Below are 144179 nucleotides of genomic sequence, written 5' to 3' on the forward strand. Positions count from 1 at the left end.
ATATGACCTGGTCGACTGAACTTATGAAATTGGTCAATTGAACCTCGGAGGATCAAAATTGCCTAAAAAATGGTCGACCAAAACCTCAGTTCAAAAATATCCTGGTCAACCAAACCTAGTAATCTAGTTGGCTGAACCTTAAAAATGGTCGACCGAAACTCTCGAGTTGCTTGATTTTTACCGAGGTTAAAATGTGGCTATTCTTTATTAACCCTACTTAAACTTTCTTAAAAATACCAAATAGGTCCTGAACGGTTGTATTTTTTGGGGTGTCTATATATACCCCCTCATTTGGTTTGATTAGCGCTAAATTAGCAAACATCATGAGCAAATTCTGTCTAAAATTCCAAAACCCTATTTTTCACATTCAAGCTCTCCACTTCAGTTCTTACTCATCCTTATTGCAAAAATAATTTAGTAAGAGTGTTTTTGCAATTATCTTCTAAAGCTTACACTCTCATTTATTCTATTTGATGGAGATTGATTTTATTTGAGAGTAAGCTTTGAGTTTTTCATTGAGACTTTATTAATAAGTTTTCCTTGGAAAAACTCTTTACAGCTTGTGAGTTTTGCATTATCATTGTAATACTCAAGAGCTTGTATTGTATTTGTTTGTGAAATAATTTTTACAAACCAATTTCAAATATCTCTTATGGTTGACTTAGAGAAAAATATTTTTGAGATATTTGCATTTGTTTTTAAAATCTTTGTTACTGCACTTTGTGATTGATATTATTATCTTGAATCCTAACACATACACTCTCACGTACTGATTACTATAATTGCATTATTTTTTAGAGTAGACGTTAAACTATATTGAGCTTATTATATCCTATCATATTGTAGTGTGTTGATTATACTGGTACAAATCTACTTATTGGAGAAGCATATATTTTGTACACGAAATTTGTATTGATTACTTGTTGTATTCCAGGCGTGGCCTGAGGGGGCGTTAATCTAGCCCGAAAGAATTGGTTGTAAAGGTTGAGGTCAGTCCTATGTTAATCTGACCTGGTTGTATTTCAGTGCTGCTCCACCCATGAAGTGAGCCTTAGTGGAATCCTTGTTCTTGTGAGTCATGGCGGGGATGTAGGCACATTTTCTGAACCTCGATAACATATTTGGTGTTATCTCTTTTAATATGCTTTTCTGTGCATGCGTAATTAGTTTACTTGTGTAATTTAATTTTAGCTGAGTATATTGAGTTATTTTATATCTACACTAGATTGACCCTAGGGTTGCATAATACTGCTGCTAGATAATTGGCCTAGGGGAGAAATTTTTAAAATACCAATTCACTACCACTTGGGATTACAATAAAGTTAACAATTGGTATCAATGCCTAGTTGCTTAGACTTAACCATTTTTCTGCAAAAGATCTAGATGACTCATAACATTGTAATCCCTTTCCCTGGGGGACCCTCTTTCACACGTCCTCCTGTTTTCAGTGGTGTCAATTACACCTTCTTGAAACAAAGGATGCGTATTTACCTTCAGAATATTGACTGGAAGGTGTGGAGGGTTGTCTCTAAGGGAAACTATGTTCCCATGAAAACTGAAGGTGAAATTAAAGTAACTAAGACTGAAGATGAATTTACTTATAAGGATATGAAAGCTGTTAGTTTAAATGCTACTGCCATGAATAATCTTTATTGTGGACTTGATGTTAATGAATTTAATAGAGTTGTGGCATGTACTTTTGCTAAGGAGATACGGGATAAGTTAGAGGTCACCTATGAGGGTACTAGAGACGTTAAGGATAGTAGGATAGACATGTTGACTAGTGAGTATAAAGCATTTAGAAAGAATACCGGTGAATCCATTCAGAGCATGTACACTTGCTTCACACACATTATTAATTCACTGCATGCATTAGGTAAGACCTATCCCCCATATGAAATGATTAGAAAAATCCTTAGGGGATTGCCACCGGTTTGGGAAGCAAAGGCTATGGCCATATATGAGAGTAGAGATCTTAAGGCTATGTGACTAGATGAACTGATAGGTTCACTTATCATTTATAAGTTAGCTATTAATGAGAGACTGAACGAGTACAATAAAATAAGAAAAGTGACTGCATTAAAAATGTCTACTAATACATCTAGTGAGTGCAATGAACTTGAATCTGAAGACGATATGGCCATGCTAACCAAGAAATTCAGCTGGTTCTTCAGAAAGAACAGTAGGCTATATAGAAAGTTTAGAGATTCATTATCTGAGAAGGGAGAGTCTAGTAAAAGAAAAGAAAAATCAAATGCACCCACATGCTACAATTGTAATAAGGTCGAGCATATCAAACTTGACTGCTCGTTACTGAAAAAGGAGTCTAGGAAAAAGAAGAAAGCTATGAAAGCAGACACCTCATGGGATAAACAAAATAGCAATGATTTAGATTTCGACTGCAATGATTCGAAGGTTGCTAACTTGTGCCTGATGGCACACAGTGATGAGGTACTATCTTCCTGCTCTTTATCTTCCTATTATTTTGATGATGATTGTGATTCTGATAGCATACCTACATATAAAGCATTGCAATATGAATATATTCGTGTATAAAAATTTTTAAACAAAATGACCAAGGAAAATGATTTTTTGAAAAATAAATGTGAAAATTGGTCAAAGCTTGTTGAATTGGTAAAAATTGTTCATTTTTCTTGGCGAGAAGAAAATATTTTGAAAATGGTTGAACTTGAAAGAAAATTGGAGGATAGCTCCAAGATTACCTACAAATTTACCGAGGGCCAAAATAATTTTGAAAAACTTCTCGGGACCCAAAGAGACTTGTTTAGTAAAGAAGGTCTACGATTTAATGGAATTGGGAATGTTAGGCGAAATGGTTTTTATTTGGGATATTTTACTCGTAAATCAAAATCCGACATTCCACCTAAAGAATCTGTCAAGAAAACAACATGTTATAAATGCAAATAAATAGGTCATATTCAGTTTGACTGTCCTTTTAAAAATAAGCATGCAAGAATTAAAAAGGTGTGGAGATTCAAAGGTGAATGAGGAACTAACCCCTTTTGAACCAATAGAATTTGGGGACCAGCATCAGTTATGTAGATTTTCTTGTAAGTATGTTTGAAATTGTCCTCACCCAAAGACAAGCGGTACTTGGATAGTAGCTGCTCAAGGCATATGACCGGTGACAAGGCCAAGTTCGCATCCATCACTCCTAAGGATGGAGGGTTCATAACAATCGGGGACATTGCAAAGGGCCAAATCATTGGTGTAGGTAAGGTTGGAAAGGAACCTTCCCTGGTTATTGATAATGTATTACTTGTTGATGGCTTGAAACATAATCTGTTAAGTATTAGCCAACTGTGTGATAAAGGGCATAAAGTATTTTTTGAAAATGATAAATGCATTATTGAGAGTAAATTTGATAACAAAGTACTTTTTATTGCTGAATGATATGAAAATGTGTACACCACTAGTCTTGATAATTTAGCTTCTCAACAAGTTACATGTTTTTTGGCTATAAATGAAGCTAGTTGGTTATGACATAAACGTCTAGGACATGCTAGTATGGATCTCTTGTCAAAACTTGTCAAAAAAGATTTAGTTAAAGGCTTACCAAAAACACATTTTTTGAAAGATAAAGTTTGTGATGCATGTCAAATGAGTAAGCAAACTAGATCAAGTTTTAAGAAAAAGAAAATCATATCCACTACTAGACCACTTGAAATGCTACAATTAGATTTGTTTGGTCCTAATTAAGTCCAAAGTCTAACAGGAAAATTGTATGCTTTTGTTATTGTGGATGATTATTTTAGATTCACATGGGTGCTATTTCTCACATATAAAGATGAATCATGTGATCAATTTACTAAATTGTGTAGAAGAATTCAAATTGAAAAGGGCTATAAAATTACACATATTAGAAGTGATAGGGGAACTGAATTAAAAAATGATGACATTGAGAACTATTGTGACTTAGAGGGCATATCACATAACTTTTCTGCACCTAGGACTCCATAGCAAAACAGTGTTGTAGAAAGAAAGAATAGGTCCTTGCAAGAAATGGGTAAAACCATGCTTATTGAACACAAATTGCCTAAATATTTCTGGGCTGAAGCAGTGAACACTGCTTGTTGTATGATGAATAGAGTATTAATTAGGCCCTCACTTAATAAGACTCCATATGAATTGTGGAACAACCATAGACCTAACATTTCCTATTTTCATGTCTTTGGTTGTAAATGTTTTGTACTTAGAGATAATGAGCACCTAGGGAAATTTGATTCTAAATTTAATAAAGGTATTTTCCTAGGTTACTCACTTAACAGTAAAGCAAACAGAGTTTTAATAAAAGAACATTAATTGTTATTGAATCTATTCATGTTGTGTTTGATGAATCTAATCTATTTTCTAAAAGAGATGATGAAGATGATATTGATATTAGAAAAATATTAGATAAGCTATCTATTGAAAATGATAAAGTTGAAAGTGAGGTTCAAGAGCTACCTAGAGATTAGAAGTTCATTATGAACCATCCTTTAGATCAAATCATAGGTGAACCTTCACGTGGTGTAGCCACCTGGTCTTCCTTAAGAAACCTAGTGAGTCATTTTGCATTTTTATCCCAGGAAGAACCCAAAAATATTAAGGAAGCCATTGAAGATGAATCTTGGGTAATGTCTATGCAGGAAGAGCTTAACCAATTTGAAAGAAGCAAAGTTTGGACCCTAGTTCCTAGGCCCGATGATCATACTATTATTGGAACTAAATAGGTATATAGAAATAAAAAGGATGAAAATAGGGTAGTAACTAGAAACAAAGTTAAGCTAATTGCCCAGGGCTACAATCAGGAAGAAGGGATAGATTTTGAGGAAACCTATGCACCTGTAGCTAAAATGGAAGTCATTCGTATGTTGCTTGCTTATGCCGCTTTTAAGAACTTTAAATTGTACCCAATGGATGTTAAAAGCGTCTTCTTAAATGGCTATATAAATGAAGAAATGTATGTAGAACAACCTCCCCATTTTGAAAATCATAAATATCCTGATCATGTGTACTGTTTGTCCAACGCCTTATACGGATTGAAACAAACTCCTAGAGTTTAGTATGAGAGGTTTAGTGGTTTTCTCTTAGAAAATGGTTTCACTAGGGGCAAAATTGACACTACACTTTTCATCAAATCTAAAAATGATGATATGCTCCTTGTTCAAATATATGTTGATGTTATTATTTTTGGAGCAACTAATGATAATTTGTGTAATGAGTTTGCCATATGCATGAAAAGTGAATTTGAAATGAGCATGATGGGTGAATTGAGTTTCTTCTTAGGACTACAAATTAAATAGGCTAAACATGAGACTTTCATATGCCAATCTAAATATGTTAGGGACTTGCTCAAGAAATTTAATATGGAAGACAGTAAAATTCTTGGTACTTCTATGAGTTCTTCCAAAAAACTTGATAAAAATGAGCAAGGCATCCCTATTGATGTGAAACTATATTGTGGCATGATTGGTCTCTTATACCTTACAGCTAGTTGACCTGATATCACGTTTAGTGTGTGTATATATGCTAGGTTTCATGCTACTCCTAAGGAGTCTCATCTGTTAGCAGTCAAAAGAATTCTTGGGTACCTAGTTGGGACTATTGAATTAGGTTTATGATACCCTAAGTACACATCATTTGAGATTGTCAATTACTCAGATGCTAACTTTGCCGCTAGTAAGGTAGATAGAAAGAGTACTAGTAGCACTTGTCACTATTTAGGACAATCTCTGGTTTCTTGGTTCTCTAAGAAACAGAACTCAGTTGCCTTATCCACAGCCCAAGCGGAATATATTGCGGCTGGAAGTTGTTGTGCTTAATCGCTTCATGAAGCAATAACTCATGGATTTTGGAATGCACTATGATACAATTCCAATTAAATGTGATAATACTAGTGCAATTAATATCTCTAAAAATTCTATCTCACATTCACGAACCAAACATATTTAGATTAGACACCACTTTATTCGTGATCATGTGCAAAAAGGGGATGTGGCACTTGAGTTTGTGTGTACTTGTGAGCAGTGGGCTGATATTTTCACCAAATCTCTTCAGGAAGATAGGTTCATACAAATTAGACATGAGCTAGGTCTAATGCATAGTAGAGAGGCCACATAGAAAATTGATAGAGTGCACAAACTTAGGGGGAGCTACTTATTCTTAAAATATATGAATCTAAAAAATTTAGATCTATCTTTTCTTTATTCTTTATGATTTTGTTTGTGTGGTGCAATGCATGGCTATCATATCCCTTGTATGTTGATAATTATGCTTATGTTTTCCATTTTGATTCATAATGAACTGTTTGAGTTAATTGTTGTGGATAAATTGTAAATTTGAACTCAATCAGGTCATTTCTATAGAGATATTTTTAAGAAATGCTCTATTTTCAAACGGCATGCTGCCCAAATTTATAAAAAACTTCCCAACCATATCTTGTATTTAAATGATTCTTACTCAATGTCTTGCCTATATGCATCAAATGTATCATGACCCTTTTTGCTGTTGCCAAAAGGGGGAGAAGTTAGGCAAAATTGGGTACCTTGGGAAAATGTTTGAACCTTTAAAATCTTTACATTTCTCTTATGCATAATTTCAGGGGGGAACCTTTCTTGGCTGTACCTACTTTTGCACAAGGTATTTGTCATCATAAAAAAAGGGGGAGATTGTTGACCTTATAAGTCATATCGCATTTTGATTATGATAGATACTTTGGTATTTAATGGTTAATGAGTTTGTGTGTAGGATCAATTGGAAGCATCATATGGTGCGCACACATAGACTTGAAAGAGATTGAAGACCCAAAGTGTTTATTATTGTAATTTATGTTTCATTTTATTCAGGATTTGTAATATTAATTATGGTCTTTAATAATTAATGCATTGTATACATGATAGGATAGATAAGCTCAAAGACCATAGATTGACTTCAAGTCCCAAATTATCACATGAAAAGTTCTCTATAACTTAGAAATAAGAATTATGTGAGAAATGGTGACTTTAAATGGAAATCTGGACTTGAATGCACAAGTTTAGTGTGTTCGATTGACCGAACCAGAACACACATAGACTTTCGGTCGATCCAACCTCCCCAGTGTCAAATGTTGACCATTTGGTTGACCATATTAAAAATGAACTCCAACGCTCTGGTCGACCAAACTGGCACGTGGGGAATTCCCAACACTCTGGTCGACCGAACTCCTAGTTATAATATGACCTGGTCGACCTAACTTATGAAATTGGTCAACCAAACTTGAGTTGGTTGACCAAACCTCAGAGGTTCAAAATCGCCTAAAAAATGGTCAACCAAAACCTCAGTTTAAAAATATCCTCATCGATCGAACCTAGTAATCTGGTCCGTCGAACCTTAAAAATGGTCGACCGAAACTCTCGGGTTGCTTGATTTTTATCGAGGTTAAAATGTGGTTATTCTTTATTAACCCTACTTAAACTTTCTCAAAAGTACCAAATATGTGATGACCTGCTTAATTTTCACATTTTTTTTATATTACAAAATCACAACCCTCAACTCAACAGATCATAATCCACCTGAACCTGTGGGTATCAGGGATACACCAGAACACATAACAGAAGCCTAAGCAGCAAGAAACATACAATCACAATATTATAAATACGGAAACATCCATCACATTACCATAAATACCAGAGTCACTATATCCATTGTATTTCAGTATATACATCCCAAAAACAAGATCTAGGGACATTTCCTACAAAATCCAACTATCCCTACTAAAACTTACCCTTCAAAGAGGGCAACCAAACAGCACTAGATCAGCGGGGCTTTTCCCGCTCTCCTATCTGGGGATCCTGAAAAGTTTATAAAATTTTGGGGTGAGACACCTCTTAGTAAGGGAAATAAACTAATACTAGTGTGTGGTAACATGAATATTCCGTGTTATACATATACCATGCAGAACATATTCCGTAACTGTTTTGTCAAATCTGGGAAAACATATATATCATCAAACATGGCAGAACATACTGCATTATCATAAACATATTTCATCTCATATAATAATAATACAAAAAAAATTCCTGGTAGGTTAGCTAGCTGTTGTCATGTATTACCCCCACATGACTGGGTTGTGTGGCCCAAAGGCGGGATCTGACAATGGTTGGCAGACCACTGACAAATCAAAAGTACAGTCTGTAAGTCTAATGGGTCTGCTAGAACTAGTCCGTACACCAGGGGCACTCACACAGTTCTTAAAAACCACATCGACCATCCAATCTCACACCACTCCGTATAGTGGCGTTAACACAGATATCATGATCATGATGACCATGGACACATAGCAACGGTACCGTGCAAGTTCTAGCCTAGACCAAGCCAACCAAATTATGATATCATATAACATATACTGAAACTGTGATACATGGATATTTCATATCATTAATTATCAAATCAATCATTCATTTTGCATATTTACGTATATCATCAAAAATCATCGGCCCGTACGTTGGTATTTCACATTTTACCATAGTTTGGCCCATACACCAGCAAATCATAGCACAACCCATACGTTGGCAAATCATTTCCATAGCTTAGCCTATAAGTCGGCAAATCATACACATAGCACAGCCCGTACGTTGGAAAATCACATCCATAGCACGTCCCGTACGCCGACAAAACATATAAAAATCTCGATCCGTATGCCGATTTTCCATTATAAAAATTTGTATCATTCACACATTCCCAGAAAATAGTGTTTCATAACAATTTTTACTCATGCCACACTAACAAGTTTTTCGCATAGTCAACATACCATCATTTTCAACAGTATTTTCCCAAATATAAATCATATATAAATATATTTATATTCCTGGAATCAAATGCTATAACAATATATATATTTTTCATAAAATACTAGCTTAGTTATCCCTTTACCTGATTCCTGAAAAGCCCCAAAGAAAATCTGTCCCGCACCTGCAGGGTTCCTTGTTCAACACCCTGAAAACGAAATTTCCCAAAACTAAAGTTCAGTATTCCTACACGTACTACGCTTTCTTCAACTGTCAAAAATCCAAATATTGAATACAAAGCCTTACCATGGATTTGATATGGTTTCTAACTTAGCCCCACCGACGATTCGCCCCGGCAGACTTGCAGAGAACTTTCCAAAGAGCATCGTGGTGGCTTCAGATAGTCGAACCGTCAAAAATCCAGCCCAAAATCTTAGTGAGAAAGAGGAGAAACCGTATGAGGAGAGAGAGAGAGATTCGGTGCAGGAAAATGAAGTGAAAATCACGTTTAACCCTATTTATAATGCGGGATTCGTCGACAAGCCACATCATCTCGTCGACGAGTCCTGTAGAAAGTTTGTCGACGAACTTCAACCCTCGTCAATGAATTTCAAGCTTCCAAAAATCCTCTCTTGGTATCTTCTTGTCAACGAATCCTAGCCTCGTCAACAAGCTCCTGTTATACCCTCGTCGACGAGTCCCCTATATTCGTCAATGAGGAGCTAAAAATTCCTCGGGATTATCCTTTCCAAAATGCAACGTCGTGTTCATCGACGAAGTCAACTGCCTCCTTCTATTTCCAATTTCCATTTCCCTTTCTTTTTATTATTTAAATACCATTATTCTTTGGGTTGTTACAAAATAGGTCCTGAACGGTTATATTTTTTGGGGTGTCTATATATACCCTCTCATTTGGTTTGACTAGCACTAAATTAGCAAACATCATTAGCAAATTCTCTCTAAAATTCCAAAATCCTATTTTTCACATTCAAGCTCTCCACTTCCAGTCTTACTCATCCTTATTACAAAAACTGTTTAGTAAGAGTGTTTTTGTGATTATCTTCTAAAGCTTACACTCTCATTTATTTTGTTTGATGGAGATTGATTTTATTTTAGAGTAAGCTTTGAGTTTTTCTTTGAGACATTATTAATAAGTCTTCTTTGGAAAAACCATTTAGAGCTTGTGAGTTTTTCATTATCATTACAATATTCAAGAGCTTGTATTGTATTTTTTTGTGAAATAATTTTTACAAACCGATTTCAAATATCTCTTGTGGTTGACTTTAAGAAAAATATTTTTGATATATTTGCATGTGTGCTTAAGATCTTTGTTACTGCACTTTGTGATTGATATTATTATCTTGACACAAAGATCCTAACACATACACTCTCACGTACTAATTGCTATACTTGCATTATTTTTTAGAGTAGATGTTAAAAATATATTGAGCTTATCATATCCTATCATATTGTAGTGTGTTGACTATACTGGTACAAATATGCTTATTGGAGAAGCATATATTTTGTACACAAAATTTGTATTGATTATTTGTTGTATTTCAGGCGTGGCTTGAGGGGGCATTAATCTAGTCTGGAAGGATTGATTGTAAAGGTTAAGGTCAGCCTTGTGTTGATTTGACCTGGTTGTATTTGGGTGCTGCTCCACCCGTGAAGTGAGCCTTAGTTGAATCCTTGTGCTTGTGAGCCAAGGCGAAGATGTAGGCACATTTGTAGAAACTCGATAACATATCTAGTGTTATCTCTCTTTACCTGCTTTTCTGTGCATGCATAATTAGTTTACTTATGTAATTTAATTTCAGCTGAATATATTTCGTTATTTTATATCTACACTAGATTGACCCTAGGGTTGCGTAATACTGTTGCTGGATAATTGACCTAGGGGAGAAATTTTTAAAATACCAATTCACCCCCCTCTTGGGATTACAATGAAGCTAACACTTTTTTTTTTTTTTGTTTTTTTACACAAAGCTGTAGTGAACTAGATTGAATGGTGAATAACTGCACTTTAGCCCCTGTGGATCGATACCCTAATTACTCACTGTTCTACTAAACTTGGGAGTACGTAGTTGAGGACCCAAGCCTTGGCTAGAAGAAACCCTACCAGTGACCCCTTGAGAACAAAAGGATTGGCGCCACACTTCTATTTTCCGTACTTACATTAAGTGTGGGAACAAAAGTTACAAAATGATCATTGATGGAGGGAGTTTCATGAATGAAATTTTAAAATCAACCTCAGAAAAATTGAATTTGAAAGTTGAACCTCATCCCCATCCTTACAAAGTTGCTTGGGTAAATGTAGCGACAATGCTCGAGAGCCAACACCTATACTTTAGGTGTAATGGGAAAAAGATTGTCTTGAATCCCCTTGAGTCTAAAATTGATAAAAGGGACAAGCAAGACAAAAAAAATAAAGAATTGAAAGGAAAAGAAAAGGTTGGAAATTCATTGCACATTTTAAGTAAAAGGAAATTTGAACAAGAAAGCAAAGAAACACAAGTTTTCTATGTTGTATTAACCAAAGAGAATGACTCCTCTATTCTTGAACATGAGATACCACCTGAGGTGTCACCCATACTTTTTGAGTTTGAGGATGTTATTTATAAACCTCCAAATGAATTGCCTCCCTTGAAAGACATTCAATATGCCATAAACCTTGTTTCAAGAACATCTTTCCCTAATTTGCCTCATTATAGGATGAATCCTACAGAACATGAGAAATTGAAAAGGCAAGTTGATAAATTGAGAAGTAAGGGTTTTATTCAAGAGAGTATAAGCCCATGTGCATGTCTCGCCTTTCTTACTCCTAAGAAAGATGGAACATGGAGAATTTGTATCGATAGTACGGTAATTAATAAGATCATCATCAAGTATAGGTTTCCTATACCTAGGCTTGATGGCATGCTTGATCAAATGGTTGATTCCAAAATATTTTCAAAGATTGATCTTAAAAGTAGATGCCACCAAATAAGAATAAGACTTGGAGATGAATGGAAGACCGCTTTCAAAACTAAAGATGGCTTGTATGAGTGGTTGGTGATGCCATTTGGTCTCACTAATGCGTCTAGCATATTCATAAGAGTGATGACCCAAATCTTGAGACCTTTCATTGGGGATTTCCTTGTCTATTTTGATGATATCCTGATTTATAGCCAAACAAGGAAAGAGCATCTAGTTCACTTGAGAAGAGTGTTTGAAGTGCCACGAAAGCAAAAACTTTATGCAAACTTGAAGAAGTGTACTTTCATGACCTCACAGGTAATCTTTTTAGGATTTGTTGTGACTAAAAGTGGAGTTTCTATTGACCCTAAAAAGGCTAAGACCATTCAAAATTGGTCTACTCTTAGGAACATTCATGAAGCAAGAAGCTTCCATGGGTTAGCCACATTTTACCAAAGGTTCATTAAGAATTTTTGTACCATCATGGCACCCATCAAAAATTGTCTTAAGAAAGGTGAATTCATATGACCTAAAGTTGTAATCAAAGCTTTCTTAGACATCAAAGATATGATGACTAAAGCACTTGTGCTACACCTTCCTGATTTTCAGAAATTGTTTGAAGTTGCTTGTGATGCTTTTGGTGTACGCATAAGAGGATTGCTTAGTCAAGAGGGCCATATTATTGCCTTATTTAATGAGAAATTGAATGATGCAAAATAGCATTACTCCACATATGATAAAAAATTCTATGTTGTGGTTCAATCTTTGAGGCATTAGAGACATTACTTGGTCCCATAGAAGTTTGTACTCTTTTTTTGACCACTAAGCCCTTAGATTCTTGAGCACCCAAAATAAATTGAATCATAGGCATGTAAAGTAGGTTGAATACATTCAGCAGTACACTTTTGTGCTCAAATAATGAGCCGGTGTTGATTGATGCCTTGAGCCGAGTTGTGGCCACTTTACAAACCTTAGAAGTGAGATTCATAGTGTAACAACCTGCTTATTTTAATATAAAATGAAGCATAATAAATAAAATGGTCAACCCGAACTCGTGGGTAACGGGGACACCTGTCAAATACAGCAGAAACGTAAGCAGTAGTAAGTATAAAATTACAATCATCCAACCATAAAACATAATACCAGAGTCTACTTACACCAAGATAACATAGATATATTTTCAATCTCCCATAACATTCCACATACAACTAGGATCTCGCAACAAAATAATCCTGATCCTAGTACAAAATCTTACCCTACTAGCAGGGTTACTTAACAAACTCAACGGTGGCCACGACCCGCTGGTCTCTCAGGGTCTCCTGAAAAATTAATTAAGTTCAGGTGTGAGACACTTCTCAGTAGGGAAAAATAAACTAAATACAGTTGTGTGGTAACATGAACATTTAATGCAATTATACATATACAGTACATTTCATATATCAATAAACGTTCGTCATATTGTACTGAATAATAATATACTTTCATATTTGCTAATAAATTATATCGTTCATAAAATGTCTGTTATAACTGATAATACTGAAAACATACCCAGAATGAATAGCTAGTTGATGTCATGTATTACCCCCCATGACAGGTTGTGTAGCCTGAAGGCGGGACTCGACAATGGTTGGCCGACCACTGCCAAGTAAAAAATGTCTGTAAGTACGATGGGCCCGCCATACCTTGGTCCAGACTGCCAGGTGGATGTCTACAACTCTACACTGAAAGCCACATCGACTATCCATCCCCCACCCCCTTGTGGGGTTATTAGCACAAGTCTGAATATAGATATCTGATCTATATAACTACGGTATCGAGCTCTTGAAACTGAACTAAACTAATATCCGGGTTTTGATAACATATAATACATGATCTTATAGCATTTTTCATAATTTCATAAATACGGCCTCGCGCTGAACATTTCATAAATACGGCCTCGCGCCGAAATCATTTTATATATATATGACCTCGCGCCAAAATCATTTCATATATATACGGCCTCGCACCGAAATCATTTCATATATACGGCCTTGCGTCAAAATCATTTCATATATATCATTCTGAAAATAAATCAATTATCATGTACTTGTCAAAATCATCATAATATACTATATCTTTTCATAATTCCTGAAAACATGCTTTACTCATAAAATTTGTCATATCATTAGCTTTCATGAAAGATAACATTCATGCCACACAAAGTTAAGTAATTCTGTACATTTCATTCTAAAATCACATTTTCCGTATAATAGCAGTATTTTCCCAATAACATACATTTTCTCAATAATATTCAAATATCATGCATGCTTCCCTGAAAATTAATTTGTTGATAAATAATAATAATACGTGTGGAAAATAACTGTTTTAGTTTATTTCCTTACCTGGAAACTAAAAAGTCCCTATGTATTCCTGGACTCACACCCGTAGGATTTCCTAATCAATACCCTCAAAATGAAAACTCTCAGTACTAAACTTCAGTATTTTCATGTGAATATCATTTCCTATAACTATGAAAAGACCTAATTAGGCATAAAAAGTCTTACCTTGATTCGGGGACAAATTTTAACTTGCTCCCACCAACGATCCGCTTCGGTAAAAATGGAGAGAACTTCTCTAGGAGCGTCGTGGTCTCTTCAGATCATTGAACCGGCGGAAATTCAGCCCGAAATTGAAGAGAGAAGAGGGAGGAACCGTAAAGGAGAGAGAGGGTAAGAAGATTTTTTACTTTTCTATGTTTAATCCAAGTTTTACACTATTTATACTAGTGGCTTCATCGACGAGCCATGTCACCTCGTCAACGAGTCATGTCACCTCGTTGACGAGGTCAATAGTAATTTCGTCGACGAGCTCTTCCCTTTATTGACGAAATTCAGAGTTTCCCCAAGACGTCTCGGTATTTTCTCATCGACAAGGCCCTTTTGTACCCTCATCGACAAATCCCCTATGTTCGTCGATGAGGAACTGATAAATTTTCTAGTTTCTTTATATCCCAAAATGCAACGTCGTCGATGAATGCGAAGCATTCGTCGATGAAGTCGGCTGCCTCCTTCTGTTACTGTTTCCATTTCCCTCCCTCTTTATTATTTAAATACCATAATTTCTCCAGGTCATTACACATAGGCTTTGAGAGCATTAAAAAAGAATATTCCTAATGCCCTGATTTTTGTGATATCTTTTCTTACTTTTTATAGGGACTTCCTGGATTCCATCCTAATTTTGTGATCCATGGTGGAATTCTATTTAAAGGAACTAGGTTGTGCATACCCTCTACATCTCTACGTGACCAGTTGATATGGGAATTGCATGTAGGTGGTGCTGCAAGTCATATTGGTAGAGATAAGACCATTGCCATGGTAGAGGATATATTCTTTTAACCTAGTTTGAAAAGGTATGTTGCTAGAATTGTATCTCATTGTGGTACATGTCAAACTATGAAGGGTATGAAGCAAAACACTGGATTGTATACTCCTTTACCTGTGCCTCATACACCTTGGCAGGAAATTAGTATGGACTTTGTTTTAGAACTCCCTATGACTACTAGAAGAAATGATTTTGTATTTGTTGTTGTAGATATATTTTTTAAATTGTCACACTTTATTCCATGCAACAAGACACATGATGCATATAAAATTGCCACTATCTTCTTTAGGGAAGTTGTAAGGCTACATGGTCTTTCGAAGACCATTGTTTTTTATAGGGGTGTGAAGTTCGTGAGTTATTTTTTGAAGACCTTGTGGGCCATGTTAGGCACCAAGCTCCAATTTTCTAGTGCTTACCATTCCCAAACTGATGGGCAAACTGAGGTAGTTAATAAGAGCTTAGGTGACCTATTGAGATGTCTAGTGGGAGAAAACATAGGTTCGTGAGATTTGTGTCTTCCTATGGCTGAATTTACATTTAATAGTTTAGTGAATAGAACCACAGGATTGAGTCCTTTTTAGGTTGTCACTGGTTACCAACCTAAGAAGCCCATAGATCTCATCCCATTACCTCTACAGGCTAAAGTAAGTGAGCAAGTTGATGCTTTTGCAAAGAATATACATGATCTACACTCTAAAATAAGAATGAAAATTAACTTGAATAATGAGCACTATAAATCTAGTGCTGATGTACATCACATGCTGCAAGAATTTTCAAAAGGCGATATGTTCTAATTCTTACATGCTCGATATGGTTCAAATTTTTGAAGAAAATTAGTTCTAATGCTTACATGCTTGATATTCCTATTGCTTTTGGTATAAGCAATGTGTTTAATGTTGAAGATCTAACCCCATTTCTTAAAGCATCATCTTTTATGGAGTCTTCCAATTCTAACCTTGCAGGTGATCCTACTTTATTCCCCACTCTTCATGAGCCTAAAAACCCAAAGTTACCTTTGCCTGCACCTTTACCCATACCAAAAGAACTTTATGAGATTGAAGAGATCTTGGATGATAAGACAACATTCACACTCATAGGATTATACCAAAAGTTCTTGGTCAAGTGGAAAGGCAAGCAACTTTCTGAGAGAGAGCTGGATACTTAAAGAAGACCTCCTTTGCCTCAATTCGAAGTTGTACTCATAGTACATCACTTCTCATTCTTCAAAGAAGAATTCTTTTGGGCCTGGGAGAGATGATGGGGATCAACATGCCTTGACTATCTCCTTTGTCGATATGGTGACACGTGGATGACCTCCCGCTGTCCATCATCATTCTATTTTTTTTGTAGGTACACATGGAACTACTTAAAGACTCTTGACTCAAGTCAATATATTGAAGTAAGATCAAGTTCAAGACCTATGTGCACACTATACAACCATGTGGATCCCAAAAGATTTATATTCCATAGGGCCATATGGATTTGACCTTCCCTTTTGGAACATGTTTGGGTCTCCAATTTTGATTTGTAATAATGCAAGACAACTTAGTGAAGTGTGTGTTTGGTAACTTGTAAAAATATTAATTGTGTTAGAATTTAGTGAGGGTGTTTAGTGCCATGTCCCCCATGTTTGTGTGAGAGTTTTGAGTGTGTTTAATGTGTTTTCCCCTATGCTGGACTTTATATTTCTCATTGTAAGAATTCTAAGCAATTTATGTTTGAATATTGAATAAGAATTCCTTTTCTAAAGCTTAAAGCTTTGTCCAATCTTTTGATTGCGTAGAGTGAGACTATATCGTTCTCCCCGAAGATCACGTGGTGAGAGACCACTTTATCTAGCACTACCATCATCCCCTCCTTCCTCTTATACACCCCCATGGACTCTTCCCTCTACACAGCCCTATCCACTCAATTATTTTGTTCAAAGCTTGTTCGAAGGACTTTCAGTGCGATCTAAGCTCGTGGTGAACAACTTCAAGTCACCCAACGATTTTCTTGGGTGAGCATGTTAAGCCCTTACTTGATTGTGAACCTTTTCTTGAAGTCCAGAAGCCCTTATTAAAGTAGCCCATTTGAATCCCTAAATTTCCTTAAAATTCCATGTGTCTTCACGTGACTGAAGGCATAGGTTCAGTCGACTGAACTGCTACTGCCAGTTCAGAAATTCATATTCTAAAATCTTCAGGTGACTGAAGACCACCTGAACCTTTAGTTTTCAATATTATTATCACTTGCTAATATCAATCGTGAGAATATTAATTTGTTAACGTAGAACTTGCATTCTTGAACTTTGAAATAGCATCTTTTCCACATAAAACTTGATTCCTTGGTGAAGGAGCACTTGGGACTTAATTTCTAGATAAATCATATACCTTTTCAAAAACCTTACATCATATGAATCATAGCATAATTTATGATGTTTACGTTTGGGTTGATTGAATTCTTAAATTACAGTGTTTATGTGTATGTGCTTGCTTAAGGATTGACCGTAGAACTAGGCCGACCATACCCTTTATACATCACACTGTCTGGGCTTTTTCAATGGTAGTACTAGTTCGATCGCGTAACCCAAGAGTTTAGTCGCCCAAACTAACTGACTCTAAACCAGTTTGTTTAGTTTCTTATGAAATTCAATGTTCTTTATTTCAAAACTCTTTTGTGTTCTTTTAAAACATATTTCAACTTTGAAACTATATTTTCTGAGTTATTGAAATAGGTCTCTAAGTCCAATTTTATCCTATGAGCTTCATGCACAATCTTAACATTGAGAATTACATACATGAGACTTCTAAGTCTCCATGTCTTGAAGCTTTAACTTTATCCAAGCTTTAGCCAATCTTCATGACTTTTTAGCTTTAAGTACGAACCATTTGTGCTTGTAAAATCTAATACCTATAAATTCACTTGAAGCACAATTAGATTCCTTAGTTTGTCATAATCTTGTTAGGCCAATAGAAGGGATAGTGAATCCTCATAGCAAGTTGCTTGAGGCAAGGAAGTAGGCATGGTTGTCGAGCCTTGTTAAAATTTGGTGTCACTCTCTACCTTACCTATTTATCTTTCTAAGCATATTTATTTTGATTTGTATCTGTTGTGAATATTTTTATTGATTGAAATTTGCATTAGTTAAGCATATCATATTGATTTAATCTGTTGGGAATTTTATTGTATTAGTTTATCAATTATTCAAGTTATAGTATAAACTATCTTGTGGCTAAGCATATTTTTATTAATAATGATCTACTGTAAGTATTGTCAATATTGTGTATTTTGGTTTCATATTGAAATCTTAGCTTAGACCCTTAAGTATTTAAGGAGATATAAATTGATAAAATTATCTATTGAGAATACTGTTGTTGTTAAGAAGTTAGAGCACTTGTAAAATCAAATTAAAAAATAATTAAGCTTCCACATTAAGTTTTTTTCTTAAAAAATTCCCAATTCACCCTGTTAGCCTTGGTGGCTACATAATCATGTTTAATTTGTTTTGATGATATTAACCTATTTGTGGATCCTAGTCTTTCCATCTTTGCAAATCATGTTAAGTACAAGTTCAAGTGACAAATACTGAAGGTATTGGTCTAAAGGCAAAGATCAAACCGAGTAGACGTCAAGTAGGAAAGATCATATGGACACTCACTCGAAAAGGACTCAAGCACATCCAAGGAAGCTTAATATAGCATTATATGTAATAAGGAGTGTTTGAGGTAGTATGTTTTGTAACTCTTACAGTTTTATTTCATGCATGATTTCTGAGCAAGAGTTGAGAAAAATGCACGTGCATAATAGAACACATTAGTTTATAGGATTTCACTAAAGTCACAAACTCAACTTTCATAGTTTTCAAAGATAAATCAAAGAGTTTTGAAAAAAGTATACTATACTTAAATATGTTTTCTAATGGGGGAAGTTTTCAAACATCCTAGTATTATAAACATTTACATACTTAGTCCCAGTTGTTTCAAAATGAGTTGTATGTCCTAAAGCCTCATGAAAGTCAAGTATATTCTTATAAAGGACATACTAGCTTATAAGACATCAAATGAGCTTTCAAATGTGTTTTCATAAACAAGATATCTTATATTCAAAAGAAAACTCATTTAGACAAGTATTAATCTTAATTAGACTTAATATCTTTCATATTTTTGTCCAAGAATTTTTTAAGTCATTAAAAGGTTTTTTAATTTGGGAAAATAGGGCATTAGTCGACTAATGGGGTGCATTCGTTGACTAATTAATCCAGAAGCCTAAATTGAGTTTCTGCCTAGTTGAATAGTCAACAAATGGGTTTGACTCATCGACGAATGGGGGAGACTCGTCGGTGAATGGGTTTTACTCATCGACGAATCTTTCCAGTAGCCAAAACAAGTTTTCAGCCTAGGTGACTCGTCGAAGAAAAAGGCATGATTCATCGACGACTCAGGGTAACTTGTTGATGATTGGGGTAGACTCATCGACAATTAACATCGAGACCTGTACACCAATGGCTAGAAAATGGCTAGTTCTCGAGCCAATCAAAGGGGGATCACTCCAAACGGTTAGATAATGGCTAGCTTGGCTCTTTGGATATAAATACAAGTCCATAGACTTGATTAAACAAGTTTTTGAGGGTTTACAAGTTTTTAGTGAAAAAAATATCTTAAACATCAACCCCAAGAACTTTGCATTTTAGTTCATATTCACAAGTGCTCGATTTTTCTCTTGCTCTCCAATCTTGTTTGATTCATTACTTGAGAGAATAATGTGAGGTTTGTATTGTAATTGATATTAACTCAATCAAGGAGCATTTCTTTGCATACCCATCTTCTAGTTGCAAAGGATTCTTTGTGAACCAAGTTATTAAGGTTCTTTGTGAACCAAATTGTAAGGCTTCTTGGTGAACATTGTAGCTCTTGGTGAGTGGTAGGGATTTGTTCTCGAGTGAAGGCTCTTGGTGAGTGTTAAGGGATTCGTTCTCTCATTATAAGGCTTCTCCACTGGTGAAGGAGTTTATAGTGGATTGTGGAATCCTTGAGTTGGTATTAAGGCATGGACGTAGACTTGGTGCCGAACCACATTAAAATACCGATGTGAAGCTTTCTCTCCCTATACTCCATTACTTATATCTTGTGCATGATTTTATTTTATATATTGTGATATAATTGCTTGCATCTTTCCAAGATTATTATTTTGTAGAGAAAATAAAAAATATGCAAAAAGAGTCCATTCACCCCCCCCCCCCTTGACTCTACACCCGAGCCGACACACCTCCCTCTTGGGATCACACCTCAACTTTCAATTGGTATCAGAGCCTAGTTTTAATAAAACCTAACCAGTAGTTGCATAAAAATCTAATGGCAAACCTAGGTGTATCCCCGTTTGGTGAGGGTTAATCCTCCACAAGGCCTCCGATTTTCTACGATGTTAATTACACGTTTTGGAAACAAAGGATGAGAATTTTTATTCAAACTATTGATTGGAGGGCTTGGAGAGTTATTTTCCAAGGCAATTATGTGCCTACAAAATTTATTGATAATAAGGAAGTGCCTAAAACTAAAAGTGAAATAAGCGAAGCTGATATGAAGCTTGTGCAAATAAACTCCAGTGCCATGCCTTTTACTGTGTGTTAGATGCAAATGAATTCAATAGGATAACAAAGAAATTTGGGAGAAGTTAGAAATTGCTTATGCTAGAATTGTTAGAGATAGTCATAGACATGCTCACTAGTTAATATAAAGCCTTTAGAATGAACCCTGATGAATGTATCTCTAGTATGTACACTAGGTTCACTCATATTATTAACTCTCTTAATGCTCTTGGAAAGAATTATCCCACCTGTTAAATGATTAGGAAAATTCTTAGAGGACTCCCATCCATATGGGAACCTAAGGCTACAACCATAGCTAAAGGTAGGAATTTGAAGGAAATGACTCTAGATGAGCTCATTAGAGCACTTCTCATATATGAGATGGTTATTAATGTAAGACCAAGTGAAAACCCCTAAAGCTAAGAAATCCATCACACTCAAAGCTTCTAAGGAAAGTTCAAGTGATGAAGATGAAGAAGAGGTGGATGTAAATAACCTAGCCTTTATGACCAAAAGACTCAGAAAGTTTTTCAAAAAGAACAAGAAATTTACAAGAAAATTCTAGGACTCCAAGATGGATAAAGGAGAGTCAAGAAGAAGAGAGTCAAAAGTAGAACCGCCTACTTGCTACAACTGCAAGGAGGTTGGACATTATAAACCAAAGTATCCACTGCTTAAAAGGGACTCTAAGAAGAAGAAGAAGAAGAAGAAGAAGAAGGCTATAAAGACCACTACTTGGGATGATTCAAGCTCAAGTAGTTCAAAAGGCAAATCAAGCAACCAAAAGGTTGCAAACTTCTGACTTATGGCATGGAAGGATGATGAGGTACAAAGTTCTTCTTTGAATTAATTTAATGATTCATGTAATGAATCTTGTGATGAATCATATGATGGATCTAAAGATGAAAGCATGCCATTTATGAGGAACTACAAAGAGAATTATTTAAGGTTCATAAGATTTGAGTTCAGATGTCCAAACGAAACACTTCATTGAAGAATGAGAATGAAGCTTTAGTGAAAGATTTAGAATCTCATACTATGGTTGAAAAAGAAAAGGACTTAAAAATTAATAGATTAGAGAATAAGATTGAAAAAGTGACAAAAGATCCAGAAGATTTAAAATCCCAAACTACTATTGAAAATGAGAAGGATCTGAAAATCACAAGCTTAGAAAGTAAGGTTGAAGACTATGCTAAGATAATCCATAAATTTATGAGTGGAAAAGAAAACTTTGATAAGCCAGTGAGTTCTCAAAAGACAACCTTGGATAAAGAAGGCATCAGCTTCAATGGAAAATAGAACAAGAAAAAGAAAAACATTTACTTGTGATATTTTGTACGAGAGTCTAAATTCTATGCTAGTACTTCTTCGAAAAATATTTACACTCACTCTACTTGCTTCTTGTGCAAAAAGAAGGGCCATATCAAATTTGATTGCCCGTTCAAAAGGAAAAGTGTTAAAACTAAAAAGGTTTGGAGAATCAAAGAAACATCTAATACTAAACCCTTGAAACCTAAGGAAGAATGGGTACCAAGAAGAATGACATAATCTTTAAAATAATTCTTCCTTAGATCTTAGGATTAGTAATCTATTATGGATTAAGTCAATTCAATCATGTCTAAATGAGGGGGTTTTGTAATGACAATATAATGCTCTAATAGTGGATAATGCTTAAAAAGTAAAATCTTAGTATATGAATCCACTACACTAAGGATTTTAGGGAATCAAGTCAATATGAGAAAGTTAAAAGATAAATCTAAATGATTTATGTATGCTTAAGTTTAAATATTTTAAGTATAGCATACTTTGTCCAATGCACTTATTTGAGTTTTAGGGGAGCCAACCATAACAACGTAAGTATTGTGTACTATCTAATTCTAAACTCATTTTGAAACTTTAATGTTTAATCAAAATTGAAATATATTCGAAAATGAAAAATCAATCACCACGTATAAGTCAACATGTCAAATATTGAATAAATAGAAGATTCATTATCTCAAGACACTAATGGGTTCTCTAAATAAATGCTTATATGAGAAACCCACACTCATCCATGAAATTCAAAGTGTTAGTACAATAAAATTGGAATAAGTTTGTCTTCTGAACTTATCTGAATACTCCTCCGAACTCAATATTAAGTTAGTCGTTCATAATCAGCTCTCAATCCTCTATCAAAATTAGAGTTTTGGATTATTAGAATAGTATTGTTGGCCTTAACAAATATACATTGGTTGCACAAGGATTCAATTAAGCTAAATTGGAAAACCATTCAGACCTTAGCCAACCATATTATAGCTTTTCCTTAGTAAAATGGAGATCTTATATAAATATTTGCAAATTGAATGGTCTTAGATCGAAAAGGGAAGAGTTTGAAGCAAATCAAGCTTACTACATGTTAAGGAAGGTGTTTGAAGAGATTTGGTTCATTATATTAAGTATTCCAAGAAAAATCCAAGAAATTGGAAAATTTTAGGACGCTCAGGCGATTGAGCATTATAGCCCAGTCGACTGAAGGGTAAAGGTTGGTCGACCAAATCCACATTAACTTGGTCGCTAAGAGTATTAAGTTTTTTAGTTGATTGAATGTACTATAGATAGTCAATCGAATGCTTTGGGCAACCGAATGACTTGTCTAAATGGTTGAATCTGTACTTACCTTATTAATTGGGTGCATCAGGTGATTCGGGCAACCGAATCCCATCTTCAGTCGACCGAACCATGAGTATTTAAAAACTTAAACTCGCAAAAAACCCTAACTTTTTGCCTCTTCAGTTCCCCGAACGACATTCCTCTCTCACCCGAAGTTGCGTCCCTTCCTGTTCAACCTCTCTACGCTATAATTTCACTCCCTAAACTCAAATTTCATCTCTGAATTCATGATTTCTATGCATTCGAACTCCAAAACCATGTCTAAAAGAAAGAGTGTTGTGCGAAAAACTCCATCAACAGATCATGATGATACCGAATTCATCCATCATTGGCTCATAACGCCTGGAGCCAAGAAAATCTATAATGAGCATCTTCATTCCCTTGATCATATTCTAGGTAAGGTGCTTGACATTCCATTTATGCAATAATATTTCCTAAATATTCTTCGTAGGTTTTCAGATTTGGGATGGGGTAGGTTTGTGTCTTATCAACCCCAAGGTGTTTATCCAAACCTTCTGGAATTTTCTATGCCAACTTAGGTAAAGAGGGTGCAAACTACGCTACTCAACTCATGACCAAATATTTTATGCTCACTGCCAGCAACATTGCTGCATGGGTCAACCTTGACCGCGGAGAATTTGAGTGTCCAAGAGTTGGACCTACTTGGATAATGGAACATGATTTTACACCCCAAACCTTTCTTCCTATTGTTTTAACTGAACAAATTAATAATTTTCGGCATCACCCCTCATACAAAAATTTAACCCTTGAGGCCAAAATTATCCAATATAATGTCCTTCCTAGAACCAAGTCTAGAGATCACGTGTCTTATCTAGGTAGCTTTGTGATGTGGTGTATATATACTGGAAGACCTCTTGATCTTCCCTCTCTCATCATAAAATGGATGATAGCCAAGGAAGAATCTCAAAGAGTCATTCTCCCTTACGGAGGGATTCTAACTCTTATTTTTGAACATATTGGCGTTGCTCATCCTTGTACCTTATTTGTTAGGCGAAAAGCATCTAATAAATTCTCATTTACTACCGTGAAACAAATGGGCTATGAGTTGGCTAGTGTACTTGGTTTGATCCCTAAAGTCGTCAACCTCCGTGAGATAATGTAAATGTGCATATGGAGGAGGAACAAGAATATGCACGTAGAGACGATCCATCTCATGTGGAGCAACCTGCTCCTACTGATACAACCACTACCTCCTCTTGATTATGCCTCCCTCTAAGGAACTCTCAATGATTTCCGTCGACATATGGATTTCCAATTCGACACAATGTAACAGCATATTCACTCTAACTTTAGATCCTTACACCAGAGACACAAAAGGCTTGAAAACAAAATGGGTAGTGCTTCCTCATCTAAAGGGAAAGCACCTATGGAATCAAGCTCGAGTGAAGAGTACAAAGAAGAGGACGACAAAGACGATGAGAAAGATGAGAGCTCATTTAGTGGTGATGCAATTGATGAGGATTAGATGAGAGAATGCCAATTTTTTGGATGAAAACTTATTGTATTCTGATTATACTTGTTTTGTTTATTGTTATTTTGAAAACAACTTGGTTATGTATGATTATCAATATTAATATATATATATATATATATATATATATATATGAATTTTCAATGAGCTTACATTGAGCAAAATGTAAAATTGCATTTAGAAAATTGAAACGATTCAAACTTGTACGTTGACTTTTCTTAAACCTTTTTGCTCTTGTCAAAAAGGGCGAGAATTTTTTTTTTTAGAAAAATGCAAAAATTATTATAAAATAACTTTCTGAATTCTCAGTAAAAAGGGGGAGGATTATGATTTTTAATATAGTTATATTTCTAATAAGCAGAATTTTTTTTTTTTTAAGTTAATAAAAAAATGAGCTTAAATGCCATTAAATTAAAAATTCTAAGTCTTAATCTCAAAATGCTTAACATGTTTTACATTGCTTATTCTTATGTTTATGCATATTATTAGGGGGAGTCTTATCAAGGCTACCTCATTTTGCTCCTTGTTTGTAATCATAAAAAAAATGGGAGATTGTTGACCTAAAAAGGCTTAATCTCGTTTTGATAATGACAAACCAAGGCATCTAATTGTGTCATTAAGTGTGTATACAGGCATTACAGTATAAAAGTACAATGAAAAATGCAAATTGGAAAGCCATGAAGCACACAAGTAAATGAAAGATGGTTGTTGAAGAAAAGCTTGGATGAAGACCAAGCTTAAGGACATGAAGACCTAGATAGATTGTTATGTGTATTGTACAATAGGAATTCATGTAAGTACATCTCATGTTGGTTTTTTTTACGAAGCTTTTAGGTTATTTATTTGGACCCTAGATACTTTTTGAAATCTTGGAAAATATTTTTTTACAAATTCCAAATATTATTTCAAAAGATCAAAATCATTTTTGGAATCAAAATATAAAGGAATTTGAATTTTAGGATGTTCGGGTGCCTAGGGCATCATGCTCAGTCGATTGAATGCAAAAGTTTGAACAAACTGGTATGGCATTAGAGAGTTCAGGTGACCGAACCTCAAGTTCAGTTGACCGAATGGCTACTGCCATTGTTAAGTTCAATACATAGTTGGTTCGGGTGACCGAACCTCGGATTCAGTCAACCAAATATGTTTGGGCGACTGAACTCAGAGTTTAGTTGACCAAATGGCTATTGCCAATTTTGAAATTCCTGATTTAATTTGTTCATGCAACCGAACATTTAGTTTAGTCGACTGAAGTGCTGTGATAAGTTTTGCAAACAACAAAAAATCTTTTCGATTCTCAAATATTAAGTTACCAAAACGCGTACAACGACTATAATTTAAACCTACATATAAATATCTAACCCTAAACGTGTTTTAGACGAGAGATTACACATTATTGAATATCAAGTGTGATTTGCGTCATTCTTGCTGAAAAACTTTTGTGTTCATATTTTCAAGCTTATAGTTTTATAAACTAGAAAACCTAACCTTACTCTTAGAGCTTTGTAGCAATATCATTCTGAGAGTGCATTAGATTTGATAGTGTACTTCTACTCTATTCAGAGAGCTTCTATTTGTACAACTGTTCTTGATTATTTCTTTATAGCAAGCGCAAGGGGATTTTCATTTGAGAGGCGACTCCACCTATTTAAGGAGAGAGGTGACTCTGCCTAGTGAAGGAGAGAGGTAACTCCACCTAAGTAGAGGAGAAAGGTAACTCCGCTTAAGTAAAGGAGAGGGGCAACTCTGCCTATTGAAAGAGGGTTTGTAAAGGATTCTATGCCTACTAAATGAGAGAGGCTTCTCCACTTACTGAAGGAGGGATAGTGAATCCTCAAACCAAGTTGCTTGAGGTAAGGACGTAGGCACGGTTACCGAACCTTGTAAAAATCTGGTGTCACTCTCTATGTTACCTATTTATCTTTATAAGCATATTTATTTTGATTTGTATCTGTTGTGAATGCTGTGAATATTTTTATTGATTGAAATCTGCAGTAGTTAAGAATATCATATTGATTTAATTTGCTGGGAATTTTATTGTGTTAGTTTATCACTTATTCAAGTTATAGTATGAACTACCTTGTGGCTGAGCATATTTTTATTAATATTGATATGTTGTAAGTATTGTCAATATTGTGTAATTTGGTTTCATATTGAAATCTTAGTTTAGACTCTTTAGTATTTAAGAAAATAAAAATTGATAAAATTATTTGTTGAGAATATTATTTTCCTGGATGTGGTTAGATCACCTAAATTCTCTCAATTTCACAATATGCTAATCCTAAATCAAGAATCATCTACTAGTCACAACTCGCATAACCATAGTAGAAGAGTTCAAGAGTACAATTATGCAAAGGGGAGGTATTAGCACCCTCTATATACCTCTTCCAGCAATGGTACTTAACTAGCCTATAATTCCCATGTTGAGCTCAATTAAGAAAGACTTTTGACTTTTCCATGTTTGTTTAGTCTACCGGCCTTTAAATATTGAACAACTCTACCATTATGGAGATTGCTCTCATCCGAAGAGTCTAAAAATGATGGCATTGCTTCACTCTCAAGTTCTATCCTCGAGCTAATTAATGATTTAGAAGAAGAAAACATAAACATCCATGTAAAACACAAAAACACAAGAAATTCAAACGAAAAAGAAAGTATGTAAATCATGCATTAAATACTACAAATTGTGTAATACAATCACCAACATAACTCAAAATCATTAAACTAGACAAAATGCCCCCTCGAAGACCTAAAATGCCCTATTCTTGGTTATCCATTACAGCGGTTTATTCATCCCTATGCAAAAGATTGTAAAATAGTGGTGTGATGCAAAAACTAGTTTAAAAAGCTAGATATTTTTATGATTATTGTTTTTTACTAAAATGATATCAAACAACAATGATAAATAATAAGAAAAACAAAAACACACATTTTTCCCATTTTTTTTCCTCATAAAATTAGTACTCATTGAAATAGCAATATTTAATAATTACGATATAAAGAATCTTAACATTAACTAAACATGCATATACACATCAATCTTGCTTATGCAGTCACATACACATTCATGCATACCTATTCAAACTAACACGATGCACACACACGTACCATTGCGCACGAAAATATTCATGCTAAGGTTCATTAATGTATACGTAAGCTTTCATATTCACATTTAGGCAAAATCATACACACCATATATATATATATATATATACACTCACCTATGCATATATGCATTCACCATCACATCATATAAATGCACACATGCATAAGTTTATACATCAATATGCACACATCTATTCATAAGATCATAAGCATCCATGCATGCCTATATACACTACATGCATTCATTTAAACATAGGTATCAACATACACATATACCTCATTTGTATGCATGCTCCCTCACCATCATGCATTTTCCAAATACTTATGTGTTCATATCTACATTATGCGCTTATATCTAGGAGTGTAATCAGTTTTGTTTGGGTAATCAAAATGAAAATATTGATTCTAATATTCATAAATCGAAACCGAAAAGAGCACCATCAGTTTATTAAAACACGGAAAGATATTAATTGATTTAGTTCGATTTTTTTTTTTTCAATTTTTATCAAAATTTTTAACTATTAAGCCATGGGCCAAGCCCTATTACATTACAAATGAAAATAGATGCACAAAAAGCCAAATATTATCCATTAATGGACTGGAAGCTTTATGGAGTGAGGCCTCTACGTCCAGGAGTTGGGAAGTGGAGGAGGGAGTGGGTGGAAGTTTATAAGAGGAGATAGGTCATTAGTTCTTCCTTGTGGTTGATGTGGGACATGTCCCAAGTCCCAGCACTAAAGATGAAGGAGTGGGAACCTCCCATTCCCATATAAAATCCCCACCCCTCCCAATTCCATTACTTTGTATTTGCCACTCCAAGAAATGCACTTTGTGAAAATTATTTAATTTAGAAAATTTGTAAAAAAAAAACTATTAAATAAAATTGGAACTTAAAAATGAAAATAAAGATATAAAAATTTAGTAATCAATCATTCCATTTTTTCTATTCAGTTATTTTGTAAAATCAAAACCAAAACTAAAAAACAATTTTTATAAAAATGAAAACCTACACTGAAAATCAAAATTGAAATGTTAAACGGTTCGATTTCGATCCAATTTTCGATTTTCAGTAATTTTGTACACCCCTAGACATATCTATGCATTTTTGTTCACATATCAAGGCAGGTCTATACACATGCATTCGCAAATTTAGATTCATATTAAAATAACATGTGCACTTTCTCCAACATATGCAAGCATGAAGTAGTGTAGGGATGTTATACATCTATATATATATATATATATATATATATATATATATATATATATATATATATGTGTGTGTGTGTGTGTGTAACATCCTTACACTAGTTCATGCTTGCATATGTACCCTACACTTCATGCATGCATGGACTAACCCTAATAACTCACACATGCATGGCTCCGAACATGCCTACGCATATATACCAACACCCACGCATGCAAACAAATACTTCACATACATTCATCATGCAAAAACATATACGCCATGCCTACTAACACATTCATATGCATACATTGTATGCAAGCCTATGCATGTAAATCACTAGCCCATATGCTAACTCATCTACAAGAGCACATGCATGTGTACACTCATGCACATGGACACACATGCAAGCACTATCACAAAAATGCAAATGCACACACACATTACGACACATGCAAAGATGTGCTCAAAGATGCATGTATGTATGGAAACCCACACATATACCTACTTCCATGTATATACACTAACTTACATGCATGTGCACATACATTCACCTCATGCTTTCATGAGCTCCTACACACATATGCATGTATGTATGCACGTTTTTATGTCCATTCATGCATATGCAAGCACATATACACATAATATACACATTTGTGGAAGGGGATACACACACATGCATTGCCATTTATGCAAAAGTACACTCACATCATGAACATGTATTTATGCACTCACTCATGCATGCATTCATTAAATGCTCATATATACACACATACACTTACATGAACTCACATATATGCACCCATGAAAACATGCAAAAACATGTTCTAACTTACATGTTGACACTCGTTCTCGCACACATAAACATACCATTAACATGAACTAGTTAATTCATCAACTAAGTCAAAATTACAATCAAACACTTATTTGTGAAGACATAGACGTAGCCTTTGCTTGGACAAATGGTATCTGTAATTGTAAAGATTTTTTTTTTAATAGAAAATTAGTAAAGCTAGTTTAGCCTTGAATTTTTAATTCATTGTTTTGATTTAAAATTTCATATTTAATCTTCATTAAATAGTTGGGCATCCAAGTATCTACAAATAGAGGTATGAATACAGAATATACATAAATTGCGAAAGCTCTAGTTTTCTAGCGTTAATAGTGCAAATCAATCCTTTGCTCTCAAGATATTTAAGATTTTTTTTTCATAATTTGATAAGTTTAGTATATAGCAACCAATAAAGCCTACAATGCTAGAATCTTGGAGGCTACACAAAGTGATGGATAATTTCTATTTTAGGACAACTTCATCTATGTTTCAATATGTCATTCTCAATTTGAGTCTATAACATTTTCAAGTTTATATTTTCTATTCTATGTATATTGTGTTTATAATTAATTGTGCTTACTAGCTATAAGTTGTACTTTAGTGAAATATTTCCTTTTTAACAATATTGGGGTGTAAAATTAGCTGGCCATAACTAACTTTATTTTCTGAAGGGGTGCATAGAGGGTTGTAACTACGTCGAGTTCAATCAAGTTTTAGCATGCTCAAACTTATCTCATTTAATAAACGAGTCTTTTACATCAAGTTTGAGATAGGCCCATTAATTAAATGATCCAAGCTTACTTTTGTTTGTGTTCAATTCATTTATTAATTGAATTCAAAACAAGCTTAAACCAGTCAAGTCTAATCTTGTTAAAGTTTTTATTACATATTAATAACTTTTGAAAATAAATCTAAAATTGCTTATTGATACAAACAAAACAAAAATGATTCAATTCATTTACAACAGAAGTTTAATATTCAAAAAAAAAATTTCACTATCTTATGTCATTAAATTTTTTAAAAGATAAATATGTGATTAGTGATTAATAAAAAGAATATATATATATATATATATATATATATATATATATATAATAACATCAATTGAAAATGCACTCTAAATCAAATATATAACTTAGTGAGCGTCCAAACAAATGAATAGACAAGTTTGTTTTTTATCCTAATAGGAAAAAGTTTGTGAACTTTCTTTATTAGTTAACTCCTAAGCTCATTAAACAAGTTTATTATTTTATTTTTTAAACAATCCAGTTTGTGAACTAGTTAAACGAGGTAACTATCGAGTTTAGCAAATTGAGTATCATCTAACTCAAGTTTGGTTCATTTGATTTTCGAGTCATGATTTAAGCTCAAGCTACTTATCTTCACGAACGAGCTTGAACGAACTATTATCAAGTCAAGCAGCAAATAGCTCGTGAATGGTTTGACTCATTCGTAGCTCTCTACATGAAGCATTTAACAAGCCTAGATGAGTTGCAGAGTTTGTTAATCTTAAGTAATTGCATCATTCGCATGGCTTATATATTTTGTTCATCCTTACAAGTCAATTCTGAAAATCACAATGTGTGTAAATATACTTATTTGTTTATAGCCAACCAACCAAGTTAAACTCCCAACTTTTTTGTCTTAAAAAAAAGTCATCATTTAAAAATGCATTGTTACGCCTTCGTTCTCAAATTTTTGTTATGCTTGATTTTAAAATTTTTAAATACAATTTTTTACTTATTATTTATTTCTTATTTAAAAATCTAAGAACAGACGCAAATATACATGATATTGTAAATTTCATATTCAAAGGTTAAACCTCATATTTGAACCCAAAAGTGCCTCAATTGGTAAACTTTAGGTTTTACTATTTAAATGTTAAGCTTCGAGTCTTGAGAGGTTAGAATTTTCCAATTAAGATTTATCAGCATTGGGTTTTGAGGACTTGTTTGGGTAGCTAATATGTAATGACCATTTTGAAATTAAACAAGTGTATACTATCAAGTCATTGGTACATCTAACTTATCCCTTTTATTTTAGGAAAATGAAGTTACCACTATTTTATTTTTGAAAAGGCAAAACATTGAAAAACCTTTTAAAGGAATTAGGTTCAAGAATATAATTATGAATAGGAAAGGTAACACTTCAAATTTCTTTTTTTTTTTTTTTTTTTTTTGAGAATTTAAAATGTTAGCACCTAAAACAATCATTCCTTTAAATGTTGTCATATTTACCTTGTGTGTGTGTACATCCAATTTCTTAAAGAATATTTGAAAACGAACCAATAAATTTTAGAAAAGAACGTGAAGTAAATTTTTGAAAACCAGGCAATTGATCACTTGCAAAGGTTGGTCAACCACCCTCTACAATTTCTTATTCTCTTGGTTCTATTTATTTCAGAAATGTCTCTCTTACCACTTTTGAGAAGGCTTTTGTGGGGCTTACGTGGAGGACTTAACCTTATGAAAGTCTTACTACTTTAATGCTTAATCAAAAGTCCAACATACAAGACCCATAAAAATATATACAAACATGCACACAAAGATTACAAGAGAGGGATTTGAGCTTCATTTTTTTTTTTTTTTTTGGTATAGAAAAACCTACAAAATAGATTCAAGGGAAATTTAGCATCAGGTGTCGACAGATAAAAGTGGACAAGATATTTTTGTCTGGAAGCCAGCCCTGGACGGTAATTTTTCTACGAAAACAGCTTGGGATGCAGTGAAGAACAGAAGTAATAATTTTTTGTAGAATGACTAGTTTTGGCATTCTTTATTGCTTAGAAGAATCTCAATGTGTTTATGGAAAGCTTGATTTAGATATTTGGCTGTAAATGATAGAATTCAGATCAAAAGAATATCGATGGTTTTGACTTGTGATTGCTGTGTTCAGAGAAGTCAGGAAAACATTGATCATATTCTTTCTTTAGGAGAGGTGGTTTCAGAGGTTTGGTGTCGGACTAATGTGGCTTTGGGGATTCCTTTCCAACGATCTCTTGGAAAAATAAAATAGCAAATTGGTTTCACTATGCAAAAAAATCGCCTATTAAAGGTATTTTAATCGGGCTAATTCCATATTTGATTACGTGGTGCCTCTGGAATCGAAGATGTAAAGCGAGAATGGAATGAGTTTATCAAAGTGCAGATCAGATGTGGAGAAGTGTTCGATTCTTGGTTAGTTTTATTGCTGAGAGCATCATTTCTTTACAAAAATTGAAGAAATCGAACATTAAGATTTTGAATGAGTTTCAAATTAAGCATCAGGGAGTTTGCGAGAGACCTGGAAAAATTATTTCATGGGTTAAACCTCCAGTAGGGTGGATAAAATTTAATTATGATGGGAGTTGTAGGGGTAATTCAAGTACTTTAGGAGGTTGAGGAATTATTCGGGATTACCATGGCATAGTAAAAACAGTTTTTTTCAAGTTATTTTGGCAATGGTATGAATAATAGTGCTGAATTAAAAGCAATCAGGGAAGGAATTCGTTTGTATAAATATTTACATTATGTTAATGTGATTATTGAAAGTGACTTGCGAATTGTAATTAATTGGCTTCAAAAAGGTAGATGTACTTTGTGGTATCTTTGGAAATTTTGGGAGGAGGTCGTGGCAGAGTTAGAAAGAGTGAATATCATGGTGATGCATCAATATAAGGAAGGCAACAGTGTTGCTGATTTTCTTACTAAAGAAGGAGACATGGGAAACAATATAATTTACAAAAAACAACACCTTCTACCATATTATTTGAAAGGTATCCTTCAAATGGATAGGTAAGGTCTTATTTCTGTTCGTCATTAGGTCATCTCAAGAGTTTCATTTGGTATATTTCGGTTTGTTTTTTGGTTGTTTTTATGTTTTTTTCTCTTTTATTAGTTATATTTAATTTTATTTGTCCTAATTTGGTTAATGGGTGTTAACTTGTAATCACAGTATTCCTTCGCCAAAAGTGAATGTTTATTAATAAATAAATTGGTGAATGTTTATTAATAAATAAATTGAGGTACCGCCCTCTTTTACCACAAAAAGAGAAATCAAGTCACCTCTAATTCAAAAAACTTTTTCCATAAAAAATTTTGAAAAAAAAAAAATCCATTTAAGTGATCTTCTACAAAATCATCAATTCAAAAACATTTGAAAACCTTGGCATATCTTGAAACCTTCATTTTAAAAGTATATTTTTCAATGGCTTCTCTATAAAAATGGAGATCAAAAACAAGTTTGTACATTTTGAAAACCCATTTTTCCACCCTCAAGCTGCTTCATAAGTGATCATCTTGAAAATGATTTTTACTTCGTAAAAATTTGAAAATGTCATACATTTTTAAAAGGAAAACCACAAACACTACTTGAAATCCCGATTGAAAACTTAGAAAACACCCAAAAACCGCATCATGGATGTATTATTTTAAGGTTTTGAAGAAAACATAAAATAAATAAATAATAAAAAAAAACCTTTGAATACTTTGACGAAACATGGATAAACATGTTTAAGTTTCAAGAAAACTTGATTTTTTTTTTATGAAAAGACCATAAAAACCCTTGCAAATCCTATATAAGACTCAACCAACCACACTCAAGGCAAGTGTAGAATTCCAAAACAAAGTCAAATCCTAGAAAAAAGTATAGAAAAGGTGCAAAATTGCATATCTCAAGATTTTGCAGTTGACCGCCCACTGAAAAGTTCAAAGGGTCAATTGACCTTCTATAGCCCCAACAACTAGAATTTCAAAAGTGCAAAGGTTAGTCAACTGCTTACACTGAATTTGTACAATTTCATGCCATTTTTGGCACTTTTCTTATGCATAGTTATACACATCTTACAAACAATTGAACACGCTACAAAATGGCATAAAAAAAAACATCATAGAAACAAATAGACAATGAAGTGGAGTACATATAAATAATAAAACATGCTTCTAAGTAACATACATGTCATATTTGTGAAAATAAATGAAATCACAGAAGAAAGTATTAGGCGCCAAGTTGGATTGTGCTCCCACTATGTATATCAAGTAAAGGGCTCTTTTGCAAATCACTCCCCAAATACCCCTTGAAAACTTGAAGGAATCAAATTATCATTTCATCTTCTTTCAAACAAAACACCTTTTTTGAAAACCAACACCCCCCACCCCCCCCTTTTTTTTTTTTTTTTTTTCTAATGAAAATCCTCACCTTACTCTCACTTGAATGTGTCCTAATCTCTCCCCAAAAGGGGTCTTTTCATAGACTTCTTATGGGGTGGAGAGAAATCCCTTTAAAATTTTAATTTCAAAAGTTAACCACCAATATACACCATGCATCAACTGCCATTGTCGACAATTAATATGTGACATGCCCAAAACTTCCAACCAACCAACTTTTACAACTCAAGAATTCAAATTTGGAGCAGAGTGATTGATTGCGGATGGGCCAAGACTAGTTGGAGGGAAGACAAGTAAACCACTTGCATGAGGTGGTTGACCACTTTAAGCTTTTTTTTTTTTCCTTTATTATTTGCTTTAATCTTTCCTGTACTTCAAAAAACTTTTTTCTTTTTTCTTTTTTTTGAGAAAAAAATGACTATCAACAAGATTAAACCTTGGGATTTAAATGGAGCAAAGTATAGGGACAGACCCGTTATATTAGTGGATTAGTGGAGTTTCTAAAAGTTCTCAGACCATCATATAAAAAACAATCCTACAATCTAACTTTATGGGCAAGATGATCATTGCATGAACTTGGTTCCACTACATCAATTTGCCAAGTTACTTTTTTTTTTTTTTTTTTCTCTCGTGGGGGCAATACAACTATGAGGAGGATGCTACAACTGGTGTAGCAAGTTTAGTAAGTTGGAAAGGGAACATGCATTGGCTAGAACTCCAATGTCAATCAAAAGGGAAGTTCTGCCATTCATTCTAAAAAATTTGAAGAAAACAAAAAATAGACTTCCAATTAGGAAGTTTAGAACAAAAAGTACATCATTGGGGCTTGATCAGTTATGATCTTTCCAATATGAAGATATTACCTTTGTCATCCCTCCCTATCCTCATTTCATCATCAACATATCTGTGGTAGTTGATCGAATCAAGGAACTACTAATTACTCTCTCTTTCATTCCTATAACATCTTATTAAAAACTATAAAAAGAACAAAAAACAAAGTACAAAAGAACAATACTTTAATACTAGTCGGGCAACATAATGTTTAGTATGTAAGAATGTATATTTCCCATGCGATTTATTTTTTTATTCATCTCATTTCTAATTGATTCTTTTCAAGTACACTAAACGTTGTGTATAATAGTGTCAAATATGCCAAGGATACGAGATCTCAAGCCAACCCTCTGGATTAAAGATGCTTAGCAAGAGATTATAGTTCTTTCGGAACACGCTCATCAGCTGTAAATTTTCAAAAAGAAAATGAAAGTTAGAAGAGCCCTAAAGATAGAAAACTCCCATGACTCCATAAGAAAGATATGTATGTCTACATGCATTTGATAATGAAGGTGTTCATGTATTCGATTGTTATATATTTTTACAAAATGAGATGCTTTTAAATTGGCAAACCCGTTCAGGAGTGATCGTTGAGCTCTCATAATTAATGTCAACTCTCTGCAATAAGCAAAAGGAAAAAAATAATAATAATAATCAAGTTTATTAATTATTGACAATTAAAAAAATACCGGATCACTATTTTCTTTCTCAAAGGATTAAATAATGAATTTGCCCCCCTCTTTTAAAATGTCGTTCCACTAGTGAATTGAATAACAATGAAAAAAATAAAAATCATAGGGAAAAATTATTGCCTAATACATTAAAATATAAATATGGAAAGCATGTGCTAATTTTTTGAATTGTAATAATGCCTAAGAAGATAAAGTAATAATAGTAGAGAATTAAGTTAAGAAGCCGGTGTTACTGATTTGGAGACAATCTTGAAGGAGGCCTCCACCGTCAGTTGTCCATTCAACAAATTTAATCCTCTCACGTAGAACTGTATCATGTTAACTGCTTTGCCCTCCATTTTTGGACCCACAAAAAATGTTACAACTTTGTCAGAAGTTTGAAATCATTCCATTGATTTTATACCAACAGCAAATATATGGCATGCTCAATATATCCACAACATGAAGAAGAGAGGAAATTCCTGAATTTCTCAAACAAGATATTTAAAAAAAAAAAAAAAAATGACCTTTTAATCTTTTCCTCTAAATCTCTCTTACTGTTTTTTCATTTTATTTTCTGGCTGGAATTCTCTACCTTTTCCTCTTTTATTTTTGGTTGTGGATGGGGGAAAAAAAGTCCAACACCTTTCATCTTAGGAAGTAAAATAAATTAGTATATGTTAACACTAATGTAGGTGAAGGAGGATATACCTCAGAAACATGAATGGTTTGGAAAAAATCCCCCAAGGTGATGAAATCTCGCAATCCTAGCTTCGTTCTCTTTGACCCCAAAATAGTAACTGTGCTGTAAACAAGCTTCCACCGTCCATCCACCTTCCATATATATATATAGAAATCATAAGGAACAATTAACTCCTAGTTATAGTAGTTTTGACTCCCTCAAACTACAAAAAAAAATCATAATGGAAGCATTTAGCTCTCTTTTTTTTTTTTTCTTTCTGTTTTTTAGACCTACCTTCTCCAGATTCAGAGTGGGATCTGGAGTTGGATTCTGAGATTCTAGCAGATTAACCAGACCCTCAATCTCATGTTTCTTCGTTGATGTGACTCCAAAAATGCCTCTGCTGATCCCTTGTGTATACTCATATGAGAAGCCCATTTCAGCAGAACAGTAAATTAACATGGAAGATTTTGGAAATGGAAATGAAGATTTAAGCCACTATACCTTGTAATGCCTCATAAAGGTCTGATTTGATCTGGGCAACTGACCTTAAATCTGCTGCTCTATCTTTGTTAGTTTCTTCTATTTCCTTGTCATCCCCAACCAAACTTGAGTTATGTTTTGCAACTTTGCTAGTGTAAATAGGTGGTTTGTACCCAGAAAGGCACTTTCCAAATCTGGTTCTTTTTTTCCTTGGGCCTGTGGTTTGTGCATCCAATCCAATTCTCATCATCTTTGGGATTTCAGATATGAGGGGAACCACATAGGACGCTGGGATTGGTGATTGGACAAGATTTGTGACCATGATATCAATCATAAGTGCCAAAATGCTTGCTACTTTTCAGTTGTTTTGGGAAGAAGAAGCTGAGGATCAAATTTGATTATAAATTAATGAGAATTCAAAAAAAAAAAAAAACCTCTAAACATACCATAGATTTAATTTAAAATTGTCATAGAATTTTATATTTTAAAATATATCTATTCTACTAAGAAATGGGATTCCCTTTCTTTGGTCTAGTCATTTAAATTTCCCAAAATATCTTGTAGCTCCACAATATGACACAAATATACCTCTCAAGTCTCATCTGCCCAATAACTCCTAAATCACATGTTCAAATCCCAATAATTTCTTTATAAACGCATCACATTCAAATCCTCTTTTCCTTCTCCTCTATATATTTTAGTTTATGCAATTGATTAAAGTTCTTTTTTCTCTTTTCCGTTCAGCCATTTCTTCCTTAATTGAAACATATTTTTTTTTCCTTTTTTTTTTTTTTCCTAGAAGCTCCACCATCTTCCCAAGGAAAACAACCATTCATTTGCCCTTTCTATTTAGTACAATACAGATTTCATATCCATATGCTCAATTGCAAAATCAAAAGTATTCACCAAAAAATTAGTTTTTTATCCAATTTTATGTTGTTTCAAATTATGGGAAACTTATGCTCTTCTTTTATTTGTGTTTCAATGTATAGTATGCTATCTTTTCATTAATGAATGCAGTTACATTAGGATGGTGATTTATCAAGAATTATTTGCATTTTTTATATGTTCATATTTTTATTTATATTTAATTACATTGCAATTGATGACTTTTTTTTAATTTTTCAATTTGTCTTTTCAAATTTATCAATCTTTCAGCTATCAAAGCAATATTATTTCAAAAAGTTTCTAGAGAGAGCATAAATATCCCAAAAATTGAATGGTAAGCGAATTTCAATGTGATTTTTGAAATTTTATGTGATGCTTTCATCTATTTGTTAAATTTGAAGAGGGGTGTGTATGATTTTTGAAACCTTATAGGCAATCTACATCTTTTTTTCTAAATCTCAAGAGTGGTCATTGTGATTAATTGCAAAATTGATTAAAAAAAAACCAGAAGAAAAACCCCCATCACCCCTAGATTCAATGGCATGCACAAACATAACCCTCAAGATCCATATGAGAATTCATTATGGATATGTTGATGAACAGTGTACAAAACACAAGTAACAGAAAGTGAACAATATAAGCACAAGCAATATAAGGGGGAAAAAAGGCAAAAAAAAAAAAAAAAGTGAACACAACATGCACATAAACATACATAAGAAACAAGTAAAAAACGTGAACTAAAATGAGAGCACACATGTCACATCAAAAAGGATACAACTTGGAAAACAACGCAACAACATGCAATCAAAGAAACAAAGCTACCTGAATTAAATATAAGAGCAAGCAAACTCCCAAAATGAAGGAATCACATAAACACTAGTCAAGATCTACTACATAACATGCAGAAGAAACAAACAAGAAGAAGTCCTAAGTCCCACTAGGTGGGGTTCGCTACATGAATAATTTTCTGCAAATTCCCCCAATTGAGCATTTTCCTCCTCTAACTGAATTATTAAATCCTTTATCACCACCTCATTATTTTAAGTCTACCCCTACCCCTTTTAGTACTAGAAAACAATAACTAACTCCTCCTCAAAGGTGTACTAGGCTTGCGTTTCAAAAGCCCAAACCATCTAAGATGCTCCTTCCTTATCTTGTCTTCGATCAGTACTATGCCTAGTTTATTGCATATATATATTCGTTCTTTAATTTATCGTTTAATGTTATACAACTCATTCACCTTAACATTCGCATTTCACTAACTTTTACTTATTATACATGTTTCTTAATTGCCTAACATTTTAATTCATAAAGTATGGTTGATTTTATAGCCATCTTTTAAAACTTTCTTTTTAATTTTAAGGATATTCTATGATTACACCGCACGTAACACACTCCATCATATTACCCAACTTGTTGTAAATTTATGTATTACATCCTCTTCAATTTCCCCTTGTGCTTGCATAATAGATCCAAAATATGAAAATCTACTAGCATTATTAATATTTTGATTATGGAGTTTAATTTTCCCTCCAATACTCTCCCTTACTTTATTGAAATTGCATTTCAAATATCCTATATTATTCCTACTTATTCTAAAACCTTTAGACTCTAAAGGGATGCTTATTTGATCTAAATAGCCTTTGAATAGAGGCTATGCCTAAACTGGTTCACTAAATAAGTGAATCAGCTTGACATCTAAGCGTTTAGTTACAATTTTGAATTTTCTTAAAATACCTTTGATAGAACGGACATTAAAACAAGTCTAATTCAGATCTAGATTTCTCTTTCCCGATTTTACGCTTCTGAAAAATGAAAATGACAAAAAATTCAATGTCCAAGGGATTAAAATTAAAATAACAAATTTTATTTTTCATAGAATAGTAAATTATATTATTTTTATTTATAATTACTAATTAAATATGACAAGAAAAATGTTATGTTAAAATAAAAATTTATCTTATGTAATTTCTTATTAATTTTATCAAATATTTATGCTACTAAGCTTAGATATGGTCAAAATTGGAAAACAACACATATTTAGATATTAGATACCAAATAATTAAACTAATTTAGATTTTAGATTTAGTGACCTTTTCAAGTTCAATTTGAATTTAGAGTCTAGCACTTAACACTTGATATTATGAAATAAACCCTGAAATGGTTCTCTAAGGTTCTAACATAGATTCCACACTACTCCTACTTTCATCAATTAAGACAACATCATTTGCAAACAACATACACCAAGGAATCTTGTTTTAGAAATTCAGTAAGTTCATTAATGAAAGCAAAAAGATAAGTACTCAAAGTAGAACCTTGAAGTACATCAGTTGTGATTAGTAATTCTCTTGATTCCCCTACTACAGTCCAATTGCTAGTCATTACTCTTGTCAATGCGCGCGTACCGAGATCCGACATCTCAACTAGGATGGCGACCCTAAATATGATTATGGTATGAGGGATTTAATTATGTTAAAGGCTCTATGGAATCTCCACTAACCCTTTTCATCTAGGTATGGTTAAGTGCATCTAATTACTACCAATTGATTGCTCTCTAAGCTGACCTAGGTCCAAAGAGTTGACAATCATATTTAGAGATACCAATATTAGGTTTAGGAGTACGGTAGCGCGAGGGGAAGGTACTAGCAACCCTACACACCCATCCTTTCGAACAACACCTTCTAAGTATAATCACCAATCCACATTCATTGTCTTTCATCTTGATTAACATTACATTTCTATTTAATATTGTTCCACCTTGCATTCCCATGGTATTCCGATTTAGAACGCAAGGCTTCCCTCATCTCACAGAAGACCAATAGGAAGTCCTATTGCGTTTCCCTATGATGTCTATTGCCAAATTCATTAATTAATGTATAAAGTTTTTAAATTTTCAAACATCCAAACAATTCCCAAATTCAAATAAGAACTCAAGCATCATTTCACAACAATTCTTAATCACATCATAGTAAAACAACAACACATATCATTAAAGGCATATATGCAACTCAAACTAACAATGATCTCTCTAAACAAATCTCTTAAGAGTGTTCTTCAACTACTCTTGGGCATAATTCAATCATTCCAACATTCATAAATAGATAAATGCACACAAAACAAGGTACCGAGTACCACCAAAGCTTGTGTTTTTCATATTGTTTGACATCATACTCAAATTAGGATGCAATCAAGCTCTAAAAAATTTGAAAACCATAAAAACATAATAAATACTCTTCTAAATTTTTTTGGTATTTTTAAGAAATTTACTACAATTTTATGATTTTCTAACAATTTATACAAGCTAAAAATGTAAGAAAATACAATAAAACTTAATTTAAAATGTTTTTTAAAAAAAAATTATCCTAAAAAGCCCCTAAGGTTGGAAATAGGTCCCCTAAAATTACAAAGAAGAAAACTAAATAAAAACCTAAAAGAAATCATTTTTTTTAATTGGAAATAGCCAAATTAAATAAAAATAAAAAGTAAATAATAAATGAAATAAAATAAACTAAGAAAATGGTTTAAAAATTCTGGTTGCCTCCTATTTTTTTTCATAATTTTTTTACCAATAGAAATTTTTTTAAAAATTTTCTAAACTTAAAAATAAATCTATTAAATTAATTAATTAAATAAATAAATTCAAAAATAGGATAAACTGATCGACCGATCTGCATAGACACAGCAGTTCGAATTTAACGTGGCATGCATGTGGCATGCGAGGGAGAGGACATCAACCAAAGTTACTATTCCGACGTCTTCTCTGCGACTCACAGGTGAAGACGCCATGACCTTAAAACTAAAAAAACCTTTTTTTGGCCTCCTCTAATATCCAAAATTGATGTCATGTCAACACCATTCGACTCCTCTCAGCCCCAAGAATCATTTTCGTTCAAAAACACCACCTAAAACATGCAAAATTCAAGTTGTTCTCTCTTTAGCGGCAACAACGCGGTTCTAGGCTTTCCGAAGCCCCTCCGACCAATTTTGTTTTATTACTTTTGAGCCTTTGAAGCTATATATACTTATTCCCAACCCTTTGGACACGCTATGCATGTAAAAATGGGATTTTTTTTCGAACTCTCTCCTTTCCTCTCTCTCTCTCTCTCTCAGGCTGGCCATGGCCTCTAGCCACCTCTTTCTTCCTTTTCACCCTTTAAATCACCTAAATACCTTTTCTTCTGCCTAGCCACAACCTCACAATAGAGAAAATGATTGACATTAGATATAAAAAAGTTATTCTTTTTCAAATAACAAGAACAAAAGCTTAGTTTTGAAGGAATCTTATGTTTATGCACATAATAAGGTGTCAAATTGGCCATTAAGCTAATCTTGAGCATTCAACACACAAAGTTTCAATGAAGACCAAAGTTAGTGAATCACACCTTTTGTTCTTGGTAAATTGATACTTTGAGAAATCAAGCATCTAGAAAAGTAAACTAGTTTTTTTCTTCCTTCTCTTTCCCCCTCTCTTGCTTTTCTCTCTTGTTGTTCCTTCACTTGAACGTATGGTCTACCTTTCTTTTTTATCTTTTTCCCCTCTTAGAGTGAACATATACTCCTAGTTTTTGTGCTTCAATGTGTATTTACATATACTCCAATTTTTTGTGCTTCAATTTTCTATTCTCCTTTGTGCTCCAAGTTTTTGTGCTTCAACGTGTATTTACATATACTCCAATTTTTTGTGCTTCAATGTTCTATTCTCCTTTGTGCTCCCTTGAATTCAATATGTGCCTCCTCTCTCCTAGGTCCTCAGTTTTTTTTTTTTTTTTTAATTATTTTATAAGCAAGGGGCTAAGGTTTCAAGCCGAAAAAAAGCTTTCCCAAAATAACCTTAAAAAGTCTATTTTCACCAAATTGTCATTAAAATGAAATTAAAAAAATATTGAAAAAAGAAAAGCCCAAAATTAGTTCCTCTTGGATTCTAAAGCCTTACAAAATATATCAACCTTTTAAAAGCCGGAAATTTGGGTCTAAATTGAGCCTAGACAAATATGGGTAACAGTAGCCCCCCATTCTTCATATCTTCTATCTAGAAGAGTGCAACAAAGCTAAATTTTTCGATTTTTGTATAGGGCTAAATTCCAAACATTTAGATAAGCACAAGGATCAAAAGATTACCAAAATACATCACACAAGAAAGAAGACGTCGCAATATGTCCAATTATTACCTTAGCGCATGAAAAGAAAAGGTGATACTTAGTGCTAATGTGTCAATTACCATCTCAGTGCATTAAACAAAAAAATGTTTTAGGGTGACAGAAAATCACAACCCAAGGACCACACAGTGTGGTAATCATGTTAAAAGAACAAAGGTATTGTTGTTATCATTGACCACAACCAACGGGACCACATATAAGGAGATAATCATGTAGAAAATAAAAATGTTGGTGCAAAGAAAATCACAACCAACAGGTCCACACACAAGGTGGTAATTATGTTAGAAAAAAAAAAGAAAAAAAAAGTGTTGGTGTTACAGAAGACCACAACCAATGGGACCACACATAAGATGTAATCGAATAGAAAAAGAAAAAAAAGGGTGTTTGTATGACAAAAGATCACAACCAATGGAACCACACATAAGGTGGTAATCATATAGAAAAAAGAAAAAAATGTGTTGGTGTGACAAAAGATCACAACCAATGGGACCATACATAAGGTGGTAATCAAGTAGAAGTAGAATAAAAAGGTGTTAGTGACACAGAAGATCACAACCAATGAGACCATACATAAGGCGGATCTAGAAATGACAACTTAAGGATGCATCAAGCCCCCAAGTTGGTGAGCAAAAGGACAATGTTCATACTTAGAATGATGTTGGATGCAAGGAATGATAAAACTCTTAGAAAGAATGATGCTTTTATTCAAGGGAATATTGACAAACCCCTAAGCTTGAAACTTTTTTAAAATTATTTTGCACCACAACATAGCTTAATATAAAGGTCTCATTGCTGTCTAACTCAACCTTCTACAAAAGAACTTCAAGCTCACCAAAGTTCTCAAATCTACCACCTACTCCAATCAATGCATACATGTATGCATGCTCACATGACTACATGCATACTTATAGATATGCACCCTAACATCCCTACATGAATTCATGCATGTACATGTACCCTACACTTCATGCATGCATGGACTAACCCTAGCAACTCACACATACATGGCTCCACACATGCCTACACATACATATCAACACCCATGCATGCATGCAAACACTTCATGTACATTCATCATGCAAACACATATACACAATGCCTACTAAAACATTCACATGCACACATGCATGTATGCAAGCCTATGCACGTAAATCATTAGCATGTATGCTAACTCATCTACAAGAATACATGCATGTATACACTCATGCATATGGACACACATGACACATGCATGCACTATCAGAAAAAATGCAAACACACATGTACCACATACTGCCATACATGCAAAGATGTTCTCACACATGCATGTATGTATGGCAAACCCACACACATACCTAGCTCCATACACATAAACTAACTCATATGCATGGGCAAACAAATTCACATCATGCATTCATGAGCTCCTGCATGCATGTATATCCATTAATGCATATGCTCATAGATACACATACATGCAAGCACATATACACATAATATATAGTGTATATTATAAATAATATGAAAAGAACATCTTATATGATGATAACATAAAAATATCAATCATTCAACTCATTCACCTCAAATTACACTTTTAAAAGAACACCAAGAATCTAATTTCAAACAAAATGTATAAGAGAAGCTAAAGAATAACAATTTAGGACAACATATAAATATTAATGAGAATGATCATAGATCACAATCTAAGGTTCGCCGTAAATGAAGTCTTCTAAAGTTACTCTAAGAAACTAATTTCAAACAATAGGAATTTAACAATGAAACATCAAATTAATATGACAAGGGTCAAAGAAATAACACAACAATGTTTAGTTCAATTCAAATTAGGGCTTTTAAAAGAAATCAGGAATCCAGTTTCAAACAATTATAATTAATATGAAAAACTAAGGAATAATAATTTAGGACAATAAAAAATGTTAATGACAACGACAAGAAATCATGATTTAAGGTTTTCCTTAAATTAAGACTTCTAAAATGCTGTAAGAAACTAATTTCAAATAATAGAAATTTAATAATCAATCTCAAATTAATATGACAAGAAATCATAATGTGAGTTTTAAAAGTATATCAAATTAATTTAGAAAAAAATATCAAATAATAGGGCTTTAATGTCAAGAAATAAAACAATAAACTATAGTTTAAATCGAATGAGGCCTTTTAAGAGAAATAAAAGAATCTACTTTTTCAAAAAAATATTTCACCCACAATGCCACAAAAATGTTAAATTAATGTGGTGAAAAAATATAAAAATTTAGGGCTCACTAAAGTTAGGACTTTAAAAAAAATATAACAATATTAACTAACTAAACCCTAAAGCTATTTACAAGTTTAAATCTATGAGCTCCCAAATTGACAACTGCGTTTTGCAAATTGATGGTACAGGCTGCCATTTTTAAATTACCTGGTTTGATTTAGGCTCGAAGTCGGAGGCAAGGCATTGGAGCTGGAGTCGCCGCCCGCTGGAGTCCTCGAACACCGGATAGGACCTGGAAGACCGGAGGTACTGAGGCTGAGCAGGAACAGCTGAGGGCCTGAGGTGGGCTGGACGTACTCGCGCACAGCGCACAGCAGCTACGGCCTGCGGGAATGGGAGAGCAACCGAACCACGCAGAGCAACTGACGGGGTAAGAGTACTGAGAGTGAAGCACCGCCTCTCTTTTTTTGCCCTTTTTTTTAAAAAATAATAATAATAATTTTAAAATGACCACAAAAAAAAATTTATTTGAACTTGGCTGCGGTAAGGCGAGTCAGTGTAATTACAAAAAAATACCTTCCCACTTTTATCATACAACACGCATGCTCTAAGGAGTTTTTTGTAATTTGAGTGGAGGGTTGAACAGCCCAATGGAGACGGAAAAAACGAGAGGGAGAGATGATGAGGGTGACAAAGGAGCTGGTTGAATCTTAACTAACATTAGAAATGAAGCTTTGCTTTCTCATCTTGTAAGCTCCATTCAATTTCAATCCCTCCTCTTTACCTTTCTAGAATAGAATTAATTTCATTGAGTGGATCTTACTTTCTTTTGCTTTGTGTCGAGTGTATGGTTCCAATGACCACAAAAAATTCCTTCTTTTTTTTTTTTTTTCACCCTCTAATGCCTGTGGATTCTTCTCAACATGTTGAATTTCTTAGAAAATATGTGTTGTTAATATTAAAATATATAGGTTTCATCAATAACTTCTTAGTACAAACCAAGATTTTAGCTTAGACTCTAGTATATCTTGAGACGAACAAGCTTATTATGGGGAAAATCGAGATTTAGGCATTGTCCTGTCGAGAAATTTTGCTTCTTAGAGGTCCAGGGTTCAACATTCTTTAAAGACATTATTGGATGGATTTTAGAATTGTGATTAGGGATTATGTTTTATCACTTGGAACACCCTGCCGCATATGCACTTGCTAATCCTCGTGGTGGGATATTTTTGTGTTTTCTTCATGTTATGAATCTCACTCCTTAAATTAATCCTCATTCTAAAACTATTTGATATTTAGTGGTTGTAATGTGGTCAAAGTATAATCTTCTTCTTATGTGTGAAAACGTGTATGTTTAGAAACATCGTCAAATATTTATTATGGCTAGGCAAATTTATTTGATATTTTTATTTAAATACTAGCTGACATTATTTATAAGCTATTGAACTCAAATTCTATACGATTTTTTTATTTGGTCAATTAAAATTGAAAAATGGAATTTCCCCATATTATGTGTTTTTTATGAATCTATCAAATTTCTATCTTATAACATTCAATTACATGTGTATATCTCTCTAATTAAGTTGATTAACCAATCTCCATGATTTGTGTAATTAGCATTTAATGTCATTAATGATTTACCTTTGTGAGCTTGTCACCTTCACTATAAAAGGATGACCCTTGTACGGTTTTATATATACAAGAATACAGAAGTTATTTACAACTCTTTCTTTCTTCTCTTAGTTTTAACATGGTTTTAGAGCAAAGTTTGGTTCTTGACCGCTAGTTGGTGGCTTTTTGTTGTTCCGCCACTCTCATCACTAGTATTCCATTACCATAAATCAATTTCGTTGCTCCAGAGTTTTTCGCTTGGTGCAAAAATTTCAATCCGACGTCACACGCCTCATGAACTCAATCACCAGCGGCCAGACACCGCTGCATTCGCCGCCGCTCACCGTCATCTCCGATGACCTTCCAACAATTTTCCAGCCACCATCCGCCACCACTTCCGGCAAAGTTGGTTTTCTTTGACTAGTTTTTCGTGCTCATTCCATCAACGCCCTCCTTTTGCTCTAAATCGGTCAGCATTATCATTTTTTTTTTCTATTATAGCTTCTTTAAATGATGTTGCTCGCCCTATAGAGATTGTTTTGAATGACTCCAACTATAATGCTTGGCCCCAACCAATGTCAATTTTTTCTTATAGGTTGGAGATTATGGCGTTTTGTCACTGGAACAAAACAAAAACCCACAAAAACTAACAAGTAATCCACAAAGGAGTTTGATGAGACTCTTAATGAATGGGAATGTACTGACTGTAAGATCCTTGCCGGGTTTATTAATACATCAAATCCTTCCATTCAGAGTCTATTTCCTAAGTTTCGAAATGCCAAACTTGCTTGGGATTTTTTGGCAAAACGATACAACTGTGGTAGTAATGCTACTCTCGAGTTTCAGTTGGAAACTAGGCTTTCCCAGATGCGTCAAGAACCTGGACAGTCTATTGCCAAGTTTTGTCCTCAGGTTAGTAGCATTTGGGGTCAGCTTGAAGCTGACCTTGCTTTTTTGATGGGCAGTTGATTAAGTTTTTTTCTGCATATCGAGATCGTTGTCAATTCATATATTTTATTATGCATATCTAGGATGAATTTGAGAATACTCGAGCATCTTTGTTACATTGATCTCCTCTTCCTACACTTGAGGTTGCTCTTGCGGAGCTAATTTATGAGGAGACACGACAATAGACTCGTCGGGTTCATTCTACCGAAATGGTCTTGGCTACTGCTCCGTCTAGCTCATCTACTCCGGCTACTCTTGCTGCAGTTTTTGCTTCTTATAAACCATGTCGCTTCAATGGCCAATGCCACTATTGTAAAGAAGATGGCCACCGTATTTCCAATTGTCCTAAGAAGAAGGCTAAGGATGTTAGGGATGCTCTTAAGGCTAAGGCATCTTACTCTTCCAAGCCTGTTGTTGTTGTCTCCACTAGCTCCTTAGCTTCTGATTCATCTTTTGCACCTTCTTGGTCATCTCTTTTTGTAGCTGACCTTGAGGCAATTATCACTGGTTTTATCACGTACTTCTACTGCCTTATCAATCTCTATAGGTAACTCTACATCTTGGTTTATTGACTCTGCCTATTGCAATCATATGACCTCTTATTCCTATTTAGTGACCCATGGGAAGTCTTTAAATCATGTTCCCTTAATTTATACTGCTGATGGTTCACATATGTCTATTAGTCATCTTGGTCATGTTTCTACTCCTACTCTTTCTGTACCTGACACATATGTTATGTCTAACTTGTCTCTAAATCTCCTTTCTGTTGGTCAACTTGTTGAAAGTGGTTTTATCTTAACCTTTTTCTCACAAAGTTTGTGATCTGCAAGATCCAAAGATGGGCTAGCTAGTTGGGACCAGATGTAAAGTTGGTCGCCTTTTCAACACTACAAAAAAACAGGTTTTTAGTGACGAACGTATTAGTGACGATTTTAAAACCGTCACTAATAATGTTGTATTAGTCACGGTTTTTCAGAACCGTCACTAATATTGTAAGCATTAGTGATGTTTCAGCAGCCCTCACTAATACAAAACTATTAGTGACGGTTTAGAACCGTCACTAATACTTTTCGTCACTAAAAACTGGGTGGCAAACAATTTTCGCGCAAAAAATTTTTCAAGAAAATATTAGCAACGATTTTATGGTATTAGTGACGAATTAAATTCGTCACTAAAAGTCACTTATTAGTGACAATTAACAAACAGTCACTACTAATAGTTATGAATATATTAAAAAAATTTAGTTAATGGTATTAGTGATAGATTGGGATATCTATCACTAATAATGACTTATTAGTGACGGTTTTGAAACCGTCACTACTAGTGTTTTTATTAAAAAAAATATAAAAAAAAAATTAAGTAAAGGGTATTAGTGACGGATTGGGAGATCTGTCACTAATAAGAGCATATTGGTGACAATTTTAAAACCGTCACTACTAGTGTTTTTATTTAAAAAAATATAAAAAAAATTAAGTAAAGGATATTAGTGACGGATTGCGAGATTCGTCACTAATAATAGCATATTAGTGATGGTTTTGAAACCGTCATTACTAGTTTTTTATTTAAAAAATATAAAATAAATTTGGTTAAATGTATTATTGACGGTTTGGGAGAACCGTCACTACTAATAGGGCATTAGTGATGGATTTGACAAACGTCACTACTAAAAAAATTTAAGTTCAGACTATTAATGACGAATTTATAGATTTATCACTATTGGCCCTTATTAGTGATAGTTGACAACCGTCACCAATACTACTTATTTTAAAAAAATTTAAAATATTAGGTTCAGAGTATTAGGGGCGAATTTATGAATTTGTCACTATTTGTTCCTTATTAGTGACGGATTTGGGAGCCGTCACTAATAATTCCTTTTTTAAAAAAAAATTAAAAAAATTTCAATTCCGAATATTAGTGACGATGTTGTATATATTCGTCACTAATAAGATACTAATAGTGACGAATTTCTAGATTCGTCACTAATACTTCCTTTTAAAAAAAATATATAAAAAAATTTAAGTTTATAATATTAGAAATTCGTCACTAATATAGAAATTCGTCACTAATAAGAAACTAATGGTGACGAATTTATATGACAAATTTGGACCGTCACTAATGCTTTGTTATTTATAAAAAAAAATAAACGAAGAGTAGTAGTGACGGTTTTGAAACCGTCACTAATGTCGAGAATATTAGTGACGAATTTGTAAATTCGTCACCATTGGTGTCTTATTAGTGACGAATTTCTATATTAGTGACGAATTTGGACCGTCATTAATGCTTTTTTATTTATATAAAAAAAAATAAACGGAGAGTAGTAGTGACAGTTTTGAAACCATCACTAATGCCCAAAAATCTTTATTGTTGTCCACGGGATATTTCCCCTCCTTCTCGTAGCTTCTTCCCCTCCGCCTACTCCCGCAAACAAAGCTCCTAGTTGATCTCCCATTGCTCTCCGCCGCAAGCCACCACGCCAGCTCCTCCTCTTCCCCTCCTGCTCTGGCAATTCTCTCTCCTAGTCTCCCCTGCTCTCGATCGGCCGCAAGTTCGCTCCAGCTCCTCCTCTTCCCCTCATCCTGCTTCGGCAATCCTCGATATCTCCTAGTCTCCCCCTGCTCTCAGCCGCAAGCCACCCCTCCTGCTCCGGCGATCCTCTCTCCCAGTCTCCCCCTGCTCTCGGCCGCAAGCCCAGGTTCTTCTTTCCCTTTATCTTTTTACTTTCAAACATATATTTCTTGATTTTATCTACTATGAATATTTAAATCTGATTTGGGAATGCTGTATTTAAAACATTGTAAGAATATACTGAATATTTAAAAAAAAATTGAATGGATTTTGTTATTCTTTCAATGTTTGATTCCAACAAAATGACATGCTCACATATATTACTTCAATTTCTAACATATAAGAATTCGCAAATGCTACACATATATTAATATAAACAAATTAACTACTAAAAGACAATCATGTTTGAGAGTTTTTTCCTAATTATACAAAAGTGTATGTGTGTGTGTGTGTGTGTGTGTGTGTGTGTGTGTATATATATATGGATTGGAACTCCAAATAAGCCGTTCAAACCTACTTAGGTAGTAGTCAATTGGGGGATGAAAGGATTATCGTTTGCCTATTAATGCATTCTTGATAATTTATCAAATAAAGGACACGTAGAAATGGAAAAATAATATTATACAAAAGTATAATGTTTTATCTAGAACAATGGAAAAAAATAGATTATAAATAGAAAAACCTAATTAATTAGTTAATGGAAAAATATTTGTATGTATGTATGTATGCATGCATATAAACAAAGATATGTAGGAATGAATCATGCATGCATGAGGAATTGATTTGAGGACTTTTATAAAGATAGATTATTATATAGATTTGTATGTAGATTACATATAGAAATATTATATATATTAGGAGGTACCCCATAATGTCCCCCTAAGACAACATTCTCAATTTCCATCCTTCAATGTTTTTCTTGCCTTTATCCAGATTCTCGAAAATATCAACTTCCTTTTCTAAAGTTAATATATGTGCCCACATTTTCCCAAATCACAAATCTTATGGATGTTAATCCTTCTTCCCATCAACTTCTTTAATATATGTGGGGTATTTTGGCTAAATTGGCAGGCAGATTTTTGGAAGTCAATTTGGAGCCCTATCAATCTCTTGAGGTTCTCAAGAACTTCTTGGGCATGGGAATTTACAAAATCAGTTTCGCAAATGATTAAATTATCATCTATTATCTATATTGCATCTCATCATGGTTTAGGGAGGCACGTACTGATGCTATGGTTTGTCTTAGTACAACTCGATACTCCATTGGTACTCCGACCTTTACATTTCTAAATGTAATTTCACGACATGTTGCAAGGCACTGACAATGATATGGTCGGTCTTAACACAATTTCTTATTCTTTATGTGAAATGGGTTGGGGGTGGAGCACTCAGGGTTGACACTTGTAACAATAAATGGAGCAAAACTACATGAGGTTCTGCTTCTTCGCCCTCAAGAATATTCTTTTCAAATCATTCCTAAAGAAGAAGCTCATACCAAAGTGAATCCAATTCATGTGTTTTATGGTAAATAAACTGTTCCATACAAAGTGTCAATATTGCACAGATTGGAATAGGAGAAGCATTCCCCCAATATTCCCCTCCATTATATACAGGTTTTCGAGCTAACAACAAATTACAAAGTACAAGATTTTTCATAACCTTATGCATCAATTTCATGAACATGATGTTGACATTTTCTAATTCATATTATAAATTGACACATTTTTGTGTTTAATGTGATTATTATATTTTGTGTTTAATTTCTCAGCATTTCCAACTTAGTTATGATTGTATTTAACAGAACAAATTTACTTTTTGTTTTGCCTCTATTATACAACTAGTGATTTATTTATATCTTACATCGGAACTCTTATTTATTTGAATAATATATATATATATATATATCCACAATGTACAACTTTACTAGTAGTAGTAGTAGTAGTAGTAGTGCATTTGTAATGCAGCTTGGCCATCAAACAGCATGCAGGCAGGCGCCCAGTCCAGAGTTCCTTCCAAAACACACTTCCACTAGTGGCGTCAATCTGGGAGTGAGAAAACGGGCCAGTACTCATTAGTGATTTATTGGTTTAAATCGAATTTGTGACCCATTTATTGGATGAATCTAAACTAGGCTTACCTATCTAACCAATAGAGACTATTATAAAAAAAATTTTAATTTATATTTTTTGGAATATTAAACAAAATAATAAATATTTTTTTAAAAAAAGTGACTAGCACTAGTTGAAATTTTTTATTAATGAATTTCTATCTATAGCCCATCGAGGCATTAACTAATTGTGTAGATTCAAGTTTATGTTTTATACGAAATTTGTAAACTAATCAATTTGAATCCAAACCCATAAGCTTCATCAACACTTGTACTCAGCTAATTGACCCATTTTGCCATCACTAAATCAATTTACCCAGTCAGAGTTCTAATATTGACATAAATTTGAAGGCCGTGATTCATTGCAGAAATAAAATCTCGACCTAATTATTCATTTAATGAGTTATGATAATGGCTATTGGCCCCTTATAAATTCCATTTTATAGCTAGGAAACCCATAATTCTTACAATGACAATCCTGTTAAACAGAACATGCACCCCCAAAAAAAAAGATTTTACTCCATTACTACAACTCCACCAGCAGCCTTGATCTTCTCTATTACGTCATTAGCTTCCTCCTTGGTGATACCTTGTTTCACCAATGTAGGAACCTTTTCAACCAGTTCTTTTGCCTCCTTCAATCCAAACCTTTTAAGACTTGTGAGAAAAATCAAATATGAATGCTTTAATGGTCTATAATTGTGTGTGTGTGTGTGTGAGAGAGAGAGAGAGAGAGAGAGAGAGAGAGAGAGAGAGAGAGAGAGAGAGAGAGAGAGAGAGAGAGAGAGAGAGAAGACCTAAGTGAAACTTTAAGATGTTGACTATATATGTGAGGGTGGTGAAGACCCTAGGTGAGGACACTAGTAATTGGGCATCTTTTCTTTCTTTCTTCTATTTTTATTTTTTTTATTGACATGCTCCACTTCTATATATTTATGGTAGAATATCTTAATTTTGTTCGAGATGACTAGTGTGGTCCTCCCATCAGACCACACTATTTTACATATATATATATATATATATATATATATATATATATATATATATATATGATGGAGTTGATAGATAATACAATTTGAAACGGAAAATGGAACAATTTGCACCACACTATTAATTTGTACTCTTTTTCATTGTCAAATGCTCTCTCAAGGCTTTAATAAGTTACTAAAAAGTTAACCTATGGACAAATTATTTTAAATGAGCATTTTTCAAATTTGTACGCCACCAAAACAAAATCTTTTCTTTTTCTTTTTGAACTTTTATATATAAATATTGAAAAACTTGAAAAGAAAATGACATTTTGCAATCATTTGAACAATTAAAAATGAAAAATATTTTCCACAATTGAACAGACAATTAATTCTAACCATTAAAATTCTAACAATAAATTGGTATAATTATTCACCTAAGCTTTGACAATGCTCTCTCATTTTTCTATCATCTAAAATAGCTCACAAATTAAGTCTATCAAATTAAGTCTATTTTACCTAAATAGTCTTTGCATTTCATTTCCATTATTTGTTCCATTCTCCGTTTCGTTTTCCTTCTCTGCGCTTATAGTATTGATGATAGGTCATGGAAATTTTTGGGATTAAATTCATCAATATAGTATTAAAAACATATTTATTTGTATACTAAATGATCGTATGAGGATTATTATGATTATCAAGGAAGAAAAAAAATCAATCCTTATGTGTTTCTGGTAACAATATGTAGGCCATGTTAGAATCAAATCAAGTACTCTCAAATTCACAAGTTGATGTTGATAAGCTTGTTTTACAATTTGAGTATGCTTATCACACCTACTTAATACAATATATTTTCATAGCATACGCATTACAAAGGTGTATTCTAGTTTAGATACTTTCATAGGGCAAGTAGTATTTTGATAAATACTATTGACAAGGAATATGGTACTTCTCAATACTTAATTTTTAAAGTATTCTTAGCCATTGGATTGTGAATTAAGTATTGAAAATCTAGAAAGACTTGAGTATGTCCTATCTGTCTTATAGGGTTACTTGTTAGAGAGTACAGTAAGCACAATCACATTAAGGATATATAAATTTAGTTACATTGCTTGCCAATTAGATATTCTCTTTAATAGTTATATGAGCAATCATTAAACTTTAGTATTCATTTTTTTTTTAGTATTTAAGCTACTCACACATTTCGACTATATGATCAATGTGTTATTTGAGATTGCCCTTCCAATGAAATTGTAGTATTTTGCTTCAAGGTGATGGAATAATGCTATTTTATTGTGTTTAGTTCTATTGCTTGTGAAATTCTGCTATTCCTCTATTTATATTTATATTTCTTGTGCAATTCTACTAGTTTTTAGTATTTTGGCATTTCACTTTGGTGCAATATTCCCTTTTTCGATTTAGTAAAAATGAAAGCTATTCTCCATTCTAACTATTTTATATCGAAAATCTTTAAAAAAGGAAACGAGTTTACACCACTTGGAAAATGTCATTTTAGTCATCCATTGCATTAGATAAAATTGATCGTCCTTACACATAATATTAAAAAAAAAATGCGTACATGCAATGCATAGATAAGTCTTATATTCCTCAAAACCAAAGCTTGAAATCGTAGCCCCTTGCATGTTTTTTTTTAACTTCATGTATTCATTGAAGTTTAGATCCGTCCAAGAACAATTACTATACATTCATTCCTAATCGTATATGCGAGACAAATCAATTGTTATATTTCAATTGATTATTAGTCATACTATGTTGACTAGTAATCACTCGAACATGTTAATTATTTGTTTCACTTACGATTAGTAATATTCGTATTTCAACCATTCTTGGATTGTCCAATGTGGACAGTTCAGGAAGTTGTATTTACATTGTTGTCATCGTTCACGCTTTGTCAATTGTCATTACATATTTTGAACGCGTCTCTACTTGTGTTCTCTGGGTGCATAGTGGGGTGTCGTGACAATTTGTTAGTGATGGAAAACTAGCAAAATTTTCACTTCCCCCATTTCGTGTACTTGGAGAGCCATGGGGAGATGCTGCCGAAATTTATAACGACTACGATGAAGGAATTTGAGTGATTGATTGCATTGTAAATGCAACATTCTTGAATGGGATAGGATCTGTACCCTTTAAAGTATGATGGTTGATTATAGGATTCACGATGCATGCATGATAAACATTATGAGAATATAATGAACACCATTTACTTGAACATATTATAGGGTAATTAATGAACATAGATAAGAGTTGGATAAACGCTTGGGGTAGGTTTTTGCCAGAATATGTGAAAGGGATACATGATTTCATAGAGTTCACGCGTCCTCATGCAGACAAAACCAGTAGAATAAGGTGTCCTTGCAAGAAATGCAAAAACATAACATTCAAACACATTGATGTGGTCCATTCACATTTGTTAGACTTTGGAATGGAGAAAAGATACACAAGATGGGTGTTCCACAGTGAAGATTACGCAGTTCAGAGCGATAAGGATGACGATGAAGATGAGGGGGCAAATATAGTAGGTGGTGATACACGTTCGGAAGGGTTAATCGAAATGTTAGGTGACTTGCAAAGGGGGATTGCAATGGACACGGGTGATGTCAGTGTGTCGCGTACTGGTGATGAAACTACTTCAGTGGGTACCATACCTTGCTATCTTAGTATGTTGAATCAACTCGGTAAACCATTTGCTAATCTCATGAGGGATGCACAGGTGCCCCTATATCCAAACTATAAAAAGTTCTCAAAATTAGAGTTTCTGATAAAGTTGCTTCATGCAAGGACAATGCATGGATTATCTCAGAGCGCATTCAACATGCATTTAAGCCTCATTAAGGCAGCACTGCCTAATGGTGAAACACTTCCCAAGTCTTTTTATGAGATGAAGACATACATGCGTGAATTGGGTCTCGGTTACACTCTAATACATGCGTGTAGGTATGATTGTGCACTATTTTATGGTGAACATGAAAATGCGAACGAGTGCCCAGAATGTGGTGAACCGAGGTATACAACTAATCAGAAGAAGAGTAAAAAGATCCCCAAAAAAGTTTTGCGATATTGTCCATTAATCCCGCGGCTGCAATGATTGTATATATGCAAAAAGACTGCTACAGATATAAGATGGCATCAAGAGAAACGTCTTCAAGATGGAAACACCCTTAGCCATCCAGCGGACTCCGAAGCTTGGGCCAAATTTTATAAAATGCATCCATGGTTTGCTAGTGATCCTCGCAACATCAGACTTGGCATTGCTTCAGATGGGTTCAATCCTTTCGGTAACATGACCAACCCATATAGCATGTGACCAGTTATGATGATGTCATACAATATGCCACCATGGCGATGTATGAAAGAACCTTTCATTTATATGTCTCTGCTGATTCCCGGACCGAGAGCACCTGGTAATGATATTGATGTTTACCTGCATCCGTTAATTGACGAGTTGAAAGAATTATGGGAAAAAGGAGTGGAGACATTCGATGTGGAAACCAGGACAACATTTCGAATACATGCTGCAGTCTTATGGACAATTAATGATTTCCCCGCATACGGCAACCTGTCAGGTTGGAGCACAAAAGGTTACTTAGCATGCCCAATATGTAATAAGGATGTTGGGTCCTTATCCTTGAAGCATGGCCACAAGTTATGCTTATGTGTCATCACCGTTTTCTACGAACTGGACATCCTTGGAGGACTCGTGGCGTCAGAAGCTTAAATGGAAAACCTGAATGAAGGTTGCCGCCAAAGCGGCTAAGTGAGGAAGAGATATTAAACCAGCTAAGGTTGATCGGAGATGTGAAATTTGGGAAACCATCGACCAGTAGAAAAAGAAAATGCACTGAGTGGGAGTTGAATTGGACAAAGAGAAGTGTCTTCTTCGAGTTGCCATACTGGAAAGATCTTCTACTACGCCACAACTTGGATGGCATGCACATCGAAAAGAATATTTGTGAGAATGTCATTGGTACATTGCTTGATATAAATGGGAAGACAAAGGACACCGCAAATGCTAGCCGAGATATGGAAGATATGGGAATACGACCTGAGCTGCACCTGTTTCGTGATAGGGACAAAATTCTCATGCCATCAACTTGTTACACATTTTCGAAGGATGAGAAGAATAAATTCTTCAAATGGTTGAAATCAGTGAAGTTTCCCAATGGATATGCATCAAACATAGCTTGATGCACAAACACAAAGGAAGGAAGATGCTAGGAATAAAAAGTCATGACTGTCACATCCTTCTACAATGGGTTCTACCCGATTTCCTTCGTGGACACTTGACGGAAGATGTTCGCACGGTGCTGATTGAGTTGGGATTCTTTTTTCGGCAGTTGTGCTAAAAAAATTGAGCGTAAACGTACTTGAACGGTCAGAGGATGACATCGTGATCATACTATGCAAGCTGGAGAAAATTTTTTCGCCAGCATTCTTCGATGTGATGGTCCACCTAGCTGTCCATTTACTAAGGGAGGCCATAATTGGAGGACTGGTTCAATATCGTTGGATGTATCCTATTGAGAGGTAAAGTATAAAGTCCTTGTATAATGGTCACGTGATTTCCTTGTTTTTATTTTTTTTTCTTTATTGTGTTTACAAGTCTATAATGCTATGTAAAATGCACAGGTTCTTGTCCACTTTGAAGGGGTACGTGTGCAATAAGGCACGGCCGGAAGGTTCAATCATTGAGGCATACATTGACAGTGAATGTCTTGCATTTTGCTCAATGTATCTACATGATATTGACACAATGTTCACTCGTGATGAGCAAAATGCAGACGTTTATTCTATTAATGCTGAAGATGAAGAACCCAGGAGCTCTATATTTTGAGAAAATGTTCGGCCTCTCGGTGCACGAGTTTACGATTTCATTAATATGAATGACCTAGAAAAGGCTCATTTTTACGTTCTCAACAATTGTGATGAAACTGTTCCATATATCGAGTACGTGGTTCCGAACTCCTTACTTTGCATTGTATTTACATATGCATAATTATATACTTACTTGACATTAACAAGTACTATTGTTGCATATAGCGAACATAAAGTTGAACTCCTAACACAAGATGAATGGAATGTTGACGAAAGACATAAAAAGGAATTTATCAATTGCTTTGGGAGTCGTGTAAGTAACAAAAACTGCTCGAGTGAGAAGCAATGTATGTTTTCACTATTGATGGTTTATTCTTCTAAACTCCTATTTATTTAATAGATGAAAGTCATGTTTTACCATAAGGAACCAACAACAAGTAACGATTTGTACGTGTTGGCATGTGGCCCCAATCAATGAGTTAACCGCTATAGCAGTTGCTTTGTTAACGGGTTACGATTTCATACAAAGTCCCTCGAACTGCATAGAAGAACCCAAAATTGTGGGGTTACGGTGCTAGGCACAAAAGGAGATGAAGAAATTGACTACTTTGGTGTGTTGGATGACATTATAGAGCTTAGCTATGGAGCAAACAGAGTCGTCCACTTGTTCAAGTGTACCTGGTGGGACATTGACAATAAAAAGACTGGGATAAGCACTAATGCCTACTTTACCAGTGTCAATTTTAGCTAGACCTGGTATCAAAATGACCCTTTCATGCTTGCGACGCAGGCAGAACAAGTGTTTTACCTTAAAGACACCAAATTGAAGGGTGAATGGCATGTAGCCCAAAAGATTCCTCCCCGAAGTTTGTATGCTATTGCAGAAGTTATAGATAGTGAGATGAGTGCCAGTGAGATTGCATTCCAAGAAGATGAGCCATCTGTCCACACAGCAGCGCAATCTGCTACAGATGTTGTCGAAGAAGGCGCTGATCCTATACCATTGCATAGGGATGGTGCCATGGCAGAACACGTAGGGACTGCTGACATTACAACTAAACCTTCTGTAGACGTTCACTTTATCGATGATAAGGAAACTGACGGGGAAGATAAAACAGGGGTCGAGTACTGTAGTGAAGAGGAAGACACTTTAGAAAGTGAGGATGATACTGATATTGAGGACGTATAAGGGGGTAAGCATGTTATTTTTGTCACTATGTATCTGACATGTGTAAATAACTTGAAAATAGATGTATGCTGCATCCATCTAATATTCGTACTTCTTATATTTACTTGTCTATTAATTTGTAGACATGGCAACAAGAGGCCGACGTTGGAGAAGGCACACGAGTACATCGCATGAGGATGATCCTACATCCTCCAGACCGGCATCGGTCCTGATGTGGCAGCACCATTGTCTGAGCCATCGGAACCTTGGCCATACATGGATACCACTTATGCGATTGGCACGCAGGGTGAGTTGCCGACCGTCATGAGCAGTGTTGGTATGGATACGATTAATTTATTTACATGTCAACTGTTGATGATAATTATTCACGTGTATGATTATAATGTTGTTCTTAAATTAACTCTACTTTCAACATCTACGTCCACGGTCAGGTCAGGCCGTGGTGCAGCAAAGAACATCTCGCTGAAGAAGCACCTGGACAAGACTAAACAGCAAATTCGGATCGACATTCCTCCAGGATACACCGCCCCGCTAAACCATTGGTGCACCTCGTGGACAAGGGAGCTCGGCATTATATGCCGATAGTATGCTCCAATCACCGCATTCAGCTAGCCGCAGGTGACTCAGGAGCAGTGCATGGTTCTTTACATGCGCATTTTGGTAAGTTCCCAAACCCTATAAAGCTGTTTTTAATTTAAATGTTTTTTTACTTTTAATATACTAGCCAATTAACAACTATCTAACATTGTAATTGTATTACCTATATATGCAGAAGGCGTTTGATATGGACATCCTCAAGGATGACCATGTGAGGAGGGTGGTCGACATCCAATTGTGTAATAAATTAAAAAGCTATTGCTCGAAAATGTGCTCCCATTTTCGAGCGATGGGAGATGAAGCAGAAGCGCGACCATACGATAAGATATCCCAAGAGGATTGAGACGTGGTGTGTCGCCATTTCCGCGACCCACGCTATCAGGTGATGTGTTTGTATTATAATCACTAATTTTTCACAATGATGTCACTAATAAGTCATCATTACATCTTCCTTGTAGGCCATATGTGAAACAAATGCTGCGAGCCGCAGCAAACTCCCTACGACGCATTGCGGTGGATCGAGGCTATTCATAAATCATCACCAGGTAATTACTATATATAAAATTATCTAACCATTACATGACATAATACTAATGATGTCTTATATGATAATGTAGCGTGATCCCGAGACTGGCACAGAGGAGCCACTACTGGATTTGTATTAGAGAACACATCAAAGGCGATCGGGGGAGTGGTACGAGGGTGCGTAGGACAGACATGTAAGTGAAGCAAAATGTTTAGTTTATTACTTTATTTAAAACATCAAAGTTGTAGTCTTACTTATTCCTTTTTATCATTTTCATGATTGAAATTAGGCACATATGGTCGAGCTGAGGGATACACCTATTTCAGAGGGGAGTCAGCACATGACAGATTTCGAGATCACTTCCCAGGTGCTTGGGCAACAAGCGGGGGGCTAGGTGAAAGGTCTTGGAAGTGGTTACATTGCCCCAACAACATCATCATCCATGGGTGTGGTGGCTTGTGCAGAGATGGAACGACAGCGTCGAGAGGCCGAGTATGATAAGCAGGAGATGGCTCGACGGATGCAGATGATGGAAATGAAGAATGCGGAATTGAGATCGGAGGTCTCCAGCTTTCGAGCCCAAATGCAAGCCATGATGGATAGGCAAGCGCGGTTAGAGGAAAGGATGCGCCAATCTGGACCAGATGATGCGGGTGGCTCCTTTGATTAATTATAAGGTATTATGATCGCAAATTGAGTTTTATGTTAAATCATGCTAGTCTAGAATGCCTCCTGCATGGCAGATGTAGTTGATGTGTATTGCATGCTGGTAGTGGATATAGGTTCTCGTGTGCCTTCAACTTCTTATAAATGATCTATTTCAACCTATCAGGTGTAGGTTTTATGGGAAAACGTCCAATTTACAGACGACATGCTGCCGAAATTGCGTTAAAATTTTCCAAAGTCCTAAACAAAAGATAGGCTTAGTTTAATGTTAAACTATTTTTGAAAGGATGAGTGAAGCTTAGGAATCATAATAAATGAGGCAATGTAGACTTAGTTCATTTAGAACGGACATTCATTTACATGTTTTTCATCCGGTAAGCTTAAAGAATTCATTGCCGTGCCGAAATCGTTGAAAATATTATATACACTTGGCTGAGGATTTGAAAATTTTAAAAACGCATAAGTTGAATATATACATAACTCACAGGGAGCATCACTTTCATAATCATTTAAATTAAATGCTCTCATCATCTCAAAACGTTCATGTTCAAATGCCTGGATGAATAACAATACCACACTTAACTCAATACTATCCACTGTTCTCTGTTGTTCATATTAATAATTTAAGATATGGTTACATGGATTACTGTCGTGAATATGCTACATGATTTCATGCTAGTCTAGAATGCCTCCTGCATGTCGGATGCAGTTGATGTGTATTGCATGCTAGTAGTGGATATAGGTTCTTGTGTGCCTTCAACTTCTTATAAATGATCTATCAACCTATAAGGTGCATGTTTTATGGGAAAACGTCCAATTTATAGACGGCATGCTACCGAAATTGCGTTAAAATTTTCCAAAGTCCTAAACAAAAGATTGGCTTAGTTTAATGTTAAACTATTTTTGAAATGATGAGTGAAGCTTAGGAATCATAATAAATGAGGCAATGTAGACTTAGTTCATTTAGAAAGGACATTCATTTACATGTTTTTCATCCGGTAAGCTTAAAGCATTCATTGCCGTGCCGAAATCATTGAAAATATTATATACACTTGGCTGAGGATTTGAAAATTTTAAAAACGCATAAGTTGAATATATACATAACTCACAGGGAGCATCACTTTCATAATCATTTAAATTAAATACTCTCATCATCTCAAAATGTTCATGTTCAAATGCCTGGATGAATAAAAATACCACACTTAACTCAATACTATCCACTATTCTCTGTTGTTCATATTAATAATTTAAGATATGGTTACATGGATTACTATCGTGAATATGCTACATGATTTCATGCTAGTCTAGAATGCCTCCTACATGGTGGATGCAGTTGATGTGTATTGCATGGTAGTAGTGGATATAGGTTCTCGTGTGCCTTCAACTTCTTATAAATGATCTATTTCAACCTATAAGGTGCATGTTTTATGGGAAAACATCCAATTTATAGACGGCATGCTACCGAAATTGGGTTAAAATTTTCCAAAGTTCTAAACAAAAGATAGGCTTAGTTTAATGTTAAACTATTTTTGAAAGGATGAGTGAAGCTTAGGAATCATAATAAATGAGGCAATGTAGACTTAGTTCATTTAGAACGGACATTCATTTACATGTTTTTCATCCGGTAAGCTTAAAGCATTCATTGCCGTGCCGAAATCATTGAAAATATTATATACACTTGGCTGAGGATTTGAAAATTTTAAAAACGCATGAGTTGAATATATACATAACTCACGGGGAGCATCACTTTCATAATAATTTGAAAAAGACATAATTAGGGATTCGTTTGGACATATGACTTGCAATGTCACTGTAGAAAAGAACAAAAAAAAAGTGGAATAATGCTTGTCTACGAAACAGTAAAGCATGCTAATTGGACACGTGTCCTCGGCTGGATTTATTTGCTGCATCCCCTTCCCCATGCAATGCTAATACCTCATTGAGTCATTGTGCAAATCCCCCATAAACTAATCTCGTGCTGCGTTCCAGAGCATGCATTTTACATCTTAAGTTTAGATTTAAATAGACTTTAATAAATTTCAATATAATTTTATGCTCCTCGTGTTTCGAAACACTTTGAACTTGAATTTACATTGAATTTAAATAAAATGTAATATTAAATTGTATTAAAATTTGTCCAAATCCATTCAAATGTTCGAATTCTATGCTCTCGAACGCAACGTTACATTTTTCATTATTGATATTACTACTGTACAAATTATGTAATATGCATGATTATAAAATCTTTGCCAATTTGTTATATCATATAATTATTTTTTCAGATTATACTTAGCATCAGGTCTCCTCAATTTCGTATACTAATTTTTTTTTAATGACTCTTAATTTGTAGGATTCGCGACTATCATAACATCAGCATGATGCCATGCATGCATGCACTACAGTCGTCAAATGCAACTTTTGACTATTTCTTTATAATTTTTATTGTTATTTGAACAAATGGAGTTTTTGTATTTGAATTTGAATTTGTATTAATATTTGTATTTGAATTTTAAATATTTTTAAATAATTTTTGTTATCTAAACATATGTTATTTCTTCATGTTAATTAAATTTGTATTTAAATTCAAAATTTTGAATGATTTACAAATTTTTGTAGTAATTATGGTTTCACTTTATATATTCGAAAATGTAATTATAGATTTTTATATAAGAATTCATGATTAAATAAAATTAGTATAAAAGGTTGTTTAATTTTTCTAATTATTAGTGAAGGATTCAAATTCGTCACTAATACCCTACTATTAGTGACGAATTTTTGATTTGCCAATAATACCACACTAGTAGTGACGAATTTCTAATTCGTCACTAATACCATACTAGTAGTCACAAATTTTTAATTTGTCAATAATACCACACTAGTAGTGACGAATAACTAAGTCATCACTAATATCCTACTAGTAGTGACGAATTTCTAATTCGTTACTAATACCACCCATATTAGTGACAAATTTTTGATTCGCCAATAATACCACACTAGTAGTGAGGAATTTCTAATTCGTCACTAATACCATACTAGTAGTCACAAATTTCTAATTCGCCAATAATACCATACTAGTAGTGACGAATATCTAAGTCGTCACTAATACCCTACTAGTAGTGACGAATTTATAATTCGTCACTAATAGCCCTACTATTAGTGACAAATTTGAGTTGAGCTGTTATATACTATATAGTGACGGTGTTAGGGTTTTAGTGACGAATTAAATCCGTCACTAATACTCCATTATTAGTGACGAAAATTATATTCGTCACTAAAAGTTAGTAGTAACGGCACATATAGCAACTATTTGAAAATCGTCACTAATACTCATAAATTCGTCACTAATATATACTATATAGTAACGGTGTTAGGGTTTTAGTGACGGATTACTATTAGTGACGAATTTATGAGTATTAGTGATAGATTTATTCGTCACTAATACCTTGATTTTTTGTAGTGCGAGCTCACATCTCTGCATTTGCCTAGTGCTTGTTCTCCTCCGTATTTTATTGCTGCTGTGTCTTCTAGTGTTAAGCACTCTCATCTTAGTCATACCTCTTTGTCTCGTGTTCAGTCTTTTGCTTCTAGTGGTTGCTTAGGAAATGTTAAATTTGAACCTTTTGATTGTATGTCTTGTCAACTTAGGAAACAGAAAGCTTTACCTTTTAATGAAAGCAATTCTTTGTCTTCTGCACCTTTTGATTTGGTTCATTTTGATATTTGGGGACCTGCTCCTATCTCAACTAAGGGCGGGTCTCGTTACTTTGTTATTTTTATTGATGATTACTCTCAGTATACATGGATTTATCTTTTGCATAATCGCACTAGATTACTTAATGCTTTTTGTGATTTTAAGTAGATGATAAAAACTCATTTTGATCGCACCATTAAAGTTTTTCGGTCGGATAATGCCCTAAAGTATACTTCTACCCCTTTCATTGAAGAAATTAAAGAGGCAGACACCTTGTCCCATCAATCTTGTCCATCCACCTCCCAATAGAATAGTCGTGCAGAACGTAAGCATCATCACATTCTTGACACTGTTCACTCTCAACTTTTCTCTGCATCCCTCCCAGAATCCTTTTGGGGAGAAGCCGCTCTTACTGCTGTTTACACTATTAATCGGGTTCCAACCCCTACTCTTTCCAATAAATCTCCATACGAGGTCCTCTATGGAAAGGTACCTGATTATTCTTCTCTCAAAGTATTTGGTTGTGCTTGCTTTGTTTTACTCCCACATCATGAACATACAAAACTTGAACCTCGCTCTCGTAATGCATGAATTAAAACACTTAATTACACAATTTAAGCACGTAATCACACCCCCTAACTAAAGTTTTGCTAGTCCCTAGAAAAGTTAAAAAAACTAAGAAAGCTACCAAATCCTATCTACCTCTTTTCTTGCGGAAACACGGTTGCATTTACCAAATGCAATAAGGCTTTAAACCCCCAGGTCGATCCTAGTGGACGAGTTGTAGTCTCATGAAGGTTTCAAGGGCGACACCCACAAATTCCAATTTCAATGAATATTAAATGAATGTACATGCAACATGAATATATCATTTCACATGCAGGAATATCACCAGATTACACACAAGCTCATTCATACACAATTTACGCAACTTCGAAGTAAGTCACTCATGCAAGTTTCATCATTAGATAACCATTAAGAACATTATACTCACATAGAGTTAACCAAAAATTACAATTCAAAGTTAATGTAGTCATTTAAATTCGAGTATAAACAGGTGAAATCTGGAGGTATATGTGGTGTGTATGACTCGTTACATACAGGATACCAGTGGACACCTACAGAACGGTCGTTTTGACTCAGCCTAACTGGTATACCCTTAAAAATACTCAAAAAGGATGGGTTCACTCGTCATATGTGAGGACGAGTGTCGCGATCAAACATCCCATATATTGCAAGGAACAAACGCTAAATGCATGGAGTGGACTTGTCTGAAAAGGATCTAGCCTATTTATGAGGTGTCGGGTCCTTCACCCTAGCATCTTCTCACTTACTCGGTATGTCCAACCAAAACCACCCTAGATCAACTTATTCACAAACCTAGCATGGATACATTTGAAGCATTGAGCAGTTGAAGAGTCTTCATATGTAGAGAACATGTGTCGTGTCCCTGATTCTTTGTGGTATTTGTGTGGAGCAAGTATTAACGTTTCACTTTATGTGCATTTCTATTTTTCCTTTTTCTTTCTTCTGCTCATTTTTCAATTTCTTCATTTTCTTGATCAATTAGGACAATCATTACACTTATTTTGTTGTCTTCATACCACCCATGTGAATTAAGCTCAAATAGTAGTCCATGAACTAAGTCTATTTCTAGGGGTGACTCAAGCTTCACATCTTGAGTAGGCTATAAGACCTAGGTTTCTATCTCCCTATTAGATGTCACCTCTAGGCTAGTAAGTCAAAAATTGAGACTAGTGTACAAAGAGTATCCAGAAAAAAAAAAAAAAAAGGAAAGTTGAGTTTTATGAACCCTGAGTTGGTGTCAAAAACTCAAAAGAATGATAAATGGCTCAACAATATTTCACAAGGTGTCATAGTCGTCACGGGCGCTCTCTTAGTGCTCACAAGGAACCCTAAGTGCTACAAGTCACGTGAACATGTATTTTCAGTCTCATGAGATACCACGTAAATACAAGAGTTTAAATAGTCAGATTAACACGAATGAAATACGAGTCAACCTACATAGAGTTACAATTCCTAGATTAGCCATATAAAGAGAAACTAAATATAAATAACCCACTATATAGCTTAAGTGTGTAACTCCTAGGTTATATACAAGTATGTAAAGGGTATAAGTCAGTGTTAATCATGGCCTAATCATCCATATTCAATTTTTTTTTCAATGTAATTATCATCCCCCCAACTAAAGTGGAACATTATCCTTAATGTGAAAGCATAGGGGAAATAGAAAAGATGTGCACAGGGGAAGTGGAGTGTACCTGGGTGGAGAAGTAAGGGGAAAGAAAAACTAAAACTAAGGAAAAATGTACCTAAAAATTAACTAAAAATAAAATAAGGTAAAACGAAATAAAAATAAAGGAAAGAAAAACATCACAGTTTGTTTGGTAAAGGCTCTGAAGGAATTTCATCTGGTGGATGCAGGTCTATAAATTTCCAAATTTGAGTCTCCACAATGAATCAGTCTTGTTACCTGCACAAAAGTTAGCCTCAGATAAATCAATACATTCTAAGGTACCAGACAAAACATGTGCAGGCTGCCTTCTTTGTTTTAACAAGAAAGGATCTTTATTCAACATATTTTCTAGGAAATTTACTTATTTAAGAATCGGTCTTTGAGGCAAATTTATCAGAGCCATTACCTTTGTTTCTTCAGAAGCATCAACATTAAAATTTTTACCTAGTTCCTTGAAAATTAAACTCTCACCAGTCGACTCACCCTCTTTATCGGGTGTACTCATCACCGTACCACTGTGGGGATTTGCTTCAGCAGTGCACTCCTTAACATTTATTCCAGTAGGGAATGATGGTTCCATGGCTATCAATCTTTGAGGGTAAGGTACCACAGGTTTGTACCCCTTACTGGTCTCGGTCTCCATGTTAACTGACTTCTTCAATTTTAGGCTTGCTTTCTTTTATTTTTCTTTGACCTCATCTATCTCAGTTGTAACTTTGGGTGTCAGCATAACTATTTGTCTGTCGATGAGTCTCTCAGGTTGGGAAATTTCTTTCCACTTCTCGAAGTAATAATGGACTCTGCTGTCTCAAAAGAAACATTATATATTTGTTGCTGTTGCTGCTGGTATTCTTGAGGATTAGATTGAGGTTTTATCAAAAATTCCCCTTTTTCTAAGATATTCAACTGTATGCTCATCTTATTAATGGTGTCTCGCAATTCATTTATGGCCTGAATGTACTGATTGTTAGTTATAACTTGAATCTGCATGAACTGCTGAAAAGCATCCTCAAGAGTCTTCTCTGGTGGAGTAGGTGCTACATTAGATTGAAATCCTGAAGGTGCATAGCTCTGAGAGATCTGTTGTGGTTGATATTGATGCTGAAAGGCAGCTTGATGAAATGACGGCTGATAAGGAGGTGCATAGGACTGGGAAGGTTGATTCCGAAGTTGCTCTGTACTATTCTCCTTTTCCATCTCCATAGCATCCAATCTTCTGGTAAGGTCAGCCAAACATGCCTCAACATAAAAATAATCTTTCAATTCATACCACTCTCTACCATGTTCTGCTCTTAATGGCTGCCCTGTAATTGGTCTTCTGTCAATCCTAGTGTTCCACTGCTAAGTATAGTCAGCTAAATGATCCAGAAAATCCAATGCCTCATTAGGCTCCTTGTCGAAGAAATATCCTGAACACATAGTATGAATGAACTGTTTTGATTCAAGAGTCAACGTAGTGTAGAAATAGTTGACTAGGTGCCATGATTCAAATTTATGGTGGGGACACATGTTAATTAGACCTCTAAATCTCTCACAAATTTCATGAAATGTCTCATTAACTCCTTGCATGAAACGACTGATCCGTTCCTGCAAAAATTGAGTTCTCTATAAGGGAAAAAATTTATGCAGAAATTTGTTTTGCATATCCACCCAATTAGAGATAGAATTAGGCCTAAGAGAATTAAACCATGTCTTAGCCTTGTCTTTTAATGAAAAAGGAAATAAACACAATCTAATTTCCTGATTAGTAGCAACCCCATCTATGAATGTAACACATGCAAGCTCAAAATCTGTTAAATGTTGATACAGATTTTCACACTTTATCCCATAAAATTGAGGTATCACAGATATCATTCTAGGCTCAATATTAAAGTTATGTGCATTCTCAGGCAATATGATGCAAGATGGTTGTGTGGTTCGTGTGGACTGCAAAAAACCATAAGCGTGCGTGGTGAAGGTGCAGCCACATTTTTTTTTCTTTTCAAAACTTAATTTTTTTTCTTTTCCTTTTTTTTTTTTTTTTATTTTCCTTTTTCATGAAAAAATTTAAAATAATTGGAAAAAAACTAGTTTGGAACAAAAACTGACATTTCCCGGCAAGAGCACCAAAAACTTGACTCACTCTAAAAATGAGTACTTCGGAAACTATCCTAAGTATAGTAGTTCAGTCGTGTAACAATTAGCCCAAGGGTCAGATCGTCTCCTCAGGGAATGCATTTTAATTCCAAACTCGTGCAATTTCAAAAGAAATTAAGGAAAGAAAAATTTACTAAACATAGTTTAGATTCAGTTTCCTAGGATTCTTGAGATTTTGCAATAAAATTTAAACCCTAACTAAAAATTAAATATGCATGAAATAATTTAAATAAATACCAGATTCAATGCCAAAATAATGAACGAACTAAATCCTGTAACCATTCTATCATATAAAAATACTAACTTTAAGCATAAACCCAAACAAGAATAAATGCTAACTAAATAAAAACACTAACTTTAATAATAAAAACACCTAAGAACAATTTAAATTCTAATAAAGATTCCACATAAGAGAAACAAATTGAAAATTTTTATATAATAAATAATAACCCAAACAAATATTTAAGATTCCATTCGAGACTTTAAAAACAATCTAACCTAAATAATTCAAAAATAATCCAACCAAAATAAAATCCAACCACAACTTTTTATTAAATAAATACACTAAAGAAAGAGAGTAGAAGAGAGGAAGATTCAACCTAAAACTAATTACAATATATAAATAACACGAGATTTGAATAACCTTTTGCTAATGCAAATAGATCCAACAATAATTTAATATTCAAATACATAAAGAGAAAGGAGAGAAGCAAAGATAAGAAGAGAGAGAGAGAGAGAGAGAGAGAGATAAAGAAAGAAGCTGGCCGTAGAGGAAAAGCCCCTGGTGTGCATGACCTCCAATGCCTAGCCTGCTGTTGCCCCCAAAAAAACTAAAAAAGAAAAAAACCTTCTTTTGAGCTAAAGAAAACCTAGCCTATATATAACACAATTAAAACCTCCCTTTGACTTTTCAAAATTCCTCCAAAAGAAAAACCTACAAACTAATATCCTAGCAAACATCTTCACGTCCCCTATGCCTCTTCACGCGCATTTACATGGCTGGGTCACATCAAGACCCGGCCCACTTCAATTTTTTTTTTAATTTTCTTTCCATGCTTCTTCATTTCTTCCTTTTTATTTCTCAGTGCACAAACACGATTTTGACCATACTAAAACATGTATCTCTTAAAGCTCAAAACATGAAAGTTGTAGAGCTCTTTCTCAGCTTTTCCAAAATTTTGAATTATTTCGATCAGAGTTTGAACAAGAAAGTTACGCCCAAAATACGAAGTAGTGTCAATTTTTGCTTCCAATAATTGCCCTACGATAAAAAAAACACCAAAAATTCATAAATTACTCAATAAAACCCAAATGTTATAAATATGACACAATGTTAATTTATTGAGAGTAATTAGGCATTTAATTAAAAATATAATTTGTAATGCATGAATTAAAATACCTAATTACGCAATTTAAGCGCGTAATTACATGACATGGTAATATTTTCTTGAATCTTGACATAACATGCATAATTACTACATTTTATGCCGTCATATCATAACGTAAAAATCATGACACTGGCGTCGGCATAACATAACGTACTTGTACATGAAAATCTTACACTTGTTAACATAATATTCTTAAAACCATAGTTTTTGTGCTATTTTTATGGTTTTCCTTAAAACTACTATAACATGCTTATCTTAGAAAAATCATAACATTTCAAAATAATATAAATTTCATGGAAATATTATACTCATGCCACATAAATGTAAGTAGCCTTATAAACTCATAATTTGTTCAAAAATTATATTTTCTTATAAAATGTGTTAAAATCATTTCCCTGTTCAACAACAATATTCCCAAATATAGTTCTATAACATACATATTTTCCTGAAAATAAATGTTGTATAATAATAAATAATTCTATAAAAATGCTGACTTAATTTATCCCCTTACCTGTTGGAATTGGTGTATTCCCGAGAGGGGGGGGGGGAGTGAATTGGAATTTTAAACTTTTCTCCTAGGTTAAGTCAGAAGTCATTGTGATTTGGTAACCTAGCATCTTTCTATACAATTCCAAATGTGCCGATAAATTAAATACGCGGAAATTAAAATCATGCACATCATTCATACCATAATATACACGTGTGGTAAATATAAAGTGCGAAAATGTAAATAGACACACGATAGGTTATCGGGGGTTCGACCAACTGTGCCTACGTCCCCGCCTCTAGCTCGCAAGCCTGAGGATTCCACTAAAGGCTCACTTAACGGGCGAAGTGGCACCTAATACAACCAGGTCAATTAGCACAGGGCTGACCTCAACCTTTACAAACTCTCCTTGCAGGGCAGAGAAGGCCCTAGGTCAAATTCACAGGGCTGACCCCAATCTGATCCTTCCAGGCTAGATCAAACCCCCTCAGGGCATGCTTGAAAATACAACAGTATTTTTCAAAAAGTAACTGGTACAGTGATTGTGCTTTCGTGTAAAGCAGATATGTACCCAAATGCACTCAGTCACATACACCACAAATGATTTAATATGTAAGCTCAGTGTGGTCTTAGATGTCTACTCTCAAATAGATTTACAATCATTGTAATTAGTGTGTGAGAGTGCCAAAAAACAATCTTTGTATCTTAAGGTATTCAATCAACAGATTCACACAAAGATGTCAAGTAAGTCTCAAGTATATCAATTAATAGGATATCTCAATCACGAATATAGTGAATATGCTTGGTTTGCAAAAGATATTTAACCTTTTATTCAGCAAATGATATGTAAGTGAATAAATATTGCAACAAAGATTAATATCACAAACACAAATATCTTTTCAAAAATATGTCAATATAAATCATACAAGATATTTGAGTATGTTTTTGAAAAGGTTTTTGCAACCCCAAAAACTAATACAACCTTCCTAAGATATTGCAATACAAATGCAATACTCATAAGCTAAATGCAAGTCTTCTTAAGATAGGCTTATTGACAAAGTCCCCTAAGAAACACTTAGGTTTGGCTCTCAAGAAAATTGTTTCAATCAAACAAACAAGGAGAGCAAACCTTTCTAAACAATCACTCAATCTACTTACAAAAAACTTCTGGCAGTAAGAGAAGGAAAGTATGAGTGGTTAGGGCTTAGAAATGAGTATAATAGATTTTGGGAATTTTAGAGAATCTCTCCTAATCAAAATGGTTAATCCCCCTTATTCTTTGCAAATGATGAGCTATTTATAGAAGTTGGAAGAATTATAGCCGTTAGACATGTAGGGTATTATTAATATTATTTTAAATCATTTTAATCCTAATTAACCTCGTTTAAAAATAGTTAACTGCGGTAAAAATTTGGAGCAACCTAAGAGCACCGATCGATCAGAAGACTGTCAATCAACCGAAGTTCATATGGTTCAATCGACCAGGCCAAAAATGAACTCTAGGGTCGGTCGAACGGAAGGGTATTGTCCGAGGCGATTTTTCCAATTTAGCAAGGTTCGGTCAATCAGGTAGATTTGAACTGGATAGTTCAGTCGACCATAGCGTTGGGACATCTCCCGAGGACCCTCGGTTGACTAGAGTGTTGGAGTACATTTTGGGCTCCGTTGACCAGGTGGTCAAAAAGTTGACTCCTAGGAGGTTCAATTGACCAAGGACAAATGAACTACATAGTTCGGTCAACTAGGTTGTGGTCAACTTGTTGACCCGGACCGGATTCGGTCGATTGGGGGCAAAATGACCTGTATAGGTCGATCGATCGAAAGTGCATAATTTGTGCATTGCGGTCCTATTTCAATACACAATCACCCTATTAAAGTGCCTAAAACATACAAGTGCAATGGTGAGTGTCCTAGGGTCTTTTCTAAGCCTTTTTGAAGAGACCGAAAAAATCCGGCGTCGGTCGACCGAAGGGTAATCTGTAAGGTCTTTCTAAGGTCATTTTCATTTTGTGCTTATCTTTTTTAGTCTAAGCTTACCTATTGTATCATACAGGTGGTGCATGTAATTATTACAATCAAAGAACCTAATTACTATTACAGACCCTTTGAATAAAAGTGAAATACAATACAAATAGAAATTGAGTCTTCAATCTTCACTCTCTCTATGTGCATTATGATCTTGTCAATTTGAGTTCCTGCACATAACCTCAAACACCCATTAGATATAATGAGTATTTGTCATTATCAAAACCGGGCGTAACCTATAAGGTTAACATTACCTAACTTACTGAGTGGCCCACAATTAAACCAAACCTACACCACTGTCTTTCCTAGCTCAACACCCTGAAATTGCATTTTTTCCAACAAAACTTCAGTATTATTCTATCTAAAGCATTTTCCTCAGTCCAAAAACACAAAATATCTTATAAAACTTAAAATAACCAACTTACCCAGATTTTGGGATGGTACCCAAGTTGGCCTAACCAACGAACTACTCTAGCAGACTTGAAGAGAATCTTCCCAGGAGCAGCGTGGTGGCTTTCAATCATCGAACCGGCAAAGAACGAAATGGGAATAGTAGAGAGAAGGTGGGAGAGTCGAAAATTAGAGAGAGAAAGACATTCATGCAAAATTCTCGCTGAAAACTTGGGCTCAACTTATTTATAAGGTGTGGATTCATCGATGAGACACATCACCTCGTCGACGAGACCATGAAGGGAGTTCATTGACGAATACTTACTCCTCGTCGATGAATTTCAGGCACTAAATTCAGTCCTCTCGATAATGTCTCGTCGACGAGACACGCGTCCACGTTGATGAGCCTAAGAAGCTTATTTATCGATGAGCACTCTGCACTCGTCAACGAGACCCTGTTGAATCTCCTTTTGAAAAATCCTTTTCTTTCATTTCTTTTATTATTTAATTACTATAATTATTCGGGTCTCTATATTTTCCCCTCCTTATAAAATTTCTTCCTCGAAATTTACTATCTTTATTGAACACCATCCTTTGAGGAAAATGGGCTACTTATTTTATTACTTACCCTCACTTGTGGTGGAGGAATACCGTGGTTACATTTAGGGTTCTAGGAAATTACACATACACAAGAAAAATTCTCCCAAACCAAAATACTACCTACTAATAGAAAATTATTACGTGTACTAACTAACCTGCACAAAAGTAACTTAACATACTTACGTGCATCTTTTCTTGATTACTGCTGATCCCCACTAAATAGATGTGGGTATTTCTGTCATATTTCTTCCTCAAGCTTAGCTTACCCTTCCTCCCAAACCTCATAGTACCTTTCAGCGGTGCTATTTTCAGAAATACATGGTCTCCCACTTCAAATTCTAACTTTCGGCGGCGATTATCAGTGTAGCTTTTCTGCCGACTCTGAGTTGCACTGATTCTATCTCTAATAAGCTGAACTTTATCGTACATCTGCTGTACTATTTTTGGTCCCAAAACTCGCCTCTCACCTATCTCATCCCAGCATAAAGGAGAACGACATCTCCTACCATATAGAGCCTCGTAAGGTGCCATGCCGATGTTGGTATGATAGCTGTTATTGTGTGCAAACTCTACCAGTGGCAGATATTGGGTCTATCTACCCCCAAAATCCAGCACACATACCTGTAGCATAACCTCTAATATGTGAATCATCCTCTCTGACTGCCCATCCTTTTGAGATGAAATGTCATGCTAAATGACAACTGAGACCCCAGAGCCTCCTACAATCTCCTCCAAAATCGTGACGTGAAACGTGGGTCTCGGTCTGATACTATAGACACTGGCACACCATATGATCATACTATCTTTTGAATATATATTTCTACCAGTCTGTCCATGAAGTAGCTAACTTTAATAGGAATAAAGTGAGCGGTCTTCGTTAGTCAATCTATGACCACCCAAATAGCATTTTGCCCCTGTTGTATTAGCGGTAAACCCGTCACAAAGTCCATAAAAATGTGATCTCATTTCCACTCTGGGATGTAAAGTGGCTGTAGCTGGCCCACCGGCCTCTGGTGCTCAACCTTATCCTACTGGCACATCAAACAGTGCTGTACAATCTCAGCAATCTCTCTCTTCATACTGCTCCACCAGAAATACTCTCGCAGATCCTTATACATTTTTGTGTTGCTCGGATGAATCGTGTATAAGGATCTGTGAGCCTCCTCAAGGATCGTCCTTTTGATGTCCACATTTGCAAGTACATACAACCTAGTACGGAACCTTAGAGCTCCATCATCATAAATACTGAACTCCTCTCCCTGTCTGTCCTGCACCTTCTTTATAAACTCTACGTTATTCTTCTGGACTGCTTTAATCTTTTCATATAGCGTAGGCTGCACCACCAGGTTGGAAATCAATGCCTATTGATCACTCTCTACTAACTCCATGCCAAGCCTTTCCAAGTCCATCTGGATCCGGCATGAATTTCTGCTGCTGACAATGCTGCTATCATGGACTTTCGGCTCAGCGCATTAGCCACGACATGTGCTTTACCTGGATGGTAGCTGATTGTACAATCATAATCCTTAATGAGCTCTAACTATCTTCTTTGCTGCACATTCAACTCCTTCTGCATGAAGAAGTACTTTAAACTTTTATGATCTTAAAATATTTCACATCTCTTTCCGTATAGATAATGCCTCCAAATCTTCAGTGCATGAACCACTGCAGCCAATTTAAGATCATGAGTGGGATAATTCCTTTCATATTTTTTTCAATTGTCTGGAGGCATATGCTACTATTCTGCCTTGCTGCATCAATACACATCCGAGTCCCCTCAAAGACGCATCACAGTATATCACGTAACCATCACCTCTTGATGGAATAGTCAATACTGGTGCTGTGACAAGCCTCTGCTTCAAATCCTAGAAGCTCTGCTCATAACTATCATCCCATTCAAACCTGACATTCTTTCTGATCAGTCGCGTCAAAGGCCCTGATCATGCTGAGAATCCCTCTATAAACCGATGGTAACATCCCACCAGTCCTAAGAAACTCCTGACTTCTTGTACATTCCTCGGTCTGGCCTAATTTATCACTACCTTTATTTTGCTGGGATTTACCGATATTCTATTTCTTGATATAACATGCCCCAAAAACGCAACTTTCTCTAACCAAAATTCACATTTACTAAACTTGACATACAATTTCTTTTCCCTGAGAACCTGAAGTACTAGCCTTAGGTGCGTCTTATGCTCCATAAAAACTCCTCGAGTAGACTAGTATGTCATCAATGAAAATCACAACGAACTAGTCTAAATACTGGTGAAAGATTCTATTCATCAAATCCATGAATACAACAATGGCATAACTAGAAATTCACAATGCCCATACCTGGTCCTCAAAGCTGTCTTTAAGATGTCCTTAATTTTAACTTTCACCGGGTGATAACTTGACCTAAGGTTGATCTCGGAATAGACCCGTGTACCCTGAAGCTAATCAAATAAGTCATCAATACAGAGTAAAGGTTACATATTCTGAGTTGTTACTTTGTTTATTTCCCTGTAATCTATACACATCCTCTTAGACCCATCCTTCTTCTTCACAAATAACACTGGAGCTCCCCAGGGCGATACACTAGGTCTGATAAACCTTTTATTTAATAAATCTTGCAACTGATCCTTTAATTCTCCCAATTCTTCTTGAGCCATTCGGTAAGGAGTTTTAGAGATTGGTGCTATCCTTGGAAGTAAGTTGATAGTAAAATCTATCTCACGGTCGGGAGGCAACCTAGGTAGTTCTTCTAGAAAAACGTTTGGAAACTCCTTAACCACTGGTGTACTGACAAGTTTTAATTCATTTTCTATCACCTCCTTTACATAAGCCATAAACTCTTAACATCTGCCTAAAAGTAGTCTTCTCTTCTGCATGGCCGACACTAACTAAGGTGGGGATTACACTTGCGATCCCAAAAATATGAATTTTGGCTCTGTTCCTCCAACGGTTTCACTGCAATCCACCATCGTTCGGCCTCTCCTTCACTTATAGGTGGCAAATAAGACCCTCTACCCTTCAGTGCACTGCAGTACCACCAATACTTTCTCTATTTCCTGCATCCAGTTTTCGGTGACTGCAGGATCAGCTCTCCCTGAAAATGCCGGCAGATTCATCTTGGTGAATTTCTATATCGTACACCCATGACCTACAGATGGACCTCCCTACCCTCTGGAGCTCTGTGCGATCTCAGCCATGATCTTTTGAGCTACACTGCGTAGTACCACATCTAAATCAGCCCTGCCTGCACCTAAGGGCCCTGCACCCTCACTACTGCTCGCATGAGCACTGCCACCAATAGGGTCCATCCTGAAAAGACAATAAACATGACTTAGGGACCCTACCCTTATAATTTATGTTTCTAACCAAAACTCTTAGTATCCATTCTATCTTGACATCCTTTTCTTAATTCAAGATTCAGTCCTACACTTCAGAAACACAACCTGGCAATAGTTTACTATGACTTTCCTAAAATCGTCACTCCAAGAAAGACACCGAAACCACCACGGAAGTCCTGCCTCCAACTGCAGAACAAAACCTCAAATCCTTTTTCCTATACTCTTGTATTGTTTCGGTTACACTCTAGAGTCTACAGAACCTAACAACCTAGGCTCTGATACCAAACTGTAACAACCTGCCTATGTTTCTATATTTTTTTTTCCACATAATAATATTTATAATAATTCTAATAACCTGCTAAACGGCCAAATTCATAATCAACCTGGACCCATGGGTACCAGGTCATACAACTCTAATACCAAAGCAGTGGAAAACATAAAATCACATACATGCCATAAAACACTAGAAACCATGCCAGAGCTCTACTAAATCTGTCATATACATATACATACATCCCAAAAAGACCAAAAAGTATCCTAGGATCATAACACCAAAAATCCATTTGACCCTAGCTCACCCACTTACCTTATAGACAGGGTAGCTTAGTCCACTTCTACTGCTGCAGTGCTCTATTCGCCCTCCTACCTGGATTTCCTGAAATGTTTGTAATGCTGGGGTGAGATACCTCTTCGTAAGGGAGATAAACTAATATCAGTGTGTGGCAACATGAGTATTTTTCGTGATATACATATAAACAGTACGTAATTCATATCTGGTATAAACAGTTGTATCATATTTGAATAAAACATGATTTAACATAACATAGTTTAACATACTAAAGTCATGTACTGAAAAATCATCTTATATAAACATATCATACTTGAATTATTACCCAGGATAGATAGATAGTTAGCTATCGTCATGTCTTACCCCCCATGTAATAGGGTTGTGTGGCCCGAAGGCAAGACCTAACAATGGCTAACCGACCTTGCTAAGTCAAATATTGATTGCAGTGTAAGTACGATGGGTCTGTTCCACCAGTGCCAGACTACCAGCAGAACTACGACTTTCCCATAAAGCCACATCAACTACCATCTCCCACACTCTACATAACATGTGTGGTAGCACTAATATAAACATAAACGTAAACGTAAACATACATCTACTGTATCGTGCTTCGTGAAACTAAACTAAGTTATTTGGGTTGTGATAACATATAATACATTTCATGATATTGAACATAGTAGTTTCATATTTCAGAGTAAAACATGACATAACATGCATAATTATGACATTTTATGTCGTCATATCATAACATAAAAATCATGACACCGGCATCGTCATAACATGACGTACTTGTACATGAAAATCTTACACTTGTTAAAATAATATTCTTAAAACCATAGTTTTTGTACTATTTTTATGGTTTTCTTGAAAACTACTATAACACGCTTTTCTTAGAAAAATCATAATATTTCAAAATAACATAATTTTTTATGGAAATATTATACTCATGCCACACAAATGTAAGTAGTCTTATAAACTCATAATTTGTTTTGAAATCATTTTTTTTTTTATAAAATGTGTTAAAATCATTTCCATATTCAACAACAGTATTCCCAAACATAGTTATATAATATACATATTTTCCTGAAAATAAATGTTTTATAATAATAAATAATTCCATGAAAATGCTGACTTAATTTATCCCCTTACCTGACTTACTGAGAGGCCCATAATTAAACCAAACCTACACTAGTGTGTTTCCCAGCTTAGCACCCTAAAATTGCTTTTTCCCAAAAAAACTTCAGTATTATTCTATCTAAAGTATTTTCCTCAGTCCAGAAATACAAAATATCTTATAAAACTTAAAATAACCAACTTACCCAAATTTTGGGATGGTGCTCAAGTTGGCCTAACCAACGAACTACTCTAGCAGACTTGAAGAGAATCTTCCTAGGAGTAGTGTGGTAGCTTTTGATCGTCGAACCAATGAAGAATGAAGTCAGAATTGAAGAGAGAAAGTGGGAGAGTCAAAAATTAGAGAGAGAAAGACATTCATGCAAAATTATCACTGAAAAACCAGGCTTAACTTATTTATAAGGTGCGGATTCGTCGATGAGACATGTCACCTTGTCGACGAGTCCATGAAGGGAGTTCATTGATGACCACTTACTCCTTGTCAACAAATTTCAGGCCCTGAAATCAGCCCTCTCGGTAATGTCTAGTCGATGAGATACGCGTCCACATCGACAAGCCCAAGAAGCCTGTTCGTCGACGAGCACTTTGCACTCGTCGACGAGACCGTATTGAATCTCCTTTTGAAAAATCCTTTTCTCACCTTTCTTTTATTATTTAATTACTATAATTCTTTGGGTCTCTACATTTTCTATCCACTTTACTACCGGCAAAATCAGCATCTAAATAGCTAATAATCTCAAAGGAGGTATACTTAGGATACCATAATCCAGGTTCAATGGTTCCAATCAAGTATCTAAGTATTCTTTTTATAGCTAATAAATGGGATTATTTAGGTGCAACCTGAAATTTTACGCACAAACATACGCTAAACATTATGTTAGGCCTACTGGCAGTCAGATATAGTAAACTACCAATCATCTTATGATAGAGCTTAACATCTACTGGTATACCTTGTTCGTCTTTGTCTAATTTTAAAGAAGAGCTCATAGGTGTTCCTAGAGTTTTACCATCTTCCATATTAAACCTTTTGAGCAAGTCTCTAATATACTTCGATTGATTTATAAAGATTCCATCTTCTGCTTGCTTGATTTGAATTCCTAGGAAGAAGTTAAGTTCTCCTATCATGCTCATCTCAAATTCGTTTTGCATACACTTTGCAAACTCATTGCCCAATTCTTCATTTGTTGCTCCAAATATGATATCATCTATGTATATTTGTACTCAGAGCAAATTTTCATCTTTAGCTTTTATGAAGAGTGTCGTGTCAATCTTTCCTCTAGTAAATCCATTTTCTAGTAGAAAACCACTTAACCTTTCATACCAAGCTCTAGGAGCTTGCTTTAAACCATACATGGCTTTAGTTAGTCTATAAACGTGATTTGGATGCTTATGGTTTTCAAAACCTAGGGGTTGTTCTACATATACGTCTTCACTTTTATAGCCATTTAAAAATGTGTTTTTGACATCTATTTAATACAATTTGAAATTCTTAAAAGCAATATAAGCTAATAGCATTTGAATGGCTTCCATTCTAGCTACAAGTGCAAAGGTTTCCTCAAAATCTATTCCTTTCTCCTGGTTATATCCTTGAGATACTAGTCTTGCCTTATTTCTAACAACTATTCCATGTTCATCTTTCTTGTTCTTATATATCCATTTTGTTCCAATAACTGTCTTATCCTCAGGTCTAGTAACTAATGTCCAAACTTTATTTCTCTCAAGTTGATTTAATTCTTCTTGCATAGATATTATCCATGATTCATCCTCAACTGCTTCACTCACATTCTTAGGTTCTTCTTGTGATAAGAAAGCAAAGTGACCAATCATATTTCTAAGTGAGGATCGGGTAGTTACTCCATGTGATGGTTCTCCTATAATTTGATCTATAGGATGATTCTTTATGCACTTCCATTCTCTAGGTATTTCATTAATCTCTTTTTCTACTTGATTATCATTAGAAGTTATTTCCTTAACTTCATTTCTCTTCTCTAAATTTTCTTCAATAAATAAATTTTCAAATTTCTTATTAATATAATTTTCATCCTCATCAGCATTTTGAGAAAATGGATTGGATTCATCGAATACAATGTGAATTGATTCTACAACGGTTAATGTTCGTTTATTATATATCCTGTAGGCTTTACTATCTAAGGCATATCCTAGAAAAATACTTTCATCAGATTTCGCATCAAACTTTCCTAACTATTCATTGTCTCTAAGTACAAAGCATTTGCAACCAAAGACATGGAAATATGAGATGTTTGGTCTATGGCCATTCCATAATTCATATGGAGCCTTATTTAGAGATGGTCTTATCAAGACTCTATTTAGAACTTGACAGGCGGTATTTACTGCCTCAGGCCCAGAAATACTTGGGTAGTTTGTGTTCATTAAGTATACTTCTGGCCATTTCTTATATAGACCTATTCTTTCGTTCAACTACACCGTTCTATTGTGGTGTTCTAGGAGCTGAAAAATTATGAGATATTCCTAATAAATCACAGTATTCTTCCACAGCTTGATTTTTAAATTCTTTACCCATATCACTTCGAATTTTAGTGATAGTATATCCCTTTTCATTTTGAATTTTCTTACACGGTTTAATCAATTGTTCACACGCTTCATCTTTGTGACCTAAAAATACTACCTATGTAAATCTAGAATAATCATCAACGATAACAAATGCATATGATTTTCCTCCTAAGCTTTGAATTTGATGTGGACCAAATAAATCTAAGTGTAGCATTTGGAGTGGCCTAGTAGTAGAGATTACTTTATTTATCTTAAAACTAGATCTTGCTTGTTTTCCTAGTTGACATGCATCACAGATTTTGTCTTTCATGAATTTCGTCTTAGGCAATCCCTTAACTAAGTCTCTTTTAACTAGTTTAGTTATTAAGTCCATGTTTGCGTGTCCTAGTCTCCTATACCATTCTAACTAATTTCATCCATAGCAGAGAAACATGTCACACTTTGAGAAGTTAAGTTATCAAAGCTAGTGGTATATACATTTTTATGACACTCAACAGTGAATAGAATGTTGTTATCATTTTTATATTCAACAATGCACTTGTCATGTTCAACAGATACTTTATAACCTTTATCACACAGTTGACTTATACTTAATAAGTTATGTCTTAAACCATCCATTAGTAAAACATCATTTATAATAAGTGATGGATCGTTACCAGTACCTACTCCTATGATCTTCCCTTTTGCATTGTCCCCAAAAGTTACAAATCCTCCATCCTTTGGTGTGATGGATGCAAATTTAGTTTTATCCCCAGTCATATGACGTGAACATCCGCTGTCTATATACCATCTATCTTTTGAAGGATGATCTCAAGCATGCCAGCAATAGACATTTAAGTAACTATTTTTGGTACCAATTTTTTCTTGGGTCCGTGGGGGTCAGTGCTTGAATCTCCTTTAACTCTCCATACCTTTTTCATTTTAACATATTTGTGCTTAAAAGGACAATAAAATTTTATATGACCCATCCTTTTACATTGGAAGTATGTGGTATATTTATAACTTTCTTTTGATGGAGCATAAACTTTTGATTCTCTTACAAAATAACTCATGTAAAGATGTTTTATTTTCAAATTTTCTTTTCCATTAAAACAAAGCCCTTCTTTATCTAGGGAATTTATTTGTGCCCCAAGAAGTCTTTCAAAATTACTTTGGCCCTCTGTGAATTTATGAATAATTTTAGAATTGTCTTTCAAATTTCTTTCCAATTCCTTAATTTCTAAATCCTTTTCTTTTATCATAGATGCATGGGACTCATTCTATTTTTCAATAAACTTTGAGAGTTCTTTAACTTTACATTTCAATCAGAAATTTTCTTAGTCTTCTTCTCAAGCATTTGAAGCATGTGCAAATATTCTTGTTGCAATTCATTATAAGAAAGCATGCTATTTTCATTTTAAGAATCACTGGAATAATAAGAAGATGCTGAGAAAGTTGATTGTACCTTAAGATCATCATGAGCCATTAGACACAGATTGGTTACCAGATCATCATTGGACTTAGTGTCTGAACTGCTTGTGCTGTGCGTGTCCCAATCGAATTTTAGAGCCTTCTTCTTTTTCTTGGAGGCTTTCATTAATTTATGACATTCAAGCTTGATGTGTCCAACCTCTCTGCAATTGTAGCAAGTTGGCGGATATTTCTTCTATTTCCTCTTGCTAGACTTTCCTCTTTCTGATTTTGACTTCCAGAATTTTCTGTTAAACTTCTTATTCTTCTTCAGGAACTTTTGGAACTTCTTTGTTAGCAAGGCCATTTCTTTTTCTGATTTAGAGTCACTTCCTTCACTAGAGCTACTAGACGATGCCTTAAGAGCTGTAACTCTCTTTGCTTTATTCTGCTCATTTTTCCTCTCATTTATCGCTAGCTCATATGTGATAAGTGAACCAATCAGTTCATCAACTGACATCTTTTTCAGATTCCTTCCTTCGACTATAACAGTAGCTTTAGCTTCCCAAACTAGCGCTAGTCCCCTAAGGATTTTCCTAATAAACTCATAAGTGGGGTAAGATTTACCAAGAGCATTTAATGAATTCGTGATGTGTGTGAATCTGGTGTACATGGATTGAATAGACTCATCAGCAGTCATTTTAAATGCCTCATATTCACTAGTAAACATATCTATCCTACTATCTTTTACTTCCTTAGTGACTTCATATATTTCTTTTAATTTTTCCCATATCTCTTTAGCAGTTTTACAGGCCATTACCCAATTGAACTCATTAACGTCTAGTGCATAGTATAGAAGGTTTATTGCAGTATCATTTATTTGAACAGGTTTCCAACCATCATCAGTATACTCATATTTGGTCTTAGGTACATTTACTTTATCAACTACTTTCATAGGAACATGGTTTCCCTTAGAAACTATTTTCCACACTTTCCAATCAACATTTAAAAGATATATACTCATCCTTCATTTCTAGTAGGTGTAATTTACACCGCAAAAAATTGGTGGTCTAGTGGACGAGTGTCCTTCACCAAATGGGGTTACACCGGTGTGTGTCATTGTGATCTTTTACAAAAATAATGATTAAGTCTATGTAAACCCTTTCAGATACCAAATGTGAATTACCGTGTTATCCCAAGAGGGGGGGGGGGTGAATTGTGTATTTTCAAAAATTAAGTCCTTCAAGTTCTAATTTTGAAAACTATCAATTAAAAACTTGCAATCTACTTAATAACTAGCTTAATGTTTCATAATTAATCAATTTAATGTATGTTTTTATCAAGCATACGATTTTATCCAATGACTCACAAACTTATCAAATGCTCAACTCATACACAATTAAACAAAGAATTTAAATTCAAGCGCAAATTAAAAAGAGTTAAGGGAAGAAAGAAGAGAAACACAATTTTTACGAGGTTCGGCCTACCCCAACCTACATCCTCGCCTTGAGCAACCCACTCAAGAATTCTACTAAAAATCCTCTCCTTTAACTGGGACAAAGTTGACTCACTCGAAAAAATGAGCAGCTCGGAAGCTATCCCAAGTATAGGAGTTACGTCGTGTAATATTAAGCCCAAGAGCTAGATCGTCTCCTCAGGTAATGCGTTTTAATCTCAGATTTTACTTTCTTCCAATCGAAATTAAAAAGGTACTGAACTCAGTTCAGATTCGGGTTTTCAATATTGTGGAGACTTAAATGAAAACACAAATTAAAGTCCTAAAACTATCACGCACGAAATTAAATAACAATAATGAAAACCCTAGTCTACTTAAGGAAACACTAGATCATACTAACTAAAAATGGAAACTTTAAACATGGAATTAAAATAACAATAATGAAAACCCTAGTCTACTTAAGGAAACACTGGGACACGCGTTAATTAAAAATGGCAACCTAAAACATGGAATTAAAAACACACAATGGAAACTAAACTAGACACATACTAAAAAAAACCAAACCTACTAAAAATCGAACCTTTAGCACAGTTAAGAGATCAAATCAAGACTCACAATTTAAATGCAAACATGAATTCAATGGAGATTTAAAAAACGTAAACAATAACGGAACACAATAAAAACACAACCTTTACTAATCATAGACCCTAACTAAATCGAATTTTGACAAAAAAAATATCTGAATTTAATTAAGAATTCTAAATTAAAATAACTATCAATTAGATAAACAAAGAGATTAATTTAACAATAATGAAATACCCAACATTACTCAACTTAAACAAAAATAAAGAAAACTCCAATAACATTAAAAAAAAACTAAACTTTCTTCAATATTCCAAGATTCAAAGAAAAGTAAATAAAAGAAAGAAAGAAAGGAAAAGAGAGAGAGGGAGAGAGAGAGAGAGAGAGAGAGAGAGAAACAAATCCACGGAGCCATGGTAGCAGCTGCGGTTGTGTGTGGGTTGGTTCGCGGTTATGGCATGGAGCAAGGAACAGCGGGAGAGTGGCTCACGGATCTGCTGGTACTGTTGGCGGCCGCCGGAGAGAGCAACAAAGTGCAGCAAGAGCTTTTTGTGCTGCGGCAACAATGGGCAAAAGAGGTTTAAGCGAGAGAGAGAGAGGGATAAAGGGAAGGAGAACAGAGAATAGAGAAAAAAGAAAGAGAGCAAAGCAGAATTTAAAAGAACAAAAAAAAAAACAAACTAAAGAAGAAGAAGAAGAAGAAGAAGAAGAAGAAGAAGAAGAAGAAGAAGGAGACGAGGAGAATGGGGAAGAGGAGAATGGGGAGCCCTGGGGGCAGCCTAAGAGGAAGAGAAGGGTTAAATAGGATAAGGGGGAAAGCCCTAGACCCGGATAGGAGACCCGACCTGGCAACTTGACCCAATTGGAGTTGACCCGAATTGCTATATTTTTTCATTTTTTTCATTCTCTATTCATCGCAAATCTGACTCTTCTAGAGCCCATATCTCATAAAACTCAAAACACAAAAGTGCTAGATAATCCTTTCTTATTTCTGTAAAAATTTGAATCATCTCGATCGGAGCTTGGATGGAAAAGTTATGCATGAAATACGAACAGGTGTTGGTTTTGGTTCCCGGGAATTTTCCTGCGACAAAAAAAAAATAAAAACTTCATAAATAGTGCAATAAAGTTCAAGAATGATGATTTTGGCACTTTATTAAAATATTGGACAATTTTGGACATTTAATTAAAAATATAAACCGTAAAACCTAGGTTAAACATCCAATTACGCAGTTTCGACGCGTAATCACACCCCCTAACTAATGTTTTGCTAGTCTCTAGCAAATGACGTGAATGAATCTTAGGGTTGTGCCTACAACTACAAACTCTGGTGATCATGAAATCAATGCGACATAACTATACCACTTCACATACTCATGTGACATAACTATACCACTTCACATATTGGAACATAACTGAATTTCACACAAGTTTGTTCATATTCAATGCACACGACTCCAAAGCACGCCACTCATGCAAGTTTCATCGTTTATATGTGATTTGAGAGTAGTATACTCTCATGAAGTTAATCAGTGGCACATTCAATGTTAATGCAATCATATAAGTTCGAGTATAAACAGGTAAACTCTCGAGGTGTGTGTGATGTGTGTGACTCAGTACACCTAGGACACCAGTGGACACCTACAGAACGGTCTCTTTGACTTGGCCTAATTGGTATACCCTCAAAAACACTCAAAGGAATGGGTTCACTCATCATATGTGAGGAGGAGTATCGCGATCAAACATCCCACATATTAAAAGGAACAACGCTAAGTATATGGAGTGGACTAGTCTGGAAAGGATCTAGCCTATCTATGAGGTGTCGGGTCCTTCACCCTAGCATCTTCTCACTTACTCGCCATATCCAACTGAGACCACCCTAGATCAACTTACTCACAAACTTGTCATGAATACATCTGAGGCATTAACCGGTTGAAGCATCTTCATACGTGAAAAAATATGTGTTGTCCTTGACTTTTTGTGATATGTATTTGGACCGGCATTGACATTTCATTTCATGTGCATGTGTATTGCTTATTCTTTTTTCTGCTCATTCTTTATTTTCTGTCTTTTCTTGAGCAATAAGGACAATCATAACACTTTTTTTTTTTGTAATCTTCATACCATCAATGGGAATTGAGCTCGAATACTGGTCTATGAACTAAGTCTATTTTTAGGGGTGGCTCAACCTTCACATCTTGAGTAGGCTACAAGACCTAGGTTTCTATCTCCCCACTAGGTGTCACCTCTAGGCTAGCAAATCAAAAATAAAGACTAGTGTACAAAGGAATCATCTAGAAAAAGAGAATTGAGTTCCATGAACTCTGATTTAATATTAACGCTCAAAATGACGATAGATAGCTCAAGGATATCTCACAAGGTGTTATAGTCTCCACTGGTGCTCTCTCAGTGCTCACAGGAAATCCTAAGTGCAATGAATCACGTGAATGTGTTTATTCAGCCTCATGAGATGCCGTATAAATACAGGAAATTATATAATCAAATTAACACGAATGTACTACCAATCAATTCTTCATGGAGTCATGAGATCATATAGAAAGAAACTACGCACTCAAGTGTGTCATTCATAAGTTATATACAAGTATGCGAAGGGTATACAAAATGTTAAGCATGACATAGTGCAATGTAATTCCTCAGTGCTCCTCCTTTCTTTCTCTCTCTTTTTGATTTTTTGATTTTTTTGATTTTTTTTTAAAAACCCAGTATGTATACATGCACAGTGTCACATGCGAATGCTCATCCCCCCCAATTAAAGTGGAATATTGTCCTCAATGTGAAAGCAAAGGGGAAATAGAAAATACTGTGCACGAGAAAAGTAAGGTGTACCTGAGTGGCGAAATAATGGAAAACAAAGATCGAACTACGAGAAAATGGACCTGAAAACTAACTAAAAATAAAATAAGATAAAATAAAAGGAAAATAAGGGAAAGAAAAACATCACAATTGTTTGGCGGAGGCTCAGGAGGAATTTCGTCTGGTGGCCGCAGGTCTATAAATTGCATCAGCGGTTCTCCAAATTTGAGTCGCCACAATCGATTAGTTGTCATACCTGCACAAAAATCAACCTCAAATGAATTAATGCGTGTCAAAATACCAAACAATTTGTGTGTAGGTTGACCCTCGTGTGTGGACAAGAAAGGGTCTTTATTCAACATTGTGTCTAGGAAATGTACTTCTTTACGAACTAACGGTTGAAAGAAAGTGATCAGAATAATTACCTGCAGTTCTTCAGAAGCATTAACATTAAAGGTTTTACCTGGTTCTTTAAAAATTATATGCTCACCAGACTGGTCACCCTCTTTATCGGGTGTACATATCATCATACCACTGCAAGAGTCTGCCTCCACATTAGGCTCCTTAATATCTGATTCATGCGGAAGTGACGGTTCCACGGTTTCTGAGCTTGGAGCATGAGGTACCACAAGTTGGTACTCCGTATGAGTATCAGTCTCCTTATCAACTAAATGCTCCGCTTCTAGCCCCATTTCCTCTGATTTTTCTTTGACCTCTTCTGGTTCAGCCGTGACTTCTAGTTCTGGGACAACTGGTTGTCCGACGATGAGCATCTCAGGTTGGGGAAATTCTTTCTTGCTTCTCGAAGTAGTGGTGGCCGCTGCTGCCTTAAGAGAAACATCGTGTATTTGTTGGTGTGGCTGCCGGTAGTCTTGAGGACTAAGCTGAGGTTCCACATGCAATTCATCGTTTTCTAAGATGTCCAACTACGTGCTTATCGCATTAATGGTATCCCGCAATTCATTATTATGATTGACTTGAGTTTGCATGAATTGTTGGAGCATGTTCGCCATCTGTGTTATGCTATCCTCAAAAAGGTCTGACGACGTACAGCTCGGAGCGATCTGTTGTGGCTGATATTGAGGCGGAGGGTTGTTTGGGCATTTTGGTGGTTCATATGCATCACCACCACTAATTGTGCTGATAGGGTGTGCAGTCATGGGTGCCTGAGTGCATCGTGTGTTCCACTGTGGGACATTGTCAGCTAAGTAATCAAAGAATGATAATACCTGATCTGGATCTTCGCTGATGGGCTCTCCATTAGACATAGTTTGGACAAAACACTTGCAATCGGGAGTAAGAGCAGTATAAAAACAATCAGCTAACCTCCATGAGTCAAACCCGTGATATGGACAAGTGCTTAGTAGATCCTTGAATCGCTCCCAGCAAGCCCGAAATGTCTCGTCATCATGCTGCACAAAATTAAGAATTTGTTCCTGTAAAAATTGAGTTTTCTGTGAGGGACAAAACGCATGCAGAAATTCACGCTCCATATCAGTCCAATTAGTGATAGAGTGAGGTCTCATAGAATGAAACCAAATTAGTGCCCTATCTTGCAAAGTAGCAAGAAATAAATTCATTCGAATAGATTCATCAGTTTTAGCATGAGAGAAAAACATGTTGCAAGTTAATTCAAACTCTGCTAAGTGCTGATATGGGCACTCAGATTCCGTCCCGTAGAACTCGGGTAGCAATGACGTCCTCCCGCGCTGCATTATGAAAATGAAATTAAGCTCATCATAAGGCAAAACAGTGGAAGAGGATGCAGTGGCATATTCAAGCTGCAAAAAGTCCATTATCCTGCGCGGTGCAGGTGCAGCCATTTTTTCAAAACTCAAAATTTTTTGTTTTGTTTTTGTTTTCTATTTTTTTTCTTTTTCATAAAACTAACAAAAATGATGGGAAAAACGCAAATTTGAGACTAAGATCGACATTCCCCAGCAACGGCGCCAAAAACTTGACTCACTCGAAAAAATGAGCAGCTCGGAAGCTATCCCAAGTATAGGAGTTACGTCGTGTAATATTAAGCCCAAGGGCTAGATCGTCTCCTCAGGGAATGCGTTTTAATGTCAGATTTTACTTTCTTCCAATCGAAATTAAAAAGGTATTGAACTCAGTTCAGATTCGGGTTTTCAATATTGTGGAGACTTAAATGAAAACACAAATTAAAGTCCTAAAACTATCACGCACGAAATTAAATAACAATAATGAAAACCCTAGTCTACTTAAGGAAACACTAGATCATACTAACTAAAAATGGAAACTTTAAACATGGAATTAAAATAACAATAATGAAAACCCTAGTCTACTTAAGGAAACACTGGGACACGCGTTAATTAAAAATGGCAACCTAAAACATGGAATTAAAAACACACAATGGAAACTAAACTAGACACATACTAAAAAAAACCAAACCTACTAAAAATCGAACCTTTAGCACAGTTAAGAGATCAAATCAAGACTCACAATTTAAATGCAAACATGAATTCAATGGAGATTTAAAAAACGTAAACAATAACGGAACACAATAAAAACACAACCTTTACTAATCATAGACCCTAACTAAATCGAATTTTGACAAAAAAAATATCTGAATTTAATTAAGAATGCTAAATTAAAATAACTATCAATTAGATAAACAAAGAGATTAATTTAACAATAATGAAATACCCAACATTACTCAACTTAAACAAAAAGAAAGAAAACTCTAATAACATTAAAAAAAACTAAACTTTCTTCAATATTCCAAGATTCAAAGAAAAGTAAATAAAAGAAAGAAAGAAAGGAAAAGAGAGAGAGAGAGAGAGAGAGAGAGAGAGAGAGAGAGAGAGAGAGAGAGAGAGAGAGAGAGAGAAACAAATCCACGGAGCCATGGTAGCAGCTGCGGCTGTGTGTGGGTTGGTTCGCGGTTATGGCATGGAGCAAGGAACAGCGGGAGAGTGGCTCACGGATCTGCTGGTACTGTTGGCGGCCGCCGGAGAGAGCAACAAAGTGCAGCAAGAGCTTTTTGTGCTGCGGCAACAATGGGCAAAAGAGGTTTGAGCGAGAGAGAGAGAGGGATAAAGGGAAGGAGAATAGAGAATAGAGAAAAAAGAAAGAGAGCAAAGCAGAATTTAAAAAAACAAAAAAAAAAACAAACTAAAGAAGAAGAAGAAGAAGAAGAAGAAGAAGGAGACGAGGAGAATGGGGAAGAGGAGAATGGGGAGCCCTGGGGGTAGCCTACGCAGGAAGAGGAAGAGAAGGGTTAAATAGGATAGGGGGGAAAGCCCTAGACCCGGATAGGAGACCCGACCCGGCAACTTGACCCAATTGGAGTTGACCCGAATTGCTATATTTTTTCATTTTTTTCATTCTCTATTCATCGCAAATCTGACTCTTCTGGAGCCTGTATCTCATAAAACTCAAAACACAAAAGTGCTAGATAATCCTTTCTTCTTTCTGCAGAAATTTGAATTGTCTCAATCGGAGCTTGGACGGAAAAGTTATACATGAAATACGAACAGGTGTCGGTTTTGGTTCCCGGGAATTTTCCTGCGACAAAAAAAATATAAAAACTTCATAAATAGTGCAATAAAGTTCAAGAATGATGATTTTGGCACTTTATTAAAATATTGGATAATTTTGGATATTTAATTAAAAATATGAACTGTAAAGCCCGGGTTAAACATCCAATTACGCAGTTTCGACGCGTAATCAAAAGTTTCCCTTACAATTTGTTGCTTACAAGAGGCACAACTACATCCTCAAGCCCAATTCATAACCTAAACCTTGTATACGAAATAATGAATACAATTTCTACAACAACTCAAAATGCTTCTAACAAAGCTAGTGAGTATAAGATAAATCCTAGTACATAATCATATGATAAAAGCTTGAAACTCAATATTTATGTAACAATATGATCTCTATATGAAGAATGAGATGCTTCACAAATCTACCCTTTAATCAATATCTCCCAAAAATTAATTTTTATAAATAAAAAAACTTTGGAGAACTTAAGGTTTGATTTTAGAGTACTTTATTGCAAGAATATAAGATAAGATCCCTTGTAAAAATGGTCTTTAATAACCCGTAGATTAAAGTTCTTGCTATCAAATAATTTATAAATTTAAATCTTTGAATCAAAATAATACTTCGAATATTGGAAAGATTTAAACAATATTTTAAAAAACTATTCCTCAAGAATATATATCTAGAAGCGCTTAGAATTTGCAAATAGATATTTTTGCAATGACCAAATACCAGATCTTGAATGAAAATATAGTTTTGAATATCTCAAAAATATTGATTTTAGAAAGCCTTTCTCAAGTATTTTATTCAATCAATGAATGTGAACTACATAACAATATTTTACTCCCAAGAAAATATTAAATATACTGAGTATGAGAATACAAAAATACGATTTGAATGCTCAAAATACTCAAATCTCAATACCAACGATGATTGCAAAATATGAGTGTGAATGCCTTTTGATCAACGTAACTAATACTCAAACTTGATGAGTACGTTTTGGTGTGCAGGCAAGAGTCTTTCAATATGTTCAAGGTTTCTTAAGAGTATGCCAAAGATTGATGCAATATGTTCAAAGCTCTCAAAAGATAGGCAAAAAGTGGTGCTCTAGGGTTTAGAGTCTAGGTTTATAAGCAATCTCGTCATCTAAACAATTTCTGGCCATTATATCATTTAAAATATCATATTTACATCCGTGTCTGCGCTGAAACGTCATTCTGCGCCATGACCTTTGTTGACGAATGGGTACATTCATCGACGAGAGCACTATCTGAACTTTTTGGTCTCTCGGTCTATTTTCATTAATGATACAACACTGTTCATTGCCGAGTGTCCTTCATGCATTCGTCAACGAGTCCATGGGGTTCATCGACGAGGCCTCTAAAATTTGCCTCCAAAAAATTCTTTCAACCTAGAACTAATGTAAATGAATCTTTCATGAAATGCATGAGTCCTACGGTCAGTCTAGGGAATGTTTGAGCTTCGAATTATATCATATGATATATGTAAATACATTCAATTCTAAATACCCATTCCCATTGAAGATCTTGAACTTGAAGCTTGCTTCTTCATCCTTTTATTCCGCTTGTTCCATGGATTGAGTCAAGTGATACGTACTTTAGGTTCTTCGTGGGTTCCATACAAGTTTACCGTTCGTGCATTCCAAATCATAATCCTGTTCATAAACTTAATTGTACAAGTCAAATACCAAGTGATTTGTCATTATCAAAACATGATTGGATTCATAGAGTCAACAACAACAACAACAACAAGAATAATAATAATAATAATAATAATAATAATAATAATAATAATAATAATAATAATAATAATAGTCCATAAAGTCCTTTTTACACAAATAAATCCAAATTATAATTACATTATGAGAAAATTGAAAAATTAAAAATATAGATTCTTTAGTTCTTCAAGTCATTCTCTCCTTTATGAAATTCCTGCATTGAAAAAGAACAAAAAAATAAAAAAAAAAAGAAAAAAGAAATGAGCTCCATCAAAGGACATGTTAGAAAATAGTAAAATTTAGTGAAAGGCAAATTTGAAAAAAAAAAAAAGGGGCGGGGGGGGGGGGGGGGGAGGGGCAGCATTAAAAATTATTTTGGGCTGAGGAAAAGTTTCTTCAAGAATTAGTTAAGAGAGGGCCCACATAAAGATAAAATAGTAGAGAATATATAAAACAACTATGAGATTGGGCAAATGAAGTTTTACTTTCCATTATAGGCAGTTTAGACATTTGTTGGGTGGAATTGTAGAGAGAAAGAATTGTGTTATAATTATAGAATAGTTGTATTGAGTGGAGATAAAATTTTATTCACTCATAAGGAAATTAAAAGAGTGCGTGTAATAAAAAAAGGAGAGAGAAAAGAAGTGAGTTGTTATGGAATTTAATGACCTAACCTTCAGAAAAAAAAAGAAAAGAAAGAAAGATAGACAACAAAAGATAATTGCAGCTAAGAGGTGTCTCATCTAAGAAAATATTGCATATTGCAAAAAATAAGGAGATGATGGGAATAAGGACCCGTTTACTGCCAATAATAGATTATTTTGAATAATGTCAAGAATTGGAACAATAAGATAATGAAGGAATTATGTAATCAGTTCAAGATCCAATGTTATATTCATCAACTTATCATCCCAAGATAAATGGAGTTGTTGAAGTTGCAAATAAGAATGTCAAGAAAATATTAGAAAAAATGATAGTTACTTTCAAAGATTGATATAAGATGTTGCCATTTACATTACACACCTATCGCATAGTTGCCAAGATTTCAATAGAGGAAACTCTATATTCATTGATGTATGGAATGGATGTGGTAGTTCCAATATAAGTGGAAATACCCTCTTTAAGTACTCACAGAATCAAAATTGATTGAAATAGAATGGGTACTGTTGTGGGATAAAAAGTTGAAGAACTTCTGATGGACCTTCCGATCTCAATCTCTTGAAAAGGACAGAAAAAGAAGCAAGGCTTGGAGGACCCAGGGTGTACTCCAGGGGATCACTCCGATGCCTAAGTCAGGGATTGGCTTTGAGAGGTATGACGCAACAGTAAAGTGTGGTTATAAATGAGATACCTTGGGCTCTCCACTCGAGTCCCTATTTATAGCAGAGGAGTTTGACCTAAGGATGAAACGCCATTTATTGGTGAGTTATGTCGGGGGCATGAATCGCTTTTGCCTTTATGGAGTTGACACCAGCTGTTTATGGTGCGGGTGTGAGTCACTCTGGCCTTTATGGCGTTTGACTCATTCTGAGTAGCCGTCTTTGAGTGTTGATGACTTTGATTGTTGCTGCGTTTTAATTCTCCCCTATAGTAGATTGACCTTTTGACCTTGGTATATTTATGGTATATTTGTTTCCATCCTTCAGTTTCGAATTTGTGGAGCTTGCTTCTAAAATTTGGAAGTTTTTTTTACATGCTCCTCGTGGGCAATTCTTGGCAAACTGATCTTGCTAAGCTGTTTCTGCCAACCTATTTGTGCCGACCTGTTCCTGCTAACTTGCCTTTCGTGCGGCATTCTTGTCGACCTGTTCATGCCAACCTGCCCTTCATGGGACATTCTTGCCAACCTACTCCTACTGTCCTGCCCTTTGTGGGACATTCTTGCCGACCTGTTCCTAACGACCTACCCTTCGTGGGGAATTCTTGCTGACTTGTTTCTGCCGACCTCTTCTTGCCAATCTATTCCTGCCAACCTACCCTTCATGGGGCATTCTTTCTGACCTATTCTTGCTGACTTGTTCCTATCGACCTGCCCTTTGTGGGGCATTCTTGCTAACCCGTTCCTGCCAACCTGCCCTTCGTGGGGCATTCTTGCCGACCTGTTCCTGCCAAGCTGCCCTTCATGGGGCATTCTTGCCACCCTATTCTTGCCAACCTATTCTTGTTGACCTGTTCCTCTCGACCTGCCCTTCGTAGGGCATTTTTGCCTACCTATTTTTGCTAACCTATTCCTATCGACTTGCCCTTCGTGGGGCATTCTTTTTGACCTATTCCTGCCGACCTGCCCTTCGTGTGGCCTTTTTGCCAAGCTGCTCTTCGTGGCAATTCGTGCTGAGCTGTCTTTGGTAGAGTTGTTTTTTCCAAGCTGCTCTTCGTGGCAATTCTTATAGAGCTATTTTGGTTGAGTTGCTCTTCGGGGCAATTCTTGCCGAGCTATTTTCTCCAAGCTGCACTTTGTGGCAATTCTTGTCGAGCTATTTTGGTCGAGCTACTCGTCATGGCAATTCTTGCCAAGCTATTTTTGCAGAGATGCTCTTTTTTTGCTTTCTGGTGGCCTCACAAGCTTTGCTCGTCGATTGGGCCTTTTTTGCCTAATGAGCTGTGCTCATTGGACGGGCATTCTTGTGGTCTCATGAACTTTGCTCGTCAGTTGGGTCATTTTTGCCTAATAGCCTGTGCTCATCTTTGGGCATTCTTGTGGCCTCACTAGCTTTGTTCGTCAGTTGGGTTGTTTGAAGGTCCGAACTTGCAAAGTTTTAAGATTTTATTATTATTTATGCCGTACTTGGAGAGATTTGAGATTCCTCAGGATTCGTGATCACTCCTATTGGATGTCGCATCCGTTTGGGATGCGTGTGACAACTTTTGTGTGCGATAAGATATGCATCCTTCTTGGACTATGTGCTTGTATGGAACTTGAGTTCTTTCTTCGAGACACGAACCAATTAATATTTTTCCCACCTTCTCTAGATATGTGCTTTCTTGGGATTTGGGCAAGCTTTTTGCTATAAAGGGTGTTCACTTGCCCATTTGCACCTTGTCCCAACCGAGAGTTTCCTTTTTCCTCTGCTAGGTATGCTTTTCCTTCACTTTTCGCTTCGTCTATTTTCACAATTTTTTTTTTGTTTTTTGTTTTTGTTTGGTTGTATGTTGGTTTGTGCTTTGTTCTTCGTATGTTCTTGGTGTACTTCATATGTTCTTGGTGATCTTATAGAAAATTAGTACTATTGATCCAAATAATCAAGTAGTGAAACTTGTTTATTGTGCTTACCTTTGATCATCATAAGGTCATCGAAGGCTTAGTCTAGACCTCCAATTACCATAAGGACTGCACGGTGTAGCCTTTCCCCAGTAGATATACACAATGTATGTCGCTTAGTCACTGTTTCTGATAATATCAATATTAGGTTGCCGACCAATTTCGAGTTTGCTCTAGAGCCAGGGCCTAGTGAGATCTGTTTTGTCACGCCCCGAACCCTGAAATGGGACCCAGGAGTGAATTTAGTAACCTAACCTGTCTCTGTATCAATATAAAACATACATGATACCATATACAAGAGGGTCCGACCCTGTGGGGTAACAGATGCCCTATATACATACATACAATACATGTCCATACTTATCAATATAAGCAGCGGAAAACGGTCTTTCTTTACATCAAACTGCACCATACCAGAGTCTATACCATACAAGGTTAAACATACCTACAAATACTATACATACCATAGGTGTCTAAAAAATCCATCAGGACAACCCGGTTACAAAATTCGTACCTATCAGGTACTAACAGTAGCTAAACACACCCCCCGCTTCTGGATGCTAGGATGCTAGTTTCAGCTACCTGAAGGACCTAAAAAACATTTGTATATATATTCGGGGTGAGACACCTCTCAGTAAGGGAGAAAACAGGTTATATCAGTGTGTGGCATACTAGTGTCATTTTCATACTTCATAACACATACATACGATACAGTTTGAAACACATACGTACAGTTTCAAAACAAGCTCCATACGTTTCCATACAATTCCATATAGTTCCAGTATTTCCACAAATCCATTCCAGTTCATACGATACTCAAATACATACATACATACATATGGTCAGTGTCGTCACACTACTCACAACTGCACAAGTCACCTAGTCTCACAGCAGTTACGTTCCAACACATTAAACTACGAAGGTTTCCGACTCAGGCCCAATAGTGAATCCATTGCTACATATGCAACTACACAAGGTCACTTGGTCTAACCCCGATTACGTTACCATGTGCAAACTACGCTGCGTCAACCTAGGCCCACTGTGGTCCGTTGCTACATTCGGTGACCAGCCGAATCATACTAGTGATATTTCGCACCCCGGATATAGAGCCGGCCACTCTTGCCCACTGTAGTTAGCCATTACAGGGCACAATGTATGGTAGTTAGCCGCCCCTAGCTGTTACGGCGTATGGTAGTTAGCCACCCCTAGACGTTACGGCGTATAGTAGTTAGCCGTCCCTAGCCGTTTTTCACAAAACTTGGAATCATTTGGAACTCACGTTCCTATACATTTTAGTGTACGGTAATTAGCCGCCACATAGCTGTTTTCACAAATACCTGGAACATTTACATACATACACACGTACCACACTTATTTGGTTTACGGCAAATCATATCGTTTGCAATTTCAAGTATACATTTTATGCAAATATGGATTACGGACACCTCAATAATACAGTTTAAATAACATAAACGGTTTTCAAATCAAATAAGAGATGATACCCGAAATCCCCAAATTTTCCCGAAAACTATAACCCAAAAATCCCGTGTTTTTACCTGATAGATTCCCCCAAATAAGTAGTCAAAACATACATACGATCATAGCCCACAGGCTTACCGATCCTGATTTTGAAAATGAGCTGATATAAACAGAATCCCCTTACCTCAACCCGAAACCGAACCATGAACTCTACAGCCCTCAAAACTACGAACCGAGACTCTGAAATCTACAAACCACAATACTAAACATGCTTATAATCCATACTACTACACATATATTGAATCAGAAACGAAAACCGAGCCTTACCTCGATTTTGGCTTGAAACCCGAAAACGCTCGAACCGAGATTCTGATCCACAGAAGTTGTAGAGAATCCCTCCACGATCCTCGTGGTAACCTCAGATTTCCGATTCTATTAACGACCGGCCAGGAAATGGAGAGAGAGAGAGAGAGAGAGTTTAGAGAGAGAGAGTAGAGAAACTTAGTGAAGAAGAAAAGTAATTTTCCTTTTATACCCCCTTTGATCCGCCCAGTTTTCGTCGACGAAAAGTACCTTCGTCGATGAAAAGTCAAGGATTTCGTCGCGGATGTCGACAGCCTCGTCGACGACGTTTGATATTTCAATTTCTCCAGACCTCTCAGCTTTTCTTCATTGACGAACCTCTGAATTTTGTCGACGAAAAGTCTACTGCCTTCGTTGACGAAATCTAGCGTCGTCGACAAAATCTGTAGAAATCCCTTCATATATTTTTTGGGTTCTTACATGTTTATACTCTAACTTCCTTGACCTAGGTCTTAGGTTGCTCTTTGATCCCTTCTTCGCCAACGTGTTCAATTTTTATAATATAGCCCTCTCACAGCTTGTGCCCAACTCTTACTTATCATCGGTGTCTTTTGCCATCGTACTCCTAAAACGAGGTCATCAGCCTACAGTGCCTTTGTTTCGGAGTTGCTTTCAGAAGAGAATGCACTCCATAGAGAAGGAGCTGTATTACTTCAACTCTCTTCTTGAATATAAATTGTTTACTCCTAGTAGCTCTTCCATTCACAATTGGAAGCATCGATTCTTTTTTGCTTCTTTTGAGCTAAACTATCACGGCCCCTGATTACACGTCAAAGTTGTGTAATTAGGTGTTTAAATTCATGTATTAAAGATTATAATTTTAATTAAACGCATAATTATGTTCAATATTTTAACATTGCACCCAATTTATAATATTTGGAATTTTATTCAATAATTTACGCATTTTTGTATTTTATTATTGCAAGAAAAATTCTAGAAATTAAATATGAGATAAGAATGTATGTAGGTCGTGAGCATGAAGAAGTGTTGTGTACGTGTACGTGAGGTGGAGTCCAAATCAAGACCGTGAGCATCCAGGATTTTCATGGACATTTAAAGGATAATTTTCAGAAGCCGAGCCATGCACGCAAAAGAGGTCGTTTTCGACACTACTTCATAATCTATGCGTAACTCTCTCATACGACCTCGGATTTAGATGTCTCAGAATTTTATAAAAAGCTAAGAGAATGCTCTACAACTTTCATGTTTTGCGTTTCAAGAAATACTGGCTGCATCAAGGTCGAAATCGGATGTGAAGTTACCATACGCTATTTTTATAGACTATTTCGACATTACTCCGTAATCTGAGAGTAACAGTCTTGTCCGAGATCTGATCAAGATGATTCAAAATTCTCTAGGAAGCTGAGGAAATTCTATACAACTTTTGTGTTTTAAGTTTTGAGAGCTCCAAGCTGTTGGAAGGTCAAAAGCGGGTTTGAAAGTGCAGAATCGACTATGTGTGAACAAAAGAAAGAAAGAACAAAAAAAAAAAGTGATGCGACCATGTGATGCAGCTGGGTCCTTCAACCACGTGTTGGGTCTTCAATTGTGCATGAGAATATTTTTTGGGGATTTTGAAAAGTCAAAGGGAGGAGGCTTGCTTTTAGGGAGGTAGGCTTTCATATTATTATATTTTTAGAGTAGCTTTTTGGGGGAGGGGGGCGGAGGTATTTTTTTTTCTTTCTTTCAAGCTACAACTGGGGCTGCACAAGACAAGGCCGAAGCGATAGAGGGGGCTCTCTCTTCTCCATGGCCTCTCTCTCTCTCTCTCTCTCTCTCTCTCTCTCTCTCTCTCCCATGTTATTCTTTAATACTTGTTCAAGTTATTTTTAATGATAATTTTATTTTTATTTAGTTAAAATTTTATTTGGAATTTAAATAGTTATTGGATTGTATTTATTTTTAATTCCAGCTTATTCAGAATCTTAATTATTTTTTGTTTTAGTTTGTTATTTTCCATTGAAGTTGCTAAGGTACTAAGTTTATTTGTTTTGATTGGGTTATATTTAATTGTTTTTTATTTTAATTTAAAGTCATTGTTGGAATTTCAATTTGGTTGAGTTATTTTGAATTATTGAGTTTAGGTTGTTTTTTTTTAAAGTCTCCTTTTGAATCTTAAATATTCGTTTGGATTATTATTTATTATAAAAAAATCAGTTTATTTCTTTTATTTGGAGTCTTTATTAGAATTTAAATTGTTCTTAGGTGTTTTTATTATTAAAGTTAGTGGTTCTATCTTGTTAGGATTTAATCTTGTTTGGGCTTGTGTTTAAAGTTAGAATTTTTATTTAGTTGAATAATTGCAAGGTTATCTCTTTCGTTATTTTGGTATTGAATCTGACATCTATTTAGTTATTTTACGCGTGTTAGATTTTTAGTTAAAGTTTAAGTTTCATTACAAAAATCTCAAACATTCCAGGAATCGAATCTAAACTGTATTGAGTAAAAATTTCTTTTCTTATTTTCTTTTGGAATTACACAAAATTTGGAACTAAATTGCATTCCTTGAGGAGACGATCTGGCACTTGGGCTAATTATTATACGACTAAACTCCTATACTTGGGATAGCTTCCGAGCTGCTCATTTTTAGAGTGAGTAAAGTTTTTGGCGTTGTTGACGGGGAATGTCAGTTTTAGTTTTAAACTGGTGTTTTTTCCGTTATTTTAATTTTTCTCATGAAAAAGAAAAAGGGAAAAAAAAAAAGAAAAAAAAAAGAAAAAAAATAATTTGAGTTTTGAAGAAAATATGGCTGCACTTGCACCACGTATGCTTATGGATATTTTGCAGCCCACACGAACCACACAACCGTCTTGCATCATATTGCCTGAGAATGCACAGAACTTTTTAACATTAAACCTAGAATGATATATGTGATACCTCAATTTTATGGGATGGAGTGTGAAAATATGTATCAGCATTTAATTGATTTTGAGCTTTCATGTGTTACATTCATAGATGGGGTTGCTACTAATCAGGCAATTAGATTGCGTTTATTTCCTTTTTCATTGAAAGATAAGGCTAAGATGTGGTTAATTCTTTTAGGCCTAATTCAATCTCTAGTTGGACTGATATGTAAAACGAATTTCTGCATAAATTTTTTCCCTTACAGAGAACTCAATTTTTTATGGAACAGATCAGTCGATTCATGCAAGGAGTTGATGAGATATTTCATGAAATTTGGGAGAGATTTAGAGATCTCGTTAATATGTGTCCCCACTATGGATTTGAATCATGGTGCCTGGTCAACTATTTCTACACTGCATTGACTCCTGAATTGAAGCAGTTTATTCATACTTTGTGTTTAGGATATTTCTTTGACAAGGAGTGTCATGAGGCATTGGATTTTCTGGATCATTTAACTGACTATGCTTAGCAGTGGAACACTAGGATTAACAGAAGACCGATTGTAGCTCAATCATTGAGAGCAATACATGGTGGAAAGTGGCATGAACTGATAGATGATTTTTGTGTTGAAGAATGACTGGCTGAACTCACTTGAAGAGTGGAGGCTATGGAGATGGAAAAGGAAAATAGTACAGAGCAACTTTGGAATCAACCTTCCTAGTCTTATGCACCCCCTTATCAGCCATCATATCGTTAGGATGCCCTTCAACATCAGTATTAGCCACAACTGATCTCTTATAGCTATGCACCTTCAGGATTTCAATCTAATGTAGCATATGCTCCACTGGAGAAGTCTCTTGAGGATGCTCTTCAGTAGTTCATGCAGATTCAAGTCACAACTAACAATTAGTACACTCATGCCATATATAAATTGCGAAATACCATTAATGAGATGAGCACGTAGTTGAATATCTTAGAAAAAGGGAAATTTTTAGTAGAACCTTAGCCTAATCCTCAAGAATACCAGCACCAACAGCAACAAATACATAATGTTCCTCTTGAGACAGCGGAGACCATTATTACTTCGAGAAGTGGAAAAGAAGTTTCCTAACCTGAGATACTAGTTGACAGACAAATAGTTGTCCTGACACTTGAAGTTACAACTGAGATAGATGAGGTCAAAGAAAAATCAAAGGAAGCGAGCCCAGAATTGAAGAAGTCAGTTAACATGGAGACCGAGACCAGTGAGGAATACCAACCTATGCTACCTTACCCTCAAAGATTGATAATCATGGAACCATCACTCCCTACTTGAGTAAATTTCAAGGAGTGCAATGCTGAAGCAAATCCCTGTAGTGGTAACATGATGGGTACACCCGATAAAGAGGGTGCGCAGATTGGTGAGAATTTAACTTTCAAGGAACTAGGTAAAATTTTTAATGTTGATGCTTCTGAAGAACCAAAGGTAACTGCTTTGAAAACCTTGCCTCAAAGACCGGTTCTTAAAGGAGTGAAATTCCTGGAAAATATACTTAATAAAGATCCTTTTTTGTTAAAACGAGGAAGGCAGTCTGCACATGTTTTGTTTGATACCTTAGAATGCATTGATTTATTTGAGGCTAACTTTTGTGTAGGTAACAAAACTAATTCATTAGGGCGACTCAAATTTGGAGACTCGCCGGTTCAATTTATAGACCTGCACCCATCAGATGAAATTCCTCCAGAGCCTCCGCCAGACAGACTGTGATGTTTTTCTTTCCTTTCTTTCCATTTTGTTTTACCTTATTTTATTTTCAGTTAATTTTCAGGTACATTTTCCTTAGTTTCAGTTTTTATTTTCTTTTACTTCTCCACCCAGGTATGCTATACTTTCCCTATGCTTTCACATTGAGGACAGTGTTTCACTTTAGTTGGGGGGGGGGGGGGGGAATGAGACATTACAAAAGAAAAAAAAAAAAAATTTGAATATGGATGATTAGGCCAACATTGACTTATACCCTTTACATACTTGCATATAACCTAAGTGTTACACACTCGAGTTATTTATGTGTAGTTTCTCTTTATATGGCTAATCTAGGAATTGTAACTCTATGTCGGTTGACTAGTAGTTCATTTGCGTTAATCTAGCTATATAAACTTTTGTATTTACATGGTATCTCATGAGGCTAAAAAATACACGTTCACGTGACTTGTAGCACTTAGGGTTCCTTGTGAGCATTAAGAGAGCACTTATGGAGACTATGACACCTTGTGAGGTACTGTTGAGCCATTTATCATTCTTTTGAGTTTTGACGTCAGCTCAGAGTTCATGAAACTCAACTTTTCCTTTTTTCTCTGAATATTCTTTGTACACTAGTCTTGTCTTTTGATTTTCTAGCCTAGAGGTGACATCTAGTGGGGAGATAGAAACCTAAGTCTTATAGCCTACTCAAGATGTGAAGGTCGAGCCACCCCTAGAAATAGACTTATTTCATGGACTACTGTTGCAGCTTAATTCACATGGGTGGTATGAAGACAACAAAAGAAGTGTAAGGATTGTCCTAATTGACCATGAAAATAAAGAATTGAGAAATGAGCAGAATATCTAGTGATATTCTTATATGTGAAATGGTATATTTGTGTTGCATGTACATTCATTTAATATTCCTTGGAATTGGTGTTTGTGGCGAGATTACAACTCGTCCACTAGGATCGACCTAGGGGTTTAAAGCCTTGTTGTATTCGGTAAATGTAACCGTGTTTTCCTCGAAAGAGGAGGTAGATAGGATTTGGTAGTTTTCTTAGTTTTTTTTAATCTTGCTAGGGACTAGCAAAACTTTAGTTGGGGGGGGGGGTCTGCTTAAGTGTCAAAGTTGCATAATTAGGCATTTAAATTCATGTATTAAGGATTATAATTTTAATTAAATGCCTAATTATGTTTAATATTTTAACATTGCACCCAATTTATAATATTTGGAATTTTATTCAATAATTTACGGATTTTTGTATTTTATTAGTGTAGGAAAAATTCTGAAAATTAAATTCGAGATTAGAATGTACGTGGGTTGTGAGCATGAAGAGGTTCTGAGTACATGAGGTGGAGTCCAAATCAAGACTATGAGCATTCGGGATTTTCATGGACAATTAAAGGATAATTTTTAGAAGTCGAGCCATGCACGCAAAAGAGGTCATTTTCGACACTACTTCGTAATCTGTGCGTAACTTTCTCATATGACCTCCGATTTAGATTATTCAAAATGCTATAAAAATCTAAGAGACCTCTCTACAACTTTCATGTTTTTCATTTTGAGAAATACTGGCTGCATCAAGGTCGTAATCGGACGTGAAGTTACCATATGCTATATTTATGGACTATTTTGACATTACTCCGTAATCTGAGCGTAACTTTCTCGTTCAAGATAATTTAAAGTTCTTTGTAAAGCTAAGGAAATTATATAAAACTTTAGTGTTTTGGGTTTTGAGAGCTACGAGCTATAGGAGGGTTAAAAGCGAGTTTGAAAGTGTAGAACCGACTATATGTGAACAAAAGAAAGAAAGAAAAAAAATAGTGATGTGACCATGTGATTCAGCTGGGTCCTTCAACCATGCACTGGGTCTTCAATTGTGCGTGGGAGTCTTCTTTGGGGATTTTGAAAAGTCAAAGGGAGGAGGCTTGCTTTTAGGGAGGTACGGTTTTATATTAATTTTTTTTTAAAGTAGCTTTTTTTTGGGGGGGGGGGGGGAGTGGCAGAGGTTCTTTTTTTTTTCTTTATTTCAAGTAGCGGCTGGGGCCGAACAAGAAAAGGCTAAAGCGGCAGAGGGGGCTCTCTCTCTCTCTCTCTCTCCCCCAAGTTATTCTTTAGTACTTGTTCAAGTTATTTTAAATGATAATTTTAGTTTTGTTTGGTTAAAATATTTCTTTGGAATTTAAATAGTTATTGGATTGTATTTATTTTTAATTTCAACTTATTCAAAATCTTAGTTATTATTTGTTTTAGTTATTTATTTTCCATTGAAGTTGCTAAGGTACTAAGTTTATTTGTTTTGAATGGGTTATATTTAGTTGGTTTTTTTTATTCAAAGTTATTGTTGGAATTTCAATTTGGTTGAGTTATTTTGAATTATTGAATTTAGATTGTTTTTTTTTTTAATGTCTCCTTTTGAATCTTAAATATTCGTTTGGGTTATTATTTATTATAAAAAAAATCAGTTTGTTTCTTTTATTTGGAGTCTTTATTAGAATTTTATTTGTTCCTAGGTGTTTTTATTATTAAAGTTAGTGGTTCTATATTGTTAGGATTTAATCTTGTTTGGGCTTATGTTTAAAGTTAGAATTTTTATTTAGTTGAATAATTGCAAGGTTATCTCTTTCGTTATTCTGGTATTGAATCTTACATCTATTTAGTTATTTTATGCATGTTAGATTTTTAGTTAAAGTTTAAGTTTCATTACAAAAATCTCAAACATTCCAGGAACCGAATCTAAACTGTGTTCAGTAAAAATTTCTTTTCTTATTTTCTTTTGGAATTACACAAAATTTGAAACTAAATTGCATTCCTTGAGGAGACGATTTGGCCCTTGAACTAATTATTACATGACTGAACTCCTATACTTGGGATAGCTTCCGAGCTGCTCATTTTTAGAGTGAGTTGGGTTTTGGCCCGTGCCTGGTCCACTCCTCTTGATGGTGATGTTCCTTCGTCTCTCTTTTATTTTATTATGTGCGTGTATGCGTTATTAGTGTTTGCATGTATACTTTGCATCTAACTATACTCGCTTCTTTAGTGTGGCTGAGGCACCTAGCTCCTACACTATCCCCATCAGAGCAGGACATCCTTAAAGATCTACGAGCAAATTGTCGGTAGGGAACTGTTCCTCACGCCGAGCTACTCAAGGAATGGGTCCTTGTGTAGTATAGGCTTAATCATGTCTCTCCAAGTCTGTCCTCTCCATGATTGTATATACCATGTTCTTAACGTACTTAGTTTTATTTATTCTTCCTCTTCCTTTTGTAGATATGGATTTCAATCAATACGAGGCAGTGATGGACGAGGCAAAAAGGTAAAGGTTGAGCAAGAAGAAGAAGAAAAGAGATTTTCAGGGTGAGTCCTCACAGATAGTGGATGAGCTGGTAGTAGAGTGCGAGCCCTTACCTCAGGTGGATCCGCCCATGCCTACTCCCTCAAGAGGGCACATCTTTCATGAGACCACACTTATTGGCCCCGCCCTACGCCGTGCAGTGCGTTTGGAGGACCTTGGGGAGACTAAGCTGTAGCTTCTTGATCATTTGTATGCAACCATATGACATACTACCTACCAGGTACACTTGTTAGTTTTGCCTATGATCTCTCTCTTTCAGTACTTGTAATTCGTGGTAATCTCGTATTGTTTGTAGATGGCATTTATGGTTTTGGCCTAAAAAGAGAAGGTAGCTGAGATGTACCAGCAGACCTTGGATGCAAGCAAGGAATATGTTGCTGCACAGAATGAGTTGCATAAGGCCCGAGCTGATACTGATCGCCTCGAGAGGGCTCTCCAAGAGGAGATAGCAAGGATTCGTCGTGAAGAAATCCCTAGCGCTACTAGTGCCGCAATGTCGGAGTACTAGAATTCCAAAAAGTTCATCATCGACTCTTCTAAAACTTATCGCACTGGTTTCTAGAGGTGCCGAGAGTAGGTCAGGACGATGCATCCTGACCTTTCTCTGATTGGTGTGTTTTCATACGGTTATGGAAATGAGAGCTTGGAATCAGAGGAGGAGATGGACGAGATTGAAGAGCTTGCGAAGGAAAAGGTTAGAGAGGGAAGTAAAGCAGACGACTAGAAAGTTCAGCTTATTATTTTATTATTTTTGATAGTGTACTCTAGCTGTTGAAGCCTCAGAAGCTTAATTGTACAACTTTTTGAGTAATGGAAATTTAAGAGTAGTACTTCTTTAGCATATCAAAATTCCATGTGTTTTTCATCTCCTTTCCCTCCATGTCTTTAAGAGTATACATCCCTGGCTTGATTTCTGACCCGATTTGGTATGGTCACTCCCAATTGGGCTTCAGTTTGTTTGAATCGGGCTCTGCGGGGTTGTTTTGCACCTTCATGAGGACCAGGTCTCCTGGGTTAAATGTTTATGCCTTAACCTGAGCATTGTAATTCTTGGCCACCTTTTGTTGGTATGTGTTAGCTTTATCGTGATCCCAAAAGGGGGGGGGGGTGAATTGGTATTTTCAAAATTTAATCCCTAAGTAAATATTCTAACACTAGTATATTCACAACCCTATGGTCAATTTAGCACAAGTAATGTAAATGTATACCAGAAAGTAAATAAAGCAATTTAATCAAGCACACATGCACTAGAATACAGTAAAGTAAAGGTGACATGCAGAAATGTTATCAAGGTTTGGCCAATTGCCTACGTCCCTGCCTTGTCTAACAAGCACAAGGGTTACCACCATAATTGCTCACTTAAGTGGGTGGAGCGGTACCTAAACAGACCAAGTCAATTAGCATAGGGCTGATCTCAACCTTTACAAACAATCCTTACCGGGCTGGATAACTGCCCCCTCACGCCACCCCTAGAAACACTCAGATTTTACAATCAAAGAATATCGGTACAGTGATTGTGCATTCGTGTAAAGCAGATATGTACCCAGATGCTCTCAGTCACAAACACCACAATATGATTTAATATGTAAGCCCAGTGTGGTCTAATATTTCAACTTTCAAAATATATTTGCTATTAATGTAATGAGTGCGTGAGAGTATCAACAAACAATCTTTGTATCACAAGATATTCAACCAACGTGTTCACATAAAGATATCAAGCAAGTCTCAAGTATATCAATCAGCAGGATATCTCAATCATATAGATGTCAAATAATGTATATGCTTGGTTTGCAAAAGATATTTAATCTTTGTATTCAGCAAAATGATACGTAAGTCAATGAATATTGCAACAAAGATTAATCTCACATAAACAAATATTGTTTCAACAATATATCAAAATAAATCACCCAAGATATTTAAGAATGTTTTGAAAAAGTTTTTGCAATCCAAAAACAAATACAAACTTCTTAAGATATTGCAACCAATACGCAATACTCAGGAGTTTAATACAAGTCTTCTTAGAAGAGATTTATTAATAAAGTCCCCTAAGAACACTTAGGTTAGACTCTCTATAAAATTGAATCAATCAACAAAGATTGGAGAGCAAACCTATTAAAACAAACACTCAATCAACTTATAGAGAGTTTAAGCACTAGTAGAGAGTAAGTTTGAGTGAATGGAGTATGAAAAATGAGTAGTAGGATTTTTGAAAATGAGAGAGAATTTCTTAATTGTGTTTGCTGATCAAGTTACTAATCATCCCAAATGTAGGGGTATAAATAGACTCCCCTAGAATTATAACCGTTAGGGATATGGTCGGGATTATTAGAAAATATTTAATCATTATTAAATTATTTTAAGCCTATTTTATCGAGTTGACCAAGGTAAAAAATAGGTCCAACCCGAGAGCACGGTCGACCGGGATGGGTTTGGTCGACCGAAGTTCTTATGGCTCGGTCAACTGGGCCAAAATTGAACTTTCGATTTGGTCGACCGGACATGTATGTCCGAGGTGATTTTTCCTATTTTGCAAGGTTCGGTCGACCAGGACTAGAATGAACTAAACTGGTTGGTCGACTAGACCGTTGGATTCCCACACGTGGGAACTCGATCGACCAAGTTGGTGCAATACAAGAAAGGCTCAGTCGACCAGGAAGTCAAAATGTTGACTTCAGGGAGGTTCGGTCAATTGGGGTCAAATGAACTATCATAGCTCGGTCGATCGGGCTGTGGTCAACTGGTTGACCTAGACCGGGTTCGGTAAACAGAGAGCAAAATAAACTGCACAGGTCGGTCGACCAAAGGTGCACATTTTTTGCATTTTGGTTTTGTTTCATTACACAATCACCCTATTCAAGTGCCTAACTCATACAAGTGCAATGGTGAGTATCCTAGGGTCTTTTCTAGGTCTTGTTTCAATTTATATTTCAGTCTGAGCTTATTTATTAGACCATGCATGTGATGTGTGTGATTATTACCAGTAAAAACCCTAATTACTATTACAGACCAATTACACAAATGAATTATATATTACAACATAAAGTAATTAGGTCTTCAATCTTCACTTGCTCTATGTGCATTAAGATCTTTCTATGTAAGTTCTTACACATAACCTCAAACACCCATTAGATATAATGAGTATTTGTCATTATCAAAATTGGGCGTGACTTATAAGGTCAACATTCTCCCCCCTTTTGATGATGACAAATACAACTAGAAAAAATATGGGTTTAAGCCTAAGAAGGCTCCCCCTATCAATATGCATCCAATTTATTTTAAGAAAATTACTTTTACTTGATTATTTTTGCCCGTCTCCATCTCCCCCTTTTGGAAAGAGCAAAAAGGGCTATAAGAGTTAAAACTCTAGGCAATGGGTAAGTGTTACATTTATACATTATAAGTTTTGGAAGGATTTTGAAAAATTTCGGCAGAGTGCCGTTTGTAAATTGGACTTTCCAAAACAAATCTTGTATAAATTATAACCTATTTGAGTTTATATATCCTAGCAGTTTATCCACAACTACTCAAACAGTTCAGTGTGGTTCAACAATCAAATATAAATTTCAATATTATCATGAAGTGGACAAAGGAGTGGTGCAGCATAAGCAATAATCGGCATTTATAAAATCTAAGGCAATAAGATATATCAACAATAATATTAGTTGTTAGGACTTTTTAAATTTCACTTGAAAGCTCCTTAAATATCTTATGATTATGTGAAGATGAGGTTTACTTTTCATTTTGTGTTCACTCATCCTTTCAAAAATATTTTAAAGTTAACTTTATTATAATAATTTTTTGTGGCCAAAATAAACATGTATTTTTCACAAGGTATAGTATAATGAAAGCTTGTTGTCCTAATACCAAGTGTTAGAGTACCACATAGTTAACGTATTTTTCAAATGATACATAGAATGAAGGCACAACACATATTTATTTCTCAGGGGCTAATGATTTTAAAGTTAAGTGACTCCCCCTAAATTTATGCAAATTATGAAACATCTAAGAAGCTTCTCTACTATGCATTAAACCTAATTCAAATCTAATTTGTATGAATCTATCTTCGGGAAGTGGTTTAGTGAATATATTCGCCCACTATTCATTAGTGCATACAAACTCAAGAGCCACATCTCCTTTTTGCACATGTTCACGAAGGAAGTGATGTCTAATATCAATGTGTTTAGTTCGTGAATATGAGATAGGATTTTTAGAGATGTTGATTGCACTAGTATGATCACATTTAATCACTATTGCATCATAGTTCAACCCAAAATCCATAAGTTGTTGTTTCATATAAAGAGTTTGAGCACAACAGCTTCTGGCCGCAATATATTCAGCTTCGGCTGTGGATAAGGCAACTAGTTTTGTTTCTTAGAGAACCAAGAAACAAGAGATTGTCCTAAATAGTGACAAGTGCCGCTGGTGCTTTTTCTATCAACCTTACTACCGGCAAAGTCAGCATCAGTATAACTCACAATCTCAAAAGTAGTATACTTAGGGTACCATAAGCCTAACTCTATAGTCCCAACTAGATACCTAAGGATTCGTTTAACTGCTTTTAGATGGGATTCTTTAGGGGCAGCTTGAAATCCAGCACACATACACACACTAAACATAATATCAGGCCTACTAGCAGTGAGATATAGGAGACTCCCAATCATGCCACGATACAATTTTACGTCAGTAGGGATTCCTTACTCATCTTTATTAAGCTTAATGGAAGAGTTTATAGGTGTGCCAAGAATTTTACAATCTTTCATATTAAATTTCTTTAGCAAGTCCCTAATATATTTAGATTGGCATATGAAAGTCTCATTATTAGCTTGCTTAATTTGTAGCCCTAAGAAGAAACTGAGTTCACCCATCATGCTCATTTCAAATTCACTTTGCATGCATTTGGCAAACTCATTACACAACTCATCATTAGTTGCTCCAAAAATGATATCGTCCACATAAGTTTGAACAATGAGCATATCATCATTTTTGGATTTGATGAAGAGTGTAGTGTCAATTTTGCCACGGGTAAATCCATTTTCTACTAGAAAACCACTAAACCTCTCATACCAAGCTCTAGGAGCTTGTTTCAATCCATACAAGGCCTTAGACAACCGGTAAACATGATATGGATAATTATGATTTTCAAAACCGGGTGGTTGTTCTACATATACTTCTTCATTAATAAAACCATTTAGAAAAGTGCTTTTAACATCCATTTGAAACAATTAAAATTTTTTAAAAGCGGAAAAAGCAAGAAACATATAAATGGCTTCTAACCTAGCAACAGGAGCATATGTTTCATCAAAGTCAATCCCTTCCTGCTGGTTATACCCTTGGGCAACAAGTCTAGCCTTGTTCCTAGTTACTACCCCATTCTCAACTTTTTTTATTTCTATTCACCCATTTTGTTCCAATAATTGTGTGATCATTAGGCCTAGGAACTAGACTCCACACTTTACTTCTTTCAAATTGGTTAAGTTCTTCTTGCATGGACATTACCCAAGACTCATCCTCTATGACTTCTTTAATATTTTTAGGTTCTTCTTGGGATAAGAAAGCAGAATGATTCACTAGATTTCTCAAAGAGGATCTTGTGGCTACACCACAGGACGGTTCATCTATGAATTGATCTAAACTTAAAGTCTAATTTTGATTCAATAATTGGTATTGAATCTTAATGTATTAAATTCAGGGGGAGTATTATGACTTATTGCCTATGCTATTTTTTTTTTAATTCTTAATTGGTATCACATTTTAAAAGATTAATCGATATCATGGAATTTTCAATTGGTATCATGAATTCATATGCATGATGAATTTTAAAGTTATATACTTTTTATGGTTGCTCATAGCCTTAATATTTAATGTTTTACTTGATATCTTACTCTTTTTTATTAATGTCAAAAGGGGGAGAAGTTTTGGGCAAAAATTGAGCATGGTATTGCAAAAATTGAGCATTAACATAATATATATATATATATAAAGGGGGAGAAATATTTGATATTGATTGATAAACTTGAACTTGAATGAAGTGATGAGCATGATTGTAAAAGAGTTTTTGAAATTAATATTGATCTTGCGAGTATTGTTAAGATGATGCTTATTGAAAGGGGAAGCCTTTTTAAGGCTTACTCAAATTTTTGCTCCTTATTTGTTATCATCAAAAGGGGGGAGATTGTTGGCCTTATAAGACTTAAAATCTTGTTTTGATGCTAACAAACAAGTGAAACTTAAAATATTTGGTTAAGTGATGTTATTTCATGGCTCACATATGTGAAAGTAAGGTCAAAGTGCTCACAAGGATCAAATGAAGCTTAAAGAATCAAAAGCATGGTTTTAAAGATGATATTTTAAAGCTTGAAGAAAATGAGGACACGGATGATTTTTTGAGAGTCAAAGAAAAGAAAAGAAAAAGAGAGCTAAAGAAAAGCAAAGCAAAAGAGCCAAAGAAAAGCAAAACAAGAGAGTTCAAAGAAAGACAAAGCATGAAGACTCAAGTACCTAGAATGTGAAAAGTCGTATAAGTCTTTATGTAAGTACTTTAATGTTTAAATATAGTTTGAAATATTTTGAAGCTCTTTAGGAGAAATGCATGGACTTAGAGACCTATTTTAAAACCCCAGAAAATTTTTTATAAAAGAGCAAAGAAAAAGAGCAAAATAGATTTTTGAACTTAAAATGAAAAAACCAAAAATTATACTGTTTAGAAGACCGAAGTCACAGCCTAGAAGACTGAAGAGTCAACTTCAGAAGACGGAAGTTTAAGCTCAGTCGTCTGAAGAATTAATTTAGAAGACTGAAGATTAAGTTTAGTCGTCTGAAGATTTATTGGTGAAACATAGAAACAGGTAGAAGCACATTAGAAGACTGAACCCTGACTTCAGATGTCTAAACCCAGGACTTTAGAAGTCTGAACCCCAAAATCAGACGTCTGACCTTGTGTCCAGTTCAAAATTTTCAAAACTTTAAGGAACTTCAGTCATCTGACCCTGATACCTCAGAAGTCTAAACACTGTTAACGGGTAAATTTTTTAAAAGTTTTAAAATTTAAATATCAATTGCTTGTGCCCCAAATTTCTAAAAACTTGGGAAATACTCCAAGTAAACTTGGGCAATATGAAAACACTTTTGAAAGCTTATAAATACATGTGTTTTGCAAATCAAATCAAAACCAAGAACCAAGAATTGAAAGATCTGCTCTAATCTCTCTTGCATTCAAAGTCAATGCTTGCTCAATCTCTTACAATTTGAAAGTGCTAATATTTTGAAAGTGTTGATCATCAATCCTTGAGTTCTACATACTAATTTCTCATCTAGAGAAAAGGGGACTTGGTGAATTCTAATCTTGAGCTTCAAATTTTATTTCATCTTGATATTTTTACATTGAAGTATATAGAGCTAAAATTGTACTAACTTGCTCTTTGTGAGAGTATACTTGTACGCAGATTGTATCTTGTGTTTCTTGTAGTTCTTTGACGTTTCAAGGTGTTTGAATCGTTGGCTAAGCATTGGGACATCGCTTAGAGAGGCGGGGTCTAGCCTAATTGAAGGAGTGACTAAGTGAGGGGATATCACTTGGAGAGGCGGGCTCTAGCCTACTGAAGGAGTGTGTAAACGGTGTTGTTCCGCCTGGAAAAGAAACAGGTTTAGTGAATCCTTTGGTGGTTTTTCAAAGGCGAGGACGTAAGTTGGGGATGAGATGAAACTTGTAAAAGTCGTATTCTGACTCTCTCTCTCCCTTACTCTTTATTTTCAGCACATATAAATTGCGTGGATGATTTAATTTCTTAATCATATATACTACGTAAATTTGGAAATTAAGTAAACTTAAAGTCTAATTTTGATTTGGGTTGCGGAAAACTAAAGGGAGTACGTTGGTTAATCCATACTTTTTGGAAACCATAGGGGAGTACGTTAATTGGTTAACACCCAAAGATAAATTAACTAAGAGTTTATTTGAATTCAAAAATTTGGGAAGAGTGTGGATGTTTTGTTGAAAATCAAATTGAGAAACAAATTTCACAAATACGGGGCTTGATTCAAAACTTCATTCACTATAGTGTGACTAAGCCTTGTAATATACCATGTAAATACCAAAACTTATATAACGACATTAAAAATAAGGAGCTCATAATTAATTCCCATCGAGTTTTGAAAAACAAATACTGATACACCTTATGAAAGTATGCATGAACAACTCACTTCATCGTTAGTGATTATAACAAAGACATTTAATAGATACAACATGAATTTGTAATAAGAATGCTATATAAAACTATGCAGAGACATAGGCTGTGTTAACATGAGTTACCTCATATAGTGTTCACTGAAATTTAAAATTTTTTTCATATATGTGCCCTATATGCAACGTGTAGTGCCTTCCTAACCTGACAACCCCTAACTAAAGACTGCAGTATCCTCACTGAAGTAAAGAAAGAAGACACCTGGAAGGCCGAGGAGGGAAGCATTGGATGGTGACGAAGGAAAAACAAATGTACTTGTAGATGAACGCACCCACCATAAAAACAGAAGACAGTAAAGAAATAACGACATACGGGGAACAAAGAGAAAAAAAAGTCACCATTACTTTCATAGCTGTCGGGTAGTACATCCTGAAAAGAAATATAATGAAAATGAGAGTACAACTAGAATAATAGAAATGGTGGCTTTAATCAAGCAGGGACTATCAAAAACCACAGTCTCATACAAAACAGCACAAATACAATGAATGATAAAACAGGGGGCCGTGGCGCAGTCAAAGCTCATCCTCAATAGATCCGCTAGTTCCATCGTCAGAATCGCTTATCCCTAACTACCCAAAATCATTAGAATTTATGCAATCAAAGGCCATGCTGTCCTCAGACTCGCTATCATAAAAAATAGATGATGACTTCATCGTCAAGTCGCTCGCTGTGCGATTGGGAAGGGTAGGTGGTGGTGGGGTGGGTGTTGGTGGAGAGGAGGTGCAAGTGTGTGCAGTGGAGTAACCGTGGTGGAAGCAATAGGCACAAGGATAGACTCTACCCCCAGGTCACTCTCCATTTGCTCTACCATGTGCCAAATGGAAGGGGTAGGTGGCATTGTTGGCCTTACTATAACAAGGGGCACTAGAGGACGCTCTGCGACATCGATCGGAATAATAAGCACGATCATTAGAGGACACACTGGCCACAACCAAGGACAACAAAGGAGAAACCTCCTCTGTGGGTCATGCAACAGCGAGCTTAATGATACTAGTTGTTGTCTTACCCTTTGTATAGATTAGGCAAGCAGTGTGTAGCCCTTCGATACCAACCATTTCACTCATGCTGGAGGGCTCACCAGCAACATAATTGGAGATGGAGGGGCTACAAACAATGAGGGTCAAGGGGTAGGGGCATCCACTAGGACCTCAGTCGTCACAGGCGAAGACGTTGGATCCGTAAAACTTGGAAAAGCAAAGGTTGCGGCCACTTGTGGGAAACAGACGAGGAGGAAATCTTTGAGAACCTGAAAGCCTTGTCGTATCTCGACCCAAGACTCTAAAAGCTCTCACTGCACCTTTGATGTAAAATGCTAGAAATCCTCTCTGAGTCGACCCAAGCTATCCCCTGCCTCAGGCATAGTAGTGGGGGAAGCTGTGGGAGGACTCGCGGCTTCTAACGGTTCAGTAGTAGAGGTGGAAGGCGCATCAACTGTACTCTTCTTCTTCTTTGAAGCCCAAGGTGGTGGAGGAATCGAAGGGTGTAGTCTCTCCTTAGACTCGGGGTAAAATTGGGGCACAAGAAACTCCACCCCTGGATCACCCTCAAATGGTTCCCACCTGTCATAGTATGATCTATGAAACATCTCGATGATGATGTGATGCATGTCGGTGGAGTCGAGAGGCTTCCAAGGGATGTCATCAACCTGGTCATATGACCATGCTGCATCAATGACCTTGTCAGTCAGCTTAAATTCGATCTCTTGCACCTCAGCGGTCTAGACACTAGTGGAGGGATCATGCTGCATATGGTTGTAGAACTCCCAAACTAATTGCGGATGATAGAAATTGGTTAGTAGGTGATGTGTCCCTAAAATGCACTATTTTATGCCCCCATTTACCTATGTCTTGTTCTCATTTATCTTGTATTTACCCTTTATTATCATAGTTCGGAGTTATGCATGGTTTGTTCATTTTTCAGGAAAATGAAGTTAAAACTAAGTTAAGCAATGCAAGAAGCCAAGGGAGTAATTGGGAAGCACAAGGCTCAACCAGGTGCTCAACCAAGTCCCCAAAGCTTTAGTTCATCAAAGAAAACAAGACCTTGCTTGACTATTTGGTGTGACTATCAAACACAAGGGGCGAACATGTCACAAAATAAATACTCTAGAAGTTGTGACTTAAAGTGGTATGCTGAGAGGTTCGACTAATTGCGGCGAATCAAGAGACCTTCGCGTGACCCCAAGTTCACGATTGAACCTCATCACTAACTATAAAGTGAAGATCACCCAAGAGTTTTGACTGGTGTTAGACCAAGAGATCCCTCTGTGTCCCCGGTTGAGGACGCTTGGCAAGACTGAACCCTAGAATTCCCAAAAGTCTAAACTAGAGCGCGACCAAGGGAACACTAGGGTGCAACCTAGTTAACTTTTTTTGAACCTACAACCTGTTTTGCGAGATTTTTGTCAAAACTTTTCCGATTTAAATTCAAATGCTTGTAAACCCATTTGGGTATAAAACCAAACTTCGAATATATGATTAGGGTTCCCCTTTGGCCCTTCTTTAGTTAGTGACAGACCTAGAGTGTCTTTGGGTGCCATTTAGATTAGATTTACAGCTTTCTTTCAATTTCATGTTTGGTTGGTATTTGGATTCTTTGAAGGCCTGTGACAACCTTCGAGTTCTAAGTGCTGCCACATAGATTAGTTGGTTCTCGATTGTAATCCTGATTGTTAGTGATAGGCCTTCGAGCTTCAATTGATGCCATTTTCAATACTTGTCTATTTACTCCGCTTTGATTTCAATTTCGCAATTTAAATGTCATGTCTTTAATTTCTACGCACACTTAATTCTCAGATTGTGATGAATTCCTAGGGGATAGGACAACATAGATAGGGATTCAGTCACTTATACGTAATAGGTTACGGTTCCTATAGAGTGTTCCTGTACTCACTGGATAGGGTATACCTTGTTTCTCGATCGTGCTTTGGACGATAGGTGCACCTTCGCTGCCCTATGCTTCTTGAATGGCTCACTTGATTGTCTAACCTAGTACGGATAGCTAATCGGACATAGTTATCACGAATGATAGCCTAAGCTGGATTCATGATTTGAGACTTGCTTTCTAGGAGTAGCTTTAATTACAATGTACTTTCATTATTTGTGTAGTTTAGAAAATAACCCAAAAATCTCATCTTTTTCCTTTTATGCAAAGTGTAGTAAACTAGGCTAAAATTGGTAAACATTTGCACTAAGTCCTTGAAGATTGACACCCAGCTCACTCCTTGTTCTATCGAACTTGGGCATAGTTAGGTTATAAATATTATTTTTGGTAGTTAAAGACTCAAACCTTGGTGAGCCTACCAAATTTTGGCGTCATTGCCAGGGATTTAGTTACGGTAGTAAGACAATTTCTAGTGTAGTGTACTATGTGTTTTGTTTTTCATTTTTTTTCATTTGTTTTTAAATTTATTTGATATTTGAAGTCTTGATTGTGTGCTGAACTTGTATATGTTGGGTTTGCGCTCTTTGGATCCCGAGTTAATGCCTATAGACCCCTAGCTGAGAGATCCTGGGGTGTGGGGCGGGGGGTGTATCATTAGGAAAGTCTATACTCCCATACCTCTAGCCTATCCCAGTTCACAAGTCTTCTGAACCAAAATTCATTGCCGAACCCCAATCGATTACCGCTTACCAAAATATGGAACCTCTTGATCCCCGTCAACTTGTGGCAAAAGAGCAACCTCTTCGGCCTCTTAGAGGCTACTTCACACCCAATGCATACACCTCGCCATCTTGCTTCCGATTTCTGAATGTTGAGGTGGCGTAGCTTGAAATCAAGACCTCTACCATCTCGACGTTTCCCAAATTATTTTGGCAATCGAACCTAAAAATCCTTTTAAAAAAAAAAAAAAAAGGGGCAAATCCCCCCCCTAGATGATGTCTAAAAATTTGTTTTCACCATCCTCTATCCGTGCCTCACTTTGGTGATGATGCCCTCCTTTTAAGGCTATTTTCATTCTCTTTGAAGAACAAAGCCAAATATTGGCTGAATTTCTTAGAGCCAAATTCGATGACCAACTAAGCCACCATGCAATAGGAATTCCTAAAAAAGTAATTTCCTATTTGGGAAGACTAACCAGCTTAGGATGGTGATCACCAGTTTCTCCCAATTGGATGGGGAAGAGTTTTTTGAGACATAGGAGCACTTTAGGGACCTTCTGTGCAAATGCCCACATCACCAAGTCCCTAGGTGGCATATAGTTAAGACCTTTTTTGAATGATTAGTTGAGCGTGATAGAGCCATGGTAGATGCATCCTATGGAGGTACTTTCCTCATGAAGCACGAGAATGAGGCTTGGACTCTTTTTGAGACTCTCACTGAGAGTTCTTAGTAGCATACTATTGCTACTCATAAACCATCCCAACCTTCCTCTTCCTATTCGAAGGGAGTCTATGAGCTAGCCGTGGGCCATGACCTTGCACCCACGCTGCACACTAGGTTGTGACCATTCTTAGGAGCTGCAGAGAGGTAAATAATAGGGTTGGGGAGAAGTTAGACCAAGGAAAGGGTAGGGAGAATATAAGGGAAGAGCCCAATGCTGAACCATGTAATCCTCCTTCCTTCAATCCAGTAATTGATACCGAGACACCTACCCCCTCCAATGATGGAGCACTTCTCCATTTTGTCCTTGTAGCGCCATGCTCTGCAGCCCTTTATGCACCCTCAAAGTCTACGAAGGAAACAAATACTGAGTCCATTATGGACACATTTAGGTAAGTCAAGTTTAATATTCCTCTCTTAGATGCTATCAAGCAAGTGCCCGCGTATGCCAAGTTCATCAAGGACTTGTGCACCCAAAAGTGCAAGTCTAGGGTGCACATAAAAAAGCAAGTCAGGCTGACCAAGCATGTGAGCTTAATTCTTTTAGGTCACATTCCTCCAAAACTTAAAGACCTCAGTGCTGCCACCATCTCATGTGTAATCGGTGATTGCACTATCGATATGGCCTTTTTAGATTTGGAAGCAAGCATGAACCTCCTTCCTTACTCAGTTTATAAAAAAATTGGCTTCGAAGAGCTTAAGCTCACTTTGGTCACATTGTGCTTTCCTGACCAATTAGTGAAAAGGCCCTAGGATGTTGTTGAGGATGTCTTAGTGAAGGTTGGAGAGTTTTATTACCCCATGGACTTCATAGTCCTGGATATGGAACCTACCAACCCAACCAAAGATTCAATCCTTATCCTCTTAGGATGACCATTCTTAGCTACGGCTAATACGTGCATTTAGTGTAGGACTGGGATTATGGATGTATCCTTTGGCAACATACAACTCGAGCTGAAATGTGTTTTATGCTTCCCCCTGATGATATTCAATCTGCGGAAGTTGACATGATTGAAGAATGTGTTAAGGAAGTGGCCCTCTTGACTTTTTGGAAGAATCCCCTTGAGGACATACTGCAGCCTAATAGCCCCTCCATATCTAGCTGGGAGGACTCATATAAGCAGATCTTTGCCATTTATGACTTGGTCTCTAACTTAGAGGGATGGATTTGGGTAAGTGAGAAGTGATTTAATAGGGGCATGGTGTAAGAAACTCCTATTTTCAAACCCGAGTGAGTTTGCAATTAGCATTCATTGTGTCTAGCTAAAGGTAGTAAACTTAGCGCTTCTGGGAGGCAACCCAATTGCATTTCTTATTTCCCTTTATTCTTTGAGTCCATAGGTTTCATTCAACATTTGAGAGTGTGCCGAGTCTAGGACGTCCGCTTAGGAATAGGTCATAAGGTTAGGTGAGGGTTACATAAGGCGCGACTACACTCACACTGCACTTAGTTGAGCCTTTGAATCTGTTGAGCTTCCAAACTCTCGAGGAGTTAGACCAGGGCATGACCAGGACTCCACTCTGGCACAACTTGGTTGAAAGCCTATTTTCTTGATTCAGTTGGGGGCACGACCAATGCGGGCCCAACACAAAGCTAGTGTGACCTGGTCAAGACTATAAAGATCATTAAAATTCCTTTCCTTCCCACAAAGCCCTAACTCCCTCATTTCTTTCCCTTTTCGCATCCCTTGTCGCACCCACCATAGTTGTATTTGGTGCAATGCCTCATTTATCTCTTTTCCCTATCTCTGTGACGCGTCCAACTAAAACTACCACCCGTAGCTGCCTTTTCTTGCTTCCATTCTTCATGTGAGAAACACTCCCTAGCACACTTAGGGTATGTCCCTTTTCCTACCCTGTGCATGAGGGCTTTTCTCCTCCTTTCATTGTGATTGTAGCCCTTTATCTTCTCCATTAGCCATCTTCTATACACTAAGGGATGCAAAGATCATCTTGAATCCCTAGCTGATTGCCACCCTGGTCTCAGCCAACTCATGGCACACCTCAGATCTAAACGTTGCAAACTTCTAGGGTAACCGACTCGAGTCATCCCCTGCCTAAGGCACAAAAGGGAATGCTAGTGTAGAAAGTGCTGTCACTAGAGGAATGGCCTCGAAAGGTGCGACCATAGAGGTGGAGGGCTCAACAGTCATCCTCCTCTTCTTCTTCGATGCTCTACAAGGTGGTGGCATCAATGGGCATGCAGGTTCCTTCCAGGGGTCATGGTAGAATAGAGGAACGAGAAACTTTGACCCCAGTTCACCCTTAAAGAGTGCCCGCTGGTGAACCTTCAGTCATGCCATGGCCACCAAATTAAGGCTCTGACACCATGTCTACTCAGTGAGACCTCTCAAATGGGGATGTGCATGTTTAGATCGCCTAGGTTGGTCTTCTTGCTCATCAAGATTGAGATAATAAGTTGGGCATATGGAATGAGGGGCCGCTTAGGCTTCCTAGTGGCCTGACCATGCACCGGCCTCGATGTAAGCCTCCTCAACCTTAGGTGTCTCACATTCCTCTCGTAGAACATGATCATTTTTCCTATAATAAGATGAGCGATGTCAACCCTCATGTTCTGATGCATGGCGTAAAGGACCTATAGTTGAATGTCACGCCTTTCTGAATAATGACCAGACACATAGATGTTGCGTTGGAGGATCAAGTCCAACAGGAGCAGGTAATCACGTACCCTGCTCCTTGTTGTACATGTGCCTTGCTTTATGTTTCCACCATCGTAGTAGAGGTCGTGAAACATTTGGCGAATAATATGGTGGACATTTGAAGAATCAAGGCCCTCCCACAGTGTGTCATTGGCCTCCTCGTGGGACCATCCCCTGTCGATCAAGGTTAGAGTCAGCTCAAACCCAATGCCCTAAACTACAGTAGACCAGATGCTGTCAGAGGATCATGCTGCAGGTTCTAGTAGAACTCCTGAACCAGGGCCGGATGATAGGTGAGGGTGGGCGGGGTTATATAATGATCCATCTTTCACTGCTCAAGAACCTCTACACAACATTTCCTCCTAGGGGGGGTGTGAGTCTCACCCAACTAAAACTTATACATAGGTTGGAAGTTATAGTCCTCAAGGGTCATCCTCGATGACCTTGGCCGCTTAGAGGTTTGTGCCTGCCCTCTTTGGGTTGCTCAACCCCTCCTCGTTACTAGCTCAGGTGGAGTGTGCTCGAACTTGGATGAATTTTTTGCTCAACTGAACCTGAACCCTCTTCCACTTGGCAACGGATCGTGAGGATTAGGGTTCCTTGGAAGCATCTCAAGACTCTGAACGGTGCAGTATCTTCTATAAGTTGATGGATGGAGGTGGTCGCGAAGGTAGCAAGATATATAAGGGGAATGGAAGATTGAAGATGGAGAATAGGAAGAGGCACGGACTTTACTAGGTGAGATGAAGAGCCACGACCGTAGGGAAGGTGAATGGGCAAAACTCTAGGTGCACTGGAATGGAGTGCTCGCACAAAGGGTGGACAACAGAGCTAGGGTTGGTCACTAGAGGGTCTCCGAAGCACAGGGAAGGTGCGGGAGGCTTGGGCAACTAGGTCGAGTGTGGGTGCGACAAGGAGAGACTAAGGAACAAGGAAAATAAGTGGTTCAAGATTCGCAGGAGATGGGGATTAAAAGGAATTTTTAACCATTTTGACCAAGTCGCACCAATCCTGTGCTGGTCGCACCCTAGCCGCACCCCCAACTAAAATTGGACAACTGACTCTCGATCAGGTTACACCAAATTGAAGTGTTGGTCACATCCTAGTCAAACTCCTCGGTAATTTGGAAATTTAGAAGATTTAGAGGCTTGACTAGGTCGCGCCAAAGCAGTGCTAGTCACGCCCCTGGTCAAGCTTCTTAGGACTTTGGAAATTTTGAAGACTTTCAGGGCTTCGACTAGGTCGCACTTGTGTGAGCTGGTCACGCCCTAGTTGCAACCCCAACTAACCTATGGCCTACTCCAAGGAGCCTAAACCCTATCTACTCTACAATGTACAACCTATGGTGTAATGACCCGACCCTTTATACGGACCAAGATTGCTACCACACATACCGAATACGTGCACCTGATAAACATACATAAACAACCCGCCTAACAGGGACCTATGGGTGTATCTCATACATAATTGTAATTCAAATGTTGCGGAAAAACATGAACATCCATAGGGATTTTATTAGACATATACCAGAGTTCTAACTGTATCTTTAATACATAGGATCCATACTTAAAATATAAATCGTATTACATTCCAAAAATAAACTAACCAAACTAACAATCCAGTACTAGTACAAAAACTTACTCCTATCAATCAGATTCTAAGCTCCAAAGTCTCACTAGAAAACTAGGATCGATGCCCTGAAGGACCTGAAACAAACGTCGTCAAAAACTACTTTAATTAAGGAGTTAATCGGTCAAAAAGTCATTTAAAATGAAAAAGGAGTTCAACCAACCATTTTACTAATAGTTTTACAACACTAGTAAGTTTTTTTAAAACATTTGGTAGATCATATTCAAAATCCCTAAATTTACACAGAGAAACCAAGGCTTAAGAGTCACTGTGGGGAGATTGCAAGCTCACATAACATCAGGGATTCTAGTATGACCCCAACCCCCCTTATCAACTGGAGTATTTTTCAACTCCTTTAATATGAAGTATCTTTCAACTCCTTTAGTAACAAGTTGTGGGCCTATTTATCATATATACAATTTACAATGAAAAAAATAATAAGCTATGCATTTCCAGTATTTTCACAATCTCATTAATGAACTAAACGAACATTCTTTCTTTCTTTCAAACTGAGGTATCAATTGGCACACGTACTCTCAGTTTACCCCTTTTTCACATATAAAGCTCGGTATTTAACCCGCACCTGTTTTCCACAGTTTCAGATAGTATAATGAAACCTTAGTTCCTATAGTTTGTAACTGTATAAAGCAATGCATTATAAGTCCATTTAACAACATATATCATGTTCGTTTTGTCAAAAACTGCTTTAAGGAGTAATTGATTCAAAAAGTCATTTAAATGAAAAATGTGGGTTCAAACATCTCCTATTAGTAGTTTAAAGTAACTATGTAAGTTTTTAAAACATTTGGAGATCATATGCAAAAATCCCTAAATTTACCAAAACCGTAAAAATCATTAAACCGACACTTTTACTCGGTAGAATTTTGCAAACGAACAGTCATAACGTACATAATAGTATAGACTACAGTTTTACCGGTTTACTTTTCAAAATAAAGTGATGCAAACAAATCCCCTTACCTTAAACCTAAAATTGAAATACTAATGAATCGATCCAAAACAACGACTCGGGGTCCCCAAAACCTAAAAATCGAAGAATAATACTTCAATATAATTTTATATACTACAGATTTACCGAATCGAAACCGAATTTAGACCCTTACCTCGATTTTAGTAAAAATACCAAAATTCCACAAACGAAGATCCGTTCCACAATAAATGTAGAGATTCTCCTCCTGATCCACATGGTAACGATAGATCGTGGATCTGGCAACAGACGACACAAAATCCTAGAAAGAGAGAGAGAGAGGGTTGGTTTGAGTTCTAGAGAGAGAGAGAGAGAGAGAGAATGCGAGTTTATAAAATAAAACCTAAGTTAACCTTTAAGTAATCAAAATAAATATCTCCTCCAACATATTTATATATAAATATCTCAAAATATTTCCTTTCAAAATATATTCTCCAAAATATCTCCTCCAAAATATCTCTTTATTTATTTATTTATTATTTATTTTTATTTTTTTTGGGTTGGATTACTACATATGGACTCAAAGAAGAAATAAAAAGAAGAAATACAATTGGGTTACCTCCTAAAAAAGCTAAGTTTACTGTTTTCAACTAGACGCAATGAATGCTAGTTTCAAACTCATCTAGGTTCAAAAATATATGTTTGTTCTACCATTTCCTCATTAAACCACTTCTTACTTACCCAAAGCTGCCCCTCCAAGCTTGAGACCGGGTCATAAATGGAAAATATTTGCTCATACGAGGTGCTCCAATCTCTGGTTTGATCTCGAATTTGTAAGCACGAAGAAGAACTCCCAATCTGCATAATCAAAGAACAACTCTTGATGACAACTAGGGATCTTCTACTGTATTTCTCGAACACACCTCGCTCTTTGAAGAGTGGGCTCGTCAGTGGCAGCTAAAGTTTGCTTCTCATGAAGACGTCTGCTTTTGTGTGTGCGTTTTCGTCTAACCCTCACCACTGAATGGAGCGCATGTATGTAGGCTATAGCAGGGACCTCTGGGCAAATATGACTAGGGCTTCCAATGTAATTAAGAATTCCTAATTCGACCCAAATTAATATTTAATTATATTAATTCAACCCTATCGCATATCTGGGAGTTCCTCTTTATGCTTGCAGATTCAGGAATTCTTCTTCGTGCTTACAGATTCGAGATCAAACCAGAGAGATCTCGCAGGTATAATCCTAATCACGTAATTAGGATTTACAAGATCAAATTTTTTTTAACCCGGGTATACAAGATTGTTTTTTTTTTGGTTATCTGTATGCACTATAGCCAGATCTTAGGGTTATTCCATAGCAGACCCCTTCAATTGGCATCAGAGCCTCAGCTGATATCGTATATAGATAATAATACCATGTTCTTCAGTTTTTGAACCAGTGCATACGTAGGGTAGAACATGTGGATGCACTAACTTCTATTTTGCAATGTTCTGTCCGGTTATTACAGTGACACGAATACATGGTTTATGATTGCGATTTATTAAAAATTCGTAGCATGTGAACTTCGGATTATGGAGGCATAGGATTCTGTAATCTAATTGCGATTGTTTGTTACAAGATTCGTAGCATGTGAACTCCGGTCATGGAGGTATAGGATTCTGTAATCTGTCGCAAGTTCATCCAAGACGCAGGCATAGTTGCGGCACATAGTAGTGGCGAAAAAGAAGAAAAACCCTAGAATAGTGTTGGCCTTATAAGGCTTAAAATCTTGTTTTAATGATAACAAATCAGAGGAACTTAACATATTTGGTTAAGTGATGATAGTTCAGGAGTAACGTATGTGAATACAAGGTCAAGTGCATACAAGGATTATTGAAAGCTTATACTCTAAAGAAAGAAGATCTTATAAAGCTTATACTATTAAAGCATGGATTCAAAGATGATTTGATGAAGCTTAAAGTGAATTGAAGTTCAAAGTCAAGATAGACTCAAGAGATGGAAAAGCATGAAGACTTAAGTTCTTAGAATGTCAAAGTATTAAGAAGTCTTTATGTAAGCTCTTCAAGCAATTTCAATATGGATACATGAAACTCTTAGGTTAATTACTTAGACCTAGATACCTTTTAAAATAATTAAAAAATATTTTTATAAGGTCAAAATTTATTTCAAAAAGGTTAAAATTATTTTTGGAATGAAAAACACCAAAATAGGATTTTCCAAATTCTATTATTTTTTCTATATCTACATTGGTGAGCATTTTTCTCTATTAACCACTCCTTATATGATAGTTATGGTGCAACCCCAAGAGGGGGGGGGGGGTGAATTGAGTATTTAAAAATTTGTTACCTAGGTCTACAGATTTTAACAACAATGTAATTTAGCCTAGGGCCAATCTATGCAATCATCAAACATACACGTTCAGTAAATGTAAATTGCAAAAATGTAAAGAACACGCACGATATGTTATCGGGGTTCAGCCAATTGTGCCTATGTCCCCGCCTTGGCCACACTGGCACAAGGATTACCACTATAATGCTCATTTAAACGGGTGGAGCGGTACCTAATACAACCAAGTCAATTCAAGGGGCTGACATTAACCGACATGCCTTAACAGGATGATGCACCTAGCTTTCCTAACTGGGTCTAAACCAATCCAAGACTATTTCACAGGGCTAGTCTCCCTCTTCAAGCCTGTGCTTGGAATACAACCAATGTGTATAAAAATGTTCGTACACGAAAATGCTCTTCAACACAAGCAGATGTGTGCACCAATATAGCTCAATCAATAACGCAAGCACGAATGATATGTAAATATGTTCAGTGCTCTAATGTGTGCTAAACACTCAATCAAGTATATATTTTCAGTCCAGATCTAGAGTGTATATCTAAGCTAGATTTGAAACACACTATTTGAATATAACAAAAATAGATTAGGGTTTCAAATATGCCAAGCAAGGTAAAACAAACTCAATAGTATATTTCAATGTGTAAAGCACAATGGAGTTGTTTGAAAGACTAGCTTTTTGAGAAAAGATTTTTACACACAAAATTTAGGTTTAGGTAACTTGCAACAATAATGCAAGAACCAAAACCCTCAAAGTCTTTCCACACTAGATTTATCAAATGAAATCGGGGGAAGAACTTTAAACTATACTCTCAAGTAAAATCAATCAATCAATATACCAAGAGAGAATATTAGCTAGAGAAATTTAAACACAATAGCCTTATAGAGATACTGACAATGCTTAGAGAAAGAGAATGAGGAGGATGTGAGTGTTTTCAAGAAGTATTTGGCTAATATAAGGTTTTTTAGGGTTTTAAGAGTTGAGAGAATTTTTGCCCTAATCAAGTTTGCTAATCCTTGCTAATTAAGATAAATGAACTGGTATATATAGGCAAGGAGGATTTTTTGATCATTGGGGACACAATGGGTATAATTAGAATTGTCAAAAAGACCATTAAGAAAGTTAACCCAGTTTACCCCATTTAAAAAATTAGTAAAAATTATTTTAACCCACAAGGTTTGGGTGCCCGGCTTGAGGTTCGGGTGTCCGAACAGACAGTCAAAAATTCAACTTTAAGAGGTTCGGGTGCCTGAAACTGAGTTCAGTTAACCAAACCAGGCAGTTCGGTCGTCCGAGCCTTTATTTGAACGTAAACATTTGGTCGCCCGAGTAGTTGAAAAGCGCTCTAACAAGCATTCGGGTGCCTAAGGAAGATACGTTCAAAAGAGGTTCAGTCGGCCGAAACTAAGTCAACATGTTGCCTTGTTCGGTTGCCTGAGCTTTTACACGGCATAGGTTCGATTTCCCGAACCCTCTCAACTTTTTTAATTTTTAGTCCAATTTTACCCAATTTATAATTCCCCTGATATGAGGATGATAATGAGGACTTTTTGTGCATTTGTTTAGAGACCTAAGGACTTTCTATCCTACTGGAAAAAATCCGGTGTCGGTCGACCAAATCCCTAAGGTCTATGTAGGTACCTAAAATCCAACCATGGTCATTTTGAGCATACCTACCTATCATGCAAGATGCAAATCATTATAAGCCATACACATGCACAGTTCATAATAAATTAAATCCCATAATGAAGAAATAAACAAATAAATATAAAATACAACGCATAGATCTTCATTCTTCGGCATGAACACTGCACGCCATCATGATATGTCTTTCAGTCCTAAAGCGCACACAAGGTGAACCTGCATGCAATTCTCAGTACAAAAATAAGTACCAAGAGTATTTGTCATAATCAAAACTGGGTGTGACCAATGAGGTCAAAATTATATTAAAAGTTGTTCAACAAGAAAGTTGTGGGATTTTATTTTATCTTTCTGTTGATACCATGAATGTCTAATTTGGAGTTGTATAGAAAAAGTTATAACCAAAATACTGAAGGGTGGTCGAAGCTGACAGCACTTCAAGCAACTAATCAGGCACCTAAACAGCAGACAGAACCACTTCAGGCGCCTATCCCTTGTCAGTTTAGGCACCTGACCCTGTACTGACTTCAAAAATACATTAAATTTCAAGTTCAGGTGACTAACTTGATGAGTTCAGGCGCCGGAACCTTGTAATGGCTATTTTTTAACAACTAATAAAAGTTTTCAAAAGTGATTTCTTGGGCTCCAAACTTTGAGAAAACTTGGGGAATACTCTAAGAAACTTGGGCAACACAAAAAATACTCTTTAAACTCTATAAATACATTATTAAACCCAAGGATCAAACACATAAACAAACTACAAGCACCAAATCAATTAAATTCTTTCTACTCTTCAAAGCTACCTTGCCTATACTCTTGTTGAATTACTTGCTTCGATTTTGCTGAGAAAAGCTCATGAGTCTTTGCATTTTTACTAAGTTATTCAACCTAAGAAAGAACCCCGGTGATATATATACTTGAGCTTCATCTTTCTATATTGTGATTTTGATTGAAGTATATAGATTTCAATTGTACTAATCTACTCTTTTGAGAGTGTCATTGTACACCAAATTGTTTTTTGTTTCTCTTGTAGTTTTTGATGGTTCAAGGTTGGTTGAATCGTTGTACTGAGCATAGGGTATCGCTTGGAAAGGGGGCTTCACCCTAAAGGAGGGATTGTAACAGTTTGTTCTACCCATAAAGGAACACTATAGTGGAATCCTTAAGTGGTCTTGCCTAAGGCGAGGACGTAGGCTAGGTATAAGCCGAACCTCGTAAAAAAATCGGTCTCACTCTCTTTCCCTAAACTCTCTTTACTTTTTTGTACATATATAACTGCGTGGTTGTTTATTTCAATTCTATAAATTGTGTGGATTACATATTAAATAAATCAAAAATTAATTTGACTTTGGGATTGCGAAAACCAAACGGGAGTATGTTGGTTGATCAATACTTTTTGCGAAAACCATAAGGGAGTACGTTGATTGATTAAAACCCAAGACTCATTAATTAAAAGTTTATTTAAAATCTGAATTTTGGAAGAGTGTTTGGAATTTTCAATTGTGCTTCATTAAAACAGGGTTTTTTTATCAAACTCTACTTGAGTTACTCAATTGCTGAATCTTGGAAGCTTTACTAAATTCATTCTTTAGTGTGAATCTTCTTTTGGTTATCTTGTTGAGAAGATTGAATTATTCAAAAGCTGAAAGCATTACATTATGAATCATTGGTTTGTGTTGATTGAATCAATTTATTGGTTGGGTGTTAATTGACATTACTACAAGATCAAGTTGATTTACTCATTCTTAAAGTTTTAAAAGTGAATATTGATTTCTAGTTGATATTGTAATTCAAATTATCCTTGAACAGTGTTGTAGTTTAAATTTGAATTTCAATTTGATTTTGAATTTGATTTTGAATTTGAATTTGAATCTGAATTTGAATTTGAAAATTGAAAATTGAATTTGAATTTTAAATCGATTTTGAATTTGAATTTAAATGGAGGGTTTATAAATAGACTTGTAGCCACAGTCTACAGGCTGGACCCCACTGACCGTTGGCACTCCGTAATGGCAAGCAAGGAATCACAATTTTATTATGCGAGCTGCTGGATCATAATAGCCGAGATTTTTATTATATCATAGTTCTTGTTATATATGCTTGCTTGGCGTGTTTTTTGTTCTTATGTCATGTCATTAGCATGTAAGATTTAACATTTCAATATTGGTTTATGCATGTGCAATTAGAGAATAAAATTAATTCCCAAGTTATAAATTTTAAAAAAAAAAAGAATTTAAAGTAATTTGGAATTTTATTTTTTGTGTGTATTTTAGTTACCAATATTGGAATATTAAACACGTGCAAATTTGCATCCCTCATGAATTAAATAACTAAGTGGTGAGGGAATTTATTACGTATAAATCCCATGGTTCCATCACTAGTGTTAATTTAGGTGTAATCCCAAAAGGGGGGGGGGGGTGAATTGGATAATTTAAAATTTGTGTCACTCAAGTTCTAATTTAGATGTCAAGTAGTTCAATATTTCTCAACTTATCAATTTTAAAGTGTGATTATATTAATCAATCAATCTTACCTAGTTACTATACTGATGTACTAACTAGTTAACACATACACAGCAACCATACAAATAAATGCAAGTAGAAATTAAAGAGTTAAGGGAAAGAGAGATGCAAACACAGTTTTTACGAGGTTCAGAGCAGGATGGAGCTTCCCATTATAGTCTGCTGCTTACAAGAGGCGTAACTTCCTCCTCACCTCTGTGCACAACCTAAACCGTCAATACAATAAAAATGATTACAATTTTCTACAAACTCGAATGCTCCTTAACAAGCTAATGAGTACATTTGAAATCCTAATACATACTCAAATGATATAACATGAAGCTCAATGAGTGTATGTAATGTTGTCAATGAAATTATTTTAATAATCTTTGTATAAATATAGATATGATTATTTTTGTTCAAAGATTAAATTCAACTAAATGATCTTTGTAAAAATATAAGTAACATAGTTTAGCTCCAAAGATCTAAATCAATCAGTTTTGCTCAAAAGATCTAATCAAATATGTTTTGTAATACTTAAGCTGAGATGAAAACTTTGAATAAAAGTGAATACTTTCAAATATTTAAACTTTGATGAACCCTTTACAAATCTCTTCACGTAAAAATATATATGAAGAACTCAAGTTCTTGCTCTCAAGAAATATTTAACCATAGGATTGTGAGAGTATAAAACTTTGCGAATAAAGATCTATATATATAAAATGATACTTTGATTACCAAACCTCAATATCCAAGTTGTTTGCAAAAGATATGAGTGAACACCCTTTGATCCTGAAACTCAACTCATGAAATGCCCAAACTTGATATGAATGCTTTGGAGTGCAGGTAAAAAGTTTGTAATACGTTCAAAGCTCTCGATAAGTATGCAAAAATAAAGCCCTAGGGTTTAGAGGTTATGTTTATAAGTGTTCTCACCATTTGAAAGATTTCTGGCAGTTGGATCATTTAAAATAAAAGATTTCCGTCTGTGTCCGCGCTGGAGTGTCATTCAGCGCGACGTATTCGTCGACGAGTGTTCAACACTTGTTCGTTGATGAGAACATGAGTTCATCAATGGGAGGAATGTTTGATATTTTTGAGCTCTTGATATTTTCTCATCAAAGAGAATAAAACGTTCATCACCAAATCGCCTTCATGCATTTGTCGATGAGGTCACGAATTCGTCGACGAGCTGCCTGTCATCTAGCCCGATTCAACTTAGGTTAATGCATATGAATATGTCAAGAACAACATGCATCCTAAAGTCAATATATATGCCATTTTGAGCTTACAACTATACCATGTGAGATATGTAAATACAATCAAACCTAAATGCCCATTATACTTGAAAAACTTGAAACTTACTTCTTCATCCTTTTGCTCTTTATGTTCCATGGAGTGTGTCAGGTTGTATATGCTTTAATCCTCATGGATTTCATGACTTCCTTACCTTCCGTGCATGCTAATTAATGATCCTGTTCACAATCTCAATGCATAGGTAAGATACTATGTGATTTATCATTATCAAAATGGGATTAGACTTATAGAGTCAACAACTAGTTTATAGGTGATGTAATTAATTTTATGAGTTGATAATAGTATCTTCCTCCTCATCGGATGGAATTAATTAAAGACTCACCAAGTATAAACTCTAGTAATTGTTAGTATTGGGTCACCTCTCCATCTGGGGGATTCACTATGGGACAATAGCTCTAGTGTTATGTGATGGTATACACTTAGCTATGAATAATAGTATTCTCACCATTTGAGTCACTGCTATTGTTTATAGGACCAAAGCAAAGTCAGAAGTTTAATTTTTCTTGGTATAGTCACTTGCCTAGATAGTAAAATTAATAGTTCCTCACTTGTCTACACAAATGTTGAGTAATAGATGACCTTCCCATCAAGGCAAATTACTCACGGTGTGCTAGGTTGCTGACAGATTCTTTAGAAGAAAAATATTGCTAAAGGGAATCATATTCTTTTAATTGAATTAAAAGTTTATTATTGCTCATTATATTTTGTTATAATATGTGATTCTCATTATTAAAATGGCTTTCAATCCCCTGGCTGTTATTCTCAAAGAAAACAAACTGGTTGGACCTAATTATAATGACTGGAAAAATAACTTGGATATTGTACTGACTGCAGAGGAGTACAAGTATGTGCTCACAGAAGTATGTCCATAGAAATCCAATAAAGGGGCTACCGATGAGGAAAGCCAGGCTTACCTGAAGTGGATTAAGGTTGATGAGATGGCGCGGTGTTACATTTTGGCATTTATATCGAATGTTCTGCAACATTAGCATTAGTCTATGCCTTTTGCCTATGATGTAATGCAGAACCTCAAAGAAATGCTTGGGGTTGAGAAGTCCCTGGACCACCCAACACGTATATCTCATTCACTAGCAGTTGAAACATGTTTAGCGGTTATATCTACCAGTTGCTGGTGTGTAATCATGTTTACAATTCTTTGCGGGGGTTCCAACAAACCCGCCAATTAAGTGATGGGGTGATTTATGCATTTTTGGGAGATGGCACGAGAGTGTCAGTAGTTGCAGTAGGAGATATTCGCATTTCTTTTGGTAGAGATAGGATTTTAATATTGAAAGACTCTCTATATGTACCTTCCATTAGAAGGAATTTGATTTCAGCTTCCAAGTTGGTGGATAATAGATATTCCGTTAATTTTAATGACTCAATTGTTATTAATTTAAATAAATGTTTTATCTATTCTGGTACATTGGTGGATGGTCTTTATACTATTAATCATGCTTCTCCTACAATGCAACTAAATGAATTGAATAACACTGATAAACAACCATGTAAGAGAAAGAAACCTTATGAATTGAACCAAACTTATCTTTGGCACTTATGCCTAGGTCATATTAATTTGATACAGATTTAAAGGCTAGTTCAAAATGGGCCATTAGGTTCATTACAAGTGGAGGCACTACCAGTCTATGAATCCTGCATAAAAAGTTAGATAACCAAGCGGCCCTTTTCGGCCAAAGGCTATAGAGCAAAAGAGGCATTAGAACTGGTTCACTCTTATTTGTGTAGCCCCATGAATATCCAGGCTAGAGGCGGCTTTGAGTATTTCGTTACCTTCGTTGATGATTACTCAAGGTATGGGTATATTTATTTGATGCGTCGTAAGTCTGAATGCTTTGAAAAATTCAAGGTATTTAAGGCAAAAATGGAGAAGTGTCAGGGTAAATGTATCAAGACACTATGAATCCTAGTTGTCTGCACCTGGTATGCCACAGCAAAATTGTGTAGTAGAAAGAAGGAATAGGACTTTTATGGACATGGTCAGATCTATGATGAGTTATTCAGATTTCCTTAATTCATTTTGGGAGCACGCACTAGAAAGAGTAGCCTATATTCTGAACTTGGTCACATCTAAGTCAGTACCTACTACACCCACAAAATTGTGACTGGGCACAAACCTAGTCTGCAGCATGTTCAGATATGGGGTAGTCTAGCACATGTGCTAAAAACAAAAAAAGCTAAGTTTGAATCAAGGACAGATGTCAGTTTATTTGTTGGCTACCCTAGAGGAACGAAAGGTGCTTTATTTTATTGTCCTAGGGATCAGAAAGTCATTGTTAGCACTATTGCTTGATTCTTAGAATAGGACTATGTAATGAACCACAAACCCATATGTAGGATTATTCTAGAAGAGTTGAGAGGAGATATATCAGTTATACAAATAGTGCAAGAAGAACCACCACAAGAAACATTTATTGACATCCTATTGCCTCGTGGTAGTGGGGGGAATGTTGTAACTGGAGCTGAGTCTGTCCCATCATGTACAGCTACCATCAATACGTCGGTTGTACAACCAAAGCAGAATGATGGTGCACAAGGATCAAGATCAACACAGTAAAACGTGCCTCATCTTAGCGAGAGGGTTGTACGCTAGCCTAATCGGTATATGTTCATGGGAGAGTCTTATGACAAGATCCCTGATGAACTGGATACCGAACCCAGCAACTATTGTGAAGCACTTCAAGATAAAGATGCAGAACGTCGGCTGAAGGCTATGAAATTAGAGATGGAGTTCTTGTATTCTAATAAAGTCTAGGATCTTGTAGAGCCACCTGAAGGGATAAAACCCATCAGATGCAAGTGGATCTATAAGAAGAAAAGAGGAGTAGATGGAAGGGTGCAAACCTTTAAGGCTAGGCTTGTTGCAAAAGGGTTTACTCAGCAAAAGGGAATCAACTATGAGGAAACTTTCTCGCTGGTAGCCATGCTAAAGTCTATCTAGATTGTCTTATCTATTGCAGCTCATTTCGATTATGAAATTTGGAAAATGGATGTCAAGACAACTTTCCTTGATGGAAGTTTTGATGAGTGCATCTATATGGTGCAATCAGATGGTTTTGCAGCAGTAGGCCAACAACATATGTTGTGCAAGCTTAAGAAGTCCATTTATGGACTTAAGCAGGTGTCTAGGTCTTGGAACATCCATTTTGATCAAACCATTAAATCTTATGGTTTTGATCAATGCTCTGATGAGTCATGTGTATACAAAAAACATGATGGAAACATGGTGGTATTCTTGGTGATATATATGGATGATATTTTACTCATCGAAAATGATGTGGGGGTATTATCTTCGGTTAAGGTATGGTTATCCGGACAGTTCAACATGAAGGACTTGGGAGAAGCCAATCACATCCTTGGGATCAAGCTTTTGCGAGATCCCAAGCAAAGGATGATGGACTTATCATAAGCTACTTATATCAATATGATTCTTGCTTGTTTTAGTATGCAGGATTCCAAGAAATGATTACTCCATTTCAGACATGGAATCACTCTATCCAAGGATCAGTGCCCTAAAACACCTATTGAGGTAGAGAACATGAAGGCAGTTCCTTATGCATCAGTAGTAGGAAGCCTCATGTATGTTATGCTTTGCACTAGACCTAACATCTATTTTGTTATAGGCATGGTCAGCAGATATCAGTCTAACCTAGGGCGGGAACACTGGGCTGTGGTAAAACATATAATAAAGTACCTGAAAGGACTAGGTATTATATGTTGGTTTATCAGGTAGATAGTCTAGTACCCATTGGGTACACAGACTCAGATTTTCAGTCAGATAAGGATTCCAGAAAATCAACCTTGGTAAATGTGTTTACCCTAGGAGGTGGAGCCATTAGTTGGAGAAGTATCAAGCAATCATGTGTTGCTGATTCCACTATGGAGACTGAATATGTGGCAGCCTCTGAGGCAGCCAAGGAGGCCGTTTGGCTCAGGAACTCTCTATTGGATCTTGGAGCGGTGCCTTTGATACAATCACCTATTACACTTTACTACGATAATAGAGGGGTGATCGCTAACTCTAAGGAGCCCAGGATCCATAAGAGGGAAAAACACATTGAGCGTAAGTATCACCTAATACGAGATATTATGTAGAGAGGTGATGTGATGGTGACCAAGATTGCATCAGCAAGCAACCTGGTAGACCTATTTACAAAGATCTTAAAGGGAATGAGAGTGAGATGTATGGCGGCATGGCTTTGAGTACAAGTGGGAGATTGTTAGAGATTTATACTGAAAGACATGCTTTATGCAATCAATTTTATTGTTTATAAATAACTTCAGTTACTCCATTTTAATGAGAATCTTTGTGAGCAATGTTTGCTTGACATTATCTATTTAATGATTATGCATGTGTGTCTTTTATTCTATATAGTAGGTGATCTAGTGTGTAGAGTACGACTTACACACAAAAGATTATATCATCAGTTCTTATAGAATATAATTTTATTGTTCACAGTCTTAAATGGAATTGGACACACCATTGGTAGGACTATAACATAAGGTTTTAATAGATCTGTCTTGACTATGGGGAATGTTATAGTTCCAACTCCTTGTACTAGTACACTTTGTGTGTATTGAACAGGACTGTCTTGGGGTAATTGTTTTTATTTTGACTATATAAAACAATTAATACCTCATGATTATTATGAGTGCTTATGCTTTTAATCCCGATATGATTATTGGATACGTGCATGTAGTGTTTATTACTTTGATTCATAGAAGAGTGAGATTCTTTATCGGTCAATAAACTCAGTGAGTTGAGTAATGACATTATGTGTATGGTGAAAATTAATTATTGATGGAATCCACGTCCCAGTATCAGGATTTATGATAACCCCTTGAGGAAGCTTATAAGTTTTGATTGTGTCAAACCCTGCAATTGGATTTTGAATCCGACACATTAAATAAGTTAAGTGGAAGGTCTTAGGGAATTAATACGTCAATTAATTAAATTTGTAGTAATTTAATTTAATTGGCGGGTATCTGTAATCTTTATGTGGGGAGATAAATAAGCATTTAATAATAGGAGCTCAAAATTTAATTTCGATTATGACAGGGAGTGCAATTATAATTCTTTAGTGGTATGAATTGTAAATAACATAATTAATGATTAATCCGGGTCAGATTAGGAACTCTTAATTACGTTGGAAGCTCTTGTCATATTTGCCCAGAGGTCTCTTCTATATCCTTATACACGCACTCCATTTAGCGGCGAGGGTTAGATGAAAACGCCCACACAAAGGCAGACGTCTTCGTGAGAAGCAAACTCTAGCTGCCTTGCCCACTCTTTGAGGAGCAAGGCATGTTCAAGGAATATAGTAGAAGATCCCTGGTCATTGTCAAGAGTTCTTCTTCAATCTCGCAGATCCAAGAGTTCCTCTTCGTGCTTGTAGATTTGGGAGTTCTTCTTTGTGCTTGCAGATTCGAGATCAAACCAGAGAGATCTCCTGGTATGATCCTAATCACGTAATTAGGATTTTCAAGATTGAATTTTTTATTGTGATCTGGGTTTGAAAGATTGAATTTTTGTTTAACTTGGGTATGCAGGATCTTTTTTTTTTTTTGGTTATCCGTATACACTACAGCCAGATCTTAGGGTTATTCTGCAGTAGGCCCCTTCACTAATTTCTTCACAATGGTGTGTAGTGTGGGCGCAAGGTCATGGCACGCAACTAACTCATAGACTCCCTTAAGATGGGATCATGGCATGCAACTAATTCATAGACTCCCTTAAGATGGGAGGAGGACAGTTGGGATGGTCTATGAGCAGCAACAGCATGCTGTTGAGAATTCTCGACGAGACTCTCAAAGAGAGCCCATGCCTCATTCTCATGCTTCGTGAGGAAAGTACCTCCACAAGATGCATCTACCATGGATCTATCATGCTTAGTAAATCCTTTATAAAAGGTTTGAACTAATTGCCACCTAGGGACTTGGTGGTGTGGGCATTTACGCAAGAGGTCACTAAAGCGCTCTCATGTCTCAAAAAATTGTTCCCCATTCAATTGATAGAAATTGGGGGATACCTTCCTTAGCTAGTTAGTATTCCCATTGGGGAAGTACTTTTTCTGGAACTCATATTGCATGGTGGCCCAGTTGGTCACCAAGTTTGGCTATAAGGAGTTCAGCCAATATTTGGCTTTATCCTTCGGAGAGAATGGTAAGAGCCTTAAACGGAGGGCATCATCACCAAAGTGAGGTATACAAATGGTGGAGCATATTTCAAGAAACTCATCTAGATGCTTGTATGGAGTTTTAGTCTAGTTTCTAAAGAAATTAAGAAGCATCAAGATGATAGAAGTTTTAATTTCAAATTATGTCGCCTCGACCTCTAGCAACCAGATGTAAAATGGTGAGGTGTATACATTGGGTGTAAAGTAGTCTTTAAGAGGTCAAAGAGGTTGCTCTTCCACCATAGTTTGGTGGGGAACTTGGGGTTCTAAGTTTTGAATGGTGGGAATCGGTTGACGTTCAGCCATGACTTTGGGTTCAGACGACTTGGCTTACTCAGGATTAGAGGTAAATTTCCTAATTGACCTATGGGATCTCTCAATCTCAGGGTCTATAAGCACTAATTCAAGATCCAAAGAGCGCAAACCCATGATATACACATGCAGCACACAGTCAAGACTTCAGAGTATTGAAAAAAAAAAAAAAAACAACAGAAAACAAAGAAAAACAAAGCACGTAGTACTCTAAACTAGAAATTGGCTTACTATCGTAACAGAGTCCCCGGTAACGACGCCAAAGTTTGGTAGGCTCGCCAAGGCTTGGGTCCTTAACTACCAAAGATAAAATTTAAAACCTAACTAACCACAAGTATAGTAAAACAATGACTAAGTCGGGTGTCGATTCTCAAAGACTCTAGTGCAATTGTTTACCACTTCTAGCCTAATTGACTATACTTTGTGAAAAAGGGAAAAAAAGGTGAGATTTTGAAAGTGTTTTTCTATCAACTACAAGAGCAAGTAAAATTATATTAACACTACTCCTACAAAGAAAATCTCAAATCATGAATCAAGTTTTAGCTGTTGTGTGCGATAGCTATGTCCAGTCAGCTATCCATACAAGGTTAAATGGTTAAGTGAACGATTTTAGTGGCATAAGGTAGCGAAGGTGCACCAATCATTCGAAGCACGATCACTAACAAGGGTATATACACTATCCAGTGATCAAGCTAACACCCATACGTAAACCATAGCCTATTACATATAAGTGACTGAATCCCTAACTATGTTACCCTTTACCTTAGGATCTCATCACAATCAGAGAAGTAAAAGTGCATGGAAATTAAAGATAGGAAATTTAAAGTGCAGATATTTAAATGAAAGCAAAGTAAAAGAACATGTACTGAAAAATGGCTTCAATTGCAGCTTAAAGGCCTGTCACTAGCGATTAGGAATACAATCAAGAACTAGCTAATCTATGTGGCAGCATCCAAAATTCGAAGGTTGTCATAGGCCTTTGAAGAATCCAAGCACAAACGAATACAAGGAATTGAAACGAAAGCAGTAAATCTACTTTAAGTGGCACCCAAAGACACTCTAAGTCTGTCACTAACCAAAGAGGAGCCAAAGGAGAACCCTAGGCACATAGTCGAAGCTAGGTTTTATACCCAAAAGGGTTTACAAGCATTTAAATTCAAATCAGGAAACTTTTGCAAAAAATCTTGCAAAGTAGATCGCTAGGCTCGCGTTTGTTGACTAGATCGCACTCATGTTTTCCCATAGTCATGCCCTAGTTGAGACTCTTAGGAATTCTAAGGTTCAGTCTTCAGGATTTCTCAACCTGGTCGCGCCTATAGGTCCTCCTGGTCGAGTTGCTGGTTGAGACTCTCGGGATCTCTAGCTTAGTCAGTCTCAGTTTAGCCAACCTGGTTGCACCTCAGGGTCTCCCCATCAAGTTATTGGTCGAACTTTGTAGCATCTCACTTTCCGTTTGAACCTTGGAGTTTTGCTTTTATGACCTAGTTGCCCTTTGTGCTTGCTGGTCGAACCACATGGTCGAGCAGGGTCTTTGTTTGTTTTGATGAACTAAGGCTTTGGGGGCTTGGCTAAGCATCTGATTTAGCCTTTTTCCTCCCAATTATCCCTTGGCTTATTATATTGCTTTAACTCCTCAGTTTTAACCTAATTTTACTGAAACAAGAACAAACCATGCATAACTCCAAACTATGATAAGAAAGGGTAAACACATAATAAATAGGGGCAAAACATAAGTAAATGGGGGCCTGAAATAGTGTATTTTAGGAACACATCACAACCCCAACTTACACTTTGCTAGTCTTGGGGTAAAGCAAAACTAATAAAACTATAAAAGATAAATAAAATCCTACCTACCTCCTTTTTCGTGGGAAACACAATTGTATTTACCATATGCAACAAGGCTTTAAACCCCGAGGTGACCCTAGTGGACAAGTTATAATCTTATGAGGGTTTCCAGGGCGATACTCACAAACACCAATCTCAGTGGACATTAAATAAGATCAACAAGTAACACAGTTATGTCATTTCACTTACATGAATATAATTTAATTACAAACAGGCTCCTCCATACATAACTTCATTATACAAACAACTTCGTAGCGAATCACTCATACAAGTATCAATAGTATATAGTCATCAAGAAAATCATAACTCATAGAGAATCAACCAGAAATTACAATTCAGAATTAATATCATCATATAAATTCAAGTATAAATAGGCATAGTCACAAGGCATGTGTAAAGTGAATGATTCATCACACTAGGGTCACCCTCCGACACCTACAGAACGGTCGTCTTGACTCAGCCTCGCTGGTATACTCTCAAAAACACTTAAGAAGATGGGTTCACTTTTGTATGTGAGGAAAAACATGCATGATCAAATATCTCACATATTTCGAAGAACTAGCGCTAAGCATGGAGTGAACTAGTCTCATGGGAATAGGATCTAGCTTATTATTGAGGTGTTGGGTCCTTCACCCTTGCATCTTCTCACCTACTCACCACATCTAACCAAGACCACCCTAAATTGACTATTTATAAACCAGGCATGAATACATCATATGCACTAGAGCACCTGAAGAAGCTTCATACATGTAGGGATATGGTATGTTATGTCCCCAGCTTGACCCTTTTGTATTTGGAGCAGGTATTCTATTTATTTTTATCATTTATTTTTCTTCTGCTCATTCTTTTCTTTATACATTTTTTTTCTTCTATGGTCAGCTAGGACAATCATCACAACTTTTGTCATCTTTATGCTATCGATAGGAAACTAAGCTCAAAAGGAAGTGCATGAGTTATGTTCATCTCTAGGGGTGGCTTAATTCTCACATCTTGAGTAGGCTACAAGACCTAGTCTTATATCTCCCCACTAGACATCACGTCTAGGATAGCAAATGCAAATACAAATACTAGCAAGCAAATAATATCCAGAGAAAGAAAGTTGAGTTCCATGAACTCAGAGTTCATGTAAATGACTCACAAAAAATGAAAGGCTCAACAAAACCTCACAAGGTGTCATAGTCGCCACGGTTGTTCTCTCAATGCTCTCAAGGTACCCTAAGTGATACAAATCATGTGAAAGTGTGTCCTAGCCTTGTAAAATACCATGTGAATACAAGAACTTATGCAACAGTTTTTGTTGACCTTATAGGTCACGCCCTGGTTTTGATAATGACAAATACTCTTGTATTTAATGAATATCTAGTTCATGTGCAGGTCCATATTAGCAAGGTCATTAATGGCACATAATAGATCAAAGCTTGAAGACAAATTCATATTCTTAATTGTAATATTTTTAGTGAAATTTGTCTGTAATAGTAACTAAGATATTCGGTTTGTAATAAGCACACACATCACATGCATGGTTAATCTTGTAAGCTCAAAACAAATCATAATGCAAAATCACCTTAGTATAACACCGGATTTTTTCGGTGTCTATATTTTGGACCCAAGTGACCCTAGGACACACACATATTCACATATATTTGTTAGGCACTTAAATGGGGCTTTATTGTGTCAAGACGGGACCGAAATGCACACTTGGTGCACCTTCGGTCGACCGGAAAAATCAATTCATTTTTGGCCTAATCGACCGAACCATACATGGGTCAACCGTTGAACAAGGTCCCGATCAACCGAGACCCTACAGTTCATTTGAACCCGGTTGACCGAGCCACCTGGGAGTCAACCTTTTGACCTCCCGGTCAACCGACCACTTTTGTACTCCAACTACCTAGTCGACTGGAGGGTCTCGAGAGAATGCCCAGTGGTCTAGTCGACCGAACCATGCAGTTCAAAAAGGACCGGTCGACCAAACCTCAGAAGTTTGGGAAATCTCCATCTCCGGTCAAACGAGCCTTTTAGTTCAAAAGTCCCCTGGTCAACCGAGCCAGTTGAGTCCTGGTCGACCGAACCATTTCTGGTCGACCGGACCTCTCGGGTTGCTCCTATTTTTTTACCGTGGTTAATAATTTTAAACAGGGTTAAATTTTTTTAAGTGTCATTAAACTTTTCCAACAATCCCTAATAGGTCCCCAACGGTCAAATATTTTGGTATGTCTATATATACTGTTTCATTTGGGAAAATTAAGTGTGATTAGGGAAAAAGGATTGAAGATTTCTCTCTCAAGCAAAAATACTCTTTTTGATTCGTATTGCTCATACCTTTCCAACAAACACTCTAGCTTACCTCTTCAAGTTCAAAATCATTTGTAAGTGCTTTGAGTGTATATTCTAAAAGGTTTTACTCTCATTGTTTTAAGTGTTTGAATCGATTTTTCTCTCGAGAGCATAACCTAAGTTTTCTTAGGAGGCTTTACTAATAAGCCTACCCTAAGAAGACTTGTGGTAAACTTTCGAGTGTTGCATTATCATTGCAATATCTTTGGAAGTTTGTATTTGTTTTTGGTTTGCAAAAACATATTTCAAACTTACTCAAATATCTTGTGGAATTTATTGAACTATTTGTGAAAAGATATTTGTGCTTGTTACACTAATCTTTGTGGTAATATTTATACAAGTATATATATATATCATTTGCCAAAAACAAAGATTATCTATTTTGCAATCCAAGCATATACACATTCGTATGATTGAGATATTCTCTGATTGATATTCTTGAGGCTTGCTTGGTGTTATGTGTAAACATGTTTGATTGAATATTTTGAGATACACAGATTATTATTGATACACTCACATACTCATTACATTGATAGAAAACATCTTTGAGAGTTAAACTACTTAGACCACATTGAGCTTACATTATTAAATCATCTGTGGTGTTTGTGTTTGTGCGCATTTGTGGTACAAATCTGCTCTACGTGAAAGCACTCTTGTATTGTACTTTTTGATTGTATATCTGAGAGATTCCAGGCGTGGCCTGAGGGGGCGGTAATCTAGCCCGGTAAGGATTGGTAAAGGTTGAGGTCAGCCTTGTGGTAATTTGACCTGGTTTGTATAGGTGCCACTCCACCCGTTTAAGTGAGCAAGTTAGTGTGATAATTCTTGTGCTGGTTAGCCAAGGCGGGGATGTAGGCAGTTGGCCGAACCTCGATAAAATA

The 144179-nt window shown here is 35.8% G+C and overlaps 3 protein-coding genes and 1 non-coding gene across 5 annotated transcripts; 1 reads left to right on the top strand and 3 right to left on the bottom strand.

Annotated features, from left to right (window-relative positions):
* The first annotated feature begins 21226 nt into the window (after window positions 1–21226).
* On the top strand, window positions 21227–24787 carry LOC131166169 (uncharacterized). The gene is made up of 2 exons (XM_058124520.1): window positions 21227–21439; window positions 24629–24787. The coding sequence occupies exons 1-2, from the start codon at window positions 21227–21229 to the stop codon at window positions 24785–24787; spliced, it is 372 nt and encodes a 123-aa protein (XP_057980503.1).
* A 10839-nt stretch (window positions 24788–35626) lies between these two features.
* On the bottom strand, window positions 35627–46459 carry LOC131160467 (fibrillin-5, chloroplastic). Of its 2 annotated transcripts, XM_058116177.1 has the most exons (8): window positions 46167–46459; window positions 37749–38108; window positions 37539–37654; window positions 37274–37396; window positions 36817–36915; window positions 36465–36509; window positions 36223–36296; window positions 35627–35964 (listed from the first exon to the last, which is right to left on the bottom strand). In XM_058116177.1, exons 2-8 carry the CDS (start codon window positions 38059–38061, stop codon window positions 35895–35897), a joined length of 840 nt encoding a protein of 279 aa, XP_057972160.1. In that variant the 5' UTR covers window positions 38062–38108; window positions 46167–46459; the 3' UTR covers window positions 35627–35894. The 2 variants fall into 2 exon arrangements, with proteins under 2 accessions (XP_057972160.1, XP_057972168.1); XM_058116185.1 differs by lacking the exon at window positions 36465–36509 and having other exon boundaries at window positions 46167–46430.
* Window positions 46460–53705: 7246 nt separating this feature from the next.
* On the bottom strand, window positions 53706–96132 carry LOC131166242 (uncharacterized). Its single transcript, XM_058124635.1, has 2 exons — window positions 95909–96132; window positions 53706–53838 (listed from the first exon to the last, which is right to left on the bottom strand). The coding sequence occupies exons 1-2, from the start codon at window positions 96130–96132 to the stop codon at window positions 53706–53708; spliced, it is 357 nt and encodes a 118-aa protein (XP_057980618.1).
* Window positions 96133–119344: 23212 nt separating this feature from the next.
* On the bottom strand, window positions 119345–119450 carry LOC131147399 (small nucleolar RNA R71). The gene has a single exon (XR_009134782.1). It is a non-coding gene; the product is annotated as a small nucleolar RNA R71 (small nucleolar RNA).
* Between the last annotated feature and the right edge of the window lie 24729 nt (window positions 119451–144179).

This window comes from Malania oleifera, chromosome 1 (genome assembly GCF_029873635.1).
Source record: "Malania oleifera isolate guangnan ecotype guangnan chromosome 1, ASM2987363v1, whole genome shotgun sequence".
In the NCBI taxonomy this organism is placed as follows: domain Eukaryota; kingdom Viridiplantae; phylum Streptophyta; class Magnoliopsida; order Santalales; family Ximeniaceae; genus Malania; species Malania oleifera.

What these genes read in the sequence shown, in the direction of transcription:
- LOC131166169 (XM_058124520.1), top strand. Translation starts at nt 21,227, where the DNA reads ATGGATAAAGGAGAGTCAAGAAGAAGAGAGTCAAAAGTAGAACCGCCT. An exon ending in GCAAATCAAGCAACCAAAAG is followed by an intron (nt 21,440 to 24,628) that starts GTTGCAAACTTC and finishes TCCTTACACCAG; the next exon opens with AGACACAAAAGGCTTGAAAA.
- LOC131160467 (XM_058116177.1), bottom strand. Translation starts at nt 38,061, where the DNA reads ATGATTGATATCATGGTCACAAATCTTGTCCAATCACCAATCCCAGCG. An exon ending in CCTTTATGAGGCATTACAAG is followed by an intron (nt 37,655 to 37,748) that starts GTATAGTGGCTT and finishes AGTATACACAAG; the next exon opens with GGATCAGCAGAGGCATTTTT. An exon ending in CCACTCTGAATCTGGAGAAG is followed by an intron (nt 37,397 to 37,538) that starts GTAGGTCTAAAA and finishes TATATATGGAAG; the next exon opens with GTGGATGGACGGTGGAAGCT.
- LOC131166242 (XM_058124635.1), bottom strand. Translation starts at nt 96,132, where the DNA reads ATGCCCCATGAAGGGCAGCTTGGCAGGAACAGGTCGGCAAGAATGCCC. An exon ending in GCAAGAATTCCCCACGAAGG is followed by an intron (nt 53,839 to 95,908) that starts GTAGGTCGTTAG and finishes AAGTCTTAAAAG; the next exon opens with GTTTGGATTGAAGGAGGCAA.